The 144,179-nt window shown below is 38.1% G+C and overlaps 2 protein-coding genes and 1 long non-coding RNA gene across 7 annotated transcripts in view; all 3 read left to right on the forward strand.

The window, feature by feature from the left end:
- The first annotated feature begins 29,647 nt into the window (after positions 1-29,647).
- LOC125335192 lies at positions 29,648-93,688 on the forward strand. Its single transcript, XR_007207372.1, has 5 exons — positions 29,648-29,749; positions 64,129-64,186; positions 64,992-65,060; positions 92,951-93,090; positions 93,385-93,688. It is a non-coding gene; the product is annotated as an uncharacterized LOC125335192 (long non-coding RNA).
- Positions 93,689-111,453: 17,765 nt separating this feature from the next.
- On the forward strand, positions 111,454-130,864 carry TMEM196 (transmembrane protein 196). 5 transcript variants are annotated; one of them, XM_048303880.1, is made up of 5 exons: positions 111,454-111,797; positions 123,651-123,707; positions 125,520-125,774; positions 127,667-127,740; positions 130,038-130,150. In XM_048303880.1, exons 1-5 carry the CDS (start codon positions 111,633-111,635, stop codon positions 130,042-130,044), a joined length of 558 nt encoding a protein of 185 aa, XP_048159837.1. In that variant the 5' UTR covers positions 111,454-111,632; the 3' UTR covers positions 130,045-130,150. The 5 variants fall into 5 exon arrangements, with proteins under 5 accessions (XP_048159837.1, XP_048159846.1, XP_048159865.1 ...); XM_048303889.1 differs by having other exon boundaries at positions 111,454-111,791; XM_048303908.1 differs by having other exon boundaries at positions 111,454-111,779.
- Positions 130,865-139,155: 8,291 nt separating this feature from the next.
- POLR1F (RNA polymerase I subunit F) overlaps positions 139,156-144,179 on the forward strand; it is an 11,530-nt gene continuing 6,506 nt past the window's right edge. The window contains exon 1 of the mRNA XM_048321296.1: positions 139,156-139,409. Within this exon, the coding sequence (XP_048177253.1) occupies positions 139,156-139,409 (254 nt within the window). The remainder of the gene's footprint in view (positions 139,410-144,179) is intronic.

Below are 144,179 nucleotides of genomic sequence, written 5' to 3' on the forward strand. Positions count from 1 at the left end.
CAGCAGAAACCAGGCCTTCTCACAAGGACATGCTCTCAACTTTTTTCTTTTTTTGTTGGAGAATCATGAATGTAAGTTCAAAAAGATAAATCCTCATTTGAAAAGGACATTCAGAACTAACACAAGCTTCTGAACCTTCCATAGAAAGAAAAAATAGTGCTGATTAATTTTTTAATTGAACGTTTATTTCCGTTTTCTCAAATCAAATTCTTATGATCCTTTCAGTGTACATTGGACAGGAACACAGTCTATATCTTAAATCCTAAATTTATGGTTAGGATTTAAATTTTAAACGAAGTATGAGGAGTTACCCTGTGAATTGAAAGGTCAATTTACATATCTATTCTAAATCCCAGGTTTTAAAATGTAAATGAAGTGGCCTGGCAGAAATAGGCATGGCAGCACAATAGTCCCAGGAGAGCAGACAAAGACGAAATGCGTTCAGCTCCACTCCACGACTTCAGAGCCTTAAACGTTGTGTTTGTGTTAAATTCAGTACAAGATCTAAAATACAGCCTTGTCAAATACAATACCCTGAGAACAATAGAATCCGGAGTGACAAGGGGGAAGTGAATATGCAATGACTGCTCAGTCTGTCTCATAACAATGATGTTATCAGGCAATGAGTTTAAAAATAAGCAAAAGTGCCCTTTCATACAGTGAGGAATTGGGGAATGTGTTGTTATGGGATATTGTTGAAGAAAAAATGACACATGGGTGCAAAAGAAAATCAGTCAAATTTACAGAGAAAAAAAAGTGCCTAGTGGATTTGGTGATTTGTCTACAGCCACCAGCTTCATATAACACAGAACTGGATACTAAAAATGCAGCAGGGAGAAATACTATACTCTACTTATCCAGTTTCTCACCATTTCCTCTGGAGACTGTGGGTCTGGAGTGGGCAGATGCCTGCTCTTACCCAACCCTTCCTGCAGTCTCATAACCGTGAGACTCATATGGTCCTCACATATCCCAGCAGGTTCCTTTCTAGCACCTGCCTCCTTTCTGCCCCAGCTCAGGCAACAGTTCCTCAGTTTATTTAGCAACAACCATGACACCTCTCCAGCTCTGTGGCCTTGAGTGCCAAGAGTAGCTGGAATGAGCTGTGATCCTCTGACATGCTGCCTCTGGCCATGGGGTCACTGATAGGGGAGCATGATCCTTAACTTTAGGCAGGGAGACATCAATGTACCAAGACTCCTCAGGGCTGGCCCTGCTCCACGAACTTTCTTCTCCCTCAGGATCCAGCATAGTCCTATTTTATGAATCTGAGGGAAAATCATGAAGAGGGGGAAGGATGAGTGGAGGAAAGCAGTAGCAGATTTTGAACAAAATTTTAGACAAGAGAGCTCATTTCTTAGTTCTACTCACAAGCAGGAAAAGTTATTATTAGAGTCTGAAATTATTTCATATAATGCCACCCTCTGTTCTTCATACAAAAGCCTCTATTGCTATTAATAAAGGAATTTTAAAATACCAAACAGCCAATGGATGATTTAATAACGCTGCTTATAAAACTAATTGTGTGCAACTGAAAAGCTCTCCCTGGGGTCCCATTTGCAGGAGGGTTAAATAGGATTATCAAATCTAAAAGAATAAAAAAGATAAAAAACTCCCAAAGCTCTGAAGCCTCAGCAAGAAGGAGCTGGGACATTTTGCTGAATAAATTATAGACCTCAGCCACTAGTACCAGGGGATTATCTCATAGAAACAGAAATCTGAATTGGCTCCACATGCCTGCAAGCTTCATTAAAGGTTTTGGGTCAGAAGATTCATCTTCATACATATGAAGAAGTCTCTTCACCTGGGGACCTCCAGCCAGCAGGACAACTTCAGTGGCAAGTCATTTACCCTTCATGTCAGGGTATCAAACATAACAAACCACTGTAGAAAAACTAAAGGGCAAAAACCTCATCCTTTCCTCAATTTTTATCTGCCTATAAAAGGCCTATATTGCACCATAAAGAAAAAGTGATGATGTAGCTGAGATGGGGAGAATGAGAGTGAACAGTGCAGATCCATGTGGAGGCTGTCTGATACAATTTTCCACCACAGATTTCTGGTTGGAAGTGTTCACGTCAGTGCCACTGAGGCACAGACCTCTTTGCAACCCATGCTACAAGCCTGCCTTCCCAGCCCGTCTCATGTCCCCAAACCCTCTTTCTCCTCTCCCCTGAGGCATCCTCTCCTCAGCCTAGCTGGCAGTCATTCATTGTACGCTGCCACTCCACCTCACACCTTGGCTGCTCTCCCTCTCCCACTGCTCTGGGTCCTGGGAAATGAGATACCCATTTCCTCTGACTCCTAGTCTTCTGTACTTTCCTCTTTCTCCAAAGTTCCTCCTAAGCTGGACAACCACTTCCAACAACCTTAGCTCCCTAGGCTTTCTACCACCTGTAACACACCTCTGTGAGCTTCTCTCCAGCTCTTCCTTGCCCCCTGCCCACCTCATCCCAGCCCTGCAGGTCCTTGCAGGATTTTCACAAATCTTGTGTTACCTGTTGCTCGATCCCTGGTCAGTCAGTGCTATGCTCTCCCCTTAGCACCATAGTGGCTGAACACAGCCATTTATTTGGCTCCTTGCTGAGGAATAGACTCCAGGATCCAGCCCCTGATGAGACTGAAAACAACATGGACATAGGTTGCCTTAGCTGAAAAATCTACCCACAGATAACTTCAAAGGCAGGAGAGCTGAATATATCCAGACAAAAATCAAAAGCAAAACCAGAAACTTGGTAGTTGTGTCCTTTAATAGACAGAAACCAAAGATGAAATATGAATTTTGACCCTAGGCTAAATACACTTTCTCACGGCTTTCTGGTTTCTTGCTATTTTACACATTTTTAATTAATTAAGCCACAATATTTAGGAGAAACACAGTAGTTACGGTCAGTATCTGTTTAAGGCAACGGCTTTAACATCAGAAGGCTTTTGTCCTTTTGAAAGACTTCTAACAAGTAGGATTTTGCTTTGGAAATTGGGTTGCATAAAGGTAGGCACTGCTGGCACAGTAGAATAGCAGTTGATGTTGATGGACTATTGCGTTTCTACAGAAATTTGTGTCAGGTTACCTCACCAGAGAAGGAAAATATAACAAGATTCAGGATGTGGAAGCCACAGTAATTAAAACCACTACAAGATATTAACAGCCAATCAACACATTTCAAGCCCCACGCGTTTCAGGTCTTCCTCAGTTTATTTTTGCCTGCTTTATGTCTGGAGAGGAGATGAAGGTAAAAGAGGAGAGAGAGGAAAAAGAGAGGTTATTGTTACTTGGATGATTATGATTGTTAGCTATTTGTACTACATCAATGGCTGGTTTGAAGCTGAAGATGTACTGTGCAACGATCTCCAAAAATGGAAAGTGAGAAAAAGAACAAGAAGCAAAGTGAAGCTAGTAAAGCCTTTTTTTCAAGGTCACTCAAAGGATATCTCCAGGACCTTTCTAAACTCTTGCTCAGGCCTTATCTGCTAAGCATTGCTACCTTAATAATTATGTGGATTATCATGAAGCTGCATATTAAAAAATACTTGTGGTTTTGCACAGCAATGTTCATGGGTTCTTCCAGGAGCATTTGCAGGTTATTCAGAGTGTGCATGTTTTTGTCATCCAAAAAGACACATATTCTTTCACTTAGCCAAACTGAGGGCATCCTCTGCACATGGGATCTGTGCATCTTACTGCACCGGAGAAAGTACCCTCCACCTGACTGGTGGTCACTCCTGGGAGGGTTCATTGATACCTCACTGTACTAGTTTGAAAACAAACCAGTGGGAGCCACCAAGTCAGAATAACAATTTAATGGAAATTAAAGAAAAGGAAAAAAAAAAAAAAAAGTAAAAGAAAACACTGTCAAACTGACAGAGTCAAGATACAACCTGAGTCCCTGTTAGGCAGGGTGGTGGTAGCAGTCTGGTAGAATGGTGGCTGCAGTCCTCTGAAGCAGTGATCCTGTAGTAAAAGAGTCTGCTCTTCCTCAGAAAGTCCAGTGGTGGCTGTGTAGCTCCTGTCCTCTGGAAATCCAGTGGGAAGCCAGTGTCCCTGGTGTTCAGTCTCAGATTATATCCACGATGGGATGCTTGGTTCCTCCCTCTGGGTGGAGCATCTCACAATGGGGTAATGAGTCATGAGGCAAAGTGTTGATTAGGCTAATTAACAGAAGATAGTCCGGAGGGAGTTATCTCTGAGTCAGGCAGCAGGACAATGATGGGCAATTAACAGAGAGATAGTCTGGGGGGAGGAGGCAAGGAAACACTGCCCCACCTGGTTTCAACAGCTCCTGAGGATGGTAATAGAATACACTGCAACCCAGGACACTCACCATATGCAGATATGGGTTGAAGCTTTAGGAGAGAGGAGCTAGCCTGCATTGCAACTGTAGGCCAAAAACTGTGATGAACTGTAAGATTAGCTATGTAGGAGATGTTTTTATTCATATACTAATGGACATCTAAGACAGGACGTTTTGTAGAAGCCGTGACTTCTGTACATCTTTTATTCAGCCTTCTCAATGCAAGTGTAGCCAGTAAAAATAAAAGCTGGGAAATATCTTTAGCAGACAAAGACACTGATAGAGGAGCCCCCTGTTTCTGTGTAATACTCAGCTGGAAGTATCACCAGAAACAATAACACCAAACCAGGAAGTTTATCTTGAGAAAAGACAACACTTAAATAATCCAGACATATTTTTTACATAATGTCAGGTACACCTCTAGAATAGGCAGCAGTGAGATTTTTGATCACTTTTTATCAATTGAAATATTATTTCACATTTCACCGTTCCCAAAGTGAGCAGTTTTCTTGTAACTGTATTATTTCAGATGAGATTTTTCTCTCAGACTGGCTCTTTCAAAACAGATATCATTGATTATAGGAAAATAACATCCCAGCCTACTTAATCTAAATGAGAATCTGGACCCACCTACAAGCCTCCAAGTAAGGTACTGGCTTTACATAAATTTTTTTCCCTCGAGTCCAATTATTTTTGTCCTCAAGAATACCTGTTAACTTAGAATAGTGCTGTTAGGTCTCCCTTTTTCTAATTAAGGCAGAAGGGACGCATTAAAAGATGTTCATAAGCTAAAGATGGTTTGCACCTTTATTATGTGCAGCAGTAATAGTTTTCACTGTACTACTAAAATACCTATATAACAACAGTGGCCTGTATTCTGATGGCTTTATGTCACTAACCATTACAATTTTACACAGTGGTCTTGCAAATGCTGACAAATTACGTCACTAAATCCCACACTATTTCTCTGTACTTACCTATATTAAATGGCCTATACCGCAAATCATCAGGGATTTTTAACCTCTTTTTTAGAAAAGGTACTTAAAAATCTAATTTTTCTTTCCCCTCATTCTCCTTCTTTTCTGTGCACAAGGATGCAGCACATGGTACACAGTACAAAGAAACATTTTTGTGGGAGGTACTTCTTGAAATGCTGGCACCACATGACTAACATTATAATGAGCGCAAAAGTGCTTACAAAAATGCTAAGAGGAGGCCATCACAGTACAGAGTAATAGGCAGAAAAATAATTGCTGAGGTTAGTTAGAGAGTTCCTGTATGTTGTTATTAGTTATGGCCCACCAAAATTTTGCAAAACAACATGACTTAAAACAAAATAAACGCTGATGTCAGCCATTGTCTCAAGTCAGAGACTAATAAAAACCAGAGTGAGTCTTCATCATTCTGGAGCTTTTTCTCTTTCCTGTGTTTCATTCAGTGGAAAAGCCTCACAGTTTTCATTCGCGAATGCAATAATAGCAAAATATGGATTCCTTTTCCTAACCTTGTTTAGTTCCTATACAGTTCTGGAAAATATTCCCCTGTAGCTAGTACTCTCCTCAAAAAAATCAATCACTTCTGAACACAATACAGTAACCATTCACTAGCTTGCATAATTTTGCCTGTGCTCCTATTTGTAATTATCTTAATTAATGAAGGAGAGGATCATAGGAAAGTTTCAAAATTTTAAGTAACTACAAAATACCTACTGAAATTAAAGTAATGGCATTCAAAGTCTCAGCATTCAGAATTCTGTCCTTTTTTTTTCCTATTCATATAATTGAGTTCTTTATTTTTGGCTTTTGGTTGGTTTGTTTGGTTCTGTATTGTTTACAGACTGGTTTAATTTTTCCCCCTTCACTGTCATATTAACATCAAGACTCATTAAGATTACTTTGAAGGCATCATATAATACTATAACACTGTCTTCGTGTTTCATTACTCTTCTATTATAGCTAAACCTATTTCAGCCTCTGACACATCTTGGCTATTGATGAAAACGTTGAAAAAGCCTGTGGAGAATTGTAGTCTGATGCTGATAGGACACAGCTGAAGGTCAGGAGATAATTTAGACCAATGTATTTAAAGGGTTTTATTACTGTGCTATTTGTAGTAACTGATCCAGAAACAGGCAGCATCAGTACTGTTATGCTAAGCACTGCATAAAAGAGCAAAAAGCAGTTGTCAAGATCTCCTTGAAGCAGCCACAGAATTTAACTGTAAAGGGCACAGAGATGCTTTTCATCTATGCTGAAAGGTCACAGATGTCCACTAATTTTCAACTGCCATAGTCCCTTTGATCATGAGTGTTATTTTAATACCATTAGCCATCTGATTCTGCAACAGCAGTTTGAGAACCACAGACTTAGTTCTCTTGCAAACAAGGACTTTACACACATGAATATTCATGACTGACTGGACAGGACAAGTGAAGGTGATTGATATGAAATAAAGAACTGAAAATCATGTGTTCTAGCCACTGCACCAGCCATTTCTTACATTGGCTCCTCCTGCAATATTGAACAGACAGCAGTCAGTTGAAAATTCAGACTGACTCAAACACCTTGATTTGAGCACTATCAGTGTGTCTGCTCTCATTATTCACTTGTCCCAACTCACACAACTGGCAGTAGAAACTATCAGGAATAACAATCTGGCTCAGTCATCTGACTAGGTCAGCTTCCAGAGCTGCCTACTTCACTGACTGCTGTGAGTTACTGCTGCAGAAAAACTGGAGTCCAAACATGCATCTGACCATCTTGCTGCAACTTGAACTCACCACCTTCTGTGAGAAGAAACTTCTTTCAGACAGCTGCGGTACCAGATCTTTAACTGGCCCTCACAGCTGGAAAAGTGCTCTCACTTTACAGATCCTCTGGAGGGACCCAGGGTGCTCCAGTACTGTTATATAAGGAATGTCCTCCTGCTATTTTACTACCATGAACTTTCACTTCATTCAAGGCAATTCAAGGTCAAATTCAAATGAATGCACACATTCATGAAACTCCAAAGTAGACAACACTGTTATTTATACAAGACAGCTGCAAATTTGGAAACAAAAAAATAAACAAACCCAGTGTGCTTAACACACTTAAGAAATTAGAAATATCACTCTTTCTACACCTCTTATAAATATGGCCTACTGTCACATCCTTCTCCAAGGTCTGTGTGCCCCAAATTCCTGCTGTTAGAGTCAATGATTAGACAGACCTCATCAGAGAGCACATTGTTTCAGTGTGGGATAAGGACTTTTACAGCCAGTCTACTCTTCAATGCCTTTTTGAGGGGATGTGGATAGGTTTAGCTTTTTAAAGCTCAAGGAGAAGATTTCCAGCTGGCCAGCTAGATTAGTAATTTCTCCTTAAAGGGCTAAATGCCTTCTCTCTCCTTTGCAATTCTCTGACAAATATGTGAAATATACTATCCTGGAAGAAAACCAATCCCTTGTTTTCCTAAATTAGTTTTCTACTTATTCAGTAAGTTGGACTAGCTACCTTCATTGTCAGAGCAGGGCTCGGCTGTCTTGTGAAGTCCCACCTTGAATCTGTTTCTTGACCAGGAGATGTCTTTCCATTCTGAATTAAAATAAACATGGTGTCATTTGGAGAAAATGACAATGGAAAAGAGGAAAAGAAAAGGGACTGGGGTGATCAGCACTCTTAAGGATGACATAGTGCATGCTAGTGTAGATATTGTGGTGTGTAATCATAAGCAATCAACTGGAAAACCTCAGCTGAGCTGCCTATAGGTAAGCACCCTGCTATCATTTCAGGGTTTGAGGTAGCAGTTGTCCAGACAGAACAGGAGAAGAAATATTTCACCAGGCATGTCAGCATCACAGGTAAGAAAGTGAGTGCACCATATTAGGAAGGGTAAGGAAGGAGTTACAGCCCTTCTAGAATAACACCATGTGTCTGTGGGTGATTCATTCACTATCAGAGGCTACCTTCAAAATTTTCTGCTTAAACTTTTGGGCTATAAAACAGATATAAAAATCACATGACTATTAATTACAGGTCAGATAGACAGCATCTGACCTATAATTAATCCAGCATCACTAGTGGAAGCTTACACTAAGTGAGGCTTGGATCCAAAATTTGTAAAGTGGCAATAAATATATACAAATTATCTAATATAATACACACACATACAACATTTAAAAAATAATTTTTAAAGTCTTCTTGGAAGTGTGCTTCAATTACAACAGTGACAAAAATGAGCTAGCCACCCTCTTTGCCATCCAAATGAGAAGCAGGCTCTGCAGCTCTTTGGGAGCTGTGGCAACTGCCATTGGAATTTTATTGCAAAAGCCAGGGAGTGTTTGGAGACACTTTTTAAATGGCTTGATGGTTCTGCCAAGCTACTTTTATATGGTTACCTTCTCCTGGGACATACACATCCGTGAGACAGCCTAGGTAACTAACAGTAAAATTTGTCCATTTGATGTCAGCAGCAGGATGCCAAGAGCAGGGTAAACTGCATAAGGTTTAAAAGCAATGCCCCTAGAGGAAAAACACTCTAATTATTTTTCAGTAACACTCTATTTGTTTGACTGTGAGCTCTTTACTTTTGAAAATATTCACTGATCATAAACTTCAAGTGCTGGGATCTTTTCCACTCCTCTTACATCTATATTGTAAAATTAGCTAAAAATATGTCTAAAATAGGAATAAAAAAACCAGTGTTTACCTAACTGCATGAACTATATAGATTATGGTTCTCATGGAACATAAAACAAAGTCCACTGTGGAGTCCAAGCAGAAAATAATGGAACCACTTGATACCTGGGCCTCGGACTGAGTCTTTTTCACAGTTGTCTTATACCTTGGATGCTCAAAATCTTTAGGTGTTTAATTCACTCTCTGTGATGGCATTTGCCAAATACTGAATAAGAGGAAAAAATACTTCTTTCTCTCTTCAAACACATGCCTTTGTGGAGAGAAAAACCATAACAAATACAGAACAATTTTCAGAAATGTCCAGTTTGGCATAATTTTAATATCTTTAAGAACTTTGAATAGTGGTTTAGTTTTACACCATAAAATACCATAAGTCAGCTGAGGGATGCCTAGCTGTGCACATGCTATTTGATCCCTGTAAGACTTCCCAGCGTAATTCAAATGAAAAGCAAGGGACAACATATTGTTTGTATATTATTTATTCTAAATAGGGTTGTAAAGTTGTTTAGACACAGATCAGATATTTTCTAAGCACTAGAGGCTACATTATTTTATGTTTTGACTAAGCCAAGAGGCCTTGCTAGAGTTTTCACTCTTCATCTGCAATGAACTCGACACTCTTGGACAAGTATCTTTTTCTCATCTTTTAACTAAAACCACAAGTAATCTAAGTCAGATGACTGAGCCAGATTCCACTTCTTAGAGTGCTGACTTACCATTAACTAATGTTAATTGAGCAACACAGACATAAAGTGCTGTAAGATTTTAATATTAGTATTTTATTCCCAGAGACTAAAGTAAAAGTTTTAAGACACCTTAAACTGCACCTTCATGACCTGTGCTGGTTAAACATTCTAGCTACCTTCTCTTAAGTACTCCCTGATTAGCAGCTCAGCCCAACACCAGCCCTTCAGTTAGAAGTGTCTCTATCACTCCTCTCTTTCTAAAAGGGGTTCTACTTTGTCTTATAAGCAAAGTAGGGCTCCTGTAGCAGGAAGATCATCACACTCACCTTCAGAACACAGGACGAGAAACTCATGATTAAGAAGATAAATACCACAGACTTCTACAGTGAGGAATCATGGCATGAGATCCAGATTTGGCTAAAGCAATTTAGAATTCCAGTAACAAATACTTAGTTCAGCACAATGTTGACTTTTTCAAAAAGAACCATGTGCCACACATATGTTTCTTATGGATAAGTTTATTTTTCTTTTCTTTCTTTCTTTCTTTCATGCAAAGAAGCAGATCATCTTAACTAAACAACCATGAACTTCTTTAGAGGAGGGAGGGACTAAAAATCTTTCAACACTTCGTCCAAGTCCCATGGAATGCCAGGAAGAACTCCCTAGACAACCCACTGGGCTTCCCATCAAATGTATACCATGGCATGACAGGACAAAGCAAGGAGGGACAGACTTGCATCCTAACACTAAATGGAGAAAGGGAAAGAATATGTTTGCGTGGGATTTGAACAGGTTTTCCATAGCAATGGTGACTTAATACTTCTAGCTGTATCTTTTCAGATAAAAAATAGTTTAGAAAATTAGTAGTTTCTTGGTGGTTGTGTTACTTAATTAATAAACATCACAACCACCTAAGTCAGTTACCTCCTAAGTCTCCAGTCTAGAGGGTTGTAGTCAGATCTCAGCAGTAAGAGTCACTTTCCATATTAACTGGTGAGATCCTAAAGCACAGTTATCAACTCTCACAGTCTACATCTTCTTTAAACCTCCACATTCTAGAGGTCTATTCAGAAAATCTCAGTTTGCATTTTATTTTAGGAGCCAAATGATTACAAAGGAAAGGGTGCAAAATATATCTGAAGAGCATATCTTAAAGTGAAAACCACAGGGTAAGTATAAAACACACAAAAGGTATTTTACAACTTCACCTTTTCCAAGGTTTGTCTTATGATTATGAAACTCTTGTAATAAGCAAGTGTTTTTATAGAAAACACTTGGCACTCCTGATATCCTCTTAAACATCTTCTATTTGTGCTGCATGCTGAGAAAAGATTATGAAGAGGCCACATAATTATTATAAAATTTTGGTGAACTTTCAGCTGCATTTTTAGAATAAGTGAGATTTGCCTAGAAGCCATGGTAAATAATTTCTCAAGCAAAGACTATTAATCCCCACAAGGAATTAAAAAATAAAAGTTGTACGAATGCTTTCTGATAAATCAGAATATAATTGCAAATGAGCAATTTGTTTCTAACAAAAAACCACTTTGACAGCTATAAAGAAAAATAGATTTTATTTCAGCATTGACTTATTGGAGTGTAGCAGTTCAAGCAGCAGAAGTGAATGTGTAAGCAGAGAGATGAAGAGTTTTAATAAACTAATCCTTAAAATAACAGGAAAATTTTCTTTAATAAGATTAAAGACAGGAGAAGGAATCTCTGGCCAAGAATAGAAACTTAATTTGAGAATTCAAAATCCATATTAAAGGTGCCTATTGGTGGAAGTACCAAAAGTGATAAAAAATTACAGTGATTTAAAATAAGATTCCTTAATGTTTATTGATACTGTTTTATTAGATCACTACATTTCTGTAATGATATTTAAAATATTTGAGTACATTATATTGAGTTTTTAGTTACCTTTAGAAAAATAGTTCTGACAGGGCAAATTGGAAATCAGTATAATGATTTCCATACTTATCAGAGCTGAATTCTAACTCAAATCTTTAAAATCATGGATCATCTAGTTAGTTTCACAATGACAATTAAATCATCAGGTTGTCATTCAATACATCTCTATGTTTTAATGAAATGAAATGGAAAATAACACAGTGGGCTCATGTGACAAAAAGAAAAGCTCTTCTTCCATCATCCTCCCTAGTCTAGTCCTGATGAGCAAAGCTTTACAGATAAGAAATAATCCCATTCCAGATGCCTAATTAGCCCCACAGTCCATTCAGTCTTTGAGCTGCTCAGCAAGACTGCCAACAATGGAATCAGTTTTGACAGTGATTTTTTGCTTAATAGTGGTATTAAGCTGATTATAATTCTAAAGACTGGACTGAATACACACACATATTTTAAATAGACTATTAAATACAGATAGGCACATCTTTAAGATGGGTGATTTATTTAGCAAAATCTCTTTGACAGAGAAGTCTTCCCCTCTCCAATTTATTCAAAATTTTTGGATAAGATTGAGAAAAATTCAGGAGGACTTCACAAAAAACAACAATGAAGGATAATAAAAAACCTCCTGAAGTATCAGAATATTTTTTGACATTTTCTAAGTGGAAACAAATTGGATAATTTAGACATTCATTAAATAAAAATACCTTTCAAAAATGGAAAATAAGGAACAGAACATGCATGTTTTTGTTTGTTGGGTTTTTTTTTCCCAGTTTTTTTTTTTTTTTAAGTTATTAGTTTTAGCTAGAAAAAAGTCTTTTGAGTCCACCTAATAATTTTGTTTGATCAGTAACTGAACCACAATAAACTAAACCACAGAATTATTTGCAAAACTGCTGGAAAAATTTTGGGGATCCCAGAGCCAAAAGGCAGTCTGTTGTCTTCTGTATCGAGTATGCGGGTCTGGTCCTACTTTTGGGCTTCTAAACTTGCCAAAAAATTGAAAAAGATGGGAGGTTTACCGGTATTGTGTCAGAATAAAGTTGTCATAGCTAACACAAGACGTCTTTCTCAGCCAGTGCATTTAGAAGGAAAGGATAAGATTTTTCTCTGATGTCTGCAATATCCTCACTTTCTAAAAGCCAGACCCAAGGTAGCCACTTCACCTCATTTCTATTTTTAAATAGTTCCCTGTAATGGTAAAGGCAGGAATCACACAGTGCTTTGGAGCATGCAGTAAGTAGGGCTGCTCAGGAAGGGTGATGCTGCCTCAGCTCGGGGGTCTGTATTACAGTATTGATTTAATTGCACAAGGTTAACACTGAGCCAGCCCTTCTATTCTGTACTCATTTTTCAGATCTTTAACTGTACCAGAATGTGTCTAAGCTGAAACCTATCCCCATGACTTATGCTGTAGAAATTGCTTACATTAACTATCATGTCCCACACTTCTGAAGGAGAACTTATAAGGAGCTCTTTGAATGAAATGGAGTTGTCAAAATATGATGATCTGCTCTAAAGTCAAGTCTGAGATTTTCAAAATATACTAATGACTTGAACTGTCTTTTTTTGAATCACCAATTTAAAACAATTTTTAAGGATTGTGTTTCAGAATTTGTTCTTTTAAAATTTGGCAATTTAAGTGTTTAGTCTGCTAAAAGCTTGATCAGAATCTGTGGTTTGGACCACTCTGATAACATTACATTGGTGCCACGAAGTCATTTACTGTTCTTCAGTGTTCTACTGTTCTTCAGTTAAATTACAATGAAAATCTAATTACTATTCTTTCAATTTTTGACATATTCCTTCCCTTAAAGATCCAACTAGCAATAAATCTTCAGAATGTTTTTAGATAGGTTAAATTTTCACCTGGTATTAAGCTCCTAAAAGGCATCATACTGAATATTTTTGGATCCTTATAGATTGCCGGTATAGTCTTTCTTGAACATCTGATATTTCATCTTTTCCCTACACTTGAAGGAATGGGGAGTTAGGTTCATCTTTATTTTGCAGTTGGAAAACTGATGTACCCGAGGTCAGACAGCCAGATCAGAGGAGTGCATTGAAGTTGTCTCCCCGATTTCCCTGTCAGACTAAGGCCTGGGAAAGTAATTGTTTGCCCATTCTGCACTAGCAGTACTGGCAAGAGGATGGCACTGTCTGTTTCCTTATCTCTGCAGTTACCAGATGTACAGGCTGAATATCACACGTTTGACAGTTCAGATGTTGTGGCCTTCTTCCCCTTCAGCAGCTTTTCCCCTTATTCTAGAGAAGTAGCACAGTAATGGTAGAAAGGTGCAGGAAGCAAACTATTTACCTTTGCTCTTGACAAAGTGAGCCAAGCTAAACGGCAAGTTTTATTTTCCTCACTGCAAAATGGGTATTAAACAAATTACAAATGTGTTAAGAAAATTCAGTTCATCTTAAGTTCCACCGAAATCAAACATTTTTGTGCTCATCCTTAAAATGCTTTGGTAAATTGATTCTTTAGTATCAGATCTGTAGTCTTCACTGAAATGAAGTATTTATATAGCACTGTATATCAGTGTTAAATTTTCATGTTTCTAAATAATTTAATTAATAGAAATTAATTTTTAACACCGAAGTGAATGTGTAAAAAATCAATATTGCAGAAGCATTTATAATGGGTTCAGAAAAAAACCACAGATCAAATATTTGGGTATTATATAAAAGCCATTTTACCTGGTAAAACTTGCTAGTTGTCAAACTAGTATGTTCCATTAAGTATTCCAACCTTCATTCTGCAAAAAATTTTATAGAGGGGTTGTCAAAAACCAAAAAAAAGATTCTGTCTAGTTTGATTTGATATGATTCTAATTGGATTTGTACATATTGGATGCACTGTTTTTAGGGAAACAATATGACTGTTGCCAATAACAATTATTTTGGAAAACTTTAATTCTGCTTGATTACTCAAAAAATACAATTAGAGTACTGCAATTATCTGAACTATCACAGCAGAACAGTACCAGCAGAAACCATTAAGTGCTACATTTACTTTTTCCCTGATCTATTTTTCAAATATACATCAATTAAAAAAAAAGTTAATTTAAAGGACATTGTCAGTCTCCTCACCTTCTATCCTACCAGCAAAAAAAAGAACTGTATTAAAAGAGAACATAATTTAAAAATTGGTGCATCCCCTACTGAACATTGCTCAGTTTTGTTGTAATACAGTGTGCTGAAATATATTACTAAGGCAGGAGCTGCCGGAACACGTGGATGAGCTTTTCTTGCAGGAGATAAAATGGGGGTACATTGTCAAGAATAACCATTGCTGAGGGTATGCAATCTCCACTCTTAAAATGCCACATACCTGGCTGACCCCACCCTCAAGCAAAGGAATGGGGTTGATGACTTTTTAAGATGCCTTTTCCATAATCCTATGATTTCATGACATATGAATCTGCAAACTGTATTGACTGATCTTTTAGATTTTTTTAAATGAGCAAAGGCACTCTGATGTGAACATCCACTTGCCTCTAATCCAAGAACTAAATTATTGTTTTCTAAAGCTGTACTCATTATATAAGCAGGCAGTTTGAGTAGTTGGGAAAAGACTATCCAAAAGCACTTTCCCAGCTAACTTGAAAGAGAAGTTGTAGTTTAGGCAGGGAAAGGGAAAGGTTGTTTCTCTAACATCATTTCAGAAGAACTTTAGAGCAGGTTGTTCTTCTGATTTTTCAGATGTGACATTAAGAATAAGGAATCAAGTGTCACCACATGGGATTTTTGCTAGCCCATTGGCTGGTATTTTTGAATAGTGAGAGGTTAAACATAACAATTCCTGAGGACTGCTCTCTCTATACCCATACCTCTGCTGTCTCTTAGATGTCCAACTATTACATTTTTAGTTCTTCTGTGACAAGAATATATTTCTGTTACAAGTATCATATATCTGATAAAGTTTTTGATTGCCTTGGTGCATTCATAGCTGGATTTCCTAGATGCCACAAAGATCAGCAACCATAAGATACAAGACTAGTTCCTCAGTAATGCAGCTGATAATTAAGTGAAGTTTTCACGTTGTAAGCAACTTTCCTAATCTCTGTCTAATTTTCATACTTAGTATCTTCTTTGATTGCTGCATTACACATATTTCTTCATCTTTTTATAGCTCAGATAATCTTTGCACAGAGATATTCCTTTAGCAGAGCTGTCATATCATGGTACAGCTATGGGATGGGTTGTGACCAGAACTGACATAGATACACAGAGAACTTTAAAAACTCTCTTGCATGCCCTATGGACATTTTGATCTCATGTAAGATTTCTGACATATGTGGCTACCTACCATTTCTGATCAATTAGTTGGTTACATGTCACTGGCAGATGGTGAGTTAGTCTCCATTATAGATGTGTAAGTTAGCTCCTGGATGTCCCACACAGATATGAAATGAGTACAGAAAGTTGCATTGCATTTCCCAGGAACATATTCTCAATAGTTTATATTCATTCTCCATACTGGTCTGAATAGTCTAGCAGTGAGCTCTGGAAGACAGATCATAGCTGAGGTCCAAGGACCACAATAAACAATTTGTTTCTCCAATATGATGGGCATCTATACAAGAATGGAAGAGTCTATTTGTGCAAGAAAGAGATTTATGGGATACTTCTATCTTTTCCAGAGTGTCTATGCATGATAAGACCAAAAATAAAATAAAATCTGAATCTAAAAAAATCCCCAGAACCACTCCCCCAACCCCCTTAGGAAAAGTACAGAAAAAATATCTGTCAAACCCCAACTTCTACATTATTCAAGTCTTCTTATGCAGGGACAATGAAAGTGCAGAACAAGCTGCAGTTATTATGTTACTTGATATTAAACACTTCAGGTATCAAGCTCAGCAATTTTCATTAGGAAGGATTTCTCAAGTTGCTGAAAACATTTTTTTTAGTCAAAACTACTGAGCTATCACAGATACTGTTTTTCTTGTACTTTGGACATTCAGGTGAGAAGCAAGAAACTTTGGGTTCAAAACAAGAGGTGTCATAATTCAGACCAGGAAATCTGAGTCATATTGGCTGTTCCATGTGTTCGTGACTCACATGCAACCGGAGTCTCCTTACAACCAAAGTCCTTGGTATTCTGGACTGTATCTGATAATCCAGTATTTCAGAAGTGGGAGGGAAACCTTAGGAAGGATTTGCTTTCGTCCTGTTTCTGATCAGTAGATTTTCTAGAACTGCCATGTAATTCTATAATGCAGAAATAGCATTATGCCAGTAGCAGCAGGAAAAGCAAAGGTGGTAACATTCTGGCAATACAAGACTCAGATCTGGGTGATGTCCGTGCCCTCCACTGTGTGATTCTGAGCAGCTTGGACAAGAGTTTTTAATGAAAACCCCAACTGCAGCATTTGCAGTATGCTGCAGACCAAGTGATGGCCTCAGGCATACCAGATAATAACAACAGTTCTCCTGTGTTTTTGTGCAAAATGCCAACTGCATCTGTTTTCTTTAGGTTTGTTGTCTACAGTAGATCATTTTTCCAGTCAGATTATCAAAGACCCTGCATAAAACAATATGTTGTTTTAATGGATTCTGCACCACATTAATGATAGTTCTTCAGCTCCATAGAGGTTGTTCTGTGCCAATGTTCTAATTTGCTAAATTTGTAATTTTATAGTCACAGTAAAACACAAAGGCATGCTTCAAATAATTTTCTTTTTTTCAGGTGCTCAGTGTAAAATTTACCATGTTACTTGGTGTAAATAGTTTCCAGTGTACCTTTCTGCAGTGCTGAAATTAAAGCCTGCATTGTTCTTAGCATGTTCATTGTTTTCTAACAGTACTAGCAAAGAATGTAGACTGTAGATGAGAGAATTCAGTAGTTTGAAGTCAGGTTGCTATGTTGCATCTCATACTTCAAAATAAACTGAATGCTTTGAAGCCAACATTTCGTCTCTGAAATCTCACTGACACAGCTTATCTCAAATTTTTGTGCTTTCCTAGCCATTAGAGTAAGAAAGAAAATTGATATAGAGAAAGTAATTCCTCCCTCCAGTGTTAGAAAATGAGACCATAATCATAGGTCACTTAGCGCTAAAATCGATACAGCACTAACTAAGAAAAATTTGAACACATCAGGAAAGAAAAAAAAAGGTCAGGATAAACTAACATTTCCCAAACATCCTAACATCACTGAATCTGCAGGAAATCAGGAATGTCTTTGTGCTTAAAAATCAATGATGTGGGTACTTTAGTTTGAACATAGCATAGAATCATCTTGAAAGAAATGTCATTAATATAAAAAGAAAGTTATTAATTATTTCTATCACTCATATGAAAAATCCTAACAAATTCCTCTGGTGGAGTGTGCAGCAATATATGTTTCTGTGATAAAAGGCAGGAGACTGATCTCAAGTGGCTCTAAGTGTGCAAGGTGAAGAAACGGGAAATTTTATTTTGCTTCCTTGGCTTTTTCAGTAAAGCTGGAAAAGTCTCTTCTGGAATGATGAGAAACCATCTAAACAACAAGGTGACCCTGTTTGAACAGCCCTTTCATCTACTTAGTGCTACAATGAAAGACATCCTTTAACAGGATGGAGTCTTTCAGTCAATACCCAGGACCTGACTCCAAGTGTAAGAAACACTTCTCAGACTTCTAAAGAGATAAAAGGCTATATTGCACTTCTAGAGAAAGAAATTATCTTTTTTTAAGTGGATCATTTTGGTACTGATTTAAAGAAAAAACCATGTCCATATTAATGAAACAGCAGTTTCCCCAAAAGAGTGGAGACTTTTCTATAGGGAACGATGTCCCCTACAAGCCCTAGATTTATCACTGGCTTCAGGTATTTAAAATGCTGTAATGTGATAAAGTAACAACATACAAAATAACTTTTACAAAAGGAAAGTAGATTTAAAAAAAACCCCTAAAAATCCCATCCATGCAACTCTTTTAAAAAAGGCTGTATGGAAACATATAAATAAAGGTTTACAAAAAGAATTTGGCAGACTCGGGGTTATTAAGCATTTTACATAGCTATTAGCCCTAGCATCTAAAACCAAGTCTAAAAGACTTACATGCAACTTGAGTTGATGTTAATATTATGTTTTCCTATAGCAAGTGAACAATCCAGTAACTTTAATTTAGCCATAAATTGGATATGCTAACTGTGTTACATTGATCCTAACTTTTAACAGCGTTATCTTGCACTGAATCTCAGAAAGTCACCATTGTAGATTAAAAAATAAACCTTATAATGTCATCATTCCCATTAGAAATTTTTTTAAAGGAATAATCCCTGTGTCCCTGGTATTCTGTTTGAATTGCTCTGTCTTTATCCACACAGCCCTGGTCATTAGAGCATCATGAAAACAATAGCAAGTACACTTTACTGGCATGGAAAATAAATGATGTTAAATCTCCCCTTTCTTTTGCTGCCTTTAGATTTACTTCTTTTTCATTATTATTTCATCATTTTTTTCATGGCGAAGAAATGTAATAAAATCTCCTTAAAGCACTCCTTATGACTTGTTTGCATCACCAGCAGGCTTGTTACTGGTATATGAAGAAGAGAAACTGGACCTCATCTACATTACATTGTGACTCCAAATACCATAATGAAACCTCAGAATTGTTAACAGCATGTTTCTATCACTGCTTTTAACCTTTCAGGTAAATACAGTTAGTTCTGTTTACACAAGTCCTTGAGACTCAACGAAGGGACTGTGCTCAAAGCTTGCTTTTCCCCTATGAAATGCATGTCTGAAAACAGCTAAGCATTTTGCAGCTGGTAAAACAAGTAATTCCTGGATTAATCTCAATTTATTTTGAGCACTGCCACTTCTTGCTGTGTGTTCTGAAAGTCAGCCAGTTAACTGAAAATCACAATTTTCCTCTTTTCAAAATAAGTCTGATATAACCTGTCTGATGGGGGTTTCCCAAGGTTACTGCAGTGGTCCCAAGTTACAAGGCGCTGTAGAAGAACTACAGGTCTGTGTTTTTGAGGAGGCCAAAATCGTGATTCCTCTTGGCTTACAAGCAATTCCATGAATCAAAGTGCTTTGTGCAATCCCAAAATGAAAAATGCTACACAAAAAGTTATTATTATGAGGTTTTGCCTCAAAGCTGTTAAAAGCTCATATTTCTTTTGGATAGAGGTGGTTATGAGGTTTTAGCTGTAATGCAAAAAAAAATGCCTTGCACTCTGTTGAGCTTAATATTGGTTGGTTGGAATTGGCATAGCTTCCTCACAAACCTCAGTGGCCTCCAGAAAAATTATTTGGTCAGTGATAAGTTTGAAAGATCTGTGCAATGACACAAGTGGACCCATATATGCCACACTGGGACTTCAGCAACATAGACTGACATTTTCCACAGAAAACAAGATGGAATGGGGGCATAGAAGAATCTGACCTTTACCAATACTTCTGAAGTATTATTTCAAGTACTGGTCATAAATCACATGTATTTTTATACTACTGAATTTATCTACAGGCTGCAAAACCATGGAACTTCAAAAGGACTCCATATTCCGTAAATGTTTGCCAATGTACAGACACAAACAAAAACAAGTGAACATCACACTGATATTAAGCACTGTTTCTGTCATGTTATTTTAGCCCAATTAAATTTGGACAGAAAGTTTACTGGAACAGATTTGTTTTGTTTAGACAAGACAATAATGTTCCCATTTTCCTTCTGGGACGATTGATATATGAAGGCTCTGAAGTGCTGCTGAGCAAAGTAAAGGTATATTTTCTTGGATGCTATAAAACTGTCAGTTCTGGCTGAGATGTTTCTGATACTCTCACTACTGAATGTTAACCTTTCAAATACCATCACGGTATTCTGCATGATCAGACTTGCTTATAATAGTCTCAATCTCCAAACTGTGTTTTGGTTAAGCATTACTCATAAAGGAGGTCTAAATAGTCAATTTGCTTTTAATGCAACACCTCCAAATACATCTATACTTCATCTAGAAAATTTCTGTAAACCTTTATGAGATTTATGGTGATAACTTAGTAGCTGAAGTTTTCAATTTCAGAGGAAATAAACCCCTAATCCCACACCCTTGTTCTGAAGGACTGCTTTGAGATTCCCAGGTGCCTGGCCATGAGCTAGAGTCCAGGTGTCCATGGAGTTGGGGCAGAGACCCCTTACTGTGCCATCACCCTGGTCTCCCAGGCCGGCTGGAGTTGCCTCTCTTCTGTCAACGTAAATACAAACCCTCCTTTAAAAAAAAAAATCCAAGCATGCAATGGTACACATTTTTCTTCTAGCAACTATGTGCAAGCCCAGCCATTCTGCAAAGGGATTTCACAGCAAGAAGGAGGCATGTTCTGGAAAACAAGCTGTGTATTCGTATTGCAGCTTTCTCACTCTAAATTTACTTCATGGTACAGGAGCTGTTTCTACATATATTGCTTTCAAATACTGCTTGCAAAAATAGTAGTAGAGATCACATGCTATGTTAGTATCTTAGCATAGCAGAGTGAGGGAAAAGCTCCATGTGTCAAGGGATGCAAAAGTGATGCCCCATTTTCCAGGTTGTGCCTCACTGTTAAGTGAACAACCAGCAAGCTCCAGCACTAACCATTTGGGAAAAACTGGAGGTAGAACCAGGATTATCTGGAAGTCCTACAGAAAAAGGTCTTCTTGCTGTGGGAGGTTAAAATAAGCAAATGCATCAACTACAAAGAAGTGGCACTAACTAAAAGCTTGTCCTTGGGCAGCAATGAATGTGTAAATGTTCCTTACCAAGGGGGGCTGCAGGCTGGGTGGTGTGGTGCTGGTATAACCCATGCCAGGTGTCCCCGGGCAGCAGCAAACTGTGGACAGTGGGGAGCACTGCCTCAGTGAGAGGAGGGGAGTAGCCTGAGAGCCACTTCCAGCTTGGGACTTCCCACACCAAACTGCCCTCCAGGGTTGGTGTCTCTGCAGCAGCACAGTTAGATCTTCTAAAAATGATGGGATGGAAATTATGTGCCCATAACCAGTAACACCACAGACACTGTAACCATAAGATTTTTAAAGCATTTCTGTGCAAGGTGCCTACGTTATTCATGTCAAGTTAGAGCACTGTAAGCTATATATAAATTATAAATTATAAACTATAAGCTATAAACTTCTCTGACCCTCTGTGCCCCACTGCCTCTGCCATAAGCTAGGCTTTCTGAGGACTGAATTTAAATGTAAGGTAAGGTAGCAGCTGAGACTGAAATTTGACTTATGTTTTATTATTCAAAAGAATTCCATAATTGATCTCTTAGGGGATTGGGAAAGTAAGGATTACCTATTTTTGAGGCAATGCCGGCTGTGCTGAGGTCCTAGAGATCTGTCTCTGCCATAGTTTTGTTTTGCTACTTCTTTATAAGGTGGTGTGAAGCTTTTGAATAGTAACCCCTGCATAATGATCTCCCTGGTGGCTCTGTCCCTCCTGGGCTACAGAGGCAGGGCTGGTGTTGCTGCAGGGTCCTCTGCAAACTGTTCACTTTTCCAGTCCTTGTGAACACTTTGTAGTTTAGCCACCTTTGCTTCTCAGTTCCACCAGGAGTTTTAAAAATATCTCTTAAATAAGTTTTACACTGATTCAGCATCAGGTCTGTAAGTAATAAGCACCTGCCTTTGTGAAAAAAACCCAGCACCTTTCAGCACAATTTTTTTTTTCAAATGTTAGAATTAGTAACTGCTTCCTGCATAATTTACTATTTATGACTTCTGTTGGAAAAACACTTTATTTTTCTATAGCTCTCACATCTATTCATGCGCAGTGCACGAAGACTTTTTTTTTAAATAAATGAGCAAATAAGACAAACATATTTATAATACACTAAAAATATGATTTTTTGATTATAGCACACAGATCAGTTGAGACAAAGCTGAGCAAAGTTGAGCTGAGACAAATATATTGGGACATTTACTAAACCCCCCTCTTGTTTATTCAAACAGTGAAACAAGACTTCCTTGTATGTGTGTTGCAGAATTAGTAGCATATTTTAAAGGTAGGTGTAGATTCATACATAGCAGTCACCTTCTAGCTGTAAAAGTGACTTTAGAAAAATAATTGTTTTAAATCAGCCTGCTGGTCACCATTCATCAGCAGTAAGGAATGCTGATATTCCTATTCCACTTGTTCCTTAGTAAATCAGTTCCTTTTACATTCTGAGCTCCATCTTTCTTTTCCTCCCTCATAATTTTTCCTTGAATTTCCGGTGAACTGGTTGTTCTGGCATAGTGAGCATAATTTGTTTTGTATTTCTCCACAATGCTTACCCAGACTGAGCAAGAAAAAAGGTGACTGGGGAAATAGGATGAAACTGCCGTGCTGGTGAGATGTCCCAGATGCAGACTGTCTCTAGACGGACATGTGATGTATTTTCATGAAACGTGACATTATTCCTCCTCTTTTCCCCCACTTCACATTTCTACCAATACACTCTTTAGATTTACTGTTTGATTCACAAAGTATTTCCTTTCCCATGGTCAATGTTTTTTGAACGTTAATGTTTCAATATTTTCTTCTCAGCAGTGCAAGGAGAGTTTTCCTTAGACATGGTCTTTTAGCACCACCTGTAAGGATACCCTGGAGTGTCCTGTCTCCAGATATACATCTCTTACCATTTCAATTATTTTCTGGTCACAGGTAATGTGCATGCTTCCTGGCCATTTTCTATTTCTAAGAAGTGAGCAAACATTGTTCTCCAATTCCAGCTTAAGTCATTGTAAGAACAAGTCTGATTAGATAATCACAGGAAAGGGGGGTTAAAAAGAGGGAAGTGAGTAGGAGAAGGGGAAAAACACACAGGAAATATGAGGAAAAAACCAAATGAAAACGTGAAAATAATTATGAAATGAAAAGGAGAAAAACCTCCAATGTATTTTGATTTTTAATGGAATATAAGAACATAGGTCTGACCTACAAAGCCTACTGACACACCTTATGCAAATGCTAAACCGTCTGCACTCCAAGACAGAAGGCTTATGGAAAAAACATTTCTAAGTGATTTTCTAGTACATGACAAACACCGTTACAGTTAGGCTATAAAATCTTCATGTACTTTGTTGCTTCAACAAACAGTCTGCTGAGTTCAAACAAGTGGTTATTGAGATGTTAGTGATGATTGAAACTTTATGAGGAAGAAATGTTTAGATTACATTTTGTTTCATCATACGCTTCCTTAATGATTGTTTAAAGAAAAAGAAAAATATCTGGCAAGATGAAGGAGAAAGTCATGAAGTGTTAAGTCTGTGTCTTTCCTGCATTGCCGTGGCTTGGTTACTGTCCAGCTACCAGCTAGCAGTAATTTAATACTGAAATGAGGCTGTTTGTACTTGCTGAATATACTGTTTGAACACCCTCTTGGTATTATGAAGTGGCAGCCAGCTACTGAGGAGGTTGTGAAACCCTGCTGTTCCTGGAGTCTGCAGGAAGGCAAGGAAATTCAGGGAAAGCTTAAAATGACAGTGGTTGAAACAGAATAGTCCCCTTGCTACCCTTTAGCTGTGTGGACTTGTTGCCAATACAAGGTAAGCTTTGCCATGACATGCCAACTGGAGCTCGGACAAAGCACTGGAGGAGATAAAGCCTCAGTGTTGGCTTGAAAAAGAAGAAATACCATATGAAATGTAAGATTCTAACCCAAAAATCTGGGCTACATTCTAAAACTTAATGGTTAGAAGGCTAAAATTATATCAGAGACGAAATATCCCAGCCTTGTAACCTAGGAAGTAGGGAACCCAGATGAATGTGGAACACCTTCTTCTGTCTGGTTTGGTGTTTATAAATATAATATTTTTTTTTAAATTCAAGGATGGCATAATACATTCACATATCCCCCATGGAACATGCATCTTAAACAAGGTCTTTATCAATTAAGTGCCTTAAGGGTTAGCCTGCAGAGTCAAGCTCAGAGGTGTTCTTCAATACTGATTTCATTCTGGTTTATAACTCTGATAGAGCAATTCCCCTCCAAACTTGGAATTTTCCCTCTTTGACCTCTTTAGAGCAGGTTGGAGTTCTTTCTGCCCCTTGCTCCATCCAGGAGGCATCCCTCACCTACTTGTGGCATTCAAAGTTTAGGGATTAGGATGAGGGAAGTTGTAGAAAACTATTACAGGAAGTCTGTCAAAAGTTACTATAGCTGGAGAGGGTTTATATAGCGTGGTATTTTGCACTTCCCACTGCTTTATTTCTGTGAAGTAATAAAACATCTCCAGCTAAAGAACTGTTTTCCTTGCAGCAGAAGATTATTTTATTGCAACATGGCAGCCTGTCTTTGCCTTGTGTCAGCAACAAGAGTTCTGACTTCTCAGTGTTAATCAGCTCTCTGAAATTGATACTCCTGAAGAAAACTACTTGGATTTTCTCAGTTTTCCTTTCCTTCCCTTCCAACACCTTACTGTTTTTTATTTTGTCAGACATCCACTTTTTACTAGTTTTTTATACTTATACATTGTTATAGATAGGGTATTTTGGCCAAGACCAAAGAGCTAATCTGACAAACCTAATGCATTTTCATTTCATTCAGTTTCTGAAAAATCTAATGTCATTGATTTTCACAAAGGGATCCCTGGGTCAGCTGGTTAATCCATCTTTTATGCTAACTCTTATAATTTACAGCCTGATTTAATAAGAAATAGTGATCTAAGAGACCTTCAAAGAAATTTTCAGCAGTTGCCACTGTTTCACTGACCACAATGACAAAAATGACAGTAGAGGTAATGTGCTCTTTTGCCAAGCACAAATGATCTGTGTTTAGAAAACGTGCCACAATCCAAAAAGAAAATAAGAAATCCAGAGCCTCAAAAGAACCCTAAATTCCACCAGAAAAAAAGCAAACTCATTAAGAAAAAACCGAAATAGTCCTGAAGCCTAACTTACTTTTTAGTTTGAAGGCTTCTGTCTTTGTTTCCAAAAATGTAAAGCGAACTCAGAATAACTTTTCAAACTTTGCCATGCAGTTAGAGGCCTAGAGATTTCACTTAAATGAAAGTAGACAGTCTTACAATCACCAATCTTCAAGAGACAGGTCATTTACTTAAATTGCAAATGTCAGGAGACTTCATCTTAAAATCACAAAGTTGACAGTGCAGAAAGGCATGTTCCCTGCAAATCAAACCTATAGAGTTCTGGCACATTTGGGTTCAATGGTCCTTATTTTTAGCACAAATCCATCTCAAGAAATAGCTTTAAGTGTATTGGAATAAAAGTCACACATCAAAGGATAAGAGTGGTGTGGAGGCCCATGGCAAACTTGGAAACTTCACTTGCCATCAGTGACATGGAACAAAGGTACAGATGTGCTGTTGGGGGTTACCCCTGCAGCTCCTCATGTGGGGCAAGAGTGGCGTGACAGCGTGACTCAATAGCACCCAGAGCTTTGGATAGTGCTGAAGAAGCAAGTATTATATATTTTTGCAAAACTTTAAAATTGTTGAAGGACTTTTCAAATACTGGAATTGTCTGAGACTGGAAATTCCCCAAAAGTGAGTTGAAGGTAGGCAGTAATGATCATGTAATTAATAACCTTGAGCGTGACCGGGAGAATGTCAATGAACTTTGTGTTTTAAGGGAGATACTAAACCAGAAAAGAGCAGGAAATAATATGAATGCTCAATCCTGTAATAAGTTCTCATCAGACATTAGATTTCCCTGTTTAGAAAATGACTACTGTATTACTTCAGTTACACTAGCCATTCTAGTTTGACAAGTGCATAAAACACAATAAAAGGATATAGTCATTTGTAAATTCCAACCAAGTCCCTTGCATACAATTTATAGTTCTGAACACTGTGAGGAAATAAAAGAAATCTTTACAGAAGAAAAATATATTCTCCTTTGAGAGAAAAATGACCCTATTAACTGACATCCAATATTTCTGCAAAAAATCTCTACTTTTTCACTTTCTTGTAGAATTCAGCAGATTTCTTTGTACTGCAGCTTCCAAATTTCCATAGTAGAGGGCAACGACCAACAACAGCACTTTATGCTTCCATTGCACATTGTCATCTGTTGCAACTCGACTATGATTTGCATTAATTAAAATGCCAGAGCTTTGCCGTGAGGTAGGCAAGCACCATGGTCTGGATTAAAACAAACCTCACCAAATGCCAAACCAAAAGCTCCTACTGGCTTGCCTTATTAGAGCTTTTTACATCTGTGCCACAAACAAGTCAGTCTGTACAGCTTGGGCCTGGTAAACATGGAATTTAGGCAAAATAATTTTTATAATTGTTTTGTACCTTGGAAGAAGTATACTCTCTCTAATTTTTTATTTTAAAGCAGGATATACTGATCCCAGCCAGTCATTTTGCTGTGAAGACTACATCTCAGAGAATCAGAGCAAGTTACCCCTTCTTCCCAGAGTCTATATTGATATCAGAGAGAAACTAGACAATGAGCTCCGACAGGTGAAAGGAGTTACCCGGCTGACTTAACGTAAGACAAATGTGCTTGTTCCATCAGCATTTAATGTCTGTACTACACCCACAAAATGAAGACAACTTAATAATCATTTGGATACTTCATACATTTCCCTTCTTAGAATGCTGCTGGCTATGCTGCTGAGATCACTTTCCTCCAGATGAATGAACATGAGTATGTTTAGCACCTCTAGTTTAATAACAACATATGTTGTTCTAATTAGAATTTACTAGGTTTTGCTGTCTGTTCAGACTCCTTGATAACTTTATTTCCAGAACTATTCTAGGTACTGGAGTCTCTTGTAACTGTTGTATATGAGACAAATTACACAGAATTTGGAAGACATTCACTTGTATGTGGCAGAGATGGGACATTATGTGGAGCATAAATCTACTGCAAATATCACCTTTCCTTCAAGAAATGGAAAGACCTCTTTTCTGGACAGTTGAATAGAAAAATATAACCACTGTTTCTTCACTTGCTTTATTAGTTTGTCTGAAAAACTCTTGCAGGGTTTTAAAGCCATCCACCATAAAGTGTACTGGTTACATGTAATAAGAGAAAAAGAAACATAAGGAACTTTATGTTATTGTTTGATAAATACCCTTTTGTCTACATTATCTGCTGACTCTGAGGTGTCCAGATGCCATTGTGTTCTGAACTCTTCATAAAGCTTATACTGGTTATTTTACTGTTGGTTGCCAATAATTTCTGTTTTTTCAAAGCTTTGCTGTGGTAGTATCAGGATATCCATTACAGCAAGTCCTGATGATGCCATGATGATTTTTTGCCTTTTCATTTATACCCCTGTTATATGTTTTTACAACTTCTGTATTCTTAGTGCTTTTTGCGTACATTCTTGGACTTGTTTTTTCAGCCAGGAGACGAAACATATAAAAGCTTTGTAGGTAGAGGATAGTGTGCCCCAGACCCCAAGGTCCTCTCCAGAACACATTCTGTAAACTAAGATAGAACCATCCAGGGGAAGGTTCCTTGAAGGGAGGGGCTCATTCAAGCCTCTCATTGGGGAATTTTTGATAGATATGCTAATTAGTAAGACCTATAATGTTATACCAGATCTATTGGGGGTGGGCATTGTGGTGTGCATTGGGTGCATTCCACCTGGATATAGTGCACCTAAGGATCCTTAAAATAAATATGAAAGTAAAATCTCTTTTTCCCTTCAAACTGTGTTTGACTCTCGACTTTAAGACCAGGAAAAGGCATCACTGGAAGAAGTGCTGAGAAACTAACAGGTCAGAAAGCAGATGGAGTGCTGGGCCTGATGTTTGTAGCCATAAGATGACTTTCTTCCCATTGGACATTATTCCCAGGACACTGGTGAAAATAATTAAGTTTAGCGATGAGTCCAAAGAAGCTTCCTAATGGATCTTGAAGTCTTAGTGTTTTAAAAAACACTTACTCCCATCCCAATTAAGCTAGAAAATTTAGTAGGTCTCCATACTGTGACAGGCTTTGGAATTCTTTGGAGAAAAAATAATAAAATAAGAAGTCAAAAATTAAATAGGTAATCAGCAGTGGTAGCAGCAACAAAATCCCCAAACCAAACTGCCAACCAAGTTTTCTTTGAAACTTAGGATCTGAGGCAGACATAAACTGCCCAGAATTTTTACTGCATAGTATGGTTCACAGACTTTATTTTATTTTGTGTCTGTTTGTAACACAATACTGTTCCTGGAATTCCAAAATTGTCAAATCTAAAACCAAGGATTATTTTGAAGTGATGAGTGCACAGTGACAGTACTCTGTTGAAACTAGTGGAGGTTTATTCCTCTCACTGACTTTAAGAGCTACCATCATTTCATACAGAGGTTTGTATTAGAGTACACCAGTATTCCCAGCTCTCAAAAGGGCAAATGAAAATCTTAAAAACTGGACAAAGCATAGCATTTTCTATGTGAATGGTGGATGTCTCCTCTCCCTCCTTTCCCTGCACATCTGCTCCCTGCAGGCGGGTAAGAGTCTGGCCAGGGGGCTTTGCTCACCCTGCTGAGCAGCACTCTCTGCCAGCCACAGATGACTCATCATGTGCCCTGAACAAGCCCCAGCCTGACATCCCCGTGCAGATGCCCCAGCCAGTGAACATTTTTCTGCACTCTTTGCAGCCCTCAAATTTGACACCCAAGCTAAAAAACACTCATGATTATGCTTTTCATCAAGTGCATATGTACTGACTTTTCCTAATTAGAGGATGAATGGGTAAAAAGTGACCATTTTAGTTTCCTGAGGGCATTATTACAGCAAAAGCTACTATCTAAACCTAGAAATCTATTTCTACTTTAAATATATATTATTTCTCTGACCCCTCCCAAGCTGCTTTCCAGATAAAATCAAAAAACCTCTTAACTGGTTTTACCTGATTTCCCTGGAAATATAGGGTTAGATTTGATGTTACCTAGAGAAGGAATTTGAAGCTCATTCCAATTCTGCATAAGAAGATTTAAGTCATTGCAGACAAGGTAGACTATTGCTTATATCCTTTTATGAACAGGTAGAGTACAAAAAGACATTTCTATACAGCAAATCCACATAATAAACTATTCTTTTTGACATCTCTCACTGCTTCAGTTGCTTGGATTACTGGCTTGTGTGACCTCAGCCACACACACACACGACAGAGCCCAAAATAGAACCAGAAGATGAGTCATGATGTTCAGGAAGGATTTCAAAACAAATGGACCTATTTACTTGTGCAGCTGTCTCCCGAAGCTAGTACTGTTTTACAATGCTGTTATTGATTTGTTCTCATTATCGGCTTCTGAGAGGTTAGTTTGTTTATGTTTTTGATTGGGGGGGAATTTGCATTAGGTAATTAAAATAGCAGTTTAGTTCTTCAGAGGAAATATTTCAGGAATAAACATGACACACATTCTGGATGATCAAAAATAGTAGCAACATAACTAAGATATCCTCAGCATTGTAGGGATTTTGCTTCTTGCTTGCCAAATGCCATACAATTGCACAGCAGTTTATTTCAGCATTGGGGAAAATATGAAATAAAATGCTTTTTTAGCATGAGGGATGCTCCATGCTTTCACAAATTCACACATCTGCTATGTGGTACACATGTTAACAACGTGATATTCATTATTTTTATCTACTTAATATTGTAATTGCTGTATGACTAAAAGAAAAGGTCCAGTCGCAAAGTATGACTATAAAAGTTTGTATGAAAGTATTTTTCAGGTAGAGAGAGACCTGTTTTAGTGCAAGTTCCAGTGCCTTCCAAAAGGTAAAAAACCAGTGAAGTCAGCCAAACTCTCAACCCTTTCCTTCAACCTAGCACTGTTTTACTTTGACTAACAATGATCTTGTGTGTCTTTTAAATAGAATTTTTATTCTGAAATTGTTCTTGCATTTGACTGCCAAACCCATAAAGTTTCATCAAGCCTAATTATCTCCTTAATATGATACTACTTTAATACAAAAGCAAGATGATCCTTTAATTTTTTATTATTATTTTTATTTTTATTTTAATAAGTTCACCCCTAAAGGCTTAAGTCAACTGCTCTGGGTGTGACAAAATGTGCATTAACTTCAGTGGAATCTGGATCAAACCCTAAAAGCAAAAGATTATTACTACATAAATCTCAGGACCTTGTATACTTCCAGTGTAGCTAACCTAAATGGCAAAATCTCTGCAAGAATATTATATATCTAATTATTTACTATGGATTTATGTTAGCTTTGCCCCATATGAAGGACTCATATGATAGAAAATGAGAGGCAAACAAACCTCCAGCCAACAAAGTAGTAGGAGTTAACATTTAGAGCTGAAATTATGATGTTTATCACATGTGAGCCTTGTTGGAAATAAGTGAGTTGAAATGAAAATAGAGCATAAATGATTGCTTTGATTCAGTAATGAAAAGAAGTAGTGAAGGAAGGCTTATACCAATACTGCTTGTACCATGGACTTAAGGTCACCAGGAATTACCTGTTTGCTTCATGAAACAAGACTTGTGCAAACTATCAAAATTTCATGATAAGGCCTTTATTCAACAAGATATTCACAAGAATTTACCTTTAAAATACGTCAATGCTGGCACTGGCAGATTTCTATTAGATGTGCAATTTAATGTACAGCCATCAGGCAGCAGAGGTGACTTCAGAAGGACTGTGATTCACTGAAATTAAACTGAGTTTTATTAATCACCTGTTACAGCTTGTCCTTATGGAATTTAGCATTTGCATTTGGATTGATGCTGTTTAATTTACCAAGAAGGTATTTATGTTTCTTAATGATGCTGACCAATAGCTGAGCTGATGCAGACCTTGTTTGCAAAAGACTTAATTCTAATTCCCTTAGGGTATTTCAGACTGCAGATAGGCAACAAAAAAGCCTGAATAGACCTTCAAAACAAATCAATAAACATATACTGATATTAAGTGTACAAAAAATACATATATCTCTGATTAGAATAAAATGATAAAAACCCCCTTTTGTTTATATAGTCAAGCAGCGATTGTGTCCTTTACTAAAGATCACTTGTTTTCACTCTCAGACTGACTCCTGACTTTTTTAAACAAACCCAAATATCACCAGTATAAAATTATGATCAGTAAAATACAGCATAAGCCCCTCATTTATATTGGCAGATGTACTCCTAAAAATCGTCATCATTTTTGACTCTTTTCAGGCCAGATCATGTTTTGATTTAACCAGTGAAGTCATAGATGAGCTTGCAGAATGCAGTGATCTTTCTAAAAATAGGACTTTGGTAAAGACAGCTTTGGTTCACTCAGCAGACTGCACCTGTTACTAAGCAAACTCATTAACAGGTACAGTTTTGTACTCTTCCCTTGCTTCTTTTGCCTCTAGAAATTCATACTGTTTATTTTTACAGGTATGGAATTTCAAAATTTCTGTTGCATTCCATTTTTTTTTTATAGCAGACTAGTTGACTTTACAATATTTTAAAGAATATTTTACTACCTTATCTATAGAAGAAGTGCTTACCTTTCCTTTTCCTTTGAGTAAATTTTCATGGAAACTGAACACATTGTGTCCTCCTGCTGGCTGCAGTTCATGTCTACCTGAGACAGCGCTTTGATTAAATGTGCCTTCATAGTTAACTAGTTAAAACCATTATGAGGCTTCTCCAAATTCTTTGCTAGTCTTTAAAGAAAATGTTTTAATGTTTTGAATTAAATTTAACATATGTACAAGGAGAACAAGAAATAGTATTTTCTGACCTAGCTCAATGCTACTCCTGCTCAACTGTTTCAGTGTAATTACAGAACTTCTGCAATATATGATGAACTGAGGTCTATCATCAGCTCTTGATACAATCAGCTGTGATGTTAGCTCCTTACTTCACTGATTGTGCTTTTTTTGGTTCCAACTGTTCCCACAACATATTTTTGCAATCCTCATTCTCTAAGCCATTGTCCTCTGACTAGCAGGCATCACAAAAAAAAGAGTACACAGTAATTCTTCCAAACCATAGCAGGCTGTAGCATTTTCCTAGAAATGTTCCATTTTAGAATGTACAGGTCCTGCTATGAAAGGACTAACCGGTTCTCATGATGGCAGAAAGCATTTCATCATATCTACCCAGTCCAGGAAGGACAAAAATGATTTGGGAGTGGGATTTATGCTGTGGGATGAATAGACTTGTGATAGATGGCACAGCACCCCAACTAAATTTAATGCTGGTAAATTTTTATTTTCTTCGCTAAAAGAGACAACCCCCTCCTGCAAACAGCTAAATTGATGATATTCCTAAATATTAGATTTTTAAAGAAGTCTGTGATAGGCACCTCTACACAATACATTTCTCCTTTTTCATCCTAGTCCAGCTCCTCACAGGCACAACTTTAACTGTAGATTTCCCTGAAGAATTGGAGCAGGGTGGCAGAGTGTGTGAGTGTGCATATGTGAGAAGTGAGGAAGTAACAACTTTCCTTATGCATAAGAAATGACAATTAGAAGCTACACATTTTTAGAGCGTAGGCAGTAAAAAATTGCTTTTAAAAATCTCAGAGTTTTCCCCCATAATCCTCTCCCTAGGTCTTAAACCTGTAGTAAGAGTTAGTCTCTTCCAGTTTGGATACTAGTCACTGAAGCTGGTCATGGAATCATAGAATATGTGGGTTGGAAGGGACCTTCCAGATCATCTAGTACCAACCTCCTTGACATCGGATGTTTAGCAAGAAAGAATGAGCTTCAAGATTAAAAAAATGTCTGCATTAGAGGTCCTGGTGAGAAACTGGTATCTGTGCTATAGTGTGAGCTCACACCACACCCCACAGTTTCATCCTCCAGGGCAGGAGCAGTGCCAGAATGACGCCTGGATCCCCGACCACTACAGAACCAGTCTGGAGTTACAAATCTGCTGTTGGATTTCTCATGGAGAAGGCAGATGACGCCATCTTACCCACCTACCTTTTCATGCTATTCGTTAATAGCACCTGTATGACTTTCAGACAGTCTGCTTCTATATATAAATGATGTAGATTCCCATATGCTACCCTCTTTCCTGTAGCATGTAGCATATAGGGAGGTCTGAGGACAAGCCAGAAAGTTATCAGTGAATCATGGTGTTGCGCTGGTTTTGGCTGGGGTGTAGTTAATTTTCTTCATAGCAGTTATTAGGAAACAGCCAGGACAGCTGACTCCAAGTGACCAAAGGAATATTCCATGCCATATGGTGTCATGCTCCTCAAATAAAGCTGGGGGAAGAATAAGATAAGGGGAAGATTTGTTGACAGAATTTGTCTTCCCAAGTAGCTATTATGTGAGACCTGCTTCCCTAGGACTGGCAGAACACCTGCCCCTCCATGGGAAGCAATGAAGTAATTCCTTGCTTTGCTTTGCCCATTAAATGACCTTTATTTCAACCCACAAGTTCTTACTTTTACCCTTCTGATTCTCTTCCCCATCCCATTGGAGGGGAAGACAGCAAGAAGCTGCATGGTCTTGAGTTGCCAGCTGGAGTTAAACCCCAAAAGAGGATCAGAGCAAGGGAGATAAAAGAACATCCACAGAGAAGGCTGCACCATAGCTCAAAAGCAGTCCCTGAACAAAGTGGGCTGGGGGGTTAAAACAAGGAGAAAAAGCTTTCACAAGGCATCTTGGCAGAGCATTCTAAAGTGTTCAAGGCTTGACATGGGCATCATTACCTCTGTGCATGTTAAGCCCAGGCAGCCAAACCCAGGGGGAGGCAAGTGTGCTTAGTGCCCTGACATTTGTGACGGCCACTGATGGAGCAGGTGTCCTGTACTTACTCTGAGGAAGGAAAAGGAGAGCCAGATGCTTAGGGATTATCATCTCAAAGGTGTCTCAGAATCTGGAAGTTATTTACACCTGACTCTGAATAAAAGCTTTTGTCCTAGACTTCACACTTTTCAGCTTTCGAAATTTGATCCAGCATGGTGTGCTGGTTCCTAGAAACCAGACTGTACCTGCCTTGGTAGATGTGTCCTCAAAGTGCAGTAGTAAATCTTTCTGCAGCAAAGCTACATGTACAGGCCTAGTGCAGGAATATATCAGTTTGAGCACTGTCTCTACAAGACTAAACAATTTGTGCAGTGAAATAAGGCTCTGTGGAGAGGAGAGAAGCATGAAATCACTGGAGTCCATAGAAACCTGAGAGTTCTGGTACTGACATAAAATAGAGAGGGATGGAACCTCAAGAAGGAGTAACTTCTTTGTCAGGCTTCTTCAGAATAGGAGCTGTTTAGTTCCCCGCTGGGTGAAGTCCAGGTATGCATTAGCATTCACCAAATGGATAAACTGGGTCCTAAAATGTCAGCGCATAGCTTGGATAAGCACACCCTCTATAATGTGTAGGCAATGTTCTGGCAGAGAATGAAAATGACAGAATAGAAATCTTAAATAGAAAGAATGCAGAGTCAAAGTATGATCTGTATTTAGCATGATTTAATTGCAAAATAGCATTTATTGCTTTTGGCTAAAAGAAATCTGCAGTAAGAACCTCTCATCTGTTAAAATATTTGCACTCCTGATTAGTAAGGAAAAAAGTGAATAAAAAGATATAAAAGTCAAGACAAAGACTCTTTGGTATGATTTAATGTTCTAGAAGCAGGAAACTAGTGTTATGATTCTTTGGAAACAGAACTAAACTAATAAACAAACAAAAAATCCACCATAAAAGCCCCCAAAAACCCAACACTTGCAAACAGTAGTGAGACACAATAGGTTGCCCCAGGGTCTCACAGGGCCTTTACTCCAAACAAACAATGCTGCCAGAAATTTATGACATATTTCTCAAATCTGAAATGCTGGAGGATCTGCCACTTCACTTGAGAGTCACTGCTAACAACTGGCAGAGACACCAGATCTGAGCAGAAATAAGTGGACTTGGGAATGGCCTGAAGCTGTGTCAGGGGAAATTTAGGTTAGATATTAGGAAAAGGTTCTTTATCCAGAAGGCAGTGGGGCACTGGAACAGGCTCCCCAGGGAAGTGGTCACAGCCCCAAGCCTGACAGAGTTCAAGAAGTGTTTCCACAATGCTCTCAGACACATGGTGTGATTTTTGGGGTGTCCTGTGCAGGGCTAAGAGTTGGACTTTATGATCCTCATGGGTTTCTTCTAACTCAGGATATTCTATGATTCTATGACTTTCCATCTCCTGATGAGGTTGGAAATAACAGCAGACCAGATCTCTGTTGTGAACTCTGCATGCCTAATGCCTGATCCCTTGGAAGACAACTGAATACTATAGATAACTTTGGTAAGAATTAAAATTAATTATAGACAATTCATAAATTTTTGGACTTGAATATTAATACTGTGCCTACAAAGGAAATGCATAGCATCAGGGTGCCATATGGTAAGAACAACTCTTGTACCAAATGTGGTGCAGCATTTCTGCTTATGGGTAGTCAGGTACAGTATAAAGCAGCTTTTTTAAACCCCAATATAATAAATGATCATTATTATGATGTCCTTGTTAGACTTCATGTCCCAATGTCTTTCACTAACCATTAACCTTCAAAGTGCTTAAGTCACTTTTATAGAATTATAACAGTAACTGTAATTATTTGAGGGTACTTTGGAAAACTGGATCTGTATGATGGTTAGGGAGAGTCTCTAGACTGTGTTTGGTCAATGTTTGGTCTCTCTTAACCGGAAAAGTGTCCTTAGGAAGGGCAATGGTGGCTTCAAAGAGATATACCTTTCCTAGGGGCTGATACTAGCCACATCATCCAATTACATCCCCCAGCTCCTGTTATTCTTCATGATTTTTGCTCACCAATAATCTGAACCACAGGAAGACTCCAATCTACTTCTTAATCTTTCACATATGCAGCACAAAATCTTTAACTTAAAGATGGAACAGCCTACTTTTCATACTTTTGTATTACATCTTTTTTTTCTTGAAATTTCAGGTGCCTCAGCACCCAGTGGAGGTCAAGTTTTCTTTTGTGCCTATTTTTGCAACATTTCTGCTTCTCCTGCAGAATTTGATAAATGAGGAATTGTAGAGGTTCTTATAAGAATATGATGACACAGAATTAAATTGTCAGGCCCATTAATTATTCTGATTAAATACACAAAGCCAAACAAAGGGATTTTTGTGCCCCCTACAATGAATTGTGGAGAGCTAATCTGTGGGCATTTTTGTTTTTATACCCTAATAAATGCCTCTTAAAATGTAAACATAGCTGTAGCAGAACAGGAGTTCAGCTCTTGCATTGGTATACTGATATTTCATGGCTTTCTGACTCAGCCTAGCAAGTCCACCAGCCACCCTGATGTTCATGTGGAGCCCTGTGCACTGCTGTCATTGCTCTCCCTTTGCACTCAGTCTGCCTTCATTTGCATTTCATTATGCAAACATGCAAATAATCTTTTTTTACCATTATGAACAATTATCTTACAAGGGAAGATAAAGAAATATTTTGTCTTGTATTCACCCATAATTATTCTGATTGGTTAAAGAGAATGAGGGAAAGGAGGAATCTGCAATCTAATTCTAATAAAAATACTTATCACACAAATCAGAAGCATGCTATCAGCTATGTTTTCTTCTGAAGGCACTGAGTCATTTGATATTGTTTAATTGCAAATCTTACATTGTGGGTAACCACTACAAATAAAACATCAATGAAAAAGAGCATTTAAGATGGCAACAACAATAAGGTAACAATAGGATAAGATAGCAATAATGATTACAATCACAAGGACTGTGATTTTCAGGCGTCCAGGGAAGACAAATATTCATTGATTTTAGACGGGAAAATGAACGATTCATGTAGGAGCCAAATTAAGAATCTGATGGACTCTTCTTCATTACTGTTGCTACTTAACAAAATCCACCCTGATAAGGGGCATGGGGAAGGAGTAACATAAAGTATCAAAGTGTTAGGGACCCTGATGTACATTTTCGTCTCCATAACAGAAAGGATGACTTTTCCCATGAGGAAAAAACCCTTCTTTATCTGAACTTTGAAACTGCTACAAATACTTCCCCAGCACTTCGAGAGAAGATCAAGGAAGAGATTGAAAACAAAACAGACATCCTAGAAATACTACAGATGGCAAAACCCCCCACACTTCTGAGCCTAATATTAAAGGTTTCTTAAACTCCTGGTAAGAAGTCTTGTTTAGCACTATATTTATAAGTTTTCCTGAATTCAGTCTAATAGCTCACTGTATAATTCTGGGGAGAAACAACTCTTTGAGGACTGCCTTTCCATCAAGAGTATGTCACTTAGGTATATTTTACTATCTAAAGTATATAATTTCTCCTCTTTATCACTTAAAAACTTCAAATATTTGATTCTACTATTAACTCCTTACTTTCTGTAGTCCAGTTCTATAAACAATTAAACAAGTTCACTTATGCAACTGCATATGAAGGACTCTGTAGAAAAAGCCATACTGAAGTTTTGTGCTAAGCCCCAACAGGATGACATTTCTCATTGCAGTTCTGATTATTTCTGTTCTAATTATTTCCATTCTCTAATTCAGTAAATCCCAACATTTTGTGTCAACAGACCATGCTAAACTCAAAATTGTCCATGGAAAAGCATGTACATTTACCTAATTTATGAATCAGAAATGTTGTTAAAATTATCAGACCTATTTGTCTGATTGACCAAAGGGAGGTTTCACAGCTCCCCAGAGCCTGTGCCCACCTCAGAAAAATTTGAGAGAAGAGGTAAAAGAGAGAAGGGTGATAAGTTCTTCTATTAGGAATAAATATAAGAAATGGCTTTAAAAGAGCAGAAATACTGACTTGGACTCTGGCGGTAAGAAGGAAACCAAAGCAGACAGAGGTCCAGGCTCACGTTATCTTAGAACTCCTTCGGACCACGGGGCTCACATCTCTATGTTGGTATTTAACAGCAAGGAGGACAACCACACCTGGATTTCAGCAAGAGAAATCTCAGCTCATTTTTAAGCTTCTGGAATAGCTTAGACAAATACTTTATAGGAAATGTGGTTCTCAATTCTACATCACAACTGAACTTGAATGTTTTGAGAAATGTTTATGTATGGGGTCTGCAAATCTTTTGATCATGGATCCATAAAGTAGAAAAACCAAATTTCTTCCAAGCGTGAAAATGCTGGTTACCTTCACAAAGAGCCTTTCTGTCCATCTCACCGTTTTATAAGGCTCTCTGACATGCAATTACTTGCTGCAGTTTCAGACGCTGGTTGGAAAGCACTGCATAGGGCTCTCCTGAGACTAGCACTGCTAATGCAAGGCAATATGGGTGTCTCTAACTTTGTCCATCTTCCTCTGGGAGAAATCTTCCACTTCATTACTTCAAGAAATGCCTGGGGACTTTGCAGTGCTTTTGACAGTAACTGAAATCAAAATAAGAACTCTTGCCAGGAAGACTTTAAGAAGTTTTTGTTTGAGCATCGCTGTCTGCACTCTGACTGCTGACATGAGCCCTTCACTAGCCTGCAGGGAGAAGTGATTAAGACTCCCCAGCAGATAAATCCCACAAGGATTACACACATCTTCTTGTCACTAACAATGACATGAACACAGTTTTATTGTAAGGATGAATCAAAGGTTATGCAAGAAGGTTTTTTCCAAATCCCATTTCCCTATTCGCCCAGTGCTGTCTCCTCTTACTCAATACTTGCTAGATACATACCCAAAAACTACAAGTCTGAGAACGCACCCTATTCACTGCTCACAGCAGCATTTGTGCTGGTTTCAGAGAAGATTTTTCTTTCAGGTAGTGAGGGTATACAAAGATCAGCAATAAACAGTGTATCCAAATCCTTTCACCATCTCTGTGATGTTGCCTAGGACCAGGCTGGAAATGCAGGACTGAACCTCTGCAGCAAAGCAAAGGTAACAGTTCAGAAGCAATGACTTTCAAGGGTCCAATCCTCCCCATGAGTTTTTATGAACTCAGATATCAGGGCCCTTTATACCAAGCAGGGACCTGTGCAATGCAGTACAATTTGCAGCATGACAGAATGATCTGAATCTAAGCTTCCTGATGAGTGTAGTAAAAGCACCTCCCTCCATTAAATTTTGGTAATGGAGATATTCAGAAATTATGAAAGACAAACATCTTTAAATTCTTTCTGTTTGCTATCTTGCAAACCAGTGTTCCCATTTATTTTACCTGCACTCACTTCTGTGATTCATATCCATTAAAAATGAATATCTAGCAGCATGTGTTTTCTTTCCCTCCTCTGTCATTTATAGTTTGTTGCTTTCCATTTTAAAGTATATATTATTGAACAGACCACATGATGAATTTTTGATGAATTCTTGAAACAGGAGCCAGACACAGAAGCACTAGTTAAGTAAATTATACCTATAAATAACTTCATAACAAGGCCAAATATACAGTAAAATGAAGTTTGCATAAATATATCTTGATTTAATGCCTGTGTTTCCTCCCACTAACATAAATCACTGACACACTGGGTATGGTATTTTCAAATTCTTTGCTGCTTGGGCCAGTGAATGTTTCCCACATGGTTGTGATATTTCTTGTACAAACAGAGGATTAATGTCAGCTGATACAAGTGTGAAGTGTTCCAGAACATTTTAAAAGGCAAGACTACTGCTGGCCTTCATCCATGTAAAAAGGAATGGTGGTCTCCCATGACACATATCTTCTTGGAAGTTACAGGCAATCACAGGCCCTTAGTTATGAATTTAGATATTTCAATATTTACATTTCAGGAAATTCTGTGTAACCGTAAGTAAGCAAGGAAGAAGTGAGCAATTCCTCATTTCTTATGCAGAATGAAATCCCTCACCATCAATGTCAGTCGAGAAGGAAATTCATCATTGGATCTTTTAAATTTCCTATGTGCTAAAATCTGGTTGCAAAATAGAACTGACCTTCTTTTTCCTTTTGTTTTTATTAAGTCCTCTCTGTTTCTATAGCTTGTATCTACATACAAGTATGTGAAATAGGTGGTTTAGATCAGAGTAACAACTTCTTTAAGCAAAAGGTGACAATGTACCTGGAAGAGCTAGAAAGGAAAAAAAAATTTAAGGAAAGAATCAGTTCAAATGAACTCCTATTTTTCTTTTGTTTTATTTTGTCTAATTCTAAATCCATATTGGTAAGTGGAGATTTGCCTGAATAAGTTTCCTCACAGTACAAAATTTGACCTGGGTAAAGCACATAGCACCTAGAACTTGCTGATGTAAGTGATCTCTACATTCCTCATCACATTGCTGCTTATTTGTAATAGTTTTTTTTTTTTCAAGAATCAACAATCCAGCCTGTGCAAAAGTGGCAGGAAATTGTTTAGTTCTGTGATGACTCTATATGTCACAATTCATGGTATTTTGCAGAGTTCACAGAAAGAATATTTATTCATTGTGTGTCTTTCTTACCCATACATCTTCCTTTTGTCCCAATTCTTAATCTGGCATGAAAGGAAAAACAGGAAAAAACACTCGAAAGAAACACTGTTGATAACTTAATTTAGTTTAATAACATTCATTTTATGATATTCAAAAGCTTGTTTCCTGAAAGACATCTCCAGAAAGATATCTGGTTGCTTTGTTGTTCCCTCTGTCCATGGTTCCCCTCTGTCGCCATAATTTTTTTTAACATGGTCTTTCAATGTAATTTTCAAACCTCATACACATCATTTTCTGTGTGACTGAAAAAGCTTCCCAAATTTATCCCAAGTTCTGTATCCCTTACATTAAAATATTACTATTTTTCAGGGTCTTTTGCAGTTTGCATGGTCATAATTGAAATGGTCAATTTCCCTGAGGCTTGTTAACTTTTCCCTTAATTACTCACTAACTTGAAGAGGCTCCTGAACTTCATGTGGATTGTGTAGTCCTTCCTCTTAGAGGGACTATCGGCATAGTGACAATACTTCTGTGAACTGCCTTTTCTGTGTTCGAGTTGTCCTGTTCTGTACATCCATAAATAGAGACATTCACTGTTGCATGAGGCATATGCTACCTCAGAGTTGCCAGCTGTGTGTCACGAGAAACTGTGCTTAGGAGAACACCTCTTTCAGTTTTCTTGTGACTTTTTAAGAATGCACAATCTGTGGTCTCTGTTCCACATGCATCGTCTGTGTTCATTTAAACTTTCAGGTTGTCAGGGGACTGAGGCAGGGACATCTGGACCATTTATGGGATAAGCTGGAGAAGTGAGATGCATGTGTAAAAACTAGAACAAGTGTTTCAGTAGCTATTCTTGTAACAAGATATTCACCAGAGCCTCACTACAGCAGTCAAAGCTTTTATCTCTCGTGCACACCTCTTGCTAGGCTTTTAGGAAAACCATAGTGGAATGGTCTCATTGGATAATCAGGTCATCAAAAAGGGTCTAAAAAAAATGACCTAAAATCTTGTTGTCACATTTAGCTAGTAGTGATAACTATCATGTTTTAATTTGCAAGGATGTGAACAAAAACCTGAATTCCAATCAAAAGACAAAGAAAGCCAAACAAACAAAAAAAGAAAATCAAATCAAAAAACTCTGAGTTTAATCCTCCGATTTTTAAAAAAAATTAGAGAGGCAGGAGGCATGAGTAGAACAGAAGGAAACCTGCAAGTCAGTTGGAAATCTGATTTGGTTGTTTGGGTTTTTTTCCCTTAATAATCAAACTCTAGAAAAGAGGATTTCTTAAACTGTGCAAGGGCACACGGTTCTTGGTCAATCAAAACTGAATAGAATTTACTGTTCTCCAGATTTTCCTGAATTTTTCAGGAGATATACATACATGTTTGATTTTAAAAACTCTGTGCAATTCTCTCTCTTTAACTGGAAAGAGCCATTTTGTAAGCAAACATATACTAAAATCCTTGCAGATGTATCTATAATTAGCCTCCCTTTTTTTTTTTTCCCTTGGACAAGAAAGATTTTGCTTGAATATAATTGATTTTCATAAGGGACACCAGACACAGAAGTTCCCTATAAACACTCAGTGTTCCCTAGTTATTGCCTGGGAAACTTAGCCTTTGCAGACATTTGGAATAGGAAATAACTCCTGTCACAGATCTCACAGTGAAGCAACCACTGGTAAAACTGTTCTTTCAAACACTGTCCTTTCAATCTGTCTAGCAAGGAAGTTATGACCTCCAGCTACAAATTAATGACAAATTGCTGAAGGAGTTTTGCCAGTAATCTTATCTTCTTTCTTGTTCAAAACTTAAGTTCTTGATCCAGAATCCATTTGAATGAAGAGACTGAATTCCTCTACCTTCAGCTGCCTACAGACCATACTGTAACTGATAATCATACTCATATTGTTAGGTGTATGTAGTACATAATCTCTATAGTTACTAGAAATCCTAAATTGTCTTAGAATATATTAGATTAGAATACTAGAGCCTAGGGTATAAGTTAAGAGTGAGAAAAGGAAAAAACAAAATGCATACAGTTTAAAGAAGAATAAACCTGAAGGAGAGTGATTTTCTAACTAACAAAATGCACTTATTTGCCTCAGTAGAGTAGGAAAATAATAGGTTAAATGGGATAAATAATACAACCTACTCCTTGCTTATCATGTTGTAAATTCTGTTGCCAAGCTATGTCTTTAACTGTAAGTACCATAGGCTTAAATTTGCTCTCACCGGATTAACAGATATAATTTCTACTGATGTCAAAGGAATCAGTATGGTGTGGAATATATCAAATGTAATATTAATACCTAAGAAGAAAATTAAGTGCTGTAGTCAATTGTTGGATGTGCTGAAAAAGTCACAACAGTCTTATGTCAAATACCTCTTCTTTATGAAGTTTTCTGAGGCATGTAATTTCTTGGATTTCATGTGAAACACGTGGACTGATAAAACTTTAAATGCCAAGGTATACACTATAATCTATGTCTGGATAGACAGACAGATGCCTACACACATGCACACACCCAATAATAGCGTATTAGCAGCAGACTGTATAGGGTGAAGATGTTTGTCAGATGCTTTAAACGCCAAGAATTTTCTCATCAATGAATCAGTTGCTACTAACTGAAGAATGTGCTTGGCATTTTATTCCTTGAAAGTTACAATAAAAGCCAGAAGGAAGATGGGCATTAAGGTTATAATATAAAAGTAGCACTTTTATTGGAAGCTGTATTATTTTCAAATAACTCATGCTGAGAAAATGTAAGTCCATAAGACTTTTCATATCCACTACAATTCTTCTTTTAATACTCAAGCAGGCAAGACCATAGCCAAAATTGTCTGTGGTCTGTTTCTCTTCCATCTACTCCTTTTAATATGATTTTTTAAATCATAGAATGGTTTGGGTTGGAAAGGACTTTAAAGATCATCCAGTTCACACCCCACCTCCTTCCACAGGCAGGGATGCCATTGCCTAGATCAGGTTGCACAGGGCCCCATTCAACCTGACCTTGAACACTTCCAGGGATGAGGCATCTACAACATCTCTGGGCAGTTCCAGTGCCTCACCACCCTCACAGTAAATAATTTCCTCTATCTAATCTAAACTTACCCTCTTTCAGTTTAAAGCATTATCTTGTCACTCCATGCTCTTGTAAAAAGTCCCTCTCCAGCTCTCTTGTAGGTCCTCTTTAGGTACTGGAAGGAACTATAAGGTCTCCCTGGAGCCTTCTGTTTGTCAAACTGAACAACCCCAGCTCTCTCAGTCTTCACAGAGAGGTGCTCCATCTCTCCAGTCATCTTCGTGGCCCTCCTCTGGACTCACTCCAACAGGTCCAGGTTCTTATGCCAGGGGCCCAGAGCTGAACACAGGACTTCCTTATCAATGGATTGCACCTTACCTTCCCCTAAAGTTAGATATTCCTGGGTTTGGAATAAGGGATATAAAGAAAAACAAGATATGGTTTCTTGTATTCTGTTGAATCTCCTGTACATTTACGTTAAGAGAATTGATTGTTGAGTTTTAGGCAATTGAAATTGTAGTAAGAGGAAAGAAAATTGTAGGCTTCTACAAAAGGCAGGGATTTTTATTAGCAAAATTAAAGAGAAGAGCACTAGAAACAGCAGAATTTTCTGGTCCAGAGGAAAAAGCCACAAACCAGTACCCAAAATCCAACCAAAGATTAGCAAAAAAACCACCCCAGACTACTGATATTTTAAGTGTACTAATGAACTGGCAACAAATAAAGCAAAAGCTAAACACTGTTGCTGCCCATTATTTCATTTTCCCTCTAGCAAGAAATTTATTTTTCCAAAACCAGTCTCAGAAATGCTAAGGAATTATTGCCTTTGACTACATGGCCTAAAAATTCTACAACACCCACCCTCCAAAAACATAGCAAAAACCCCACCAAAAGTAAATGATAAACTGACTGAAGAAACTATAAACATAGCACCTATAATATTCTCACAGGTTTCCTCTGTGAAAAATCAAACAAATTTTTACTGAGGAGATCCAAATAATTGATTTTCCAAAGCCGCATCTCTGCTTATTTTCCATTCCATTTATTCTTGAAATGGAAAAATGAAAGCAGGGAGATCTGATTTTCAGCTATAATAGGTCTGTTCTCATGATGTTTAATAGGAAAAGTGGCCTAAAAGAGAGTTAATTCTATTTTGGCCTATCTTAAGGTTCTTACACTGGTAGATCAAGTAGTACAGTCACGCTAATGTAAACAGAAGCTGAACAACAAAACTACACAAACAGTTCCCTTTGGAGCAAGAAGTAAATCCAAGACTCCCAATCTTGTCTTGGAACCCAGTGGTGTCTTTGAACCTATCTTTCTTATAAACTATTACTTTTGTAGGTTTTCCTTTTAAAGTGTTGTCTAAGACTATTTTCCCCCTGCTTGCCTGATATTTTGCTGAAGTTTTAAATACTCATTTGAGTATTTTAAAATACTCATTTAAGACAAAAAAGTCCTCTCGCTAACTTTATCTAGCTCCTTTGCAGAACAGTGTAATGCTCTTTTAAATTAAAAGAGAGACAATTTATATCACAGCCACATGTTTAGTCACAACAAAAGCAAAAACCATGGATAAAGCTATAAAATTAGTGCAATTTTTTCTAGGGATAATTAGTTCAAATTAAATTAAATTATGTACTTTCTCAAAGTTTATGAATTCTGATTTTATTGTTTTCCTTTTATTACATGCTATTCAAAGAAATATTTCATCCTGAAAACAGTTCTTATTCTACAGAGAGACATAAGAAATAAGTGATAATAAAGTAATCAATCTGCTTTAGCATGGATGGTACAATGATTGAGAGAATGATATTTCTAATAGATACCAGAAATTGATTAAATGAAGGCAGGGTCAAACCTTCAAATGTGAATGCAATTTTAAATCCTACAAGAAAGAGTAAGTTTTTCCAGACAAATATTTCAGGAAAGCTTACCATATGTGAGGGCTACTTCATGTAATAAAAAGTATTCTTGACAGTAAATGCTGTATTTAAATGCCCAGTTCTTTAGATACTAAAATCTAGGATCTAGAAATTGAAGGGTTATACAAAAATAAAGAGCAGTACTCACCTCATATCAAAGTAACACGCTCTTTAGTGACTCCTAATGAGACTATTCAAGGATAAACCTCTCTGACTGGTAGAATTTCCAAGTCCAGTAAAGCAGATATCTAAAAAGAAAGACAACGTACACAGACAACCCCAGTTTCTAAACACACCTGCCTAAACCCAAGTTTTATTAGCACACCTGGAAAAAAAAGAGGTTTCCCAGGAAAGCATATTCAGAGCTGTAATGTGACCTGACTAGGAGGGACCCAATCATTTCCTCCTATGGCTAAAGAACTGTAGGAAGGAAAAACAACCTGTGGGCAAGAGGGACCCATTGACTAGTTTCACCCACACAGATGCTGGCCAGCTTTTTTCTCCTGAGAAGGAAAAGCAGTTCTATTCCTGTGTGGCTTGACAGAAAAACTCATGAGAGCACATTAGCAGAAGTGCTGCCTCATTGGGCTGACTGCAATCCTCAACCAAAACAAAACCATTTTTGAGCTCTTGCTAATGTGGCAAAAGAACTGCACCTGCCATAACAGTCACATAACTAATTCAAGAATTGTATTGATTAAGTCATACAGATTATCAAATAGACAGAGTTAAAATAATAGATCTCAAACAAAACAAAAAAAACCCTTATACAACTATAGGAGCTATTCTCTTCTAAATATCAAACCGAAGCTTTTAGTCAGCTGTTACACTTCTTTTCACTTCAGAATGGGATGACAGATAGGTTATGAAATATTTACATTTTACATAAATCTGATCTTTAATCACTTTGAGATGAGCACTTGCAATCCCAACTGCCTTCTGCAAGAGTTGTGACTGCCAACACATCTGCAAGTCATTTTAAGAGCATAAAAGAAAACAAAAAGAGAACTGTGTCTTGGTAGACTATGGAGTTCACTTTGGGGTTCCAAGCAGTGGTACAGCTGATGCAGTCTTGTGGGTTGTAATTCACTGGCAACACTGCCCTGTGGCAGCACAGAGCCACATGTCCAGTCTCCAGCCCTCTTGAAATGCAAGCATGTTCACCTCCATGCCACAGCATTTAGAATTATTCAAAGTGTTTGGTTTTACTCAAAGGCCTCAGTTTAAATCCCTTCCTAAAAGAGAATAATTGCTGAATTCCAGTCTAGACTGAAGAGTCTTGTGAGGCATATACATTAGCAGAGCATGCTTAACACAGCCTTACCAGAAGACACACACTGCAGGAATGATGATGGCGTCTATAAATCTAAGAACTTGGAAAGCAAATATCCTTCAAAAACAATGAAGGCAAAGTACAACTCTTTAATAAAATAATCATCTTTAGTGTTGAAGTGTAAATCTTTTTATAGACATGAAGGTTCTGTATACTAAACATTTTCTTTGAATAAGTTTATTAATTTCACTCTGTACTTTTCTTTATTCAATGTATTTCATAATTTTGGGTGCAAAGACTTGACTATAAATACCAGTAGATATTTGACAGAACCCTGATTTTTATGACAAAAAAATTACTTTTGTGGAATTGTTTTCCCTTTCTCTGCCCTTGTGAAATAAGTTTATATAATTTTTATTACTTTTTAAAAAGATTGCTTTATTTGCATCAAACAATAAAGCAAGAACTAAAAACAGGCTGTGAATACGAAAGCCAAGCATATACAAGCCCAATACAAGTAAGAGAAATACTTTTATTGGATGATGCTTAACAGAATATAACACTTATGTGATATCTGCTGGTTTTACTCAGAGCAGAGCTGGAGATCTGCTGAGGGCAGAGAATCAGAGCCTGGGACATGCAGTCAGCCCGCCCTGCAGTGGGAATTCTCCTTTTGCACCATGACAGGAGCATTGAGTTATGAATCTCACATCTATTCCATAGGGTATTCCATAAATAGAAAAACAAAATGGTATAGCCTATTAGTCAGTGAGATATTCCATGTGTGGGTACAGGTAAGCTGGTAAATGTATACTTTGTACAGAATTGCTGAATCAATCTGTAGTTAACTCTTCAAGCAGAATTGAACCAAACCTCACATAGCCTGTTGAGCTCTGTCCCAAATAAGACTGATTGAGTGGATCAGCTCAAGAGATAAAGGAAATCAAAGGTGTTGGCAATGGACCAAATTAAAGGGTCCAACCAAAGGTCCTTAGGGTACTGTTTTGTTTAGAGAAAGTGTTACTGTTTGGTTTTCTTTCTCTCTGCATTTTCTCCCCTGTACTCAAAAGAATGATGTATCTTGATGGAAGATTCTGAATAAATAGGTCTGGAGTATAGTCACTTACATAGCTGATGGATCACATGCATATAACCCATATTCTCTTGGTGCAATAGTGCTGGGTAGAGGCCATGCTACTGACAGATCTCTCTTTTACGGGTGGGGTTCGTAAAACTCTCTGTAAAAAAACCCAAGACAAACTCAGGGTGACTTAGGAGGAAAAGTTAAAGAAAAAGAATTATTGATGTTCAGCATACCCAAAGAGTGAATAAAACAGAATGATGTAACTTAAATTGTAATGCTTTTTATTTTCTGCAGTCAGAACAGCCTAGACACTTTCTACACTTCTAAGTCCCTGACTTGTTTGAAAAACATTCCCTAACATCTCTTTGGTTGTGTCATCCTCTTGTTGTCTACTATTTATCAAACATAAAATTCCTCTGTATATGAAAAACTGGATGTCAGATAAGAATAAAATAACATTTAAGAATGAAAGAGCTTATCCAAACTGGCACCTTTATGCAGATCTGAAAACTGAAGACTTGCACTTACCAGGATTATAAATTGTGTCTTCTTCCTTTCAGGTCTCCATAGAAACACATTTAGAAATTTTTGTGTCTAACAGTTATTAAGGTAGGGATTTAAACCATGGAGTCTGAATATTACTATTCTGCAAAGAACTTGTCTTAGTGAAAACAGTAATAATTCTGTGGAATTATATGATGTGGAATTTCTTGATTAAAATCAATGTTAAGATTTCAGGGTCTTGAGAAATAGCAGGCTTCACGAAATAGCTTAGACTTAAAAAAAAAGCTGATGAAGAACTCCAGGGATGGCAATAGTGTCAATTGCAAACTACGTAGTTCACTCATTAAATTTAAAGTAGGATACACATGTAACCATATATATATGCATGGAAAGATTTTAAATGGAAGTGAGATGAGAATTGAATAAGGCTGTGGTTGTATAGCACACAGGGTGTTGGTTCTCAGTACTCAGAGCTGTCAACTTGAACTCAGCTTTAACCTTCAGCTCTGGAAAGGGGTGACATTTAAGACTTTTATTAGGCATTGCCTTTTTCTCAGTTGCATGATGTCAATATGATTTATTGGACTGCCATGCTGCCCACCACACTGCATAGGGAATCTGAAACCTAAAGCAAAGGGATTAATAAACTAGATGCCAAAATCCAGGCTTCTGTTTTCATATTCATGACCAGGTCCATAAAACCAGCATAAAAGTCCTAGTTTTACAACAGTGCCAGAGGTTGTAACTTTGCGTGCAGAGCTACCATACTTCTCTTACCACCTCCCTGACAGGCACAGCAAAGGAGGAAGCAGTGGCTGTCTCTGCTTTTAAAGGCAGACCAGAGTGGAAACCAGGGGACTACCAGTCTAACACAGTTAAATTCAACATACAGTCTGAATGAAAACCTTTCAAATTCCAACTTCCTGGTTCCCAAATGAGTTCAACATAAATATGACACAAGCTTGTGTCCTTGTATGAGGGAAAAATAATGTAATATCCTGGTTATAACAAAGGAATATACATATTCTGCCTTGAAAACACTTGTAAATTTAAACTCCTACACTTGCCAGTGGGTGCAGTGGTTAAGAGCATCTGATCCTGCACATTTTATGTGGGACCTACATCATGGATTGACACATCTATATAGGTTTGGAGGATTTTTAATATCTCCAAGACAATAAGCTTTGAAGATCTTTTGGTATTTGATGCTGAAAAAAATACAGAAGTCAGGGAAATCTGGATGTACCATAATTCTGTGCTGGGTTAACAGAGCCATTAAGTTTCTGTATTCATTAACTGTTTTATAGTGTGTAAACAGGAAACTGAATTTCTCTTCTGGTTGCAGAAAAACAATTTTCTTTCTTTCATCTTTCTTTTAAACATATCCATAAAATGCAGCATCATGGATATGCTGCATGGTTACATTAATACACAGAAATTTCCTGAATTTCCTTTTCGTGCAGACATAATTTTTACGGATATATGCAGCATTCTTCAGCACCTTATCCCTGACTTTGTCTACTACATTAATGTTTTAGGAACAATTTAGAGGAAAATGGAATAAGCTTAATTTTAACCTGGGAATCTTGTCTTTAAAGTCCAATGTTATAAGCAAGATTAATATAATCACATACGACGGTTAAGCTTGATAAAACTTCTGGTTTCACATCTGTCTATTCAGAAGGTGGTATTCCTGCAGGGTGCCAAATTGCACTTGACTCTGTAGAGACCAGATGCACAATTTGTTAGCTGCATCTCCGCTGTCTTCAATGAACACTGTACTAGATCCCAATTTTCTATCATCTATCTATCTATCTATCTATCTATCTATCATCTACCTATCTTTATATCTATTTCAGGTGGCATAATACTACTTCTAAGGGTGGTTGAAATAACACCTAAATACAAGTTTCCTTTGTTCTCTTCTTATAAATACAACATCTTTTAGCTAAGCTACCTTAGACTGTGTTTTAGAAAGCTTAGAAAGGGATAACTCAAATGAGAAAAGTCTTCAATATAGCAAGCCCTTTCAAGTAATTCCAGGCGGGTGGTTATATCTGAGCTCAGATGCACTCAGCCCAGATGCCCAGTGGGTCTGACTCTCTGCTTTTTCACTGATTTGGCCATTAATTCAACCTCAATTGTAGTTTATTAAAAAACCAGTAAAGTTTTTCTCTCTTCGGCATGTTCAGTCTCAGAACTTTGGGATCGTCTAATGACAATTCTCAATAAGTACAAAGTAATGAGATAAAATCTTGCAAGAAAAATTTTTAAAAGTTGCTAATGAAGAGAAGGCACAAATCATTTACTGTAGTTTCTTGAATCACTCAAGTCATTCATTTCACCATGTCCAGCTTACAATAAATTCAGTATCAGCATTGTTCATATGAACTGGTTGTGTCATTTGCAGATGTTATGTATGGCTGGATCATAAAGTCTCCCTAAGTGTAAAATCTTGAGATAAAGGTGTGAGAAGTACAATTTTTTAATTATTCACATTATCATAATTTCTTCTGTTGCTATAACATCTGATTTTCATGGATAAATCCTGTATTTTCCTCTTGCAACACTGCAGTGCTCCAACAGTCAGAGAAAAGTGCAGCTCAATACACTTCACTCAGGGAATCTATAGTTGAAAGCAGCTGTAATGTTTGTTGCATTCTTCACAGAGCATTCATTAGGAATTTATAAACACCATTTCACACACAAAAGGGAAAGACCAGAATGGTTTGGACATAGGATGAAAAATCATATTTCATTAAATGTTAAAACCATATAATAATTTAAAACATAGTAAATACAGTAAGTATGGTACATATATATATATTGTTTATATAAATATATATGCACATATGTAGTGCACATAGTAAATATAGCATTCTGATGGAGAACTAGCTTATATTATGGTGTATTTGGTTCAACAGTATTCTCTTTGTTTCAACAGTATTCTCTTTGTTTCTGTTGCACCAAGGGTAAGGGGACATGCCACATTTCTCCTTCAAGGGATCGAGAGTAGTTTTCTATACAGCTTTCTTTAGAGATCACAGGGCTGTTGCCATGCTCCTCCAGTCTTTGGCTAACTTTTCAGTGCTTAATGCAGAAGAATATCTTGCATATATTGAAATGATGCTGTCTTGATCTCAAATCTCGGCCCTTGGGTTCAGCGAAATATTTGGAAGGAAGTAAGGACAGATCTGGACCTTTCCCAGAGCAAGTCCAGAGGCTGAAGCCAGAGCAAGGACTCTTCAGAAGCTTGGGACGGATTGGAATTCCTCTGTGGCTGTTGCAGAGTGGAGTCATGTGGCTTGTGTGCCGTAAAGGACAATGAATAACTAGGCCTTGGGAGGAAAGAATGGAAGATAGGCCTCAAGATAGAAAGGAGACCAGATAGGTCCAAGGAAGGCTATGGATGATTGTTTCCTTAAAATCCATAATTAAAGGTCTCTTCCACTTCCTACCAGCATTATTCTCTCTTTCCCAGAAGATCTGGCTCCTTTGTATCTAAAGATTAATGTATTTCTAGGTCATTATTTGTATATCCCAATTAAATGTCCCTATAGAGACTGGTTGCTGCTGGTGCCTTAGAAGGTGCTCACACTTAAGGGAAGGTTGGGAATATATCCGTTTTCTATTCTGATCAAGTTCTGCTCTATATTGACAATGTTTCCTGCCTCCCTGATAACACCCCGGCGTTCCTCCACAAAAAGATGTCAGCTATTCATCTGTTCTAGTCAGAAAGGTACATAAAGACTTCTGTAACATTATCTCCCTGGGGTCTCCCCCTTTGGCAAGATTTCTGTGGCTGTGGCAGTAACAAGAGCACTTAGAAGAGCTATTCAAGACAGGTCATGGTAACTCTCCACCCGCCTTTCTGCCTCCTGTACATATGACAAACTATATCACAGAACCACAGTCTTTATGTGTAGTGTGTCTATGTCCAATGCAGGAGCAAAATTACCACTGCCATGTCAGGGACAGGTCAGAGTTGGTACAGAGCAGGTGCTCAAAAAATAAGCATATCTATGACTGTTGTACACAGTATCTAATATATGGCATTTGGGATTTGTGAGTAATTTAAGAAAAAGGGTTGCTAGGAGTTGTAGGATGAAAATAGACACTTTTTCAGAGGAAAAAGAAAGGGAAGCAACAGGAACAGGTAAAGGGGAGAAGAATGAATATGGCAAGGCCCTCGCTCTGAAAGATGTACCTCAAACAGAGTTTACTGATTTGAGACATGAATTACTGGGTTTATAGATTATGTTCTGCAAGAAATCCATCTATAGGATCACAGTAGTCCCTCATAGGTTTAAATATCAATGAATCAAGAGACATAAGAGCTAATAAATGTGTAAATAAGTAATATCTCCTAAAACATTAATCCAGTGCACCTTCTTCCTAGTCATTGTGTCACACTGGCTAAAATTAGGAGAATTAAACTGTAACAATCAGTGTACAACTGAAGGACTCATGTATTTTATTAAATATGACATACAAAAGACTCATTTCTATGTAGCCAAGAAAGGATTTTATGGAGTGCTGCTATACTGATTATTTTTTCTAGAAAACTGACTTTGGACCATTTTATTTCAAACTTCAATTGTCAGTGTGATCACTGTAACTGTGTACCTGCTGGACTTGTGTACTTCAGTGGACCTTGACCAGATCATCACTTGATTTTTTTCTGAAATTTGAAGTCTTAAATCTAAAGATAATTCTCATGTTCGACTTTTTCCAGATGTTACCCTAGCTGGGATACAAGGTAATTAATCCTAGCCTACAAACAGTGTTTATTTTCAGAGTTTATCCTGTTTGCTTATACTTTGCATTGCTACCGCATACCCTATTTAAATCTTATTTAAATAATACATTGATTTTACTCTTTTCTTTTCTTTCTCAGCCACTAAAAAGGGTCTTTAAATGGACAAATTGCTGGGAAAAATATGCCAGCAGAAAAGAGAGGAACAAGACTGTGCATTCAATGAGGTCACAGACCATGGGGTTTATCACCAAAAGGTGTCACTAGAAAGCACTTGGAATGGTCTGTCATGCTTCAGAGATTCTGAGTTACAGCACAGATTTTCAGCTTAACTTTTGTTGCCAATGCACAAGAAGTGATCTGAGCTGACTGTGCTGACTCCTTGAAATGTGCTATACTTCCTCTGCACTGAATATATTACAGGTTTTCTTCACTAGACTTTAGGCTGAGCGATCAGCATTACTGCAGCAAAACATATTATCATGTACTGGGGACTAGTGAGAAACTAATGAGAAGAACCAGTCAGAAATCAGCTGAAATCAATAGAAGTCAAGAGTATGTGCAGAATATTCATTAGTTCAATTACACACACATAGTTACGTTAGAATAACACTACTGCAACTGGAGGGTCAAACACTTACCAGTTAAGAAATGTTGTAAAAAAGGATGCCTCATCACCCATAATTAATTTTATTTCACATATACATTAGGATATGTTCACATGCTGTTTTTTCCACAAAATGTCTGTCTCCTCCTGTGCACAAAATTGGTAATGCCCTTTAATGACTAGTTATATGATATTTTTATGTTTACCCCATCATTTCTAGAACTTACTTAATTTTCAAAATGTGTTTTGAAGATATAATTATAAAGGGACTGGGCTTAACCTTGGCAAACATTACTTGAGAATCATGGTGTTCAAGCCCTGTGAGCTTGCTCTGAAGACCCTCAGAGTAATTGAAGTCAATACATCAGCAGTAGCTAGGTCTGGATCTCCTTCACAAGCTCTCAGCTGGGGCCTCACTCAATCAGGTGTGTATTAGTGACTGAATCTTCTCAAGATCTTTCTGAGATGACAGTGTGCTCCTGCTGTTCTAAGTGGAAATGGAAGGCATCTAAACTACAGACATAAAAATTAACTTGAAAAATAATTGCCCCCAAATTTTTCCTTTAAATATGCAGGCAGTACCCATATTTTTAAAATATGAAGCACAGCTTCCATTGGCAAGAACACAAGTCACACATGCTAAGCACTTCTGCAGTTCAGACTCTAGGCAAAGGAACTTTACAGAAAGTGCAATTTTTCCATTTCTAATTGGTACAGTACTGCAATCTCTCACAGCATCTGCAAGAAATGAAGTAGGAATATGGCATGTGGCAGTGACCTTAAATATAAAACCCCAATCCAACCCCAGAGAAGGTATTTCATGTCCACTGGAACACACTATGGGTTTTTCTTTAATTTGTTTCCTTGAAGGGTCTTTGTGCAAGGGAGTTCAGCTGTGGTTGGAGATAGATTTAAAGGGTTAAGATGAGTGTGCTTTCACCTGGTGTTTCATCCTCCTGCACAAAGTTAACCATTCACATGCTTTTCTACTTTACCCATTTCACTGAAGAGATATATACCTCCTGACTTAAATTTTCTCTGTAGACAAACTTTCTTCTGGTGATTCCTAGGTACATTGCAAAAAGAAAAACATCATCTTATGTTGACTCTGAATGTCACGTATTTCACCAGCAGAGTAACAGTATTTAGATACATGTAAATTTCTGCCACTTGAGAAATTAAAGTGACTGGTAGCAACAATAGTTAACCACCAAAAGACCAAATTGTTGTTTAATGGTGGACAAAATCGTGACAATTAAGAATCCCAGGTTCCATGTCAAACTCCAGACAGTATGCACTCTAGCAGGTACACGTTATTTGCTTCTCTCTCTGAGTACTGGTAAATTGTGCCTTTAGCTGCCCTTTCACTTTGGGTCCTGTGTTCCAGTCCATGCTTATCCTGTCCAATTCTCAAGCAGTTCTAGTTCAATCCCAATTTCAGGATGTTGCAGAAATCAAAATGCAAGATGAATTACTGGATGAATGTTTGTGTCTGGTAGATGTGTCCTTACTAAGCTTGGTTGAAAACTATCAGGAGGACATAGTTATAAACTTCTGTAGGGCTTCACATGCCAAGTGAATCAAAGTCAATACCCAGTTATGAAGTGGTATAGCAGAAAGGGTAGTGCTCAGCAAAAACCCCAGTGGCAGAGAAAACTTGGAAAAGAAAATGTTTTGGATGTATTGGACTGACGGAATTGGAGAGAAAAACCAATCTATTTGGATAGAAGGGTGCATCAGCATCAGGACAGCAGCTGAATTTGTATTCACAGAAATGGGTCTATGGGGGGAAATAAATTATGTCAAAGACCTGTGGACCTATTGAAGCCCTGACAGAAGGAGAAAAAATGGAAATTATGGACACCAAGGGCAGAAAAAGACCAGCTGGAGCCAGGGAAGCCAAAAGTGGGGTAGTGTAAAGCATGGCTGTTAGTCCTTCCAGATGGGGACAGTTCTGCATTTTGGCTGCGACAAAGCCATAACAGATGTTGCCAATTCAAAGGCAGGCAAGAAAGCCAACTTGAAGTGAAGCTGACTAAAAAGAGTCAGAGCTCTGTAAGCTAATGCCAGCCATGAACAGGAGTTACCAGGAGAGGGGCTGCCAGAAGCCTGAGCAAAGAGAAGACAGCACTGCTATTTGGTACTGTTCAGAAGAAAATAGAGGAGCAGGTAAGCGGGGCGTAAAGGGAGAGGAGAATGGTTTCTCTAAGAGAAGGAAGTTGTAGTGTTTCCTTTAGAAATGTCTGCTTTGTATTGCCTGAAGGTTACCCTGGTGTGGAGAGTACTTAATCTTGACCAAATTATTAGAAAAAGAAATTAATATATTTGGAAATTCTGGATAATTTGGCACATTTTTTCATGTAGATTTTTGCCCAATTTTGACATTTGTGGAAGTTTTGAATCATTTATTTCCAAACTTACTTTTAAAATAACTTATATTTTAGTACCAATCATGTGTTTTCCAAAATGTTTTAACAATAAAATGTTTAGTCATTTTTGTAACAAAGCAATGTGATTGCCCCAAATGTTTTTAGTGATGTTTTTGAAAATATGCTTTATAGGTCATTTTAGATTCATTTCATAATGGAAAAAAAAGTCAAAATTTCACCATTTCCTGAAGAACTGAATTTTTCCCTCCTGACCTACTTTGCTACTACAAAAAAACATTGTGCAGCTTGGAGTGGAATGACGGCCACTGAACTAATTAAAGATAGAATACGAACAGCAAGAATTAAACAAACAAAACCAAAGCAAATGCATACAGAAAACAATCCAAGAAAAGCCCAAAGAAACAATTAATGTCATAATACATTCAAACAATCAAGACAAATGGCTTGGGTAGAACAGTAAATGTTAAATAAAAATTTAAATCCCATCCAAGACAATACAAATACAGAAACAAATAATTCTCGCAAGACTGACAATAATATTTCTACCTCCTCTATTCTATGCTTTCCATACATTTCCTTACTGTATTCTCATTCCCATTTCAATTGCCATAATTCTGATTACATAATTTTGCTGGAAAAGCAAATTTGAAAAAGTTGCTGCTATTTAATAATAAATATTAATAACTTCAGAAATAAAATAATCCCAAATTTATGAGTGTTGTTTCTTTAAAGGATTTCCGAAACAATAATTTCTGAATGAAATAACAGAAGGTGGAGAGAGATCTAGAAAGAGGTTAAAAAGTTTCAATTAATTGTGTTAGAGATGTTATATTCACTCATCACAGGTAAGGACTTGATACATAGTTTCAACCATAGATACACCTGTTCAGTAAAAAAAAATCCCCACAAAATGTATGGAAGTTGCCAAACACAATAGGGTTTAAATAGCTAGAACATATTTGTTAGACTATTTATGAAGAGCAAATACAAGGAAAAGCATAATTTAATGAGAAAAGGTGGCACAAAACATAAACCCATTGAGGCAATAAGAGATGTCTAGTACAGGTTAATATATTTTTGTTCATATTGTATATGTTTTCCATTTCAATAATCATACAGCGCCTACAACCATCTCAGAAAAATTGATCAAGGAAAATTATCAATGTCATTATTTTTGACTACCTGACTTTAGGACTAATACAGAGTGGTACCACTAGCAACAGTGTCCCTAAGAGGAAGACAGAGTGATGGGGAAGACAGCAGAAATGGCATGTTACAAGCAGGAAATACAGCAAGGGGCACTTGAAAAAGAATAGACTCACAGAAAGGTTTTGTTTAAGGAAGGAACTTTAAAGATCATCTAGTTCCAACTTGCTGCTGGTGGAAGGGACGCCTTTCACTGGACTAAGTGTCTCAGAGCCCCATCCAGCCTGCCCTTCAACACCTCCAGGGATAGGGCATCCACAAATTCTCTGGGCAACCTGTTCCAGTATATCCCCACACTCACAGTAGAGAATATTTCCCTAATATCTAATGCAAACCTCCTCTCTTTCAGTTTGAAGCCATTCCCCCTTGTCCTGTCACTACATGTCTTGTAAAAAAGTCCCACTCCTTCTTCAGGTACTGGAAGGCTGGGATTAAGGCACCCTGAAACCTCCTGTTTTCTAGGCTGAACAAACCTAATTTTCTCAGCCTTTCCTTCTCTACAAAGAGAATTGAAATTGGTGAATGGGAGAGCTTAGAAATCCCAATGAAAAGATCAATTTTCATTGGGATTTCATTTTAATTTTACCCTGGAGTTAGAGTGGAGCTGGTGAGGATTTAATTAAGGACACTAGCATTGAAGGAAATGATTCAGGAGGTTTAAAGGTCTCATAAAACCTTTCTAGGAGTTTTTCATCAATTTTTTTTTCTCATATCATCTCCTTAAATGGTAATATTTTATATTCAATATGATTTCTCTTTATTTCCTATAACTCTATAGTGTATGTGAGCAAAGGAATGGTACTAGCATTTTCACAATGAGGCTGCAGATATCTGGAGTGGTAACTTGGCAACTCAGCATCTACCAGGTGCCAAACCATTTATTCTCAGCTTCTATAGCAGCATGTATTTGATGTAACGTATTTTGTACATAGCAATTTAGAGATTTAGAGAGGAAGGAAATTAGGCTGTGTGAAGAGAAAAAGAAATACGTCCTTCAGGCCAAATATCAGAAAAGCAAAAACTGAGTAATTATGATAAAACAAAACACTGATGGATGGATAGCACAGATAGATGAGGGAAGCAGGGATCAACAATGGTAGCAAAACAAATAATAAGAACCATAATTGGAAAAATACTAACAAAAATAAAATACCGTAATTGCGAATTAGCATTACACAGAACCACAGAATAAGCTGAGTTGGAAGGGACCCACAAGAATCTAATCCAGCTCTTAGCCCTGCACAGGACACCCCAAGAGTCACACCATGTGCCTGAGAGCATTGTCCAAACACTTGAGTTCTGTCAGGGTTGGGGCTGTGACCACTTCCTTGTGGAGCCTGTTCCAGTGCCCAGCCACCCTCTGGGTGAAGAACCTTTCCCTGATATCTTACCTGGCTGGACATGAATCCATCCCACTGTCAACAGTCCTGCACGAACTGCTGCAGTTTGGGTCACTCCTCCACAGGGTGTACTCTTCCACAGAGTGCAAGAACAGGCTGCTCCAGTGTGGGTGTCCCATGGTGTCCTAGCAGCAAACCTGCTCCAGCTTGGGCTCCTCTCTCTGCTGGTCCCTGCCCAGGAGCCTGTTTCAACATGGGCCTCCCACAGGTTCACAGCCTCCCCTAAGGCATCCACCTGCTCCAGCGTGGGGCTCCTGCATGGGCTGTGGGTGGATCTCTGCATCCCCGTGATCTTCCATGGGCTGCAGGGGCACAGCTGCTTCACCATGGGCTGCACCATGGGCTGCTGGGCAATCTCAGCTGGAGCACCTCCTGCCCCTCCTTCTACACTGACCTTGGTGTCTGCAGAACTGTCCCTCCCACATACTCTCAACCCACTCTTCTCTGGCTGCAATTACATTTGTGCAATAACTTTTTTCTTTCTCTTCTTAAATATGTTATCACAGAGGCATTACCACCACTTCTAATTGGCTCAGCCTTGTCAGGAGAATGGCCATCTTAGACCCATCTAGAACTGGCTCTGCTGGATATGGAGGAAGCGTCTGGCAGCTTCCCACACCTCTTACACTTCCGTCACCCAGGGGATAGACATGCTGCTCAGGGCTTTTATATTCATGGGCAGGTGTAAAGCCAAAGCCCTTCTCTCCCACAGCTTTCGCCTCTGAAATTTACCTGGAACAAGCATAATGATATGTCATTGTTTTCTGGGTTTCTTGTAGCATGTTGATCTTCTCAAAGGCTTTTGGTGCTATATGGACATTTGGGTTTTAAACTCCTCACTTCTAGTCTCAGAGACGGGATTTTTTCCAGAGCAGGATCCCACAACACACAAAGTTTGGGTCTGAGGCAGAGCTCTTCTGATCTATCCCTATTCCTCTGGCTTATGACCTGACAAAGAGCCATCTGGTTCTCCTAATATCTGCTGTTTAGCGTGACATTCTTCAGTAGAGGGAATTGGATTCACTCTCTTTTCTCCCTTCCCTTAACAATGAAAGTTCCTCTTCTTCTCCTTCCCATGGCTTGTCTGTTGACTTTTGTCTGAGATATTCTGCTGCTTCTGAAACATTCGGACATTGCTGAAGGAAATCATGAAGAAGCTTTGAGGTAGGGGATTGGAAGAAGAGGATGTGGGGACCCAGGAGCAGGGACTGTGGGACACAATTGACTGGGATTTTGAGAGCTGTGACTGGGTTGGGGGCTTAAGTTTTGTTAGACTGTATGCAGGACAAGCATGCTTGAAGGATCACTGATTTCAGTATCAGTGCTGTCAAACGATCATTCAAGATTCAAGAGTGATTTAAGAATCAGGATTGATTTAGAACTTGGCTGGAAGATTAACTGCTGACCTAGAAAGTGCTAAATGGGGATGACAATAGTTTCTGCAGAACTATGGACCTAAAGTAATCTTGTTCAAATTCCCTCTAGTTATGGACTATATTAAATACACTTCACAGTGGCAATTGGTAAGGGAAAACTAAATATTAGCTGAAAGATTATAATGTCATAATCTAATTTAAAATGCCTAATAATTTGGAAAGCAGAGGTAGTAGTGCACTTCTCTGTTCTGGATTGTTTTTTCTGTTTTCTAGTCTGACTCATAATAGTTTGCTTATTGAGCTTGGAAAGATGAAGATGCATAAAATAAGAAAGACATGATGATATTTAAAAAGGCTGATCTCTTTAGCATACAATTTATTTACAGTGTATGGAGATAGAATGAATTTCTCCTCCACAGACTGACTCAGAGAGGGTGCTTTGGAGGCGTATAATTCTGCTCCCAAAATAATAATCAATCTATATTAGAACTTATAAAATGAAGAAGTTACTGAATAGGCAAAAACTAGCAGAGAGAAAAAAATAAATTATGAGAGTCCCATACATTCCAGCATAAATTTTGATGTAAACTCTGTCTTGAGAAAAAGTAAGAAGCAGGTAAAATACTGCTAGGCTCCACCTTTGATAAGAAATAGCTTTTAATAAGTGTGCTCAAGTGACTTCCAAAATTTAATGGGAAGATTTTGCCTGGTAAAAATGAACATCAAGAATTTGCCAAAGTGAGAATATTATTTGGTTTTGTGTTTCGCTTCTTATCAAAATAATATGATTTTTTAAAAAGTAACTAAAAATCTACTTGTTCAATAAAGCTGTTTCTGAGAAACATTACAGCTGCCAAGAACCTCAATTTAGATAGAGATGAAAGAATTAACAGTTATTAAGAACACTAATCGATCTGAGAAAGCCTTTCTGCCTGAATCTTGTACAAAACTAAATTCCATACTAACCTTATCTAAATGCCTAGCTTTCAAAAAGTCACAGAACTATGAAACTTAGAATCATTAAGGTTGGAAAAGTCCTCTAAGATCTTAGAGTCCAAGTGTTGAAATATCATCAAAAGAGGTAATTCTGTGAGTAGAATATAAATTAAGATACAAGGGATTTTATTTATTTATTTATTTATTTGTTTCTTTGTTTGTTTGTTTTGTTACTTAGTTCCAGTCATTTCTATTCAGTGGAATTGTACTGAATAATGAACAAGGTAATTGAACTCAAGTAGATCAGCACATGTGCTGCAGTGGAAGGGAAAATAGGCAACCTTGACTGTATACTCTGTGTGAGCTCCATGTGGGTGCCACATGTCCTAGCCAAGACAATAATACACAAAGCTGCACAGAAAAATTGTTTCAGGACTTCATGTACTGTACTCCTCTTCACACTAATCCACCTGGGAGGATGTAGCTCATGAGAAGTTCTAATAGTATTCAAAGAGAAAGTGAATCTTCTCCTTCTGGACAGGTCAGATGGACTCTGGTGCAGCCCTCAGCAAACACTGCACTCACTACATTATAGAAGCCACAGTCTCTGCATACACAGCCCACCTAAAGCAACAGCAATCACAACTCTCTCAATTCACAGCAGTGCTGAGTCTGACCAGAGGCCACTGTACTTCCTTGCAGACCTCAGCACTGCCAGAGTTGTCAGTATCTCAGCTCCACTGGACACAACACAGCAGAATGCAAAACCAGGTAAAGGTTTTTACTGAAATAAAGCTGACCTGAAAGTAAGCTATATTCTGCACATAAAATATACTCTGGAAAAATGTAGAGCCACTTTTATTTTTGAAAGCTGTTGAAAATTTTGGTTACTTCTCCTTAGCTATGGGAAACCAACAGCTAGAGAAAAAACATTTTTCCTACTTTGTTTGCTGGTAGAGGCTGTGGATGCATCTACCTGGACTTTAGTAAAGCCCTCAATGCCATTTCTCACAAAATTCTCCTGGAAAAACTGGCTGCTCATGTCTTGGATGGGTGAACTTTTCCCTGGACAAAAAACTGGTTGGATAGCCACCCAGAGAGTGGTGGTGGATAGAGTTATATCCAGCTGGCAGCTGATCACTAGTGGTGTTCTGCAGGGACCAGTGTTGGGGCCAGTCCTATTTAATATATTTATCAATGACCTGGATGAGGGGGTTGAGAGCAACCTCATTCAACTTGCAGATGACACCAAGTTGGATGGGAGTGTTGACCTGCAGGAGGGCAGGAAGGCTCTGCAGAGGGATCTGGACAGGCTGGATTGATGGGCTGAGGCCAATGGTATGAGGTTCAACAAGACCAAATTCCAGGTCCTACACTTGGGTCACAACAACCCCAGACAGTGCTACAGGCTGGGGGAAAGTGCTACAGGCTGGGGCAGAGTGGCTGGAAAGCTGTCAGACAGAAAAGCACCTCAGGGTGCTGGTCAACAGCCAGCTGAACATGATCCAGCATGTGCCCAGGTGGCCAAGGAGGCCAGTGACATCCTGGCTTGGATCAGCAATAGTGTGGCCAGCAGGACCAGGGAAGTGGTTGTCCTGCTGTACAGGGCACTGATGAAGCCACACCTCAAATCCTGTGTTCAGGTCTGGGCCCCTCACTATTAAAAAAAGACATTAAGGGGCTGGAGCATGTCCAGAGAAGGACAGCAGAGCTGGGGAAGGGTCTGGAGCACAAGTTCTATGAGGAGTGGCTAAGGGAGCTGAGGGAGTTTAGTCTGGAGAAAAGGAAGATTGGAAGAGACCTTATCGTTCTTTGTAGCCACCTGAAAGTAGGGTGCAGTGAGATGGGGGTTGGACTCTTCTCCCAAGTAACAAGACAAGAGGAAATGGCCTCAGTTTGTGTCAGGAGAGGTTTAGGTTGGGTACCAGAAAAATTTTCTTCACTGAAAGGACTGTCAAGTACTGGAAAAACCTGCCCAGGGAAGTGGGTGAGTCAACATCCCTGGAGGTACTTAAAAGACATGTAGATGTGGTGCTTAGAGATGTAGTTTAGTGGTAAACCTGGCAGTGCTACATTAATGGTCAGAGTCAATGATCTTAAAGGTCTTTTACAACCTAACTGATTCTTTGATTCTATGTCTATGATTCTCTCTCTGTTTAATTTTTCATGTAATTGCTCTCACTATGACTCTTGATGAATTTGTCTGCCCATGGTTATTAGTGAAGCAGTAATATTTATGCTATATCATCTACAGTTCTTATATGAGTAAAATGAACCATGTCCCAAGGAAAGGTTGCAATTTCTCCCTCAAAGTGGAAAGGAAAAGAGAAGGGAAAAATAAAATTTCTCAAGAGGACTAAAGTTCATCCCAGTAAAGGGGCTTTGATTATTAGGCCAAGACTTGAATTGAACTGGAACTTTTTCTTTCAAAACTGTGTAGCAGACACAGAATTTTTTCCTCCCATCATTCATACTTCCATTTAAATGAGAAGCAATTTAGAGGAAAAGGACGTAAATGGCCAGGACCAAAGATCTATGGATTTTTCTCCATCAAATTTGTTTTTGGTGCTTTATCCTTCATAAGATTTAGGACACTTTTTTTTGAAAGACAGCTTTTAAAGTTCTGCTAACTTTAGCTGCTCTGACAGCTGTGTTATTAAACTCTTAGTTCATCATGGTTGAAACTCATCCATAAAGCCTGATGTAGTTAAGGATTTAACTCATAAATTACCCTGTTTGCATTAAAAATTAATTTCAAAAAGAGAATGCAGCTTTTTTAAAACACCTCCACCAATGAATCAACATCATGCTCATCCAGTGATATTTTAAAGGGCTTTGGAAAATGAGGTACATTATGACATTTTGCTTTCTTGTGTAACTTTCAGGCTGAGGGAGACACACTTGATGTGGTGGGATAACATAGGGGGAAACAACAGCATGAAGGTAAGTTAAAAGAAAATTGGGGAAAGCTAAATTGGTAAGATCAATTGGTAAGGTAAAATACTTCAGGATTTTGAAAGTTCTGGCTTCACTTTCTTGCTTTATCTTAATGTGTGAAGTCATCTCACTGATCTATGTGCCACTCGCTCACCAGCAAAGGGAGATTGGTTAATCCTCTTTTATATTCATGCCTTGCCTATCCTAACCTTGCCAAAAGATACAGTTGTATTCATAGATCCCTTGACTCCTACCGAACAATCACCCTCTGCACTGGTCATCTCAGGGTTGCTAGCTAGTAAATTACCCTCTTGCAAAGTCTTTGGCTACATAGAGTCTGTCAGGGTGAAGGTCCAAAGAGATGTAGATCTTCTCCCTGAACATAAATGTTGTCAAATGATTAGTCATGCTAGATTAGAAGCATTTTATACAGCACAGTACCTTCCAGTAAATCATCTAACGTGCATCTCCTACTTTCAGTCAGATCTACTTCTGTGTCCACTAGCATACAGAGTACTGAAAGATATGGAGTCAAGTAGCTCTAAGAGGCCATTGCCATCTGAAAACAAAAGATCTATGGAAAATTTGTGCTGTGTGATTTTCAGAAGATTGTGCAGGAGTGAATAATATAATATATTCATGTCTATATTTCTTTACTTGTCTTCTAAGGCTGTACTCAAATTGTAGCTCTGTTGATTTTAAATAGTCATGTTTTAGCATAATACATTAATATCAATTATCATCAGAATTTTATTTCTTAAAATTATTTGTGTCCTTTTATTATTTCTTATACATAATCTTTTATCCATAGGAATAACTCTGCTTTGTTCAAGGATGTGGCTTTTATGAAAAAACAAACAAACAAACAAACTCTTAAAAGGTTTGTAATATTTATAGGATTTAAAAAATGGTCTTAATGTCCTCTCATTTGTGATAGTATGACTACAGCCAGAGTCAGTGAGTTTATCACCAGTTTAGTAGAAACATGTTTGAATATCAGGCTTGTATTTTCTCTACTACGGGGAATTTGTACCAACATTTAATTGAATTTACACCCCATTTTGTAGGGTTTAGAATTGGAACTGCACAGAGTAAAATAAAACCAGCCCCAAATCATCCAAGACCACCAATAACAGCATTTAAGTAAAAGTAGAAAATTTGAGAAAAAAGAAAATTTCATGAGCATGAAGAAGGATTTTTGGTCGGGTATAGGCTGCAAGAAAAGTAGGTACTGAACTAAAATGGGAGGAGCAGGCAAAGGCCATGGAAAACAGGATGCATGGCAGTTGGTCAGAGACAAGATACTTGGCAGGTCTGTGTGTTGCTGTTCCAGTTATTTTATTCCACATATGACTCCTAGCAGGGTATTTCTGGAGATTTCCTTTTTTACCTCTTTATCTTCCTCCTGATTAGACTTGTTGGGACCACTTGCATCACTGAGAGCAGCCTCCTGTCCTTGCAAATGCCCAAACCCATACAGTGATCATTTAGTATTCAGTGGTCATTATAGAAAATAGTCTACAAGCCCTAACTAACCCACTCTGTAAAGCATTTTATAAAAACTTCTAATAAACAATACAAACAAGGACTAAAAATTGCAACCAAAAGGTATCACAGGAAATGGGAGGGGTGGTGGGTGAGGGGAAAGGAAAAAATCAAGGTTGCTCCTGAGAAGTAGTTAGAAGCAACTGATATTTCTTAATATGCTCCAGAATATCTGGGTTGTGCTTTGGAGCTGAAAACAGTAACTGAGGCCCTGACAGTTCTCCCTATCCTGTGAAAAAGAAAGAGAAATTCCTTGGTACATTTTGATAGCATTTGCATTTAGTTAACATACTCTACCAAAGTCAGCAGAGATTAATGATTTCTGACAAGTTCTCATTTCATTTATTTAAGATTTGGGAATTTTGAAAAAGGTTTAGGGATGGGTTGGGGGTTTTACTGTTGTTCTTCTATATTTTGACTTCATCCTCCATGGTTTAGGTTTTCAGCTTCAGGAATTTGGGAGGTGAGAGCCTTCTGGATAAAACATTCATTAAGAAAAATATTGGCTTTTGCTGGCAGGATTGCTTTCAGTAGGAGATGCTAGATTTTATATTCCTCAGATCTTCCAAGCTTCATTAACAGAATGGCATTTTTTTGTTTGCTAATAATGCCAGACTGTGAGTTTATTATGTAATTTTCCCTGGCTAAATGTCCCACTCCAACCCTACCAAGTGAAAATGCAAAATTTATCAGGCTGCTTATTCCTAGTAAAAGAAAACAAGGTCTTTGGGAGGGGAAGGTGGGGGGACAGAAGATTATTTTCTTTTTTTCATAAGAGTTCCCTTATAAAGGTGGAGGTCTTTGTAAGCAGCATATTAATTCCAGCTCTTTGATATCCTCCCCAGTTTAGGTTTTATTGTTTTTTAAAAATAAACATTTTTATGTCATGATTATAATCTAAGTATGCCAGAGGAGAAGAGCTTATGATTTTACTTTTGTTCAAAGCCAAGGTTTACCATGGTTGTATTAAATAACTTTTTAGAAAAAAATAGAAATAAGACCAGTACAATTTCTGATCTAATTTTTTAACTAATTTTGTTTGATAGTCTGCAATTTAAGAGAATTCAAATTCAAAAGTTTGAATTTTTTAAAATGTCAAACCCTTTTTTTCTAAAGGACTGAGCTGTCTTTGTGGTTGGTGATTATATAAACCCATAAACACAGTCTCACCCACAAATAAAGGTTTATATTAAGGTATATCCTGTACTCTTCTGTATTCTAGTAGTTTGGCCAGAGACAATGGCACCAGGTAGATTCAGAATAAAGAATTCCTTCTAATAAAATATGAATTCTTTTTGGAGAAAAATAACCAGCTAATGGAATTTTATCAGGGAAGTTAAATAAGAGTATGACTAAGGAATCTTTGCAGGGTTTTGAAACCTTGCTGTGTTTTAGCACTTTTCTGGGCTGTCTGACCACAGTGGAATGAGTAGTAATATACAAGATCCTTTTTCTTCAGTCATGCTCCAAGGAGCCAATATTGACAATGTGGAAAATTTTGGACTGTGTTATTTATTTTTTTTTTCATTCCTGAAGTTTGGTTTTCTAGTCAATGTTGTTAATTTGGCAGCTTTGGTAAGTGCTAAATTTGCCATTAAGCGTAAATAGAAAATCAATGACTAACAGCAACAATATGATCTGCTGTGACTAATGACTTCAGCTAATCTGTGAATATTGAAGGTCTCAGGGCACTTACTGATGTCAATGGGAATTGGTGGTGATGCTGGTACTGGAGCAAGGATTTCTGTTTCTTGTTCTTCAGGCAAAAGTCACTCAACAGGATGGCAATTAGCAAAATTTTGTGTTCTTATGAAATATCAGTGGTATCTGAAAACTATTTGGAAGCTTTTTGTTGCTAACTGCAGGAGGTGCACTAAGTTGGGCCTTGCTGTAAAGCTGCTTCTTATGTGAAATGAAATATGTGCTTTGTGTTCTCAGAAAGAGCTTTTATGACAAATGGTAAAATAACAGCCCTTGTTAATTTGCATTGAGGTATATATGCTGCTGTCTTGGTGGCATCCTTGCAGCAAAATGTGTTGGAAAAACCCCTGCTTTATCTGTACTGAGAGCAAATACAGAAAAGGCTGTAGTCTGCTTCAGATTTTGGGTACCAGTGCTCCAACTTTGGCCTTTCTTTTTTAAAAAAGAATTCAGGAATACAAAACTGCCTTGAAAAATAAGAATAAAAATAAAAATAAATTGCATTCCTGATATTGCTCTTTATCTGTTTCTATATTAACGTATTCAAGTATTTTCCTTTATTTCCCAAGTCTTAAAATCAGTGATTCTCATGACAAGCACCTTAGCTGTTTTATGTAAATCAGTATGTGGATTCGGATTTTTTTCTGATCCTGGCTTTCTTTCCCATTCATGTTTGTGAGTTCATAATTCATAAACCTTGTATGGAGAACCAGCTGTGTCACTGTAACTTTGAGAGACAAACAAAAAAGGGATGTCTTCAGTCCCTGGAAGCCCTTTAGTCACTTCCCTAGGATATATGTCTAGCATAAGAAGCATATCTACCCACAAAGCAGTATAGAAGTCCAGTGTATTTTGTGTCCTGGCTTTTGGATGGGTTGGAAGACTCTTTGGATGGGTTGGAAGCTGAATTAAACACTCTGCAAAAGCACCCTGCATTGCAGCAAGTATGTTTGCCAGGCAGGGCTGTGCACACTGTATGAAATTGTCCGGTTCACTCTTTGGCCTAAGGAAAGCTGGCTGGAATGCTCAGCATGAGATGTGCTGCACAGGCACAGTGTCTTAGTGGGACATTGTTTCCTTAAGATCAGCACAACCAGAGTCAGGCCTGCAATGTTTCAGCAATTTTCCTCTCAAGTTGTATTCTCATTTTGACATGAGAGCATTTGGCACGTAATATGCAAATTCTGGGGGAATAGTTGTTTTGATGCCAGTTTGGTTATGAGTTTCTGCTTTTAAGCTTGGCATATGAGGAAAAGGGAAATTGTGTGGGAGTCATGAGTAGTGATGCATTTTTTCAAGCAAGGAGTTTCACTCTGGGGGAGTACTTCTCCAGAGCAGGCTTCATCCCTGGCCAATTCACAGCATCAGGATAATCCTGTGAGTAAATCAATCGTGTTCCCTTTGACTGGGAGGAGGGAATCAGATGAGATGGAATCATGGGGGTTTCCACTAAAACCTTAGGATGCAGTACAAGGAGAGTTTTGGCTTTTAAGTGTAATGCCTTTTGCCTTCAGGTTGTCACTCCTTTTTTGTTGTAGGAGATGAAGAAACTTGGGATGTCACCAAATGTCACAGATACTGTGAATGTAACTTTTTTTTTAACTGACCTTAGAGGATCACCTTGGAACTTTCAGCTTTCTCTTTTTTTCCCTAAATTACATTTTCTGTTTTGTGGTTACCCAACAAGAAGGTTGAATTGTGACCTGAGTGCTCCTCAAAGAAATAATTTTTAAATAAAGAAAATTGAAGTCACAAGTATTAGATATCTTTCATAAAATCCTGAGACTGAGACTATCTTAATGTCATTTTAACTTCACTACTTCAGTTTTTTTCTATAAATCATGTAGAATAGACACTCAAATTTATTGCTCATATATATATTGCTTATATACTCATATTTTCTTTACTATGTTTCTTTGATCGCTTCAGCCTTTCATTTGGACTCATTTTTTTCATGTAATTTCTTCACTAAAACATTTGCCTTGTTCCAGTTCCCCAAAGGAGAAATAATGCAAATTTTTATATTTTCTATAGATGTCTAAATACTACACTCCTAGGTATACATAGGTATATGATACTACACATAGGTATTCTATACATATGTATATGTATACCCATGCATGTCCATGCAAGCCCATAGGTTATAGTTTATGTTATGGTATGGTGGTTATGGTGAAGGATCTTCATAAATTGGTAACTTATGATGTTTGAATAACTTCTTGCTTCCACAGATACCAAGTTCCTTACAGTATACTTGGGCAGAAGACATATTTCTATAGCTATCCCCATCCTTTCCTTTTTTTTATTTTATTTTAAGGATGTTCTTTCATTTTTGCAGAGAACTACTAAAAGTTTCATTTACTGTGCCTCACTGAAAAAGTCATTTTGCATGGTCCTTTCCAATATGCTACAGAATCATTTTCCGATGGCAGAATACTTACAGAGTTTCCTGGTGGCCTTTTTTAAACTCATTTTCTTTCCCTGTTTCTATATGAGGCCCCTGTTTATCTTCCAAATTTGTCTGTGTCAGCAATTGACTCAGATGCTATGTGCTAGATGGTGTAACAGCTCTTTGACCTGAACTAACCCTTTTCCAGCTATTCTTCACTAGCATCTTTTCTGCTCCGGCTTCTCATCCAAGGAGTGATTATTCTTTACATTCCACATAGTGAAATATGATGCAGTGCCAATGTGCTGTATTTTAAATGATTTACAGAGGAGTGTGGAAATGAAACAGACAATTGTGTGAGACCTGAACTCTGAACTCAGTTTCTTGTCTAACTGCAGACTGACCAACCTTCCTTTCTTGTTCAAAAAGTAAGCCAATGAAGGCCTCTTGCTGCTTACTGTAAACAATATATATGCTGTTTTCCATATATTTGCATTCTGAATCTAAAGCTCAAGGAAATGGAATGGGGGGAAAAGTAATGTTTTCAGGCACAAGATAACATGTCAAAAAGCTGAAAAGGGATGTCAGCTGGCTGGGGAACAGAGACAGCACAGCTGGAGTTATTTTCTACATTAACTACTGTTAGGCATTGCAAAGACATTTTTTTCTGAAAGTGGTATTAAGTATTTTGCTTTTTCAGCACAGAGATTTTTTTTCCCATAACAAAGAGACTGCGGAGTATTGCTGTGTGTTACTTGGGGCTAAAACATTTGCATTAAGTCAATGAATGTTTTGTCAAGGGCTTTGTGAGAGCTAAACAAATTGCTGATTCCATAGCTTAATGACTACAGCCCATTTCCACATCCCTCCCACTCTATTCCATACCTACTTTAAAGTTTGCCTGGTTGCAAATCAGAAAATGAATCTCCTTTTGTTTCTCCTTCCCTTGTCTCACTGTGGTATGTGCTGTCAAAACAGGTGCTATAAAAATGTACAAAGGATAGTCTCATTAGGATAGTCTTACTCTGCTTTTCCTGATTGTTAAGATGATAGTGGAGGGCATTAGAGAATAGAGCTCCTTTCTCTGCCACAATAGTAGCAACCTCTGTATAGTCCCATCCACAAAAGGATTTTGGCCTGATGGGATCCGAGGTCCTCAATTAGATACACAGGCTCCATATATTTGGTATATCTGACCTGAACTCCTAAAAATCACCAAAGCAGCTGCCATATTTTTATGAAAATTGTGAGACATCCCAAGGAAAATGTTTATTTTCAGCACATCTCTGGATCCATGAAGGAGTTCATCCACTTCTGGAAATCATAAGCATGTACTGGGGCAGTTATGGTGACTTTTTTCCCCCCAAAATAAGTTTTTTGGCTGTAAAGAGGGAAGTTCATGGTTTAAACTTTTCTTCCGTTCTGGAACTTTGAAATCAGTTGCCTCAGAGATAAGTTGGCTCATACCAATTAATTTGCTGGCTCCGTTAAAATAGAGTGTATATACCTGTGTTTAAAATCTGTTCCTTTTGAAAGGGCAAGAAAGTTTTTTAATATTCTGGAATGCTAGGAAGTGGTAGTCTAAGACAGCATACACAGTACTCCAGGTTTTGAGATCATCACCCTGCTATGGATGGAATGCCATTTTATTTGGTAGTTCCCTGCACTCACTTTCAAAATCAGACAACTGCTTAATGTAAACTAGATACGTATTTTCTGTAATCCCGATATTAACACAGCTACCAAATTTAGAAACAAATAGGTTACAGGGGATCGCTACCTCTTTTTAACTTCCTAAGTTCTGGACACCACTCACAGTTCAGATGATTTGCATCTGGAGACAAGCCTCTCTTTTTATGTTTATGTGGGTTTTTTCAGGTTGCATTGTATCTTCTCTGAAAGATTTCTCATCATTTATAACTTCATGATAATGTTACATTGCACTTAGAAAATGCTAGTGCCCCTTGGGTATGGCTATCTGGAGCCATCTCCTGTTCAGACAGTAAACAGACTATGTTAATGACCATCCTTCTTAACTAACATTTGGGGAGTTTTATTGATTTGGAGTTATTACATTCTAAGTTTCCCGGTGGGATCCAAACCTTAGTGCATAGACTTTTGTATATGAAATCTGTAATTCAGGTGAAATTGTATCCTGGTTAACAAACTTCATGCAAGCTTTGTCTCCAGAGATTAATATTGCAAATAAATATGGTTTCAAAACACAGAAAACCCATTTCTCTATTCTGATTTAATAAAAGGAGCACTAAAAATCCAATTTAGACAAAAAAGTATTTTTTCAAGATACCAGATTTGTGCATTAGTATTAGATTATGGTGACTGAAGTATTTAGTTCATCTGTGAACTAAAGTTTGCTACTGTTTTGTGTTCCTTATGGGAGAAAATGAATGGGTCTGATGCAGATATCTCAGGTGAACCTTGAATTCTTTGTATTTGATAGCCAATAGAGAGTGTGCAATACTTGATTAACAGACAAGGGCTATTACTAAATAAATGATAAGATCTTTTTTATCTTTTCTGTGAATGGATACTTCAGAAATCTGAGCTAAGGAAATGCTTATTAATATAAAGTGACAGAACAAGTATAGATGTTGTCACGGGATTGTGATGTAGAAAATGAATTTAGGGTTCATAACTTTGTCATTGAGAATAAGAGAATTCCCTCTGTTCAGTATCCTGGGTCTTCTAAGAAACATCTTGGAGTGCAAATCTTTTTTTATTGCTTTTATAGTGACCAAATTTCTTAGGTAGATAGTATAAATAATCCAGAACTACAGAAAATGCACAAAACATATTTTCACAAAGGTAAAATGACTAAAAAGGAAATAGATGGGCTCACATAAAAAGAAACCTTAGGACAGGTGACATATTTCCTATGATTCCTGCCAGGGGTTCAGACACAAAGGCACAGTCACCACAATTGTACTTTCTTTGAGTTATATATCAGGAAATCCTGAATTAATTTAAGAGCTGACTTCAGCAGTATTTTAGACTTCCATTCCACCATACATCAACTCAGTCTCTAAACACAGGTAATGGTTTAAAGAATTGGAATATTTTGATGGATTTGAATTGCTTATGTTTAGCAAATAACAATAGAGTGGGTGTAATGGCTATGCAAAATCTAAGTATGATGGATTCATACCTCCTTCAATCATAAAAAATAGAGCAGAAATGTCACATCTCTAAAATACCATTTTTACTTGAGACTTGCTAGCAAACTTTGCTCTTATACTGTGTATAGCTAGGGACAACACAAGTAACATAATGCACAATAATTGTTCTGATTATATTATTTATGATCTGTGCTTATAAATGAATACTGAACTTGAATCAAGACAACTGGAGTTCAGAATTTTAATTTGATAATTTTTCATGGTTTTGGCTTTCATTCTTTAACTCAAATAACTTTCAAATTCACATTTTCATCTCCCTCCTTAGCTGTGAGAGGTAATCACAGCTCCATTAACATTCACAGAGAGCATATAGTTGATACTTAAAGGAAAATTTAGTGTTGAGGAACCAGCTGCCTGTGAACATCAGCAGTCTTCCACCAGCACAGGCTGTGTTAGCCTTAATGCAGTCTTATAGTTCCATTGCAATACTTGACCAGTATTGGGAAAAGTTTGATGAGATTGTTGGGTTCAAGGTGCTCTAAAAGTGGGAAGAAAATGATGCACATGGAAGATTTTTTGTTTATTTTGCCTGAATGGGCAGATATCTGCTAAAATTTTCATTTAAAAAGAAGTAATTTAGAGTATGAGACTATGGATGCAGAGTGTAAGACACCAAATAGTTTTTGTTCATAATTAAGTGAACATAGGGGTGTGTTGGAAACCTGGAATCTCTCCACAGCATCTACTTCAAGAAAAAATATATGTACAAGATTAAAAAATTCACCACTATTAATTGACAAAAAAATTGAAAGAATTTATGAGATCATGGGAAAAATGACTTTAAAGTTTTCTTGCTATAAATAACATCAATTATATTCTTGTAAAGCGTACCATGTCTGCATCTCTGCCACACTTCAAAAGGAGAGTTTAGTATGAGGGAAGCTGAAATTCAGAATGTCTAACTGAGTCAGTAGGGTGTCCTTGTGTATGAAACAAGAGGAGCACCTAACTGATAGATACACATGGGGTTCATCAGAGATCCACTCCTAAAACCAATGCCTGTCTGCCTCCTCAGCGGTGGCAAGGGCAAGTGTCTCTGGAGCCCCTTGTAGCAGCTCTGTCAACACCACTGCTAGGATCTAAAATTATCTATGCAGGATTTCTTTCTGGAAAATTGTTGTCATGTGGACTAGTTTAGGAATTTTTCTGGTGATGTCTGGGGACTGATTCACTGGATGCCTGAAATTATAATAGAGGCCAGTGGGATTGCTACCCAACACATCTGTAGAGTCTAGGGAGGCCATATCAAAGCAGCCCATGCTGTGGGCCTCACAGAGCAACATCTGAATGCCTTACCCTCTTTTCCTGTCCTCTCTTTACATTGTGCAGCCTATTTTTGCTCTGCTTTTTAAAGGGAATGCTGATACTGATTTTAATTTTCTCCTTGATGTGGTACAAAATACATGGATCCTTCTAAGGAAAGTGCTCCTGGGCTGAAAGAAGATCTGTTCTGTTATTTTTGCTGGGCACTAGCTTTCTTGCAAGCAGAGACAAGTATCAGTAATGATGGCACAGCAGTTTTAGAAGCAAGATCCCATGTCTAGGCTAACTGCTGTTTGGGGGCTGTTGATGAAAGCATCCTAGGCTTCAAACTACCCTGCAAACCACTCTGTATTGAAAGTCTGCACTCAGTGTGGAGGGGAAACAGCAAAGAAATCAAAGGAAACAATGTTTAGTGTTAGCATGGCACCTTCTCAGGGGGGTTAGAAGGGAGCGCAGCAGACATTTTGACTAAAAATGTCTCACAAAGCCACCCGTGCGTCTGCTCAGCTGTATATTTGCTAGCAAATGAAGCACAGTTGAGGGACTACCAGCGCTTTTCAGCTATTCTGTTTTGCTCGTAGGCTTATGTGTTGTTAATTTGGAAACAAAGCTACTATGCTTCAGATGGTGTAATGGGCTTGATAAAGGAAGCAACGTGATAGATTAAAATACCCTCCTTTTGGGCTCAGCCAACAGTCAAAGCACTTGTTTTTAGGCTCAGTGGGTCATTTATCTTCAAACTCCACAGCTGACTCGGCACTGGGGTGGGTTGAGAAGTAAGCAGTTTTGACATTTAGCAGCCCAAGGCTTCTTTTCTCCTTGAGAGACTTGCATGTCAGCTCTGTTAGTTTTTCTCTGCTGCTACTCTTTTGAAGCAGATGGTTAAACTTCACCTCAGCTGGGTGGTTGAGACCCTTGCAGCATTTAGCAAGGCTAACCAATTGAATTATAACTGATTTTGCCTGCGGGTATCGAGTAGCATATGATTTATGATTATGGTGCTTTAAATATAGTCTGTGGAAGGTGCCACAGCATAGCACTGAGTATATTTTGAAAAATACAGAGAAAAAGCCACTGACCCACAGTGGTTCAGAAAAGGGTCCCTTACATTACAAACAGCTTCTTCATAAGCGCTTTGTCTATTGTAGATGTGCTCCTGCATATATTTACTCTACATTATGTCCTGAAATTATTTAAACATACAATTTGCACAGAATGTAGCTTTTTGCTGTGATATGTGCAGTTTAGGAGAGGCAGATTTCAAAGCTGGAGTCTGTATAGATGCTGAAGTGATAATCCTGAAATAGCAGAGTACATTCAGCGAGGTTATTGCATCGGCACCTCAGCAAGCACTGCTGTTCAGTTAGGCATAAAGCCTGAGGGTAAAGTAACGACCATTGTGGAATCAGCAGTTCTATTTTTAGACAGCTCTTTTCCAAACCTCATCCTTTTGCAGCACAATATTTGCTAAATTGGAAATAATACATCCCAAACAATCTGAATAACTAGAGATCATGACTATTCAGGCTGCAACTTAACAGCAATATATATGCATCTTTCTTAAAACAACATTCCTTAAAATGAAATGAAAATGTGTTTATTCATAATGAATGTCACCAGATAAAAGCCTAGCAAGGGATGTCTTATCTTCAGCTGTTTAGTAATGCTGCCTAATTATGCTCCTGCTGAAACTGGAAAATGTTGTAGAGAAAAGTAATTAGGAAAAGATGAGCATTTGCTGCAAGGTACTGTTGTGGACACAATAAAAAAGCTTCCAGTCTCTCAATAAAGACTGTTTAGCAATATACAAAATCTAATCCAAGGTGTACCTTGCAAATGACATTTTTAGTTGCATGATCCACATTTCCTTTGCATTGCCAGAAGACAGATGAGGTCTGCAACTTCACAAGACTTTCGTGAATGTTTCACTGAAAATAACATAGAGGACAAGTGTAGCCATTTTTAGTTCACAAACCATCAGTGAATGTGTTGAAATATGTGTTGTTTTTCCAAACACTCTGATGAAATATGCTTGTTAGATAGTAAGCTGCTCAGGAGGGGAGCATGCTGTACGTGCTCACACAGCGTGTGATGGGCATTATCAGGACATAAAACTCTGTCTGCAAGCCAGTACTTACTATATGCTGTTCATCAGGGTTCACTATTGGCACCACGGGTTTAATCATATATGTTATCTCCATATCGCCCTCGTTTCCTGCTGGGATAAGTTTTGGGAACACAGAGTTCTTTAACTGTATTTTCTTTAACTGAAGTCTGCTGTCAATTTAGATTTATTCATTATTATTTGCTCACATTAACATTTGTGAGTGCACTGCAACTAAATGTAAAGGAAACTGCATGGTTTGTAGGTGTAAGAAAAGCCAACTAAATTAAATGTCCCCACCATTTTTAGCAATACTTCCCTTTATCTCCTACATGTATTTTGCTTTGACAAAACATGCTCATACATATTTTGTTTTTCTGATGGTAAAGAAAGCAGGCAAATGCATGTACCTTGCTTAGCATGTTATTCACATTATCTGAACACACACACACACACATATATATATAAAATCTGTGAAAGCTTACATTTTTTTTCTTGGAACAGAAAGTAAAATAAGGACTTTTGCAAATGAGGTCTCAAAAGTTGCAAGGTCCCACAAGCAGAGCAGAGCAGAGGAGAGACTAGAAACGTAGCCTTTCCTCCCAGCTATCCCTCCAAAAACCTCTCTGTCCACCTGACCAGACAAAAAACTTCTTCCTGACACAATTTAACCCTGAGTGTGTGAAGAATGTGCTCCACCAGGCAACCAATTTTTTGCTGCTTGAAGAAGCATAGGTGCCTTCAGGCAAAACCTCATTTTTAGTTGTGTTCTGCCACCAATGCTTTGCAGCAGTAGCTGGCCTGAGATGCATATGCAGACCAGAAGTCCTCATAAGGGTGATGAAATTTCAGACTTTGGGTTTGATTTTCCAAGAATATTAGAGAAAACTCAGATAAAAATATTCCCTAAGAATGTGCTGCACTATGACACCTCTCTAGCTGTGCTAAAGCTTAAATCACATTGTATAAACAAAAGTCAGCTATTTATAGTGATCAAAGAAACACATCTTGTGGTTGCATCTAACCAAATGTTTTCTTTGAAAGGCAAACAGTTTGCCTGTTAAAGGACGTGAGCAGAGTCTGTTTAAATGAAACAGAACATACTTGCTCATATTTCTAGAGTGCTAAACAGCCCTTCCTGGGAAGTGTGAAGTGCCACTCGAGAACTGAGATATTGAACTGTTCTTATCATTCCTCCAAGTTGTTGGTTTCAGAACAATGCTATTTCAAGTGCTATTGCATTTATGAGGGATAATTTTAAAAATGAAAATTACGAGGCATCCCTACATCAGTATTTTAGAGAAGCTGAAACATTATTTAAACTTGAAATTTGTCTGAATTTTTACCAGTTAGGGACATACAAGACTTTAGACATCCTTTGTAACGTCCAACAGTGACACGTCTTACCACAGAATCACAGAATATTCTGAATTTAAAAACGGATCTTAAAGAGATAAAATTATGCAAGTGACAGGTTGTGACTGTTATGGGTCTCTGGAGGACAGAGAATTTGCTATGTTATGCCACTGTACTCTTCATCAAGGATGAGATAACACTATGGTAATGTTATAAGCCTTTTTTTTATTACCAGTATAATGAATTGTACAGATACACGCACAAGGTTCATTGAGCCACGGAATTTTTTTGATTCCTTCCATTTAATCAAGTCCTGATCAGTTTCAAAGGATAAACAGCACCACAGTCAAATAACTTTTTCATTTCCTCTGGAAGTTAAATTTTCATTACCACTTGTTGGCATTTCTGGTTTGGGGCTTTTTGCCTTTTTACTTAATTCAGCAAAGCTGGATCTAGTGCAAGCTTCCACAGTGTCATGGTTTAACCCCAGCTGGCAACTAAGTCCCACACAGCTGATTACTGACCCTCCCTGGCCCACTGCAGGATGGGGGAGAAAAGGAAAAAAGTAAGAAAATTCAAAACTAGGAAGAACTTGAATTTATATCACCCTTGGGAATGAAGAAGGAGGGGAGATGTCCTGCTATGACCTGCTACTCTTAACCTCTTGTAAATCAAAATTTGACCCATTCCAGCCCTCTTTCACTGACCTGTGGTTTTAGGAGTGGGAGTAGACCTGCCAGCTCCACGGAGAACAAAGTAGGGTGACTGTGAAACTTACAGATGTTCAGAAAGGACAATGGACAATGGTTGACACCTCATCTAGTGTTAGATGAGAATCCACAGGAAAAAAAACAACACCCAAACTTCCTTTTCTTTTCAGCAGGAAGAGGAGTACATCTCAAGCTAATTAGGAAAATTATTCTTATAAGAATTTGGCCACTGAAACTTAAACAAGACTAATTTGATATTAATCAGACCACTTAGAAAATTACTCTTGCTAACTGTTCATTCTACAGCAGTACAATGTACAAGAAAGAAATAACACTTTTATTAATTGCAAGGAATTCTGCAATCAGGCAATGCATTATGTAATAGTCACAATGTTAAGCACTAAAGAACATAATACCTTATGGCTTCGATAAATCATCTGGACATTTGCAGGTTGGGTTTTTTTTCCTTCAGCTCCTAAAATACTTTTGAAACTTTTGGTTAAACTGTCTGTGTTCTGTACCTATTTCTTTTTTTTTGTTTGTTTGTTTGTTTGTTTCTTCTAGCACATTTTCTTTTTCTATATTTTACTGGTACAGGTTCATGCTGTTTGCCACTCCTGCCCAGATGCTTGGTTTGACAAAACAGACTTGATTTAGTGTAAGTTATAGGGCTTGTCTAGACTCTGTAAAGTCTTGCAGAGCATACTCTGACCAAAGTGTCTCTTTTAGTGAGAGAACTGGGTAATAGAATTGTTTGGTTGTTAATAGAAACTCACATTTCTCATTTAAAGAATGTGAACAAATAGATAGGAACATTCTCAAGAAGTGCATCATTTATGCTAGTGAAGATACAACTGTCATCCCTTTAAAGCATTTCATAGTTTGAATCTGGCTGATATCTAAGTAATGTCAGGCAAGGACTGAAAATAAAAATGCAATGAAGAAGTATCAAAAACATTTTATTCTTGATACTTAAAACAACTGGATTATTCAGACATGAAGCTTATCTGGGACACAGCACTGTTCACTGCAGGAATCTAGAGATGGTCGCCTCCTTAGTCTCAAGGGAAAGACAGATTTACATTTGGATGTTTGGCATCACCTGACTCTGTTATTTAGATACAAATCAGAGGAAAACAAGTCAAGAGGAACTGTGAGACCTCCTCTTCATGAGCCTGTTGTTTCCCTGCATAGAAACTTGCAAACTTTTCAGATACACAACAGCACCACCTCAAGAATCCATTTTGATAATTAGCTATTCAAACCACGAAAAAGTTTTTTAGTGTCTAGGCTAAATATTCCTTGCTGCTTGAATCCAGTGCTTATTTATTTTATTTTGAGCTTATTTCTCTTCCTTTTATGGCTGCTTTTTATTCTGTTGATAACTGTTACTTTGCTAATAGACCTGTGGCAGGCAAGGGAGGTACTGTAAAGTATTCTCCACACAGAAGCAGACAGATGATTAAGGAAGAAAGCACAAGAAGAATATCAGAGGGAGCTCTTGGGATGCATGTTGCTGGTTTATATCTTCAAACCTTTTCTACAGACAAGGGGTGTGTGCCACTTTCTATGTGGCAGCGGCTCTCAGCTGGCAGTGGGGTTATCTGGAGGCTCTGGACAGGAGCAGGCAGATTATTCTTAGTAACCTGCTTGAAGGCATTAAGGCTCTTCTCTCTCCTTGACTTTGGTGCAAGTGAACAAGCAACATAAACAGGATTAGGGTTAGGTCTAGATATAGGGTTTGCCTGGGAATGCCAGGGAACATGAACTGCAGTTACTGGTGGGTTCCCATAAGTTTTCTTCCTGACTATTACATCTGATTCTGCAAGGGGAAAGACAAACCTGACATGATTTATTTTGGAGAAACTAAGATCTCTCAGTTTGGGACTTAGTAATGCTGAATAGAGGGAGGGCTGAGTCATAGTGTAGGTAGGTTTGCTAACCTGTCTTAAAGGTCCTAAAACTTGATGGACTTAATTTATTTCTCTAGAATTAAATCAAATACTACAACTATAATCCTAGATTAGGATATAAAATTCCAAGGTACCACTCTGGAAGTAAAGCACATGTAGCATTCACTATTTGGATATAGAAGGTCTGAGCAGCTCCTGTTATTTTAGGATCTAGACACATTAATCAACCTAGGCTTATGGCTGGTTCACTTAGGATCCAGAGTAATATTATTTCTGGATATTTCCAGGGTATTTTCACGGTATTCTAACCTATACAAGATTAGGTTTCTAATTCTAAGGTGGCGTGATTGCAAGAGTTAGAATTTGGTTAGGATTCTGAAATGTAAAGAGTTCTGAGCTGCAGTAAATTCTGGGTTTAGAAATGTTCTCTAACATAACCTTTAGGAATTGTACATGAAAGGAAGTAATATGGTAAGTGACTTTCCATCACTTCCATTATACTGCGCCAGAGTTAAATCTGGAGTTTGGGGTAAATAATACAAAGAGATTAAGATTCATTTTCATATTGTGGTTAAAAAACATGTCAGGGCTAAATTTAGGACAATATTATTTGTACTTATGAGATTTTAGGTTTGTTTATAGTTTTGTGGGGTTTTGTTTTGGTTTGGTTCGGTTTTGTTTGTTTTTGGTTTTTTGAGGTACCCTTCAATCTGTGGCATGAGGTAGGATTGGATATAAGAAAAAGTGAGCTGCTGTCATTTTGGAACCACTGCTTTTGAGGAAGTACATGGATAGTCCATATAAATTATTTCAGGTAGAACTCAGGATGAAATTAAAATGCCTAATTTATGCATTTAAGTGTATGTAACTGCTTGTGAGTAAGGTGCCTAAAACACTTTTGTAGTCAGCAGAGGTCCAGTTAATAAATGATTCCTCCAAGACAATTCATACTGAATAGTCAAAGAAGTTATTACAATTCTCAGGAACAAGTGACTGCTTGGGTCATTTAGGTTTAGGATTTGATTTGGGTATGTCTAGGGATGGCATACAGCCATGCAGCAACTAATATAATTTCAGCTTGTTCCCTTCATTCAGAACTGAGCTACTGCTTTAGTCGATCATGAGAATTTTTTTCCTAGCACTTTGTAAAACCTGTAACCTATGACTCAATGTTAAAAAATTCAGTGTGTTGATCAGGCAGCTAATGCAAATAGTACTAGAACTAGGTTAGCAATGTTTTTCAAATCACAGGCTGACTACTGTTCAGCTTTCCCTGAATGTATAGCAACCAACAATTATAATAGCAATAATATTAGTAGTAATAGTAGCAATAATAATAATAATAATAATAATAATAGTGCTTTTTTCTTTTTAATTTTTAGCATTAGTGCTTTATCAATAAGCCTCTCTCTTTTCTTCCTTCTTCACCTCACCTAGATAACTTGATAACAAAGATGAAGCATTTTAATAGCATCTACCTTGGCTTAATATTCCAGTCAAACCATGCTTTCTGCTAAGTCATTCATACAGTAGATATCTGACTGGTTTCATACCTCTGCATAAGGGGAAATCATAATAACCTGAAAATGGTTTTGTAAAAAACTTCACAGAATGAGTTACTCATACATTAATGACTCAATCTTCACATTTAACATTATTACATCTGAAAAAATGAATGCTTCTGGACAGGTTTTTAAATCTCTCAGGAATTGATGTCTCGGCTACACTATAATCTCACAGTGAATTTTATGAAATTGCTACTGTGTTCATAAGTCTGCAGCTCAGAACTCACTTTTCTATAAAATTTTTAAAATTGCCAACCTTGTAATTATGAACTTTTGAGCACAGAAACAAAACAAAAGGTAGCATTTACAGATAACCTCACTGTATCACTGAAAAGTGCAGTTCTAAAAGATTTCAACTAACCCTCTAAATTATGTCTCAAGAAAAGGACATTTGCAAACTCTTAAAGACAGAATATCATCATCATAAATACAATAAGACATGATCAGAGACTGCTCTTTCTGAAAACCTTAATACCTGTTAATGAAGAGCCTTTAGCATGATTTTTAGCTAGGTAGAAGTAGAATATCATTAACTTGCCCTCATATTGAAAGGATTGCAATTATGAAAACATTATGAGTTCATCATTTGTCAGTGTAAAGCAGCATACCACTCCCTGAGCTTTGTTTGGGAAGATGTTTGTGTGCTATGACACTGCTTTCAGGGTCACAGCTAAGGCCCAGCTGGTTTTAAACATGTAACTCTACATTTAAATATGCAGTCAACACTGAGACACCCTTCCAGAGCCCAGTCTTTCCACCTGCATAGTTAGGCTCCTTAGGTGAGCTTCTGTACAAACTTCTGTACAAACAAATTTATGTCCTCATAACAAAGCATTAACAGGCTTCAATCTGAAATACTGGTTATGGAATTATGATCAAAACACAGATTACTAGAAGATTAATGTGACAATCATGTACAGCGTGTTTTGGTCCTGGGTCACTGTCACAGATACCTGCTGCACTGGATGTCAGTAAGATGAGAGGCAGGAAGAGCATAGTTCAAAATGAAGGTGAAGCAGGTGGTCTCTCTGTGGGTAGCAGCTACTGTGACCCTCATTTCTCAACAGCTCCACACAGCACATGAGCACGGGTGGGTAACATACACAGACAGCATCAACACTTGTTTGGTCAGGAGTACAAAAATAGTTTCAGGAACACTGAAGCTAGCACCAAAGGTCTGGTTTCCAGCCTTCACACATCAAACCATCATCTCTGCCTAGAAAAGCTGCAATGTTGTGAAAATACATGCATATGGTAAATTTCTGCATGCATCAAGACTTCCCAAATCTGTAGAGAGACCAGCACTGAGGCAGTAGTTTGAACCATCTGGGGAGAGCATGCTAGCCTGAAAAGAAATCATCATCAATCCCAACTAAATCAACCTTGAAATATTAATTGCCCTAAATTACATCAAACCATGATGTAGGCACTGCAGTCACCTACCATGCCAATGGAAATGCAAGACAAATTTAAGACAACACAAATACAAATGACTGTGTGACTAAAGCTTTTAAAACCAGTTGTATTTAATTCCATCAAACAGTAAACAGCAAAACTGCTTGCTTGCTGTATTTCTCTTAATAAGAATATCCTTTAATGCCAATTTTTCTTCTATTGTTAGCTCACGTATTAAATGAGGATTGGGAAGAAAACTATGATGTTTCATAGCACTACTGACTGTGTGCTCTTCTCTAATTCATCTATTCATACCCACACATAAAAGAGAGCAAAACAACAGACAAGCAGGTATTAACAGGACCGAAAATAAAGTACTCAATTGGTATCTCTTCAAATATTTGTAAAGAGCATTTACATGTATAGCAATTTGAAGGACTCTTCTTAAAAGAAAGTGAATTTTATTTCTGCAGAAGTCAAAGACATTCTTTGAAACACTTGAAGCACTGCCTTTGAACTCAGATCTAGAGACAGTAACCTGTGAGGTTCTGTAGGCCTATTGGTCCTAGGAGACCTGCTCTCTAATCTTTTATTTCTGAACTTACCTTGTGTAGAAATCATGACTCATACCACATTGCTTTATTTTGGAAGTTGCATGTACAGGAACCGGCATCTTGCAAGTTTGTATTTTGAAATATAATTTACTGAAGAGAGTGAAAAAAGTGTCACCAAACTGGTGACATGCAGATCATCATTCAGGTTCAAAGTGATTGGCCGCTGAGTTTGCTGGTATTTTGGCATAAATAAGTGAATTTTTATGGAGCATTTTGCTGCATTTTTTAGCAGAACCCAGTTCCAGTTGCTCTCAGAAATCTACACCAACTGCTTTCAGACATTTTATATATATTTCCCTCTTTTTCTGAGGCAGGTCCATGGACTTCTTGTATTACAGGAAGGAATAACCTCTCTTACTTCCCTTGCAGAATGATAACAAAAATTTCTAGGAGAGAATTGTTTTGTCATATGGAAAGAGTTCTTTGTTACATATTCATCATTAATCATCTTCTCTCCTTGTGTGAAATTTCTTGCTAAGCTCAAAGCAAGTATATATTCGAAATATGCCTGTTGCACTGATTTAATTTTTCTGTTTTCTGTAGCAAAGTGTAAGTGTGAAAGATAGGTATCTCACATTTAAACAATTTTATAATTTCTTTTCGTTTTCCTTAGCTTTACAGGCTTTTGTCACTCTTGTGATACAACTAGAAAATTGAAGAACTCATGATGCTCCTAGTCTTAAAAAAAACAAGACAAGCCACTCATGAAAGCTGTGAGGAAAAAATACACTTAAATTCAAATCCAGTCATCACAGGTACAACTAGTGAAACAGATAAAATCCCAAACCCACAAGTATCCAAAGACTTCATTGGAATTTCATGTCTCATTCTTGTCTTTTTTTTTTTTCTATTTTTCTGGCATTATGGATGAAATAATTGACAGTGATAGTGTTCCTGTCAGAGCTGTAACCAGTCTGAAAATCTTTACAGTTATGCTGAGCTCATTGTGATGAAATGTAAAACAAATCTCAGCAACACTTCTCACAATGGGGAAACATTTCTCACCCAAGCTTTTAGGCAAATATTCTTTCAGTCTTTCCTGAATCTTCATTGCTTAAAAGCCTGTGTCATTTTGAATTCTGCTCTGCAATGTTTCAACGTGTTTTAAAGAGTTTACAATTGAGTTCGGCATTGGGTGAAAATTTGCTTGCATCTGTGGAAGTGTAAAACAAAAGTAACCAACATTTTTTTTCACCATTTTCACTGAACTTAGTTGAAAAATACTGTTATTTGCTTAATTGGAAATGGTAATGTAAAATTTAAAAAGATAATCCAAACAAACTAAGCACAAAACTACCATACTAAAATGCTAGTTTGAGGTGTATTGTTAGCTACTCTACTACCATGGAAATAAATGTAGACGCCTTAAATACAAAGATAGCTGACTTTCTACCTTATATAGTTTAGTATTCAAATAGATTGTGTTGGCCAGAATCAATTGTTGCAGAAGCCATTTTAGATGACAATAGAAGGAAAATTTGAATTGCATGGCACACATTCAGGATGTCAGCACTTATCTCTGTGTTGGTCCCTGAACATCATGCCACAAAGAGATTGTTTAAAATTTAGAATATCTTCCTTTGTCTTCTCTCCTTTCCTCCTTTCATATCCTCCCCATCACTCAGCACACTGATACATTTACCTGTTCTGTGCCTCTCTTGAAAGAACTTCTTTTTTATTATGCTTCTCACTTGACTCTTTCTCTAGACTTAAATTTGAAATTTGCAAAGCCCCCCTCAATGTGTTTGAATTAAGGATTTATGAGACAAATTAAATACAAATGGAAAAAGTACTTTCAAATTTTTCAAAAAGTCCAATGCCAGCTTGTGCTGCTTCAGAAGTATTTCTTCTGAATGGCTGAACAGGGATTCCTGTGGAACTGCAGATTTACTTTTTATCTGTGACATCAATTTTATAACTTATATTCTTTTCTTTTTCAACTTCTGCTCTCCCATAGTTTTTTTTTTTGCCACTTCTCTGAAAAATTAGCCATTTCTCAGTAACTGGTAGTATTACAATCACACCATCTGATTAATATTAAAACCTATCCTGCATATTTCATATTGTCCTAAGCTCCTGAAGCAAAAGGGCTTGGGGACAATAATAGAGGTGTTGGTAGAAAGTTTTCTTTCCATCCTTTTATGTATATAGGGAACCAAATTGCACTGGAGTTCATTAGTGAACCATTAATGTAAATGCTTATGCAATGTAACAGAAGAAAAACCTGCTTCTCATTGAACAGGAAGACTACCAACATCCTAGATAGGACAGCCAAGTATAGAACTATCTACCACCCCTACACGTACATTTGTGAAGAAAATAACAGCATAAAAATGCTCTCTGTGCAATGCTGAAGGCCAGGGTTACTCACAAATCCCTGCTTAGCAGAAGGCCCTCCTCTAGAGGCTCTCATCTATTGGCTGCAGACAGCAAGCTGGCTGCCCCTAACATTCTGTTAGTCTCAAGTGAAAGCATTTAAAGAAGCTGCACACTTTGGTGTACAGATCCAGGCAGACCTCTCACAATGAAGGTATTAGATGACCAGAGGAAAAATGCACATGTCTACACAGCATTGTAAACTGAACAGTAGAAGTTTTTGGCTGTTGTCTAAGAACAGTGCCAGCCATACTTAAAAGAACGACAGTAAGAGGATATTAGCTCTAGAGCATGATTTAATGCAGGAGTTCCAGAAACCTTCCAAAAATCAGGAGCTGAATGGGATAGTTGTTTTCATTATTAGAAGAGAGATACATTTATTTCAAAGATATATTTTTGGTGTAAGAAAGAATGAAATCTGGGCAAAGCTGACGGCTATCTTCCTTTAATGGTGCAAAGCACTGAGAAATCAAATATTTTCAACAGTAGTCTGAAAAAAAAATGTTCCCCATAAGTCAAAAATAACCGATGAAAGGATATGGTAGTTAGACAATGAGGAATCTGGAGTGAGGGAATGAAGTTTCCTGCAATCTAAATGTCTGATTCTACTGTAGGTCTAAAAGATATAAGATGCCATATAAGATACTTAAGACAAAATGCAATTAATTATTCTACCTAAAGGTCTGCTTTTCCACTAGTGTTCCTCTCTATAGCTATTCATTCTGATGAAAAGGGATTGTAAAATTTTTGATGATATAGGACAGCAGGTGTTAATTGAATAACATTTCATATTTACTGTGCATAGGAAGCACACATTTACTGGCAATTCAGAGCAGTTGTTTTTAAGATTTACGTCCAAAACTCAAGACATCATGATGACACTTGTTTTTGTTTTTTCAGGATTTTGCTTCCCTAGTAAAGGCTGTGGACTGGGTTTTCATTCTGCTATAAGAGTGGACAAGAAATTAGGCAACTTTTGTCTTAAAATGATTCACTGCTTTCCTCAGAAGAAGCCAAAACTATCAGGCTCTTTTGACCTGCTTGTCATATTGATTCAATTATCACTTCCTGGGCCATGCTGTGGCTTGATCAATGGAGTTATACAGCTTTGGTTTTCACTCACTTGGCTGGTTGAATGTTTTCAGTGATTTTAGTACAGTGATGAACAAGTCCCCAAGTAAATTGAAGTATTGTTCTAGCTCTCCTAGAAATGTTCTTCAGCACAGAACTATTGCAGTTGTGAAAAAGCTTTGTCCTTTCTTATGGCATCTGGGGATTCCCAAATGCTGACTAAACTGGCAGCTGCCTATGTACAGCAGCTGTATGTAAAATCTTTCAATACCAGCCCAGGAAGAAAACAGACTTTACTGGAACCAAGAATGTCATGGCTTTTATTTGTTTATTCTTACAAATATGGGACCATCCTGTTAGATGGTTCAGCTCAGGTCATGGCTTCAGAAAACAAACCAAACTTCCTAGGTTATATTCAGGCCATGTTTGTACTTCAGGTATTTTGATTTGGTGTTTTTCTATCCCTTGGGTCAGTTTATCTGACCACTTTCAGACAAAATAGCCAATTTGGGCTGCCTCTGTTGGTATGAAGATTATCCCAGATAAGTTGTTTGTCTTCTTTCCTTTGGCTGGGCACAACTGTCTATATTCTATTTATACCTGATCAAGATGAGAAGCAGAAAGGAGCTCTAATTCACTATGTTTGGGTGTTAAGAAACTGCCATAAATTAGGGCAGCCCTGAGGCTGCCCTAGGTTATGTACAGGCCAGCTTTTAGCAGCAAACTAAAATACCTGCAGTATATACAGTTCACTTTCAGTGATAATTACTATCTTCTGCACCAACTGGATGTAGGTTGAGGAGAGAATCTGGCTCTGTGTACTGTAAATTATAGGAGACAACCGTGGAATAAATTCTGCTCGGTAGCCACAGCACCTGAAGCCCTTTACCTTTTCTGTCCTTGCAGGAATTCAATATGAAAGTCAGGCATCAAAGTCAGTGGGTTGGATTTCCTCACTCTTATGGATCTGATTTTGCAGTTAAATGCTTTTCCTTCATTTTGTTACTTTTTAAAATGAAAATCTCAATTGCTTTTCATTTGTGATCAGTAATCAACTTCTAAATAGCCCACCACACTATATTATTCTGCAGAGGAATTGACATGTGGATCAAGTGTTAATAAGAGATAGAATTAGCAGATGAAAACTCTGGTAGTAACCATGCTGACATGTCCCTGACCAGTTTGTTCCTCTGACCCTTCCCTATCTTTTAATACACTTGATAAACATAATATGCCATTTTTGCCATATTGTAACTCACTCTTTTCCTCCTCTCCACACCTCCTTTTATATTTTATAGCTGGAACATCTGTTTCCATGCTTCCTGTCTTTTTAGATTGTCTTTTGTGGCTTGACCGTAATGGCAAACTGAAAAGAGGAAAATTCCCAAATCCTGAAACTTGCATGGCTGTGCACTGCATTTAAGAAAGAGTGACACTTGCAGTTTAGGCTGACTCTTTATAAATGTTATGTGAATCTTTTACAACTGTAGCCTTAAATTTCCACTTTGAAATATTCATTGCAATGGATTACTCTGCACCATGTGAAATTCTCTAGAGTAGCCCTTCATGTTTTCAAGTTGTATTTGAATTATTCTACTTTTATTTCCCCATGGTAACAGTTCCTAGATATTCAATAACCTTCAGATGAAATTATTATAGGAAAATTACATAAACTTATACCCTTGATGACTTAAAATCATTGGGATTATTAGAATGAAAAGAAAGGCCGTATGAGAAAACTGGAAAGAGTAGATGATACAGATAAGAGTTTTCTATGTAGTTTAATCTTATCCAGAGATTTCCTTAACAGTTGACATATTTAAAAGAATAAGCCATTCATCATCAGATTTTTTTCTTTATCTTCCAGTGATATACATTATATATATTTATAAAAGTGGTAATAAGGCCAGTAAAAGCAGACTGCTAAAGTATTTGACTGCATAGTTCCATCCTTGCCTGTCTCATGACTTTCTGAGCTGAAAGAGCAATGAGCCTTGATCTTCCTGCCATGTGCACAAGTTAACAATCATTGAACACCAACTAAAACTTCTAAAATCAGAATAGTCTGAGGGACTTTAAGAAATTTTTCAACTGTTTCATTTTTCAATGTTTCCATTTTTGTCACTTCTTTGCAAATATTATGATAAATGAATCCAGTTTCATCCTGTTTACCAGTACAGTGACTTCTAAGAGAGGATGAAAAAATATTTTAAAAACAAAAGTTTATCCTTTGTTACTGTAAATATTCATGCCTGACTAAGATTAATGTACTCATCCAGGATTGGGGCAGAATCATACTAGATGATCTATGTACTGAATCATCTCAGATTCAACTCTTTCATGGTGAATATTTGTATAATTATATAAAATACTGACTTGGGTCTGTTTAAACTAATGATGAATCATTTCTAATTCAGTTTGAGGAAGTCAAGCTTGAGTTTTTCAGTTTCATTACTAAGATTTGCTTCCTGAATGGCAGAACTTTCCTTAGGGGAAAAGAAAAGACTAAAATAAACGACACAAGACAGACCAGGGACCTTTGTGTTGATAAGCAAGAATCTGCAATAGGAAATATTTCCTTCCTCATATTCTCACGAATGCATATTGAAAGCCGCCCTAAAATCAAATGGCAATACAAGTCAGGAAGAGACTTCAGGAAGTCTCTTACACAAACTCCTGCTCAGAACTGGACCAGCTCAGAGATCAGACCATGTTGTTCCAGGTCTGTGTCCAGCCTCATATTGAAAACTTCCAGGTGTACAGACAGTACAAATTTTCTAGGCACCCTGTTCCACTGCTCAACTATTTTCATGATCAATCTTTTTTTATCTGTGTTATATCCAGCCTGAAGAGCTCTCTGAAGCCTCTCATCTTGCGCCCGTTGCCTCCCAGCCTCCCACTATGCACAACTGTACATACAGCTGTGAAGAGCCTGACTTACATTCCCAATAGCTTCTCTCCAGGCCCAAGTGGGGGCTTCCAGGAGCTATCTCTTCTCCAAATTGGACAAGGCCAGTTCTGTCAGCCTCTCCTCACAAGGCCAAATCCTGCAGCCTGCAAACATCTTGGTGGCCCTACACTGACCTCATTCCAATTTATCAGCATCTTTCTTGTTGTGAGGATCCCAACAGTTGATGCAATATCTAGATCTAATGATTTGTGCTCTAATGAGTGCTAAGTAAAGGGGAGTACTTCCCTCCATCCACTGACTCTACTTGTGTTTATATGCTCCTGGATACTGCTGACCTTCTTTGCTGCCAAGTGAGCACATCTGTCTCATGTTCACAGGCTTTCAATATCCCCAGAATTACTTTGCAGCCTGGAAGTCTGCAGTCACTGCTCTTGCTTCATCCAAAAATCCAGCCACATCTACTCAAAGCTGTACATTTTACTTCAGTTCTATGACTTGCATTAATAAACACTAGAGCAGAAGCAAACTTATACACTTAAATTAGAAACAAATTGCTTAGAATGTTGGGCATTGTGATAAATAAAAATGTAGGTCCCTGTGTGGTGTAAATTTATACTTATGGCAGCTAAGCATGAGTTCAAAACATTTAGCATTCCATTGTTAGCTATAGACATTAGTGGGATATTGGTTGCATCTTCATCTCTTTCTCTATTAATCTGCTTTAATTAGATACATGCAGGTTTAACATACCTGCACATTTAGTTCTTAAGCTCTCAGTGAATTAGACCTTGTTTTATATTAATCTCTGCTGTAATTGAATTCAGGTAAATATCACAAAGTGGTATGACTTTGCAGACAATAATGCAGTTATATTAACTTTGAATTTGATGCATGTTTTCCCCTCACTTCGTTTTACTGTTAGAGATAATTCCTTGTCAATATTTTTATGTGTGCTACATAGAAAAGACTTACTATGCACAAATATGTATGTGCACAAATATAGGAGGAACACCTTTCATGAGTCAAGCTATACCATACAACTCCATCTGGAGTTCTGCTTTGTCTCAGATAAAGCTATTACATATACAAGACTGCATGAAAATGTATGTCATGGTTTTGCATTGTGACCTTTGGAGTGATGATACCAGAAATGCTTTCTGAAGTGTTCTCTGCTGTTGTTCAGGATTGATGCATTTAAATATGATTTTATTAGATAGTATTTTATTCTGATACTTACTCTCCTGTTCAGACTTTTTCATTCTTCTGTAAATTATGCTACCTGGAATTCTCCCGCTAGAGACTACAACCTCCTTCTTTTCGTCCACCTGCTTAAAATTAGAAGCTTTCTGTTTCATTTTTCTTCCCCAAAATGTAAAATCCTGTAGTTTGTAGCTTTGTTGACAGATTCACTGAGCTGGAGGATGTCCTTGGTGATTGAAGTAATGTTGCAAGTTTTTCATTTTAACAATTATTTTGTAGTTTAGAAAAGTATAGCACAACTCATACTGTACACCCAGTATCCTTCTCCCAGGGCTCTATTGATTCTTTTGTGGTACCAAACAAAATAAAAACAAAGGGGGATGTTGACTGCTCTAGGCTGAAGATTTTTTTTATTCATCTTTGTATGGAGAAAATTCTGGAGGTTTTTCTTCTTTTATATATTCATCCTTATCTTTGAGAGATTGTTCTACTAACAAATACTTTTTCCTCACTTTTTGAACTTGATTAGGACTTCTCAAGACAGGAATTTTAAAAACTGAGGCTGGGTGTTACATAAAATGGTCAGTATGGCCTTGTATACACCATGCGCTTCTTCCTAGCCAGGACACATTTGAGGGAGAGGAATTGAGGAAAGTGCCCCCAACCAGCATTTCATTCTCCCTTCATCTGCAACAAAATATGTTGGATTTATCATTCAAAATCCATTCTTTTTCAGGTATGTTGTGATGGTTGAAATTGTCCAGCTGAATTGGTGTTGCAGGATATGAAGTTCAAATATTTTCTTAAGGACTGGATTTTAGCCGAACTCTAAACCTAATGTTAAGGAGCTGGCATGACGATTAGAGCTATTTCTTCTGTAGAGACAGTGATTAATTTGCAGTGTTATTGGGGTCAATAATAGTTGCCTGTTTTGATCATCATTTATTGCAACCTCACTGAGATTTGTGGCAGATCTCCCAGTTGATTCTCACTGTGTTTTGCTCAAGCTGCACTTCTGATTTACATAGTTACTCTCAGAAAACGATAAATACACTGATGATCCACAAAGGAAGAAGGAGCTAGTAGGAAACTTCTAACACAGTAGCTCTATTTCTCCAGCATTCAAGAGAGTTACCTGCTTCGGAATAAGCAAAGGCTTGCAGAAAACCTTTTGTTAGCTTGCTGTGAGCCGTCAGAGAGAACTGATTGTTTCTCAGGCCAGCCTACAATTACTGATCCCTCTGGCTTATCTCCAGTACTATTTAGAAAGACTTGTTCAGGCAAGAAGACTACCCAATGTAATTTACAGCCCAATCTGGCTATCCAGACAGATCTTTGATCTCCTGAGTAACACAGAGAAAAGCCTGTCCCCTTCATTCAGTCTAACTTCTTTTCTGCAGAGGCAACTTTTCTTGGGAGCACTGTCAGACTCTGTCTAAAAATTTTTATGTCTTCTCCAGCTGGATTACCAAAACACTTGCCATTGATAAAACAGTCCTTCCACCAAGGCCAGAAGAACCACAGTGAGCCTCTAAAAGGAGAGGTCCTGAAAAATCGCATATCTTGTCAGCCATCTGATTGCTCTTAGCTATAACAGCAGGTACTGTGGGCAGCTGTCAATGTTTATGATTTTCATTCTGATGTCATCCAAAACACATCCTACTGTGTGTCCACACCCCCATAAAGTCAGGCCTGAAGGACTTTTTTCCCACTTTGGCATTGTTTTAGTACCATCAGAATTTCCCACTGAGTCCTTGACTCAAAGCATTTACTTATGCTCCAAAAGCAGAATATTTGTCTGTGTTCAATATAGATAAATAGTTTATCTTGGGTTGAAATTTTGAGAATTGCACTTGACTAATTTTTTTTTAATAATTGTTTTATACTCTGACAGCACTGTCATAGCTCTACTGCTTGTGCATTGTAATGCATGAAGAACTGGAAGTCTGGCAATAAGCCTCCATCATCATGGTAATGTAGAGAAACCATTTATCCCCACAACCACATAGGATTAATACTGCGAATGTTTCACTTCTTGCATTTAAGTAAACAGAAGAAAAGTCTACAAAATTATGTGGCCAGGCAAACAAAGAAGTTATTTATTGTATTTGTTCATGCTGATTTCATTAATTTTTAATGTGCATACTCCATTAACTCTACCAAACTAGAAACCTAGTGTCCAAGAAGAATACAAATAAATGTGATTAGTTAAGTGGACTTGTATTTAAATTAAAAAGTTACCATGAGAAAATACAGTTTCTTTCTGTTCTTTCAGTTCTGTCACCTGGTAGAAAAACAAATTGCACCGTTGATATCGTTCACTAAACTAGGGAAAAAAGCAGGCAATGGGAGCTTGATGTTTAGCAATTTCACCAAAATAAACAGTGAGCACAGAGTCAAGAGATTTGCAAGGCCAAGAAAATATCCAGAAAATACCAGAGGATGAGCTTTACCGAAGAGGAGAGAATGAAATTCTTGTATCTCAGCACAGCACCAAGCAATCATTCTGTTATTTGGCCAGATCAAGACTGAGCATGTTGCACCCCATCTGAATCAGCAAGAAATATCCCACAATCTCTTGCTGTGCACTTTGGATGCTTTGAGGTGAACCACCTTGCCTGAAGACACTGAAAAAAATGACTGGAGCACTTGGTGTGCTTAAAACATTTTTTAAGCCTTATGAAGTATATATAGCTTCTAATTTGCCTTGGAGTTTATTTAAGGCTTTCTAGAAATAACATTGCAAAATATCAGTGTAGGATTTTTAATTACACACATAGCAAACAACATTATTATTACCATCATCACCATCATCAGGTGCCTGAAGCCCATGTGTATTTAGACAGATTTAATTACGAAAAGGAAGAGCTACTTATTAACAGAAACCAAAAAAAAAAAAAAAAAAAAAAAAAAAAAAAAAAAAAAAAATTAAACCCTTCCAATACTTCTCCCTTTTTCACAAAGGTAAGGCAAAATCCTTACTGGCTCCAAACCTTCTTTTTGTCATGTTCTTTGTAACTTTACCACTCTTTTCAGGAGAGATTTTTATAGTAGATGCCTCTTCCCTCTTTCTTTAGATTTCTAACCCGTCAGTTCAACTGTATGGGATCTTGGTGATGGGGAATGTTCTGTGAAATATAGGGCTTTTTTAAATAAAGATATTTCTTTGTATTTCAGAGTGACTGCACAACAATGTCTCCAGATGGACAATTACTGATGGAAGACTACTTCTAGAGCTCAGTTAAAAAAAAAAAAATTAAAAAATTTAGTATTCTCAAACAAATTGTGCAGCTCATGACTTTCACAAAGTTGTGATTATTACTTTCAGACCACCTCTCCTTACATAATAAAGATGCCATGACAAGAGAATCCTCAGAATAAGAAAAGTGCAATTACAGAGTGAAATAACTAAAAGGCAAGGATAAACAGAGGCGGAGGGCACATCAGAGACAAAGGAAAAGCTTTTCTAATCATATATGAAAAGGAACAAAGAGAGAAAAATACAGAGTTATTCTGGGTCATTGAACAGATTTGCTGCAGCATTTTTGTTTATATTGAATTTTTTCTGAGCTCAAAAAGAAAGAGGCTACTATACTGCATAACCCTGGGCATGTGCAGTCTTCAAATAAAAAGAGAGCAAGTTCTCACAATTTGTGGTTGGAGGAATTCAACTGTTATTGTTCTATAGAGAATAGAAAGGGCTGGCCAAATTTTGACATGGATTGAAATATCAATATCTTACCCTGATGTTGATAGTTGTCATCTTGCATGTTTGCATGCCACCTGCTCCCAAGAATTAATATCTGTATACTTAGGAGAAAATAACCCCCATAGGTAACTTTGAATTGAAATGAAAATTATATAAATGTAACTGAAAACAGAAGAAGAAACATTTGAACATTTTTATCAGGGAAATAATACTTGTCTTTCTGTCAGTAACTCTCATTTATATGAATACATCTTTAAGCAGTCAAATTTTCTCTCAGTTTAAGGAACCCAAATATATGTTCATACCTTGCATGATGCCTGTCATTAGGTTCACTCACACACCTGGCAGTATGTAGAACTAACAAGCTGTCTACTCTCTCCCTGTTTCTGTCATGAATTACTGTCAAATCTACTTTCTTGCACTTTGAAAGTGTTAAAATATACACAAAGTACAAAAAATAGCCAGGAAAAAAAATAGTCCTTAGAAAAAATGAGCATCACATGGTGGGTTGGCCCTGACCTAGCAGCCAAGCACACAGAGCCACTCACTCATGCACTCACTCACTCCCCACCTTCTAGCAGAACAGAGGAGAAAACAGGCAGTACAAGGGAAAGCTTGTGGGTCAAAACAAATCACTCAGCAGTTACTATCATGGGCAAAGCAGACTTGGCTTGGGGGATTTAACTTAATTTGCAATGTTTAATTACTGTTTCAGGTATTGGGAAACAATGATGACAAACATTTAAATGCTGAGGGCTGCAATGGGCACATACGCTCTGGTGGAGGTTGTGCATGGGCTTCAGTTACCTTGGGGATGTCCCTGCTCCAGCACAAAGAACCTCCTGCTCCTCTGGCCTTGTGACTTTCTGTAATTTCTGAAATATGATTTCACTGCATCACTGCAACCTTCTCTGGTTTGGAGGCTACATCAACTCCACTGTGTCTTGGAGTGACTTTATGATATGTATCCCCTATCGCTGCCCCATGCCCAGATTTTTTTTTTTTTTTTTTTTTTTGCCTTTCTATGCCTTTACACTGAGCCTGAGAGGGGGAAGGAAAAACTGAGCAAAATTTTTTCAAAGAAGTTTTCTTTCATGTTCCAAGGTCACACAGAGATAGAGACATTTTTTTCAGAGTGGCAGGAGAGGGAGAGGGAAGGGAAGCACCCAGCTTGCTCTTCCTTCCAGCCAGCTTTTGGCAGGTTTTTTTTTCTCAGCTCCTTTTCCTCCAGAGATTTGAACTTTTGTTTTTCTTTGGACTTCATTTTTTTCCTTTTCTCTCTGCTGAACTGTTTCAACATCAGAATACATTGGGAGGACTTTCCACCGAGGCCTTGGCCCTGGAGGTGGGCCCACCACCCCATCCCAGCTCCAAGGAGGGGGAGAGAGATCTATGGAAGGACTCTGAAATTTTCCCCCAGGTTTCTCTCAGTATAGCGGGAGGTTTTATCATTTAGCATTATTATCCTTTTTCCCATGTGTTTGTTAAATAAATAGTTTTTATCTCTTTCACTTTCCTTCGAGGAAAATTTATTTTTCCCTAACCTGGTGGGGGAGAGGTGGTTGTGACCTGCCTTCTCTCAGAGGATATATTTCTAGATTTGGACAAACTGGCACACACTGTCAGACTGAGTTTTGACCTGCCATGCGTCCATCGAGGTGGCTGGAGCTGACTGTGTCTGGACCAGAGCAGTCCCTAACATCCTCCCCCAGAGGTCAGTCATTAGGATCCCCCCAAAACAGGCCATTTAGCAACATGATTGCAAAGTATCAGGTTCCATGAAGCCATGCTTTTGGAAACCAATTAATGTGCTTGTGAAAAGGGCACAGCAGCTGTTGCCAGACCAATGTTCTCCTCAAGAATAAAGTTGAACCACAGGGCACAGCTTGCCAGAACATGAGTCTCATCTCCTTTGGTCTTCAACAAAGTCTCATGCAGGCTACTGCTCTTCAGCAGTGTTCCTGCAGTCCATGAGGACCTGAACATAAGCAGAGGAGTTGAGTGTTAATGGAACTGGAGACACAATGTACTCTGCAGAGCTCAGGATCTGGCCTGACTGCCAGACAGCCCTGGTTAGCCTGGCTGGCACCAGCGGTGAGGTGGCTTTTGTTCCCCTCTAGTATTAAGACAACCTACAGCTATGTTCAATCTGCCATCGATCTGAAGGTTATGAAGTTCAATGCAAAGCTGTTGGTGGAGATTGAAGTCTGTTACTGACAAGAAAAACTGGTATAGCCAGCATCGTTAGGGTGATTAGATGCATATTTATACAAACAAATAGCATTTTTGTAACAGTTATGCTATCAGAATTGCTCTATGCCAACCCATGAGTAGGTACCCATTAATGCTCTGTGGACACAAAGCACATTCCACTGGCCAAAATGAGTTGCAGCACAACAGTGGAGTGCAAGACCCATTTTTCCAAGAAGCTGCGAGCTCAAAAATTATTAGCAGCTGCAATAATTAACAGTGTTAGCTCTTTAAGACCGCAATCAAATATTCACTCAGGCCTCGAGGATCCACTGAGTCAGTGTAGCTAGGCCAGAACAGACTGCAATGAGTGCTGCATGGGGAGTTGGATCAGCCATCTGTTTCCTACTCCTGGGCTCCAAAGGATCAGGAGGGGCAACGGTGTGTGTCTTTTGGTATGGGTTCAGATCAGTACATGCCATTACCACATACCTTTGTTGTTTGTCCCACAAGTTAGTGGAGAAAAGCCCAAGAAGAAACTCCTTAGAAAATCAGCTTCAGAGTAGCTGATTTGAGAGTAATTGGTTTCATAAAAGTGATGAGAAGCAAACTTCTTTATTAAAGATTCTTCCTGACAATTTTAGTATTAAAACTAAAAATTTAAAAACTGAATTCCATCAAAATACATAATTTAAGTAGTTAATACTGAAACTATGTATAGGAATTTTACTAACTTTCTGTGAAGCTTTAGCTCAAGGTATTCTCCACCTAAAAATTTGTCCTCAAAATAAATAAAAAGTCGCCTGTAATTTGCAGAATCAATACAAAATGTTTTTAAAAAGGAAGTGGCATGTTGAAAAGTGCATGTGATTGAAATTCTTTACATACTTAACTGAAGTTTTTCTTAGTAAGCACTTTTCCATAGAATGAAAATGTTTAGACAAAGATTAACCAGGAAGACCACAGAATAAAAATTAACAGCATTGGTTTAAATCATTTATTACAGGGAGGGAAAACCTAGTTTAAGATTTAGATGATTGAATCCACCTTTACACTGCCAATGAAAAGAATAAATACAAAATAAGAATATCAATACTATGACTCAGAAAGCAGATTTTGGTCCACAGTTCCACTACCTGTTAGCTTTTTTTGTCCATGACACATATTCTTGAGGTGAGATGACTTTATTCCAGTTTTGGGACATTTTAGAATCGCTTCTTACTTTCTACAAGAAAGCATGAGCATGAGCTTGGCAGGTGCAAAGTAGAAAAGAATGAGCTCAAAGACCTATTGTCTGCTGCCAGGTATGAGGTTTTACAAGAGACACCAGACCTAGGAATGTCAGATGCCTGTCTAAATAATTGACAACTACAATGAAGTGAGGGCAAAAGTCATTCCCAACCAGACTATATTTAAAACTGCTAACCTGAGAAAGATTCATAGTCTAGGAAACGTGTCTGAGACTTATCTTAAAAACCCTGCTGTGTGTTTCCAAGTTCAGTCATCGGCTGTGGAACAACTTTAAATGAGAGATTTACTGAGCCAGTTACTGCACAAAACTGGCTATATGGAAAGTTGCATTGTACTAATGAAAACAGTATCCTATGTCACATTATGGGAAAGCTGATTTAGAAACCATCTGCAGTCACACAAAACTTCTAGCTGGACTTACACATTGAAAAGAATTAGTGTCATTTATGATTCAAGGTTGTGATTTGCTCAGAAATCAATCAAGAGCTAGATTAGCTGAGGATGTAATGTTAAATTACAGTCAATACATAGACAGATGGAACAAGGCCACAAGATCCAAAGGGTCTGGTGGTTGTGTGCCAAACCACTAAACGGGCACCAAGTTCAGGGGCCAAATTCTTCCCATTGTGAGTACGCCCTGCTCCTGACAAAGCTGGTGGGAGCAGCATGTCTACACTGCAAGGCAGAGCGTTTGACAAAGATATATTTCTGCAAAGAAATCTTTCTTGCATTATTTACAAGTATTGTTTGGTACTGTGGGGTTTTTTTCTGTTTTGGGGTTTTTTTTGTTGCTTGTTTGTTTGTTTGGGTTTTTTTTAATGAGCCTGAAAAGCTGTGGGCTGTTGAGAAAAGAGATATTGAATTAATTCCTGGTTCACTAAAGTATTAGGAAAATTCCTATCGACTTCCCCAGGGTCAGCTTCACTCTACAGTACAGTCCCTTGTATATCCTTGCTTGGTGACACCCAAATAAAATGTGCTTTGCTTACAAATCAAAACATTTTTTTTAAGCTGTTCGCTCTTTCAGCTCAGCATGGTAGATGAAATACAAGCTGTGCTCTTCTCTGCATCTCCTATTATTACCTGTCATAAAGAATCCACAATTAGGGTTTAGCTGGCAATTTTCCTGCTGATACACAAGGCAGACAAAAATCCAGGTTGTTCTTCCAAATCTGGTTTAGCTCTATGTTACTGATATAATAGCTTGTGGTGGTGGTAGTGGTGAAACAGTAAGCAAATATTTACCTTCATCTACATAGCCAGGTAAGAAGCCCAGCAAAATAGCTGGGATGGACTCCTGCCCAGTAGAAAGTTAATATACTCCACAATGTTGCTGTCACTGAATTTTTACAATCTTCCAGTTGGATTTACCATTGCAGCTATTCCAGTGTACCAGATCTCGGCAGACATTTTTAAATTATTTCAGGGACAGCAGGATCAAATCTTTAAGAGCTGACACCACTTCCTGTGGACACACAGAGGTGTCTTCCTTCACAGAGGAAGAAGCTGATAAAGTATTTTTTCAAACAAATGTGACTTTAAGGAACAAAAATGAAAGAGCAGTAGTCTATACCACAGTATTGGCATTTCTAAAATATCACAGTAACCTGTTGAAAGACTTTTACCTACGACGGAGAGAGAAATGGAAGATGAGAGAGGATGAGTAGGAATGAGTAGGAAACAAGATGCAGTGTTCTTTTGCAGATTGACCAGTGGAGCAGGAAATGTCTTGTACCTGGCCTAGGATTTTAAGTAAGGCAATTTCCTTACGTGTAGAAAACTAGTTTTCAAGTTGTATGCAGAATAGACAAACTAGTTGGCTTACACCTTAATCTTTATAGCTGTGGAATAAAACCGGTACGATAACTTGTAGAAGGTGTAAGAAACCCCTTCTCTTTTGAAAGGCATTTCTTTTTTGAGAGAAATGCTTCTAATTTGATTTCTGTCCTGTTGGAACAAAGTCAAATTAAAATACTTTATTTTGCCACAGAACATCATCATCAAGTTAATAGTTATTATTATATGGAGAGTAATTTCACATTGATCCACAAAAAATGGAAATCAAAATGACTAATAGGAAATAAAGAAAATAGGTCATATTTTTAATTAAAAATGTTACTGAAATAGAATAATTCCTATGTAATTTATATTTTCTCAAAAGAACGACTCTCTTAAAATTATTTTACCCTGAATATTTATAGACATTGTTTGTTTTTGCATTAATGTTCAAATAATTTCAAATTGTGATTTATGCTTATATGGCAACACAAAGAGTTGAAGCCAGTGGCATCTATTAAAATAGCCTGTGTCATAGATTATGCTGTATTTCCCTCATCCAGAGGCATTTTCCTCTGATCTCTTTGAATTAAATTAATTTGAAAAATGTTGTTCTGGAGCTAAAGTACAATGAATAATAGTAATTTGTTTTGGAAACTGAAAAACAAGAAATAACTTCAGTCCCTTCTGTTAATATACTAATTGTTTTGTTTATTTAAATTAAGAAAACTGTATGCCTACTGACATGTTATGAATTCTCAGGACTATGCAGCATTTTCTCTGCCCAGCAGCAAAGATTAAAATTATATAATCTGTAATTAATGTTTCTTTTCACACACTTTTGTAAATGGAGAGCAAGGAAATTGAAACCAAAAGTCATTCATTTACTTCCAAATAAGGAAAATCTGATTTAGTGGTTCTCCAGTTAATTGAAGACCTTTATCCTCTTGAAACAAGAGGGGAAGTCAGGGATATGGCCTGTCCTCAAGAGCCCAGGTGGTTATCCTGAAGCATCTCACAAAGAAACCTTAAAGCTTAAACATTTGGGGACCTTCCCTTTAATGAGGATACTCTCCTACTGACAGGCTCTGGGCTGAAGCATCCCCATGTCTGTCCATAACCACAGAATACTGTGCCTTAGGCTGGCATGACAGCCAAATCCTACTGATTCAGACCTGGAGTGACAACACTTACTGCTTTCTTCCATGACAACAAACGGCACTGGAGTGAGGCACAGTGCTGACATGTAACAAGAACCCGCCTCTGAGAAAGGGCATGCTCTACATCAAATCAGACAAAAAGAAAAGCACAAGGATTATTTCTGTCTTACAAATGGGAAAGGCTATTTTCAGGGAACAACAGATTCTTATTTAATAAACTCCAAGCTTAATGGGAAGCAAATATTCTGATTATAATACATATTTAAATCTCTTTATGCTGCTCTGGAAATGCAGGTGTTATACATGAGCATGTGGTGTAGAAACTACGTACCTGGTCACAGAAGAACTTCCCTTCATTTTTATGTCTGCTGATGGCCCACTACTTTCAGCTGTATATTCCTAATTTACAGTGATATAAGGGAGTAGGAAATATACCTGGATAAGACTTTTTTTCTTATTTAACTTTAAATGTGAGTAGGAATTTGGCTTGGTATATCACTAGCCTTGTAGATTTTAATCTGATTAATGTTTTCTGGTTTGGGGTTTTTTTTCCAAGTTGTGATGCCCTTGTATTTGTTTTATTTCTTTATGAATATTAAATAGATAGGGCCACATAGAAATAATTTACCTGTGTTTGCATGCTAGAAGATTTCAGTAAAGTGTTTGTTTAGATCAAGTAATATAATTCAAGTATAATTTCAAGTAATATAATTTGATTGACATATTTAAATTATTTGAACCAAGGCAATCATACTCTTCTCTGTGAAAATTTTCCTTCTATATCAGTAAAGAGGACTATTAAATAATTTGAAGCACTGATGAAACAAATATAATATAAAAAGAACATCTCCTGTAAAAAACCTGATATTTTTCCTATATATTTCAAATTCCCTGTCTTGGTTTGTAACCTATATCTACAGTGTGTGGAACCACAGATGAATTATGAATGACAGGACAATCTTCCAGGGGTGACAATTTTCCCCAAGGCACTATAGCTCTGAGAAATAGCTGACAAATAAAAAGTTGTATGTGGTGTGGTAGGAGTTGGTAAATTTAGAAACCTTAATTATTCTGGTGTTAAATATGGGTGAGGATGTTTTTATTCATGTCTATTTCTGCAGGGTAGGTTTTTGGGTGATAATTCATTGGTTCAGCTCCACCAGATTTAAAATAGATTAATGCACTCAATGATTAATATGAAGCCTACTTAAGTCTGTAAATGACAGAAATTTATTTTTTTGACCTATGTTGAGTTGCATTTGACCACAATAGCTAGGAACTGACTAAAATATGCTTATTTCAATAATATTTTATCTTTTCCTTACGATTCCAAAATATCATGTTGTAAGCAGAAATCTATGCTGTTATTTCTAGAGTGCTATTGGAGGGAGATGAGGTAGCATGGCAAGAGGAAAAACATGTTTTCTGTTTATTATATTGAAGTGGCCTCTCTTTCTTTCTTCAAAATATTTTTTTTCATAAAAGCATCTATTTCTGAACTGTCACCATTTTTCATGTAGGCATCTTACAGACATGATACAATTTACATTATTTTTTAACTTTAATCTTAAAAATAAGTTCAAGATATTTTTATTAATTATATGTACATTTAGCATTTAGTTTTCAGAAGGAAAATATTGTTTAGGAGGCAATTCATTTAGACCAAGAGTTAATTTTTGGGAAAAATATACAGTTCAAACATGTTAAAAATTATTCCTGATACGCTTGGGAGGAAAGTCTCATATTGACTGTACTAAAAGGGAAACATCCTCAAATGGTTGGTAGGTCATAAAAATAGTTTCCATTTTTTTTTTTATGGTAGTTAAAACAGTCAAAATATGTAAAACATGATCAGTGACTTCTACGAGTATGGTTTAAACTAAGAAAGTTTGGAACAAAGCTGAGGGAAATCATGCTTTCACGAGAGGCAGTCTGTTCAGTCCCAGTGGAAAAAGAAATGCAAAAATCAAATGGGAGTGAAGTGTCCTAGAGATGGCTGAGATGACCTAAGGCAGTGCTATTCCTCCCCTACTGAAGGTCTGGTTGACTCTCTCTCTCTCTGAGTAGCTCAGCCCCAGCTCTGAAAGGAAATGCCAGTCCCATGAAAATAACCTGCACCCTTCCAGCAGAGACAGGAGACAATTGGTGAAGGTCTTTTAAATACACACTTCTTAGGTTACCATTGTTTTATTTTAAGATGTTTTGATTTTCTCTACACACACACACAAAAACCAACCCTCAAAAATTATTATGCAGTAATCAGCAGTTTTAAGAGTAGTTTACTGTAATTATCATAGAGAATAGACAATGTCAAAAAATGTATCAGGAACACATACTGGGGTATGAGCTTTGAATCAGAAACCAAACCAGCTCTGTGTTCACCTTTACAAGGTGAACTAAAAAGCACTAAGCAGAAGTGAAAATACTACTGTAATACAACCCTTAGAAATTATTACAAAATCAGTCTTTACTATAAGCTAGAACTCACTGTTCTGCTGGTTGGGAAGGTATGACATCTTTTTGATTGCTCAACTACATTAACTGCTGCCAGATGGATGCAATTTTAAGATCATTATTTGTAATCCTTCCTGTGCTCTCAGTACTTTATCTTGAAACAATTGCAATTAATATGTTCCTCAGCAGTTTTTTGCTGAGATACATTCTTTTCTTGCTCACCCAGGATAAAACGCTACGAAATTAATCATTGTGCAGTTTAGCTAAGGAATATAATTTTGTTGATGTGCTGTTGTTTTTAACATTTCATTAGAAAGAGTTGAAGAGCTGATTAGCAGTACAGTATGATAGCACAGACCATAAAGAGTCAGATGCAAACCAAAGCACACTATCTTGTCTCACCAGGTGCAGAGTACTCACCTGGGTGAGCAGAGCTCTCCTGGAGTGAATTATGTCAGAACTTAGGTGAAGGGAGATATTGTCTATGGGACCTGATATTGTTGACAGATATGTGTGAACTGGTCTGACCAAAACATGTGGGAACCAAATGCACCATGGGCAACCAGCAGCCCAGAGATGTCTCCAGGGATGGTTGTTTCAGACATGCTTGCTTTTCAGAGCTGTAAGGCCAGAATTCTAATTTATAATTTTATATCTGTAGCACATATTCTTATATAGTCCAGATGTGATTTTATAAAGTGAAAGAAAGAGCTGGGGTAACTATGGCTTCTTCACGCTGTTAGCATTGGGTATTTCTGCATAAGCCCCTAATTCCCTGACACTGATGTGACTGGATAACTTTCCCAGCAGGTCTGCTGCTGCTAAACTGTCAGCAATCTGCAGATATGATTGGCCAAAAATAATCTGAGTTTTATAGATGGATGTAACAGGACTTTAGTCTAGCAATATACCCTGTGTTTTTTCAGCTGTACAAATTACTTGTAAATGTTGACCAATGAACAGCCATAATACAGCAATACCCAATTCAACTTACATTTCATTCAGTTGTAAGATTTTTACCAACTAGATAAGGAATTGGGTCAGACTACAGGTCTTCCATAAAATCATGTGTTACAGTAACTAACAATTTGCTGGGTAGAGTCCAAGAAAAACTATGATTTCCAGGCATGTTGACAAATCACTCTTACAACTCTGTGCCCTCTGAGCTTACTATTTTGGACTCTTTCTTCACTTTCTTCATAAAGTGTGTTTCTAATAAAAATTATTATTACAGTTTGGCAGAGAACAGGGGATGATGGAGGCATGTACAGTTCAAAGGAAATCTTTTTGTTAACCATTAATTCCTATTTTTGCTTAACATTGAAAGAATGTGAATAATTAAACTTTAGTCCCTAAATACTTTCATTTTTATTTTAGACTGCTAATGATTTTTTTTCTGTACTGTGCCTTTGACACAAAAAATTTAACAATTGTTTTGCAAAGAACAATGCCACAAAAGAAAACCTCATTTCAAATCTTCTCAAGTAACAGCTCAGATGCCCCGTGGTCAAGGACTTTCTTCAACACAATATATCTCATCACTAGAAAAAAATTACTCTGTGAGAGACAAATTCTGATCTAATTAAAAGAGCTGGTGAAGGAAAAAAACCACACTCCTTACTCAACAGCAAAACTATCCTGAGAGGCTTCAGATTAGGGCTCTTAACAGGGTTCCCACCAGCTGTTATCTCTTTCATGACTCATCCAAAATGTATGAGCAGCCAACAGCTGGAGCTTTGTCTCTGCCTTTTTCTACAGTGTATTGGATGCTGAAAATGGGAGCAGATACTAGTCCTGAGGTTCTCAAGTGCTAGTTTCTGGGATAGCACTATTCCTGGTCACTGTAGCAGCACAAATTCCTTTCACGCAGGAGTTATGTGGTGCGTCAGGGCACTTAACATGTGCAGGTTTGTTCTAGCCCTCACTCAGGCTGTGCTCCCACTTAAACAAATGTGAGCTTTGGGAGTCTACATGATGGAAGCTGTAATGACTGATTCAGCAAAGCCCTTCAGTGCATATTTAGCTGTACATGTGTTAGATTCACCCTCATTCAGAAATGTGTTATACATAAGGTGAATTCTGAACTCACTTGAGTGCTGTACTGTATGAGGGCTGATATTACTGAGACACTTTCTAACCTTACTACTTGAAAGTGCTGCAGGGTTCTAAAGTACAATGGCAGATCTACAATATACTGAGGTGTTACTTAGACACCCATTTCACAGCATTTCAGGTTTGAGAATGCTGTATTGCAGTCCTCATTGTAAGAAAATATTTTGACTGCTTTCAGATCAGAAGAATTTAATTAAATCACGATTTAATGGGTTTCTGTGGAATATGAAACTTACCCCAAAAAGGGAAGGCCAGAGACTGAAAGATGGCAGAATGTCAGGTAAGTTATGTAAGTCATGAAATTCAAAGCACACGTTAATTTATTATCCTGAAGAGACTGTTTACACATTCTGTTTATATAGCAAGACAGGAATGATGTTATCTCACTTTTGCTTTGTTTTGAACATCCAAGGTTAATAACAGAATCACAGAATAGTCTTAGTTGGAAGGGACCCACAAGTCCAACTCTCAAGTGAATGGCCCATACAGGGATCCAACCTGCAACCTTTGTGTTATTAGCACCATGCTCTAACCAACTGAGATAATAAAACAAAAAAAAGGTAACTAAGTCAGTATTTTTCCTCATCATTGCATTGAATAAATTATTTGGATTAAAGATTTATGTTCCTTTTTTATTTCAGATCCAAATCCTTTTTTATTTTCAGTATTCCCAAACAGCAGAGTAAATTGATGGAGATTCTTGCAAGCAGTGATGACACAAATGTCATTTGAAAACTACTCCATTTGTTGCAGAGGACAAGATGAAAATGAGATATGTTCAGAAGATGTCAGTGAGATACTCGCGGCATAGCTAGGAACTGTCTGGAACTTTAATATGCTCACACCTACTATGGTAGTGCATTACTGAAAAGTGCAATTGCTTCATGGTTGTAGGCAGGTTTCAGAAATGGTCTGAACAAAATGCTCGCTGTCTTGGTAGATTTAATAATTATTAGGTACAGTACAAGAAGGCAGTCCATGGCGATGGCTTTTTCTTTGCAGAGCTGCTATATGCTGATCCTCTGCAACTGTTTATGCTGATCTTCTCTAACATCTCTCCACAGCTTCACAGCTTCAGGAGTGGAACTATGAGATGTACATAGAGATGTGGAATAACTTCCTGCAACTGTACAAAGTAGAAGTGAGAATGAAAATATGTGCCAAGTAATTTTAGATTATGTCCTCAGATTTTTTTGTGCGTGTTATAAGCCAATGCCTTAATTACTTGATCAAAAAAAAACCAGTTTTGACCTAACAAGCTTAACAGTCACTTCAGTGACACAGATCCTAGCTTTATTGGGCCTGAACTACTCATTCAGCAGAAAGTTTGCCTGGGTATTGAACTTTGAACAGACAAAATCAATGACAGTCCCTTATCTTCTGCTGTATGAGATTTACATAGGTTTTGCTTCCCAGTTTAGAACACCAGCACATATTAATTTAGAGTATGAACAAACCAGGGAGTTACTAAGAGTTGATTCTGCAAAAAAAAAAAAAAAAAGAAAAAAGATAAAAAAAAAAAAAAAAGAAAAAAGATAAAAAAAAGGAAAAAAAAGAAGGAATGCTCTAAAGACTGTTTTGCACACATTTCTATAGATAGGATGCAGTTGATAGAGCTGGTTTTAGAATGAAATCAGTAGGCAACTCTTCGTAGAACCCAAGGCACTGTGGCACTCCAAACACTTAAAAGCTGTTTGTTAGAGTACTGGTTTTCCTTGGTTTTGCTTCAGTCAAACTTAATTGAAGGGATCCAGGTGACAAAACAGTGTAACAAAATGGAATCTGCAAAGTTGAAAGCATAAGGTACTTGTGAAAAAAAGAGGATTTGCAAGCTGCCCTTGAGGCTGACTTTTTCCGTTTCCCAGAGAATGTCCTGGTAGAATTCATTTAGTCTATGTCAAATATTCCAAGATAGCACAACTGATATGCCTTGGTACTGACAAGAAAATAAATCCATAAGGTAAAAGAGTAATCCAGCTTTCAAGATCACTCAAAATTGTGTTTATTTCTCCAAAACTGCTACCTTATACCTGCATATTAGGAACATCATATTTAGGGAGTATTTCCCCTCTTGGACTGCACCAACTTATTTCTCATCGTCTAAGCAGACACAAGATGTGTACAGTTTCAACTTTATTCACAATTTCCTAGGGTGAACTGGATTCAAGGGCCTGAGTTCTGATATAATGCTATAGGCCCAGTTCTTATTCATAATGAAAATCTATACAGTGTTGTTTTCGAGACATATGAAATTAGGAAATCAATAAACTGAACTACTTGAACAGAGTGTATTCAGTTATGAATACATACTCAAGTGTTACATAAAGCTGGTACTTTCCAATGGAGAGGCTATAACCTTCTTAGGGTCTCTTGGTCATCAGAGACGTGTAAAAGGGACTAAGTATAAATGAATCTTTGTGCTCTGATTTCTACTTCTTCATTGCCAGTGCTATGTCATCCAATTACCCTTCATCCTGCTGTGTGACTAGAATTTTTTTTGCCATGAACCATTTTTAAAGTCTCCAATGACAAAAAAGAGAGAAAAAAGTTTTCCTTCAAAGAAATCAAGAAGAATAAGATTGACGTCTTTTGTTCATGAACCCAACAGTTTAAATTAAAAGATCCAAACCCCTCATGACTCTAATTAATTTTACTTTGGAGATGGGATTTTAGTATTTAACTTTATGCAGTTATAATGAAAACTTCCCTGCACATTGAAGGATTTTTTCCTTTTTTTCCCTTCATATTTCATCATAATCTTTTTGTTACTGGAATCACAAATACAGAAAACATTTTAAAACCAGCCAGCAAGCAGTTGAGACAGCAAGCAGTTAAATAACTTAATGTTGCAAAGATGTAAGCATGTGCTAAAATATATGCATGAATAGTCCCATATGTAAAGTTAATTGCCTAGATCAGCACATAATGATGATGCAGCACCACAGTACAAGTAAACACAAGTGATTACATGGACAAAGACTGTATCTTTTAATTTTAAAAAAGGTAGTGATTAGAACTTTACATTTCCTTCCTGTCTTTATTGGAAAGGGTGCAAAACAAAGATAACTCAGACAGCTCCTCCTGAGCAGTCTTATTAACTGTGGCTGAGGTCTTGCTTAGCCCTTCACCTCTCTGTAGCCTGCTGATTAGAAAGCAGGTACCCAGAACACTTGCTCTCCTGATGTTGGACTCCAGTTTTACATCTCTGTTTTATTAACTGTTGCATGAAATGATCTCCATCTAGGGCACACTTTTCACAAGGTCTCTTTCCCCCCATCTTTCTGACAGCTTATTATGACTGAAGTGGAAATGTTACATAAAACAAGCTGTTTATGGAAATCTTATTTCTGTCACATGAGCTCTATTCTGATGTGACAGGCTCTCTATCTGGCTGCAAGCATTAAATATATTAATTATATCTGTCATTATGCAATTCTCCTCTTATCACCACTGGATTTTATAGACCTGGTAAAATATACTCTGAGTGCCAAAATCATTGCACCTTAGCACACTTTAGCGTTTATAACAATCTGACATAATAAGGATACTGTCATTGCAGAAACACCTTCCTACACCCATGTGGGTACTTGAAAATCTGTGCTTTCTCCATCCTCCTACATAAATATAGTAGCTTAGGAACTTTTATGCTGTGCCTTGATTTTTAATGATAAGAGATGCCACGTACCATTTAAAACATAAGACATGAAAAGGGGGCAATTCAGCTTTAACTATAACACAGCTTTCCTTTGGACGTAGTCAACTGTTCTGCTTCTGTGAAGTGGGAAAAGTGTGTGAAAATATGAAACAGATAAAGTTCTAAACTAGAAAGCATAAGATCCTATCTTAGGACCACTTACTCTTACCCTTGGATACCTAAAAAACATACACCATAAGGTGACAGACTTTGATGCCAGTCTAACTCCACTAACCACAATTAACTATTGAGGATTTCCACAAATGAGAACTAAACTCTGGACTGCAGTGGTGGATCCACTCTTCTCAAGTGTATATAATACCTATTCTCAAAACACAAGACAGGTTGTGAAGTCCAGAGAAAAATATTCAGTCAGAGCTTGCTAATCTTATGGTCTTGCTTCCAAATTGCACCATGAAATACTGGACAAGTCTAGACTGACATTCTGGATTCTGACATCTGAGTGTAAGATTTATATACAGGCTACGAATTGATAAAAGGAAAGATTCTATATAAGTTTTTGTTAGAATAAAAAAATAGCATGTATATAGAGGAAATAATTAAATCATGCAGGATGCCAATATTTTTGAATCCTGGTATAGATTTGGGGGATATAATTATCTATGCAGTTCTTTTGCCCTCTTGTTAAGGTAAATATCCAAATGTTGGTGATCTACATTTAGGAAAGCCAAGGTGCAACACTGAGTGTCTGTGTGTTACCATGTTGTGCAACACATCTGGATTGCAAAACTGTAGTCAGAGTGGCACAGCATTCTCTGTATCTCAGATACAGTAATAAAGACTGGTACCAAGCAATCCAGTATGGTTTAAGTAGCAGCCCTGAACCTTTTGTTCTGTTTTGCTTTATTGCTCATTTGCTTTGGGACTGACACAGTTCTGGCCATTGTCAGTGTCAGGAATGGCTACAGAAATCGCCTATTTTGGCAGTAGGGTTTGCAGAAGACCAGAGTTTTGCAGTGGTGAGACACAACATGCTCCAGCCCTTTTACTAATACAAGAGGAAGACGGGCTTCCTCCTGAATTTTGTCAGCAGCACCTGGGGGGAGGGAGGCCTGCGGACCTCCCCCCCATCCCCCGAGAAGGGTCACCTTTCAGACGTCCGCCTGTGGCTGCCATCGGCTCCCGGGTCCCGCCGCCAGCGCGATCGGCGCGGGACGGCGGAGGTGTGCGAGCGACGTGCCGGGGGAGGACCGGGGAAGGTGGCGTGCCTTGTGCCCCGGGGCGGGGCTGCCGTGCGCCTTGCCCGTGCATTGGGTCTAGATTCATACATAAATATAGCCGGGCTGGGCTCGCCACTGTCCTCTACCCCCCGCCCCCCAGCCCAGGAAGAGAAGGGGGAGAGAAACAAGAAGGGGGGAAAAAATCCCGGTGAGGTCATTCCAATGAGAGCGCAGGAGGCGAGCGGACAAGGTCGACTTTCCCGGCGGAGGCGCAGCCCTTAGGGGCGCGGAGCCGCGCACCCACCGCCGGCCCGGCACCTTGGAGAGCTCCGCCGCGCCGGGGCCGCGCTCGGGGCCGCGCTCGGGGCCGCGCTCGGGGCCGCGCTCGGGGCCGCGCTCGGGGCCGGCGCGGCGCTGCCTGCGCGGGGCCCGGTGGCGCCGGGGCCGCCCCGCCGTCCCTCGGCAGCGCCCGCCGGCCGCGGATGCGCCGCTCCGCCCCGGCTGCCGGCGAAGGAAGAAAAGTTTGGGGGCGACTTAGGGCCGCGGGAGCGCCGGAGGAGGAGGAGGATGCGCGGTTTCCCCGGCTGATCGGGAAGGAAGGATGACCGAGGGAGGATGTGCACCAGCAGCCAGATCATCGGGAGCCTCCTGGTGCTCTCCGTGCTGGAGATAGGGTTAGGGGTGTCCAGCGTGGCCGTGGGGGCGGTCAGTTTCAGCCTGGTCCTCACAGAGCATAAACCTCAGCTGGGAGACTCTTCTCCGGTATGGAGCGGGGTGTGTGTACGTTAGCCATTTCACTCTCTCTTTAACTCTTTATGGTGATGATCAGACCGTGCGAAGGCATCCCCTCTTCCCTTCCCTTCCCTTCCCTTCCCTCCCGCGAGTGCATGTTGCGCCGATGTCGCCGGGTCCATTTCCGATGTGCTTGGGGTACGGTCTGCAGAGTCGTGGGGAGAGGGGGAGGCACGGCGGGGACAGATGTATGTGTGTGTTGGGCGGGGGGAGACCCCTTCTTTCTCGCTCCTTTCCGTTTTTCAGTCTTGCTGTGAACAATTGAACTTTCTCTGAGCCCCTTGTCACACCCGGCAAAGCCCGATGCTTCGCGTGGAACCCGGGCCATAGCTTACAGTCTCTAAATTGACTGTGAGTTTTGCTTTTTAAAAAGAACAACCCTGTCCGTGATGAGGAGACTGTCAAAAGGTGCTTTAAATTAATGTCAGGGGTATACCAGCTGAGTGAGGAAAAATAGAGGCATTGGGAAGGAAAAGGAGAATGGTGTTCTCATGATCTGGGCACCCTGAGCTTCTTGTAAAATGAACAAAAAAATTAAAACCAAATAATGGGTTAATAGAAGTAGCACATTCATATCACAGAGCATTTCTTACTTCTCAAAAATGTTTCTTATTTTTCCAGTTTGAGATATGCATGTTTCTAGGAAGATTTTTCCTCCAAATGGTTGTTTATGTTTATGAAACAAAGAATAGGAAATACAGAGTTTTCAGTCTAAACATGAGTGGGCATTTTTGAAGTCCAAAGCTGGTTTTGGCCAGCTTGTATTACAGCAGTATTTCTAATAGGATTGTTTGCTTTGTTTCAGATAATATGATAAATGCAAAACACTCTTGGTTATTCACCAGCATAACCTCCTCTAATTTATAGATTCATCCAGCCAAAGTGCTTCATGTAATATTCGCACTGTCAATAATTATTAATTATTGACAACAGTGATAAATATTTTTGGCAGTATATAAACACACATATAATTCTGCACTGCAGAATAGGTAGGCAAGAAATGAAAGTGAAGACCAGCTCAGACAGGTAATGATATTACCAGGCCAACAGGTAATGATATTATCAAAATCACTTCAAAAAGGGAGGTTTCTGATCATGGTTGATGAAGAAAAAAATTACTTTAAACCATGTGTCTATCTGAAGATTTAATGGCAAAGGGCAATTTCCTGGGTTTCACTGAAGTCAAAGAGCTTTGATCAGTCAGTGAGATCCGTATTTTATGCAGTGTTTGTATTTTGTGACAATGCTATCACAGCTGATATCATTTCATGACGATGCACATTTCCTGCATAACTGCCTCATTCATTTTTATGCTTTCTGTTACCCCAGAGTTTGTACTAGGCATAGATTAAGATTCTGTTATATTAGATGTTGGCTTCCAAGGACCTTATAATCGTAGTAAGAGACAGATACCGTATAAAAGGGGGTAAGCGAGTATGAAGAAACAACAAACCAAAACTGAGTGGTATAGCAGGTGGTTGCATTAACACACCAGCAGTCTGGCTGCTTTCAAGCTGTTCATAGATAGAGTTTTAGAGAGGAATAAGACAGAGGACAATGAAGGGGTTTTGCAGATGTTTATAGGAAATTATTCTCATATGTGAGTGCAGAGGCATGGAAGGTAACCCAAAGGGACTTGTTTGCAAATGTAAAAAGTGGGCAAAGGATGCCCACAACCAGAGTCAGCAGAGGCTGGCATCAAGTGCTGGGAACTGAGCAAAAAACTGCAAGTTGAATAGGCAGAGAGAGGCCTCAAAGAAAATGCAAAGTGGAAGCAAGAAGCTTATGCTTCATGTAGCAGAGGAAATGAGAAGTCAAAGTGACGTGCAGAGTGGGGTGACACGTTTCTAAAGGCTGACTTACTTTTCCTTGGACTGAAGATATGTTGTCTAAATTGTCACCATTATACCACTCTCTTTGTACTACTCCAGCAGGTAAAACTGCTAGGTTGCATTCTTCTGACTAAGGGACCAGCAGGTGAGGCAGGCCAAGAAAGAAGCCAGAGATTTACTGTTCTCCAGGGATGCTTAGGGCCATGGGTAACTAGTTTCAAATTTAAACACCTGGACAAAGGTTTATTTGGACAATCCTAAGGACTGTCCTGCTTCAGAAGTGGCATAAGCCGTCTTTCTGCTCACTGAATCTTACACTGAGCTCGTGTTGCCTCTATTAAAGGATATGTCTTGCATAAAATATGTTATTTTTTTCCAATTCACACTCTTGAGTCAGGGTTTTCCTTTGAGAAGTGAACACTAAGGAAAAGAAGGGGACATTAAAGGAAAAACTAATTCTTTGACATGTTAAGATACAAAACACTTAAGTTGAACAGCACCAGTCCTCCTGTTGCAATTTACTTGGAAATACACAGAAAACCTTTGACCCTGTTCTATCCTTTTATGTGGGTGGAACTCAGCAGAGACCGAAGTTCATAAGGAAGTAGATGAAGATAGCATCACCATGGAAACCTTAACCTGAATTCCTAAAATTTGGGCATCTTAAAAATCCTGCACATTCTATCTTCTATGCTTGCCTCCCTATGATGCTTTGCATTTGACAAACATTAGCTTTTCTATTAAAAGAGGTTTTCTTATTGTTCACTGCCTCCATTCAGACAGATGATTTACTAACGTACCTAGTTTTAACCATGTGGATTCCATCCACAGGGTTATGGACACAAGTGAAGTTAAGCATGGGCTGAAGTACCCTGATCATTGCATGCCATGCATTATGTATAAGCAAGCCAGGGAAAGTAGAGTGCACCAGAATGAAGAAATTGAAAGCCTAGGCAATGTCTGTATCAAAAAATGCATAAAAATGGGGAAAAAAAGTTTCAAATCTGTTGTTCTCATTGGAGTTGAATTGGATTAAGGTAGTACAAATTGTTTAAAAAGTAGCCAAAAGAAAACAACTGAAGGTGTAACCGTCTTCTCAAATTATCTGGAGCATGTGGAGACAACTAACCAGTTTACATCATCACCAATCTGTTCTTTTTAAAATAGGCCATGGCTGTTAAATTGCAAAAAAATCCCAAAACCAAAACCAAAGCCACAATAAAAACAGTCCCAAATACTCTAAAGTGCACACGTTGTTGATTTCTGAATTTTCTTTCTGTTTGTTACGTTTGTTTTGGGATAAACTATTCTACAGGCTATAATCAGTGTCTCCCATATTTCCTTGTTTCCCAGAACAGAGAGATATTTCTGAAATCCACCATTCCAGTTCAGTTATATGACATACTATAGAAATAATTCAACCAATGAGAATGCTGAACCACTAACAATAACATAGTAAGAATGACAGCATCCATAGCAGAGGCTTTTGCACAAACAAAAAAAAAATCAGTTGGTAGTCAACCAAAAAGTATTCACAGATATTTTTTTTAATGGTCACATACTTCCCCATCTATATTTAGAGCATAGTGGTTTCATCACCATCACTATGGGTAGTGAATAGCTGTTCACACACACACATACATGTGTATGGGTCTAATCCTCATTTATTTTGCAGTGGTGAATAAATCCTTGTTGTAAATGAGTCTCCCTCACAGAGAGAGAGAATGAGAGACAAAACCCACATCTTTAGACAAATATGTCATCTATCTTCATATGCAGGAGAGATACCTGATGATTCATTTATGGCTATACCCCTCAAGAGTAATCATTTTCTCCCTTATAAAGGCAAATATCTGAATTTACTTGAGAGATATGCACTTTCTGTATGGTGGTCTGTTTGCTTGTCTGTAGATAGAGGCAGAATTATTGTTTCCATGATTTGGGATTTTATCACAGTGGAAGTCTGCTTGCTCATTAAAAATCTGCATTTGGCTACAGAAATTTGTTCCTAGTTGGCACTTGAAATATTTGATTTAAATTACTTTAATTTTTTATCCAAAATTTGAAGGAAAAGAACAAGTGTCAGTCTGTATGGACTTTCTCAGAGCAAGAAAACCTTTTTATACTGTTAAATCAATGTTGGTGGCCTGAAATTTTAAACCACTAAATTTTGCATCTAGATTTTACTGTTGCCAAGTTTCCTTTGGAAAGAACAGTCAAACTATTTTTTTTTTTTCAAAACAGCACTAAAAAAATCACATTATTGTTTAGCATGCAGACAAAATGCAGATGTGATCCTACTTTATTTTAACATATGCATTGCATTTTCATCAAACTGACCGTATTTCTGTCTGGCTCTCACTCGTGATGAAATTAATCACAGGACTTTCAGTGAGCTCAGTGGAAGCTGGAAAGAGTTCTGTACCTATAGATGGGGAAGGACATGCCAAGGGTGGAAGCTCCTTGCCTTGCATGGAGCCAGGACAATTCACTGAATTGAGCTAAAGTCTTTCAGTAGGTTTTCTTTGTCATTCAGAGACTCCAGAGGCACAAACCAACCTGGAAGATGGTCCATCTAGTTCCTGGGTTGTATTTAGAGGTTCTGTTGAATAGAGACTGACTTAAGCATATGCTTAAATGTTTTACTACGATAAGACTTTAGTTCACCTGCAGGGAATAATCTTTCATTTATTACTTTTTTGAGATGTAACCAGTCACACTCGAAACCAAATACTTGGTAGAAAACAAACAGAAAGCACTATTCTTATTTGTTATTCTGATAGTCTCTAAACAAACAAAAAGTAAATATTATTATTTTGTGCTGAGAATTTAAGTGTTTTTAGAGATGGGTGGAGGTTTTTCGAATCATGGACATTAGGTAAACTTTCAGATTCAGATTCAGAAACACACTTCTAAATTTCCTTGATTGTTTCTAAAAACCAATTCCCATTTTTAAAGCGTCTCTGCAGGTCTGTAACAAGACGAGTGGAAACACTAATCACAGGGACTGGGATGGAGTTTTAACTGCTGGCATATGGCTTGAATCAGTGGGAAGTGTAGCAGCACCTGATCTGATAAGACCCAATAGCACACTGCCAGACAAGGTATTGGCTCAGATTAGACATGCTTTAACACCATGCCTCAGTTATAACAGAGCCTCCCCTCTCAGCATGACAGATTTGGTGGAACACAAGGTTGGGTTGTAGAAATGCTGTTGCTTCTTGTTCTGTGTCTGGATGACTTTCTGCCAGCTAGACATTCCTGTCCCCACAACCACTTGCATGGGACGTCATTAGAAGTTTCCATCCCCCTTTTGCAAAGATTATTGTGTTTCTCTGTGGAGGTAATGGGCAAACCTAGTACCTAAGCTTGATTTTCTGGCCTGTTGTAATTTTTATTTAGTTTGATGTCTTTGTTTTCATGAGTAGATTCTGTGCCCTTTATGCCTGCGCTAAGAAAATTTAGTCCTTGTTCTGAAATACTGCTTAGGAGAAGGATTACAATTAGAGATATCTCTTCTGCTTAGTTCATCCATTAGGGATTTCAGCTTTTTTCTCATTTGGATGGAGTTGAAACAACATTATTAAATAGAATCTTTCTTTCTTTACATCATTAAATTCAAATTCCTGATTTTTCTCCTGGAAGTCACATGGTTATGCAGCTTTAGTGTAAAACACAGATTTTTCTAGTTTACTACCTGACAAGGGTAGATAAAAGGGAACCTGTTAATTCTGTCTTGATGGTTTAGTCTTCCAAGTAGAGTGTCATTTGAATAGGTATGATACATTGAATAGATATGATGCATTTTCACTGTGTTATATTCCATTTTGGAATACCTTCCCTTCCTCTGTTTCATGAGATACATATGGATGACCCGGAATGGTGGAGGACTTTCCATAGAGTGTATACAGTTTAGCTGTCTTTTTTGTCATGAACAATGACTAGGGATCAAGGTGTCCTTATATTCAACAGGTTTTCTCTACTATTTTGTTCACCCTGTGTCCAGGAAATTTTTCTATGTGCCATTTTCATTTTTTCAAGGGAATTACACTCACCATTGCTTTTGCCTTTTCAAAACATAAGACAGAAAGGTTTCTTAGCTTCAAGATATAAAATAAAAATAGCTCCTTTTCTTCTGCATGGTGGAAAGAAACAAATCTTTGGCTTCCTGCAGATTAACTAAAACTGAATCTTTTTTTCAGACTACCAGGGAGAAAGTACCCATTTTCCAGAAGAAAGTGAAAGAAGCCAAGTCTTTTGTTACAGAAAATATGAAATAGGGATGGATCCAAACCACAGAACTTGAATATAAATTGAGATTTTGGCCTTCGTACCAAAATTTATGGGGTTTTTGATCTGAGGTTTTGTTTCAAGGCAATATTCAATATAAAGTAAATTAAAGCAGTCTCAAAATAAACGTTCCACTTTTCTGGGAGGTCTTTGGGGTTTTTGTTCAAAGTTCAACAGACAAAAGGAGAGGTTTTCCAATATGCATATAGAACATTAGCAGGTACCGCTGCAGTGTGAATGGCAAAACCTCCACAGACAAACAGACACTACTACCTGACCTTGCAATCACACTGGTGCTGTCAGAGCGACTCTGACTTTGGTGGGTCCATGGTGAATCATTGCTGAAAGTGGGATTGAGGCACTTGGTTTCTAAGTAGCTTTTGTGCTTTTGTAGTATCTTTCTTTGGATTTTTTACCATTCACCCAAGAGGGGTTATGCCCCTGTCTATTACTTGATGATACAGTCTCATAAACTCATAGAATCACAGAATCATACAGTAAGGGTTGGAAGGGACTTTAAAGATCATCTAGTTTCAACTGTTTCTGCCATAGGCAGGGACACCTCCTACTAGACCTGGTTGCTTAAGGCTTGGAAGGGACCTTAAAGATCATCTAGTCCCAGCTGTCCCTGCTATAGGCAGGGATCCCTCCTACTACTAGACCTGGTTGCTTAAGGCCTTGTATAACCTGGCCTTGAACATTGCGATGGTTGGGTCATCCAAAGCCTCTCTGGGCAACCTGTTCCAGTGCCTCATCACCCTCGCAGTAATGAATCTCTTCCTAACATCTAGTCTAAATTTCCCCTCTTCCAGTTACCTCATTACTCCTTGTCCTATAACTACAGTTCCTGATGAAGTCTCCCAGATACTGCAAGGTTGCTATGAGGTCTCCATGCAAACCCAATGATCCTTGTGGGTCCCTTCCAACTCAGAATATTCTGTCAATCTGTGAATCTCTGAACCTTCTCTTCTTCAGGCAGAACAGCCCAAACTTGCTCTGCCTGCCTTCTTAGGGGAGGTGCTCCTGCCCTCTTAACAACTTTTTGGCCCTGCTCTGGACTTGTGCCAACAGTTTCAATACATGACTTCTCTGCTAGTCTTGACACAAAGCATCATGTATGTATAGGAGGTGTGAATAAGTCTGCAACCAAAAGTAACCCTATAATCAATAGGGACTGAGTGTAATTGTTGATCTTGTAGGTTTTTAAGTGAGTCTTTGGGTCTTTTAGCATTTTATTATTTTTTTTTTTTTATGAATCATAATTAAAATGGAAGCCCAACTATGAGACATCTGTTTAAAAAAGTTCCAGCTGAAATTCCCTCTCTGGCTTCCAGGGCATTTTGTAGGGCTTATTAGCTTAGCTTATCCTTACTGAAATGTTTTAGCCTTATTCTCTGCATGAGCTGTGAACACTTCAACAACTGACCATTCTTTACAAGGAGCTTATCTTCAGTAATATATTCCTTTTCCACTCCTGATTTACTGTATTCTCAGTAGAAGTCTCTTTGTCTAACCTACCTCAAGACTGACATGGTTAGAAAATATAACTGTATTTAAAGAGTCCATGAGATTGGTTAGAAAAAATTGGTAAGGATAATCAATGATCAAGTAGAAAGGAGCAAGTCCTCACCATGACAGTATTAGTTAGTCAAGGGTAAACTGTAGTCCAGAGTAGCTCAACATTTACAAACCAAGTTTTACTGTTCTGACATATTGACATGAAGTCTTTCAGGATAGCCAAGAACAGAGAGAGTGTCAAGACAACAGAACCTCTGATGGCTGTATTCCAGTTGGCAGTACTATAAAATAGAAGATTCTAAGTTAAAGACACTTTCAATCTCATTTTTACTGCATCCTTTTTCTGGTACAAAGAGCTAGTGTAGCTTTTCCCATCCAGTTTTCACTACTGCTGATCACAACACTGAGACATCAAAAATTCTACAGGAAATTCCTATAGCACCACCAAAAAAAGAAAAAAATCGTCTCTATGCTATCAAAAAGCAGAGAACAGAGTTAACCACATAATGTCCTACTGAAATCTAGAAGTCTCCACATTGAGAAGCTTAGCTAAAGAAACTACATGAGCAGTGTTCCTGAGCCACAAGTATTACTAATACTCGCTTCATACAGCAGGTTTCCACTGTTTCCAGTGAATCAGCCTTAGAAGAAAGTGGTAAACTTGGTTCATAATATTCAAAGCTTTGCATGAGGTATAATTGCCTGACCCTGTGGCTCAAAGTCATCCATTGGTTTTAATTGCAAAATGCCTGCTGACATAAATAAATAACTATACTGGGTTTTGGGCAAGCCTTTTCTCTATTAATGCAATGCATTGTCATATTAAAAAACCCTCAACCTATGTAACATTAATCCTTTGCTACTGCCCGAATGCTTTTCTTCCAAGGTTTTTAACATATTCAGGCACTTGAGTGCATTCGGTTTCACAACTTGTTTATCTCATAGCCATACAGATTATAAAACTTCAGCATGACCTCAAGATTAAACAGAAGAATGTGGAGGAAGCATGAATATCCAATTCCTCTGAGTCAGAATACAAAGAACTCTTTTAGTTCTTTAACTATGGAATATGTTATTCCTTGCCTATATGTATAAATACTGTAGATGTGAAGACAGACAATACATACAGAGTATACATGTCACAATACAATATTATCATAAAATCATAGAATTTTTCAAGTTGGAAGGGACGCATAAAGATTGCCAAGTCCAACTCCATGCTCCTTGCAGGACTACCTAACACTAAACCTTACGACTAAGAGCAGCATCCACGAGTGCTCCTTGACCTCTGACAGACTTGGTGCCATGATCCCTTTCCTGGGGAGCCCATTCCAGTGACTGACCACCCTCTCAGCAAAGAACCTCTTTCTGATGAAACTTCACTCCATTTCCTTGTGCCCTATCATTGATCATCAAAGAGAGGAGATCAGCACCTCTCCCTCCACTGCCTCCCTTGAGGACTGTAGACTGTGTGGAGGTCACCCCTCAGCCTTCTCTTCTTCAAGCAGAACAAACCAAGTGACCTCAGCTGCTCCTTGTAAGTCTTGCCCTTGAGGCCTTTCACCATCTTGGTCATCCTCCTCTGGACAAATTCCAATAGTTTCATGCTTTTCTTATACTGAGGCCTCCAACCCAGCACACAGCACTCATCATGGGGCTGCACCAGAGCAGAATAGAGCAGGACAATCACTTCCCTCGACCAGCTGGTGATGCTGTTCTTGATGTACCCCACGACATGGCTGGCCTTTTTTGCTGCTAGGGTACTGTTGATTCACATTCAGCTTAGCATCAAGCCAGACCCCAGATCGCTTTCCATATGGCTGCTTTCCAATGTCTTGATCCCCAATACTTATGTATAACCAGGATTATGCTGTCCTAGGTGCAGAATACGGCACTTGCTCTTGTTAAATTTCATGTGGTTGGTGATTGCCCAGCTCTCAGGTCTATTCACATCTCTCTGTAAGGCCTCTCTACGCTTAACAGAGCCCACGATATCTCCTAGTATAGTATATCCTAATGGATATCATTAGCAAACTTAATGTGCATTTAACTACTGCATCCAGATCTTTACTCCAGGTAATCAGATACTTTAAATGGAATAGTCACCCCTTGTTTTGAGAAGGTGGTACCTTAGGGCTCATAGATTAGCTTCATTGACTCAAACTGGAGCAGAATTAAAGCATTCCTGAAAAAATGGGTGACCTCTTTCATACTCTTTCAGCTTTGAAGGTAAATTATCAAACCCACAGTTTTTTAAACTAGTTAACAAGTTAAAACTATCTATGATGGTATCTTCCAACACTAATTAATTTTTCTATATACAAAAATTTCCTTTCAATCCTATTCAATCACTACAGAGAGAAAATATATTATTAATCCAGTTTATCAAGTCTGACTGAATAGAACTTAATTACAAAGATGTCTTCAACAAATTTCATTTGCGGTTTCTGCATTTTGAGGAATACAAAACCCTACATGTGAAAATCTGAAGCATGCCTTCAGTTGAAGGCAATCTGCAATGGCAGGACTGGGAGTGAAACCCCAAAACTTCACAGAAAGTCTGAGTGAACACTTATAAAGCAGAGGTGATGAGCTGAAATCTTCTCTGTGTGTGGGAAAGGTGCAGAGGGAGCATTGCCCCTGGTGATTTGTTTTGTTTTATCGTTATTTCAGTCAGTGGGTTCTAGTAGCAATTACCAGTTGTGTGTTCTGGTGTGTCCTGAGCCATTCAGCACCATGGTCTACATGACCCAGCCCTCTCCATAATCAGAGTAGTATTAAATTCACATCCCATGCTTAGTGTGAAGGTAAATAATATACAAAATTTATCCACATTCATTATGGGGAACTGATTTCATGGGTCTAACTCAGAGTAGAAGGATACCTCAAGGTTTATATTTATACACATGAACTGCTTTAGTTAGAGGGAGATAAACTATGAGTTAAAGCAACTCCTCAACTGAAATAGTGAAGTTCCAAAATTTTAGAGTGTGAATAACAAGTACCTGCAATATATTACACAGACCCTGAATGCTGTATAGAAACTCTCAGTTTTTTCATTTGTTTGGGTTTTTTTAATTTCTTCTGTAACAGCCAGGTCTGGTTTGTGATTTAATTCCAAATCAGGGTCAAGCAGAGCCTTTTGCTAGAAATACCATCTCAAAGGAAAAAGGATATGGAAAAATCCAGTTTTAAAACTATAAAATTACTTCCCAATAGGGATGTAGGGTTTGTTTTATTGAAATAAATAGCACAGATTTCTTAACAAAGGAGTTTATGAGGTATCAAGGAAATCTTTTGACAGTATTGCTAACACCTGGAGAAGGACTTATTGCTTTCATACAACTACTGTAGTTCCTACCATGACTGCTTCCTTGGGGACTATTCATTGTTTTCCTCGTTAAACTTTTCTGTAGGAGGAAAAAGACATCAGAGGACATCACTGGTCTTTGACAGAGGTCACTATTAAGCATTACCATCTATTTTTATCAGCTGGTAGGCGTTTTTGTCCGGTTTTGTTAATTAATTTTTGCCTGATGCTTGATGCTGCAATTGGCAGATCAGTTCGTGTGATGGAATGACTTTAAAAAAAGTATAGATACCTTCACGCTATCTCTTGCAAATTCATCTATCAAGAGTTTGAAACAGATCTTTCTGCATGCCCAGAGTAGGCACACCAACAGATGTACTCATATTTACACCTGCACCCACAGACATGACTGAATTACATTCTTGCCCAGAGTTCCACTGTCCTGAAGAAAAAGATCCATATGTAATTCTTCAGTGGCTCAGATGGTAGGATCAGGGCATTAAGTCCCTATGCTATGCTTAGAAGTAGATGATTTGGATCACTGACTAGTACCTTGCTAAACTTTTCTGAGAGAAAAACAGTAAAAAGGCATTTTTATCCTTGCAACATGGGGGATTTTTTTCCACCTTGTTTACCTAAGCAGCTTAAAATTCAGATTTTCTTTCTTTTCTCATGAGTTATCATGGTCACTCTGACTTCTCATTCCAGTTTCTTATCAGATAAGAGTGTTTATGGTTGAGTTATAACCTCCTGAAACATAAGGTTTGTGGCAAAAATGCTGACAAATGTAACCATTGCCTAAACTGTGGTCACCACCACGGCAACACAGTGGGATTTGAACTTCATACCTTAAATGATGAAGTAATTGTTTGTTTTTTTTGTTTTTTGCAGTTCTTGCTTTGTGGCATATGTGGAATATTGTGCGCCAAAAAAAAATCTGGACTTGTTGTAAGTTTTTCCACTGCATCTATAACATAAAGTATTTGAAAGGCTTATTTATCTAATTTGAACTCTTTACTGGGGGCTTTCTGTATCAAGTGTTTTTGATAAACAGTTAGAAAAATTGCGAGTCAGCAATCCAGAAAAAGAAATCAGCACTTTGGAATAATCATAAAAACAAGGCAGTTCTGAAATGGCCCAAGAAGGTCATGCTATTTAAGCCATACATCCCTATTTATCCGTGTCTGGATAAACTTTGATGGGAAACCACTTCACATAGATTTATGCCAAGTCAATAAATGCTTCTCAGTAATGTCACTGGAATGTATCTTCTCTCCTTCAAAAACACAACACTGGGCTGCCATCTCAATAAGGCTGCTGACCAAGTTTGTTTCTAGATATCATAGCTGTTAAGGGTTTTAATAAGTTTGTTTAGCAATCTGAAACACGTGTAAGTAAGTTTTAAAATGATGGAAGATGTCTCTTTGGATACAGTCATTTTCTGACTGTAGAAAAATGGTGTTATTACTCAACAAGTCACAGCAGAACTTTGCGTTAAAGACATGATCCTATTGTAAGTGATAATGCTAGTCCTAATTTGCCGTCAGCTTGATTATTCTGCCACATACAGATGGAAGTCACATAAAACCAGTATAAGTGTGATGGGAACCAAGAGTTCTCTCTGATTACTTTTTAATATCAATGAGTTTTCCTAAACTCTGTTAAAATGACAGTTCCATTTCTTACAATGTGTACCATAACCAGTTTCTAAAAGCCATCTGTTCCGGAGGTCTCATGGAATAGTCACTTGCCAGTGGACTGCAATATACATCCTCAGTGCAACATTCCTGATGAAATTCTCATCCCAGTTGTGTACAGAAGTAGTCTGTAAGACTCTATAAGTTTTTGCCACCAGAGTAGATAAGTACATATACAAGGCTGTATCGAGAAACATCAAAAGCCCATCTAGATCATCATCTGACAGGGCAGCAGTATCAAGGGAAGTGAATAAGACAATCATTTAGCACTGTCCCCATAATAAGGTCTTTTGCTTCTGAGTCATTTGTGATTAAAGCACATCCTGAACCAGCATAACATCTTTGCAGTTAAAAGCAATAGGAGGTCCTTAAATATTTCTCATTGATTTCAGCCTGTTTCACAGCCTTCTAAAATTCCCAGGAACATTTTAGTCAAGTTAAAATCAAGCAAACCAACCAACCATATAGTCACCGAACTGACCTTCTGTAAAGCAGCATCACAGATTTCTTTGTTGTTTCTTTTGCTTCTTTGACCAGCACATTCACCTTGAACACTTTCAAAAACCCCGCAAAAGCTGCAGAAAACCTCCAATCTGCTGTCTGACTGAATAAATTATAATTGAGCAGGAGGCAGAGTCAGATGGCACACAAAGCAAGAGAGATTCGCTACAAATACATGAGGCATTCACTCCTGAGGCAGGAGTGATAAACTGCACAATAGAAAATTACGACACATTCTGTCATGTTACTGTTCTGCATGAACAGCTGGAAATCACATTTGTGTCCTAGCAGTCCTTCCATTGAATAGGTTTTAGTTTTACCTACTCATTTTACCCAACTTGTCCTTACATGCAACATCAATCTTAACTCTAGTATACCAGAAGGTAATGTATTCCCTGGGAGCAATGTGGGAGATAAGAGAGTTAAATAAGTGTCTGTGCAGTGTTTTGCAGTCAATGATGCTATCAAAGAATTGAACAATGGTTAGTCTCATATTTTATAAGCATGAATCCATCTCTGAAAAATATCACTGTGACATAACCTCTCTTGTCTCTCCTGACAGATGATACTTTTTTCTGCCTGTTGCATCTGTGGACTAATAGGAGGAATCCTAAATTTTCAATTTCTTCGTGCTCTGACAAAGAAGTCATCTGCTCTCTATTCTTTGCATCTTGCCTCCATGTCTCTTGCATGCATTGGAATTGGTGGTTGCACCCTTTCTTCATGGCTCACTTGTCGGCTAGCCAGCTATGAACAAAGGCGAATGTTCTCAGAAAGGGAACATTCATTGCATCACTCCCATGAAATGGCAGAAAAAGTGAGTTGTGTGTCCTCCCTTATTTGTTCTGCTTCTCCTGAAATGTTACTGTATGTGTTAACGTTTACAATTGGCAAGAGATGTGTTCAGTTTTCAGTTTTATATGAGAAAGAGCTTCTGGAAAATGAAATGCTGCCATTCTGTGTAAGCTTTATTATGTTGCATTATATGGAGCTATTTTTAGGTACTGTATATTTGCAGTACATCCATTTCAATGAAGTACATCCATTTTCAACATAATTCCATTGTATAGCTATTCAGGGGCTTAGCTGCTAAATATAGCACCTCATAAATAATTGGAAGCCTTATTAATATGGATTATCATGTATTTTACTGTGAAAAAAAGCACAGAAAGCTTTCTGTAACCACATCATTGCATGCTTCCAGGATTTAATCAATTTCTTCCTCTCCCAAGTACTCAGCATATAAATTTGGTTATTTAAACAGAAAAGCCACAGTTCACAAACCTAGATGATTTAACCTAAGCATCTAAGGGCATATTTAGACACCTAAATGAAACTGGTCTCATTTGCAGCAGCACTGAGCATTTACTTCCGTTCTGTATTAACAGGAAGCCTACCAAGGTGTGTAGGAACATATTTAGGTGCTTGAAACTGAAGCTCCAAAAACTGAGCACATAGGATCAAAACAATTGATTGAATGGAATTCTTGAGATCACTTCCTTGACTTAACCATCTGAATAATATTTGAGGAGTTAAGTGTTCGCTGTAACCCTGTGCTTTGCATTTGGACTCAGTATCTATCCAATGCCTTTCATTTGAGAAATGAGCAGAAAAAAGAACAGAAGTCAAGTGGACTGTCCACCTAAACCTTCACATGCAAGTTTTCATGACTGTTAAGTTCAAGAGTCTGTTGTCTACTGAAACCTCTGAGGAGCAGAGCAACGATTAATTTGCTCAGACTGTAGAATTGTTTTCAGATTCCATGACAAAATATGATATAGCAGTTAAAATGACTCATCACTATTCTTTGGTTTCTTAACTGAGATGAGACTCCAAGTAGAAAAATACACTGAATTAATCTTAGATGTTTGAAACATGTTTTAAAAAGAGGATGTTTGAAACATTTTAAAAAGATGATGATTTAAACATGTTTTAAAAAGTTCAATAGTAGAGGTTACAACAGCAACATAAAGCAGGGTGATAAAATCAACAGAAGAGATACATTTCTCCATCTCATTTTAAAATGAAGAAGAATTCTGATGAGCTATTAGGCAAGTATGATGGTCTTGCTGATGGAAGGCTAGATCTTGGCTTTCAGAGAGATTCTTGCCTCAACAAGGACAAAGATGGGAGAAAAGAAGAGAGGGAAAGGAAGAAGAAATGGCTTGGAAAGAAAAACCTTTCAAAATAAAAAAAAACCTGCCAACCCAATCAGTTTGGGGTGAAGATGACCATGTGTAGCAGTAGTTCATTGCCTACCTTCCTGGCCTGTTGACCTACTGAGCTTTTTGACACTGAGCAGCAAGGACTGCCAGGTGTCCACGTATCTTGGGCTATGATGCATGTGCAGAGCTACCCTATTGCACACGCTCAGTGGATGTGGGATGTGCCCCATCGATGGCAGACTTCCCACGTGTCTGCTGTAGGGTCAAGTATCCACGTACACTTGGCCTCACTCGGGACTTCTTAGACCCATAGAGTGCCTGCTGATGGCAGGGCTGAGTACACTAGCTCACAGCATGCCCCTAAAAATAATGAAGTCTACTTAAAACTTACATTAAATTAGACCCTAATTTAGAAAATAGCTTGAAAGTGTTTTATATATAAGACTATATTGTATATTTATACTGATATACAGTAATATAGACATGTACTGCATGTGCATTTGTTTGTGCTATATTTATTGTATAATTGTTATATTTATATTAGAGATTGAGGGGTATTGAAATAACCGACCTGCCCAGCTGTCCGGTGATTCCCCCGACACCAGAGTTACCTCCAAGGTACGCTGAACACTAGGGAGCTACCATGTTGTTATGTCACTTCAGGAAGGGCCACCTCTACGAGGAAGTCATAGTTTCAGCTAATCAAAGTTGGCTGATGCTGTGATGTCACTCTGAGGCAGGAATGGTGCTTCCAGGTAGTGACATAACTCTACGTGGTGAATGCTGCAATCTGGAAGTAAGTTGAGTATTTAAAATAATCACCCTAGTTATAGGCATCCAAATACTCTTATTTGGATGTAGCCACCATTGATTCACTCTGCTTCTAATCTCTGTGCTCCTTCATTCCCTGAATTCAGCAACTTTTTTTTTTAATTATTTTTTTTAAATAGAAATATTGGGGAAAATAAATGGGTTTTGATATATTTCTGAAATTATGATGATATTTTAATAGCTGATGTCTGCGGATGATTCAAGTGATGAAGCTGACAAAAGGAAACTCATGAGTAGCCTTCTGACAGATCATTACTATCAAAATATGGTTGACTGATAGCTGCTATTAAATGGCTTTGGTATTCTTGGTCCCTTTCCCAGCTGACATGTATCTTCAGTGTAGATCCAAAAAAGGCTTTAGGCACCCACAAATAAGGATATTACAGTGCCTTGTTTCAGAACAGACAACCCCAAACTGGGATCCGTAGTCCAGTGTTAGGCATGCATGTTCCTCTTCAATCTGTAAGAAGAATAAGGTATAATACCAAAACATCCAACACCATCATCTGCAAATGGAGACCTGGGTGGTAGAAAATACTCAAAATTAGTTTCACGCCTGATTTTCTCTGAAGCTTATGCTTGATTCAGGAGTATTAATTGGCAAGGCTACTTGGTTTGATGACCCTAAGCTTACACTGTAGAGAAGAATATAACGTCCCTTCTTTCAAAAACTGTGGAGGGAATGATTAAGTCCTGTGATTTACTTTAGAATGTAGCTAGGAACACCTGAGAAAGGAGGCATCAGTGCTTTTTAACTTTATGTTACTCTGAGTTCTGGTCTCTGCTTGCCAAATATTGTGGATTAAAATAAGAGAGAGACAGAGTAAGACTAGTAATAAAGACCAGGTTGTATAATTTTCTTCTCTTTACCATGAATCTCAGCTACTATGCTATGGAGTCGGGCTCTTTCTTTCTGTCTTTTTCTCTCTCTCTCTGTCTAGCCCAATGAATCTTGCTTCACTTTTTTTACAGAAGCTTCTGCAGGAAGGGAGACAAACAAATCCCTTTTATTCCACATTTTCTCCAAGTGTACCTAGGAGGAAGAAGAGATGAATTTAATCTTTCCATGCAGAGAAGAGCCTCTGGTCATCATGCAACTATTTTAGAACTAGTCCAACACTGGCACCTCCACCTCATCTACCAGAATTTTAGAAATACCCCAAGCTGCATTTTTACCTGTACCCATTCCTCTTGCCATAGCTGAATGTTCTCTTGTCATTGGACATAAGCAGCAGATCACTTATTTCTGCATCCAGATTCAATTAGGTATGACACAGGCCTGGGACTGCTCAGAATAAGTTAGTTCTGACCATAAACTCAGTGTGGCTTTGCAGCCTTGAAGATCAGGGAACTGTTTAATTAATGTAGCCATGTCTATGCTTAGACAGCTGCTAAGGGGGTATTGTTTGGATTTCAATTTGAGAATTAGAAAATCTATCTCCGAATAAATCTTGGTTTAGGTGCTTTATGATTCTGACTCATGAGCCGGTCAGCTTACTCTGGGATGACTCACCTGCCACTGGAGAAGCAATCCCCAAACTGCTAAAAAGTGTCGACTGGCATATTAAGGGAAAACTAAAATCAGTCCCATCCCAAGGGAAAACAAACAGTTAAAAACCTTAGATCCTGTTTGGATGTAGATCTACTTCCCAAATGTCTATTTCAGCAAGCATTGAATGGCATCTGTTTGTAGCATGTCAGCACAGATAGAGGTTTGAATGGCAACAGAGACTTCACCATTTCGTTCTTTTGTAGATCAGCACACAAGCTTGAGTTGATGCGATTCAAAGGACAACATCACAAACTTGTACAGATGCCATCAATGCTGTATGTGTGGTCTGAGTGTAATGTCCAACTCAATCACTATCAATGAGTCTATCAGCTTTCAAATGTACTTAATTTATGTAGGAAGAAATCTAATTTTTTTTTATCATGAGATTTATTAAGCTAAATAAAAATGTAAAGTGTTTCTGAATGTTTGAAATTCAGAGTTTGTTCAAATTTCATCACAACCTTAGATAACTGAATTTTGAACACCTTACAGTAATTTTAATTTTAATTAATGTTTTCTATTCTTGTTCTAGGAAATGACAGACAACCTAAGCAATGGTGGCCCACATCTGATTTATAATGGAGGTGTATATTAAGAAATTTTTAAAAGTTCCATGGAAGGAAGTGGTTTTAGAATTTTCTTCAGGAAAAAAATAGACTCCAAGAAATTAAAAAATGAAACTATCTTAGCTTTTATGGCTCAAATGTCACAACTGCAGACCAGCACAGTTGCAATTCCCTTTTAGAACCATGTTCAAAATTTGTCTCCTAAACATTTTGCGGATATACAATATTTATTCACTTCCCGGCTACTCTCAGTTTCTTGTCTGAATAATCTTTCTGAATTGTGATAGTATTTGAAATAGACTTCTCAAGACTCTTATTCTCATGAAGACTCGAAAATCAGAAAAAAATTAAACTGAACTGCGTTTAGCCCACTCAAAGGAGAAGGCAGAGGAAGAATGGCTCAGGGGAATCTTTTTCTCCTCTTCACTTAGCAGCATCTGGTGTAATACAATGGCTTCAGATCATGGCATGGTACAGCAACACATCTGCACAGTCCCTCTCCTCACATTTTGAATGCATCCTGCCTCAGTTTTCTCAGTAGATCATATCAAAAGAGAGTGCAAACTCCTCTTCCAAAAAGCTCCTATTTCACATCCAGAGTGTAAATGAACAGTGTGCTGAAAACAACACCAATGTCTTTGTTTTGAAAGACAGAATGCTCTAAGAATGCCATAAATCAAAACCTCAATAATGCCTTGTTGTAAAGAAATTGTAAATATTTCCAATTTGTGAATGAAGTATATTTCGTAATTTGTTCATAAAAGATGACAAATAAAATGAAATCTAAACCAGAGATTTAAGAGAGATTTTTGGGTTTTTTTGTTGTTAGAAAGATCTCGCAAAGCTGAACTGTCATGCTTGCAGTTTAGCACAATATATTGAAAAGTTTCCAAAACAGTGAATCAAGCTCAGAAAGGAGAAAAATGAAGGCTGAACAGAATCATGGTCAAGGTCAGAAGTTACTGGCAATTCTCCACACCCACAATAAAGTTTGCAGGTATGTTAAGGTAGCAGCTTTAACTGACCCCAAACTTTATTGTAGAACCTAGTGGTTTGTATAGCCGTGAAAAATGGAAGGTATGATCTGTAAAAGAACAATTACAGCATAATATTAATATAAAATATTCGTATAAAATCACTCATATGTTACATAGTGAGTCTATGACTTTGCAGTATTGCCCAGCACAGCAACATAAGTTTCAGATGTGAGCATCAATGATGACTGGCAGCATTTGGTAATTCATACCCATATTCCCAGACAGGAATGAATAGAACCTTACTACTGTTCAAACCACGCCCTAAAAACCGCTATAAATTACATTAAATTGTTTTGTGAATCTATATGGTACAAAATAATCTTTAAATCACCTGTCTTAGAATTCCTGAATTCCATAAGGGAGTTTCCTATCTAATTACAACATGGAGAATATCTTCTCTGCAATTTAAGTCTCTCACTTAAACTCCATGCTAATTAGTTGGATGGCTAAGCTTATGAGTCAAAAAACGGTCCACCTTATAAGGCTTCTCTTCACTTACTTACTGTCCCAAAGAGTTTTTGAATTTCCTCAAAGGCCCTGATATACTAGTATTTATTACATACCTTAGAAATTGCTAATGACACTGTTCAGGTTCATAAAGAATACAGATACTGTCATAGCAAAACAGCTAGATGTTAAGGTATCTCTGCTCAAGGAGGTGCTCCCCTTCCCAGGCACTGCCAGTCTTTAACCTGTCTCCTTCACTACATTACAGATTGTTTGTGCTCTTTACAGGTGGCATTGTCCCTTCAGTTTGATACCCCTCTTCCTTTGCAGCAGGAAGCATGAGATATATCTGTCCCCAGTACATGCCCCTTATGGGAGCATTTTTGCTGCAGCTCTGGACACAACCTGCCAAGGCAGGACCACGGTATAAATGGGTGCATAGATTCACATATGTTGAAAAATGCACATTGAACATACAGCCTGAGGAGGTGGTTCTGTAACATTCCTTTCCTCACTGTCTCAGCAAAAAACATGTAAAAGGGCCTTATCAAATAAAATCAAGAGTAAATTAAAAAATTACTCAGAAATCCACCTTGGAACTACCTGGCTGAGGTTTATCACTACCTCCATAGCACAACTATAGTATCACAGTTCACCAGAGTCTCTTGTGACACCTCAGGACTGGGAATGGTAGCTTCAGATCCTGGAGCAGTTTGGAGTTGCAGTTCAGAATCTGCTCAGGAATGACATGAAAGTACTGACCATAACACCACCCAGTTATTTATCACAAACACTTTCCTGGCATGTTAGTGAGAGTATAGAATAGTGCAGGGAAATATGTGGATCTTCTGCATCCAACACAGTAGTGCAGTACAACAGCCACTTTGGACAGGAAAGGAGGATCCATTCTCTAATCTCCTAATGTTTGATGCCCTGCTGTAAATTATGAAATGGCACCACACCATTTCTGCTGCATTCACAGATGTGCTGGAAGGAGAGAAAAGAGATCTGGGCCCCAAATTCAATTGGTCGGGTTCTTTTCCCTTCTTTTGGGGCCAAGCCTTTAGAATGTAGAAAAACTGGCTGGTCCCTACATTAATAAAAGCCTTGAAAATGCAAATCTGGAAATTAAAAGACTTGGGAACAAATGTGACAAAGAGCACTGCTACTTGAGACATAAAAAGAGGATCAGAATTCTTAAATTCAAAGTAAATTACCACAATATGTGTGTGGTAGGGGAATTCTGGGAAAAGTTTCACTTTGTTTAATGGCTTTGTTCCATAATTGCATACAGAATTCAACTGTAATGGAAGCATTCTCTGTATGTTTTCATTACTGGTACAGATGAAAGGACATTCATTCCACTTATCCAACTGCATGAAAAACAAAACTTTCACTTTTCAAAATGTGACCAGTCAGTGTATCTACACCAATAGCTTGAAGGCTGGGCACCAAAGTCCTTTTCAATCTAAATAGGATGAAACATGTATTGCCGTTGACACAGTTGTCGGATTCATGCTACTGTAAAATCAGATGCTGGCTCAGATTCTCTCTGAGATATTCAGCTGTTATTTACTAGGTCAAGCAACACTCTTCCTGAAGGAACTTACTTATTGAACTTTGTGCAGAAGACTTAGCTGGTAAGTCCTTGATATGTGCTATACCTTAGGCTATATTTTATCCTATAGTTTGCATTTCATTGAACCTCAGCTGATGAGAAACACACACGTTTTGAATTTACAACAATCAACAGTGCTTATTGCAAACTGTGCAGAAAAGTGCATATAATATGTTTGAAATCTCTTTCTTGCACAATCTTCAGTATATATTTGTTGTATTAGGACATCCAAATTTCCCTTCAGATCGTCTGGAGAGGCGTGAAGAACAGTGGAGCAGGCCACATTCAATAGGAAATTGCTATACATTAAGCTGTAATCACAAATAATCATGCTTATATCTAAATTTTCCCTGACAGTGTGATTTTAAAGATACAGTGAAAAGAGAGTCTAGTGGTTTAAGCCGTTTTTAATCCTTTCAGATCCCAGTCCCAGGCAGGTTAAGGAGTTAAAAGAAGACTTTTATAATTAAATGCTTAGAAACAGCTAAATGCAGACTGGTATTAGGCTACCATATCACTGTAGATGTTACTGCATAATCTTCCTGCCTAAAATGATTCTGCCTAGCTTTCCTTTTCTGTATCAAAGTGACATCTTTAGCTCCACCATAAACCTCCAACATAAACAACCAAAGCTGCTGTACATGCATCTGGAGACAGATTTTGAGGAATATTTTTAGAACTTGTCCAAAGGCTAACCAGACAGACTCAGAGCTGCCAAGGGGGTAGAAAAAAAATAATAAGAAGAAAATGGCAGAATATTTTTGGTAAAACATAATTTGATTGAAGACGCTAAACCCATCCTAGTTTAATATCACCAACCTGAGGAGCTCTAAATGACCTTGGGAAGCTTGCTTGGAAAGGCCTTTTTACTTCTAATTATAAAATTATGAGAATGCAATTTGGTATTCTGAAGGAAAAAAAAGGAACTGGATAAGATTAATCAGTAGCTGGAATTTCAGCAGAAGGTGTGTGCCTGGAGAGACTTGCTTGGCTATGAAAGTGGTGTTCTGCTACAGAAAGAAGCAGCTTTGACTTGGAGCAGAAAGTCCAGAGAGCTGCACCAGGGTCTCTCCTGCCACTTTTCATCAAAGCAAAGAAACACTGAAGACACAGCACAGACACACCTAGCTCTGCCAGAGAACCAACAATAAGCTGTGCAGAGCAACCTCACAGTTGCTCTATGGTTCCTTCAAATGAGTTCCGAGCATATACAGAAGCGGCAGGTTTTTTGTTTTTTCCCCTTACATTTGATTTGCTGTAAGGTACTTTTTATGTCCTTTAACCACCAGTCATAGCAGGCTGCTTTAGTGACTTCCATATCAGTGCAATTTTGCTTCATAACCAGTGGAAGGTTTGGGTTTTTTTTTTTTCCCAGAGATCACTGACATTAATTTAAAATCCTGCCATAAACTGCAAAATGTGTCTTTCCAAAAATACATGCAGTTATCGCATCTTGAACAGGTTGACCAGGTACATTAATTAAAAATTACTTCATCTGCATATTGAAAATAGCTGTTTAAATGAGCTGGCATAATGTGCAATGGGAACATGGTAGGAAGGCAGGGACAAAGAGGCACCATAAGCACAACTGAAAAGCTGTATATGATTCTGCTGATATAAACCAGGCACAGGAGTCAACAAAACTTCCTTCTGCATCCTTAAGAAATCATACATACATTAAAAGAGATCTAAGAACCATTAGGATTTCTTACCCTCTTTCCTGCATCCCATGGCTAGTAGCCAGTGTGAGACAAATCAAATTATGTTACCAGGACCACAAACTTGTTCAGCTGCTCTCCCACATCATTCGGTGAACCCTTTTTTCTCTCCCTCCCACTTCATGCTGGTTCAAGTTAGGAGATCATGTCTTCTCTTCTGTTAAAATGCAGCTGTATCCTTTAAAGTGTTTAGCATCGAATCAATTCTTACCTTTCTTGCCCAGAGAAAGGAAATACTGATCACTGCCTTCATTTTACAGTGAGATTGCAAACAAGGCAAATCTAAATCTAAACCATGAAGTCCAAACATGCAGACTGACAGTATTAAATGCCTGTGGTTTGCTACATTACTGATATCATTGCTCTCTTCCCCCCTTAACCCAGGAATAAACTCCAGGAATGCTGACAGCTAATATTTTTCTGAGGACTATTCATTGTAGCACTGTGTAGCACCCTGGAAAAGTATGTGTCAGAGCTCCTTTTTTAACTATTACACATGAAGAACAGTAGGTTAATATTTATACCCACACTATGGTGGCAGCAGCAGAGATCTCAAAACGGTCCAAGAGTTCTGGACCTAAAAGGAACAGGATTCTGTATGATTCTATTTATGCAATGGATTGTTTTGTTTCTATTTTACACTTGCTAAAAATAATGTATAAAACTATGAAGAAAACTGTTGAGTTTGTAAATTAAAATATTCAAACATGAAGAAATACCTGAATGGATTTTATGATTAACTTTTCCTTCTGTATAGCACAAGACAGGACACTTATCTGATAATCCTTTTATCAATCACAAAACATCTTTGGAAGCAATATATATTTTTCCCTCAGAAGATGTAATCTATCACCTCCCTTATTCCAATGAGCACAAACTTACCCACTTTAAAGTGATTTGTTTCTATGCAGATTTCCCAGGCACTGGCTCTCACTATGCTATTGTCTGCTAAATTAAGGAGCCTGGGACAAACTGGGATCAAGTAATTTCTTAACCTTCTCTTGGGTTAGCTTCTTAAATTCCCTCACCCTGGGGCAGATTTCCAGAATATATATATACACACACATAACTTCTTTCCTGAATCCTTTAAAATCTTCCCATGTAAACTTATTCTTTCTGTCCTGTGCATAGGAATTATGTCAGTATCTTTACTTTGCCTTACCAAACTTACATTGGACCAACAGCTAGTAGGCTAAGAGTTCTCATCTCATCTCATCTCATCTCATCTCTCCTTGATTGCTTTGAACTAATCTTTATCCTACAAGGATATTAAAATTGAATAAAATTTCATACTGTCTAACTCTGCCCAGTTTCTTGCCAGATAAACAGCTTGCTTTACCCATAGGAGTAATGAGGAAAATAAGGAATTATTTTATATTTTAGAATCTGTCTCCTTCCCTGATTTCCATCAATGGATAGACAGATCTCTTGTGTGAATTTGTCGCAGGCTGGCAAGTTTAATAGTGATGCCTATATATCTAGGATTTTAAAACATTTACACTGTGCCAAAAGGAATTCTGCAGAACACAGATACAGAGTGAGTCATGGTAAAGTTAATACCAAATACCCACCCGCCTTTCGGGAAATTTAAAAATATCCATGTATCAGTGGATACCTTTTCAGGTGCAGTCGTTGCTTCAGTACACACAGGTGAGACAGCCAGTCATGCCTATCAGCATGTTTTGCAAGCATTTGCTTCGTTAGGCACCCCTGAGCTGAGCTTCTGGGGCATGCTGGGAGGTGGGGCTGACACCAGAACACAGAGCCCACGCGCGCGGACGCACTGCTCCTGCACGCTGCAGGTCACGTACAGGATGCACTGTGCAGCACAGGCACGCCTACACTGCTTCAAACCCAGCTGTCAAACAAAGCTGGAAGACTATGCAGGGATTACATTCCCATCTGTCAAAAGAGAGATGTTTCCCTTATGTTAAATGGTTTGCTCAAGAGGGAATGACCTTTCTTCCCCCTCTTAGGATACACGTTAGCTTTTTCAGAGTCTACGCTATGTACTTGAGTCACAACAGTCTCTTGGCAAGTGATGGAGCCAGAATGAGCATCCAACAAAACAGCTTCAAGGATATATAAATATTAATTTGTTGCAATTGGTCTTTCAAGAAAATGTTGCAACAGTCTTAACTCTGTGGTTATTCTATGGCTGCAGTGATGAGATTGTGTAGGCACAAAGGAGCCAGTTGCAGATCTGTTGCAAGACTGGAAAATTTGGAAAAAAAACCTCTGAGAAGAAGGGCTTAAGAGTTTAGTGATGTATTGGCACATCATACCTTTAATGGCTGACAAAAAAAAAAAAACCAAAAAACAAAACCAACACCCAAAAGAAATAACAAAACAAATCCAAATCCAAAAGCAAAACCAAAACAAAAAAATCCCACTAATATAGGTCTATTCAATATATCTTTAAGTTCTTCACTTTCATTGTAACAATTTTTTTGTGTATTCAGTTTAATCTTTTATGTTATGCTTGTGACTCCCCAATGCTCTATAGTACTATATTCAATATTTGGTTTGAAAAATCCCACAAACAGAAAAAAATATTGAAAAATATTTGAAAGTAATTGTTCATGCTTTATGAACAAAAGGTAGTATGTTCATGTACCTTGGGGTTCAGCTTCTCAAATGCTAAGTTAATGTCTCTTTTGAGGTCTGTATTTAAAGATATGCTTAAGAAGCTGCTTCCACTGAGAGTAACTGGACTAAGATTTATGTTTAAAGTTAAACCTGGACAACTGTCTCAAACAAGGATTCCTTTTTAATGGCAGCCTAACAAGTCCAATGATTAGTAACTATTTTTGTAGTGGTGTTAGTGTGAGAATCAGGGCCTTAATCTGCATTGCCCTGAACACTGCAAAAAATAGTAAGTGGATGTGCAGACACAGAACTGATCAATCAGAATAAATGAATTTTATAAGTACAGATTTACTGAAGGATAAAAAAAGGAAAGGGATAAACAAAGGGATTTTTTCTGCTTTCTCCCCACCTTTCCATTAGCACCCAATAGTGAAAAATGCCCATTTCCATCAGTCAGTGCAATCACAGCTGCCTTGCCTGCACACTCCTACGAGATAGACTGCACCATCCTTCACCCCTCACGACACCTACATTTACAGTCTGCAATACCTGCAAGCCTTTAAGATGACTCCTTTTAATGGTTTCCTCAAATACACTGCTCTTAACCCCCAAAAAAGGTTCATGCTTGAACACTGCAGGTTTGTTTGGAAGAATTTACTTTTGATTTCAAGTAAAAGTACATTCTGGGGACTTCCAGGATATATACTGCTTCTATCAAGGAATGGAAACATTACAGATGCCCCCCAGCTTACTGGCAAAGACAGGACGTTCTGTCAAAACAGCACATTTTTTTGGGAACTAAGAATTTAATTTAAAATCTCCTTCTTTGATGGCACTCATTCTTTGGCATTTACATTTCCAATGTTTATACTGATGTCTTAAGAACACTTAAGTAGAATATTTATTTGCAAATAAAGTTTCATAACTTGGCAGACTCAGGTTGTCTTTATAAATATAAGAACTATAAATCCTTTTTCATATAAACATATGTATTATTTCTTACCAAAAGTGTGTGACAGCCATGAAGTTTAATTATTCTCAATCTATAAACCTGCATGAGAGAGCTCATCCAACATAATGAGTTTGCACAGGCATAATTAAAAATATACATCTCCAGTAAAGGTAAATAATTAAATAAAAAGTATGAAAAAGCAGTGACTTTCCAGGAAAATTATAATTGTACTGTATGTTAGAATAACCCATAGGTTCAGTTGAATGCAGTTGTGGCGGAAAATTACAGGAAACGTTTTTCATCATTTTCTGCTGAGCTGAAAACTTGCAAAAAGTGAAGAAGACGAAGACACCCCAAGTTGTCCTTTTTGCTGGGATGCACACAGCTGAGCAGTGAGGAGGCTGCCAGGGAGATCTGTTCAGTTCCTCCTGTCTGCAAGTATCTGTAGAGATGGTCCAAAGATTTGCAACACTAATATGGGCGTCTTGCCTTCTGCTCTGAGACACAGAATGAAACCAGAATAAAAATGAAAACAAAATTTAAAAAAAACAGTGTATTTTTCCAAATGACAACCGCATATGCCACATCAACTGCCCCACTGACGGCAGTGGGGATCACTGCAGAAGCGACACTACTTACCGAGAAAGAGCTCAGTACTGGTTTAGCCAGATGACTTAACTTTTTGGATAGCTCATCAGCACAAGATTAAGAACAGGCCTAAGCATGGGTTTAAGTGTGCTGAAGCCCATGGCCTGCACAGTCTGTAGCCCCCTCCAGCTGGCCAGCCTGGCTGCCACCACCGTACAGCCTCGGAGCTGCTGGCCCTGGGCTCCTGCGAGCGAGCCCGGCCGCACAACACCTGGCTCATCCAGCCATGGACAACCTGGGAGCACTCCAAGGCATGGGATGTCCTCACACCACTTCTCTGGAGTTCAGCTTGAGCCTGGCTGTGCTAGTGAACTCCAGTTTGACAACAGGTCTGCATTTTCTTAGAGACCCTCCAATGGAGATAGTGAACATGGTCTCAAACTGAGAGTAAGCACAGTTTAGGACCATGTCATGTTAAATCCCACTGATGAGTCCAGCATTAAAAAGCATTAGATTCTGATAAATGCTTTGAGGAGCTTCAAACAAGGTCTTGCAAGCCTGATATCTTATGTCCCTTGCTCTCAGAGTGGAATGTCTAAAGTTTATTTAGATATTTGGCTAGTTGTGGAGAAAGGGGTGAGCTTTGGCTCTCCAGAGGAAGATTTCTCCTAATTTCTCCTAATCCAGAGCTCATAAATTTTACCATAAATCAGTAACCTGTTAAAAAACTGGGCACTTAAAAACTCAGGCTGCCTCAAGAGGACTTCAGGGTCCTACCTCCTGAACCACACCTTGACAGCAAGAGCCTATTTTGCTCAGTCTGAAAGCATCCAAGCTCCCATTCCGATTTCTCAGCAGCATCCACTGTCTCGCTAAAGGTTACACTGGGAGGCCCTCTTCTGTCGGAATGAAGTAAGAATGATTTACTGCACAGAGGAGCACGAACAGAAGCACTGCTCAGGAAACTACTGACTAGGACAGTCAGCTGCAGGCCTTGAATTTGCTGTCAGCTTGTTGCAGTTTCTCTCAGGTTTGGGTGTTGGAGTTTCCTTCCTCCATCACCGCCTAAGCAGAAAAATGCTCATAAGTGATTTGGGTAAGTGAGAAGATAATCTGATATGAGAGCAGGATTTTGTCCACACCTCATTTATTTTTTCCTACTTTCACCAGTGTAGGGAACATTAAAATTGTTTCTCACAGAAGAGTCCCTGACACTCGTGTTTTGTTTTGCCTTGGTTGTTGGGGGATTGGTTGCTTTGGGGTTTTGTTTTATTGGTTGGTTTTGGTTTGGGGGTTGGGGGTTTTTTTGGGGGAGGGTGTTGGGTGTTTTTTTTTTTGTTGGTTGGTTGGTTTCAGTTTTTTTACTATTACCATGACTTCTGAAATCTTGGGAGTTTTACATGTAGGAGGGTGGATGTAATAGTAAGCACTTGAACCAGGTCACTGAGAATGTGACGTACCAAACTAAACCATGAACTCAGCAGGAAGTCAAATGAGAACGGAAAATTTTCTCTTTAAATAAGAACAACTTGGCAATTGCCTAAAAATTATCCTACCTTGTCTTCAACCTTGACATTCAGTTATCATACAGGCATCAAGTGATACCTAGCACTGATTCATTCAGAGGTGACTAATGCTCTAACAGTTTTCAAGATAAGGCACAGCACATTGGAGATTACCTAATCTGTTGAAGGTACATTTGCTTCAGCACCTCCAGCTTCTGTACTCAAATGAAAATAGTGACCTCAAGCTCTTCAGCATTCACTCAAAATAATGACTACTACCCTTTATTTTCCTGAAGATAATGCTGCTATTGATAGTCAGAGGCTCAGCTCCTCTAAGAAAATCAATTATATTACAGACTTTCTGAAGTAGTACACACTACCTGAGAAGGACAGCAAAAAAATAATAAATCTAGAATTGTTTTACACTGATGTCATTTCTTTTATGCTCATCTTCAAGCAGAGATTTAGATCATTTAGGCATATTTTCATATACAAAATACTGATTATAATAATTAAAAGCTTATCTTTGAGTTATCAAAAAGTATTCCTGAAAAATGAATCTCAGTGGCTCCTGGAAATAAACGGGATAAACAGGAAAATGCTATAATGATTACTCAGCCTCTTTGGCTTGCAATATGAAAACAGAATCCCCATTAGATTTGAGATTTTATTTTTCATTCTTGTAGGATGGAAATACAACAAGAACAATTGTTTTGATATTATCCAAGCAAGTCCATATTTGATCCAAAACAAAACCATACATTTAGGAGACTAAAACTAATCACATTTTTTAACTTCAAAAAGATTTGTCTCTCATCTCCATTACATTTGGGGCAAAGGCTTCCAGTCTATCAATGCAAAAGTACATTTAACTGCAGAAGAAAATACAGACAAAAACCCCCAGATTAATTTGCTACCCTAAACACAGCTGATAACAGAGCTACCTGCTAAAGTCTGTAGATAAAATGAAAAAAAAAAAATCCACATAACTGAATTCTTCACCCTTGTTTTTAATATTTCTCAAGTGTCAACCCTCCCGAAACTCACTTGTAAAAATGAGATTGCAGTACAGGGGCTTGAAAGTAGCCTAGGAGATATAATCAGCTATCTTTCTATCAAATGGATGGTTACTTTGGACCTCTCTTGAATGGCAAACTCCTCAGATCTGGGACCTGTTTTCCAGGCCAGAAGGATTAACAGGTTTCTATTAAAAAAAAAAAAAAAAAAATTAAAAAAAATTAGGAATAGCACCATGCAAGAAAGGATTAAGGTATAAATGCCTCAATGTTCTTCCTTACATTTACAAATGTCTTCACAATTCCATTTTCAATAGTGCTCAGGATATGAGGAGCACTGAAAAGACAGAGTAGGCTACTACTAGTAGAACCAGAAGATTATTTTGTCTTTTGCAGTATCTGGAAGAAATATAGGAGTCATTAAACAGGATGACAAAAAGACATTTTCTACTCTTAAAATGAATAGCAGCTGACTTTTCTGGAGGCAATCCCCAGTGGATCCTTAATTCCCATCTTTCCTGACAATTTTAAAAACACAGGAGTAAAGGGTTGCTAGAAGTTTCTCAGAGTATAAACTGCAAAATAGCACAGACAGACTGTCAAGGGACACCTCATTTACCCCATTTACAACCTGTGCATCCATCTCATTTGTTAGCATCATTCATCAGAAGCATTCACAGTGCTGTAGAAAAGCCTTACTGTTCCTACAGTGGCACAAGCTGCTTTCCTCCCTTGTTTCTGTGGCAACTTCACTTGTTGTATATATGAGAAAAGTCACGTTATCACATTATTTAATCCACTATCTGAACACACTTCACTCACTGGTTGGAAACACACAGGAGAGTCTCAGCATTAGACCAAGAGCCAGATCTCCACAGGCCATGATTTCTCTGCTACTGCAACTATGCCTTCAAGCACCAGTAGAGCTGGTCAGGGGCACCACAGTCAGCACCAGGCATCTTACATCAGGTTCCTTCATTTCTACAGATATAAGGCCAGGGAGCTACTTGAACACAGGTCTTTCAGGAGTATACCTATAAACAAGATATTTTATCTCCACAAGAGTGATCGCCAGCCATATCAGCCATTTCCCAGCAGGCAATAACCTACTCAAGAGAATCAAGGGCCAAAGGCAAATCTAGTCAGTCCCCAAATGCTCAAAGATGTCCATCCCAAGCACAGAATCATGGAATTGTTTGGATGGAAGAGACCTGAAATGTTGTCTAGGTCCAACTCCTCCTGCTGTGGGGAGGGATTCCTTCCATTGGCTCAAAGTCCCATCCAATCTGGCCTTGAACACTTCCAGGGAAGGGACATTCACAACTTTTCTGGGCACAATGTTTCAGTGCCACATCACCCTAACAAGAAAGAACTTCTTCTTCATATCTAATCTAAGATCACTCCTTTTTAGTTTGAAGTCACTCTCCCTTTGCCCCATCACTCCATGCCCTCATAAAAAGTCTCTCTTCAGCTCTCTTGTAGGTAATGGAAGGTGCTGTAAGGTCTCCCTGGAGCCAGGCTGGAGCCTCTCTTCTCCAGCCTGCACAACCCCAGCTCTCTCAATCTGTCTTCACAGAGAGGTGCTCCAGCCCTCTGATCATCTTTGTGACGCTCCTCTGGACTCACTCCAACTGCTCCCTGTCCTTACATCATGAATGTCACTACAAATCAAGATAAATTATTAGCTGACAGAAATTAACATAATTGCTGTCTTATCGCATTCTTTCCCTGAATGTTTTTCTAAGTCATTTCCTAGCTATTAGAGACTGACCTACTAATTGCTGACAAAACAGGGTCTGCATAGTGTAACACAGATTAAATTTTCAGCCAGGCATGCAGTTCCCCTCGTTCTCCTGGATGACGGCACTTTTCTGTATCAAGGCTTTCGTGTGCCATCTGGTGGACTTTCAGTATTTGGTGCATTTTGTTTAAGTACAAATAAAGAGAGTCCTGCTACACTGTCAGGAGTATCTACCTTCTTTGGCCACTGACAGTATTCATCTTATCATCCTGTATTTGCTCAAATTAATGTTTGCCTTACAGTAATAACTTAATTCCTCTCACATTCGCAGTCAAAAGAGCCTTTACTATGGTAACTGTTGTTAACTTCAGCTAACCCTTTGCACTGATGCATTTTTTCTAAATATAATATAATTCACCATAATTGAATGGTGGCCCTCTCAAAAATAACTTCCACAAAACCAGCGTAATAGAATTCCGTATTTAGGACCACAAGTTGACATCCACAATGGCATTTAGATGCTTAGTTCTCAATGACCAAACATGTTATTAGTCTCTATTTGAGATGAGCGTCAAAGACTGAAGCAAACATATTACCACACAACTTTGAAAACAAAACTGAGTGTTTGAGTACTGATTCTTCCTTCTGAGTATGACAGCAACAACTGTCAACAGAAGTACTGTAGGGTTAAAAATGAAAAATGAGAAGCCAGCTGAAATATTTAAAAAAAAAGTTCAGAGCACAAGTTTTGTATCGTATCCACCCTTCCTATGCAACTGAGGCATTTCTTCATTTATCTTTTTTATAGAGTGCAAGCTGTGGTATAAGGAACCCGCAATGGGATAAATTTCAAAATGCACTGAGTCCTTTGAGTTCACAGTCCTAAGGGGGAGGGTA

Source organism: Corvus hawaiiensis, chromosome 1 (genome assembly GCF_020740725.1).
Source record: "Corvus hawaiiensis isolate bCorHaw1 chromosome 1, bCorHaw1.pri.cur, whole genome shotgun sequence".
Lineage (NCBI taxonomy): Eukaryota > Metazoa > Chordata > Aves > Passeriformes > Corvidae > Corvus > Corvus hawaiiensis.

Excerpts from the sequence above, each read along its gene's own strand:
- TMEM196 (XM_048303880.1), top strand. The coding sequence starts at position 111,633 with ATGTGCACCAGCAGCCAGATCATCGGGAGCCTCCTGGTGCTCTCCGTG. Across the intron at positions 123,708-125,519 it reads AAAAAAAATCTGGACTTGTT|ATGATACTTTTTTCTGCCTG; the intron begins GTAAGTTTTTCC and ends CTCTCCTGACAG. Across the intron at positions 125,775-127,666 it reads CCCATGAAATGGCAGAAAAA|AGATTGAGGGGTATTGAAAT; the intron begins GTGAGTTGTGTG and ends TATTTATATTAG.